Below are 143584 nucleotides of genomic sequence, written 5' to 3'. Positions count from 1 at the left end.
ACTGAAGATTTAGAGTGCATTTCTCCAGAACTTCATGAGCTGTCTGCAGCTGCAGGATCAACTCTGAGGTGTCTTTCTCCTCAGTCTGGATATACTGATCAGCTGTAGAAACCTTTGCAGTGGTTTTGGCGCTTAACTGCTTAATTTTCTGCTTTGCCATGTCAAGTTTAAGCTCAAAAGCTGCAACTTTATTCTCAGCATTTAGCAGATCGTAGCGAGCCTTGTCCAGCTGGGTCTTCAGCTCTGTGGCTTTCCTTTCTGCAGCTACATGGCTGCGGTGATTCATATGCTGCTTGTGCCGGGCATTCTGGAGTTGCTCTCTTAAAGAAGCGTTTTCTGCCATCAGCTGAGACAGTTTGTCCTCCTGGACTCCAGATTCAAACTGGCAACCACTGTCTTGCAGGGTGCTGCCTGATGCCTCCATATTTCTCCTCCTTCTTGGATTTGGAGCTTTGTTTTGAAAGCGTGTATCCATCGCTGCAGTTAAACTACGACTGACTGTGGTAGTAAAATACAGAGTAATTGAACGTTTGTGAAAAGGTTTGTAAAAGTACCAGCTGGCTGTGAAAATACCGACTGATCGTGAGACTGCTCAAAGTGGTAATGAAGATCTGAGTGAACGCTGAGGGTTTTATGACCTCTGTGTTCCATTGATGTCACAAGAAAACAATCCGAGGATTCTGTTCTAGAAATGACTCTCTGAACAGTTGTTTATTTTTAAACACAAACAAAGTTCAGGGGCAGCCATTTTCCCCTGACATGAAGGAAAATCAGGCAAATCATTATGATGTCATACTGTTTGAGCATATACTTTTAATCCATAGGTTTCCGTGAGGAGCGAAGGATAGTTTCAGCTCTAGGATGCAAACTTAGAGACCGCAGAGCAAGAAAACCAAGCAGTTCAAGACCACTGCTTAATATTATATCATGTCATTTTAGCTACTTACCTTTAATCAAAAACACTTTTATACCCCTAAAACTATCAACACCAAAGTATTTGCATGAAATATCAGAGGTACTTTTTTTGTCCCACGGGTAATATCGCTGGTGTTGTACTTGCTCTTACAGAATAAAAGCATGATGAAAAATAGGAAATATAAACAGAAATTAGAAATCTGTAACTTATTTGAATTATAAATACATAATACAACACATTACATGGAGGGAATAAAATAAGAAATATAAGTAAAAAGGTACAAAGTGTGTAGCCAGTTCAAATATAAAGGTGATGTGTGTACAATGTCAAATACACTTAAATGATAAAAAGGCTGAATTTTGGGATCTTTTAAGTAGCCTAATTTAAATATTAATGTAAAATTGTGAATTAAGAATATGAATCAAAGATACCAAAATATTATGTTTTGCATTCAGGCCTAATAACGTTGAGAGTTAATATTCAAGGAAGATCTTTACTTAAACATATCAAATGCCAAAAATTTTGTTCTATAATCAAAATTCAAGTTTACATTATTTTATTTTTTTTAAGATTTATTTAGAAATTATTAAATTATTTATTATTTAGAAAGTGGGGATGACAAGCCAGATTCAACCCTGGGCTGCCCGCCTCGAGGACTACAGACTCTGTACATTGGGTGTTGAATTAGCCATTAGGCTACCGGCGCCCCATTTCTTGTTTTTCATTTTAATGAATGATTTGATGCTTTGAAAAAGAATAAATAAATAAATGCAGCTCCTGCGGCGCTGTGTGCACTGGATTAGCAGAGTACAGCGGAAAAAAAGAGGACACGCAAACAACCACACAAGAGTTAATGAATGTCCATAACTGTCAGTGTCTGCTTCAAACTGACGCAGGAAGCTGTTCCACTGTGTACTGTACCAACCTGAGGGATCTTTGCCGTTTAATTGCTTATTTAAATGTGGGTTTCTTTTCCAGAAGGAGTGTGACGTCAATATCTTGAATCTTACAGCCAATCCCGATACTGTGAAGACAGGTTCCAAATATCTAATATGTCAGTACCTGTTACAGAAAATTGTTACAAATGGTTGATGACATTTAAGTCACAGAACATAGGTCACAAGTATATTTATGTATGCCAGAAACATCAGCCTGCTGCACATAAATGAATGAAAGTGAGTCAACACAATGAACCGTGATTCAAAAATTAGATATGAGGGGAACTGCAGAACTAGGCCATGCCTATCTCTCATTGCACATAATTTGATTCATTTTTAATATTTAAATATTAATCAAAGTTGCTTCAAGGAAATGAACTTGTATATGATGTCAAATTAAATCTTATAATCACTTTCTCATTACAAAAGGAATAATAGTGCTGATGTTTCCATCTGACCGCTGGGCCATTGGGTACTGTACACCCTTTTTACCTCCTACACACCCTCGTATCATTGTGTTGGGATGAGATAGGTGTCTGGCCCTACCCACTATCATCCGACCAAGATGTTATTATTTCGCAAGCTGCCGCCTGTCTCCCTCAGCCACAAAAGCTCATTACGATTGATAACTGATAGCATCGCTTAATCATGACTGGACAAAGGCCACGGCCATCCAAACAAGTCCCCCGATTGAATTAATGGTATTCATTAAGCCCCAATTTGAGGCTTTACAGATGCCGCGACCTTATTCTGCTACTTCATCTTCTTGAGGATTGACTGAGGTAAAATAAAAGCTCAGGGAGGCAAAGGAGGTGGGGGAATGAAAGAAAGGAAGAAGGAGAGATTGAGATTAGGGGGAGATGAGAGAATGAGCCCCCAGAGGTGGGAGTTTAAAGTATGAGAGGTGTTCATTTCAACGCGGATAGATTGACACTTTCCCACCCAGGGAATGGCGCCAGTACAGTTTGTCCCCGAGCAGATTACCATCAGCTTCGTAGTGACTTGAGCACGCCTGGACTAACGGCCCTCCAATGCCACATCAAAAGTCCCCTGAAACATATGTGAACAACATTACAGGAAGTGGGGAAATCACCTCCTCCTCATTAATAGGACTAACCTGAGGCATAATATCCACTCAGGGACCGCAGACCTTGAGTTAGAGGACATCATTCAGCTGCTGCTTTAAAATCTGCACTAGCATGAACGTGCCTGCCTGTACTATATGAATCATTTAAAGACGCGCTCTAACAGCTTGCCAGCACGCCGCTGTGCTCTCGGACTCCCCGAAGCAGCTCTGAACCAGAAGCTCAGGAATACACAATGAGTTTGACCCCAAAGGTCCATGCAGTGAGGAGATGTTATGTCGTTAAGGCAGCATTGTACACTGTTCGCCCCTTTGGGATGGCTTAGCGTCAGGGCGGGCTGACTGCACTCTTCTTCTCCTGATGAGGCTCTGGACCTTTGGGCTCAGCTGGGGAGGAGAGACACACAGAAAACTCTCTGGGTCTTGTCATACATGTGCCGGATAATCCGACAAGAGCTCGATTTAAAAAGAAAAACACAAAGACACGCTAGATATAAAACATAACGTGCATTTGACAAAAACAAAACATGTCTCAAATATATTATAATATTAAGAGACACATTTAAAAAAAAGCATTTTTGTCTCTTTTCTTGTCTTTGTAATCGGCATACATGTCAAACATAGGGGTCGCTGACATAAATGTTCATCTCTGTTTTCTCACAGGATTGTTGAAGACAGAGCTAAATAATGGTTAAGACACAGAGAGCTCTGTCCTTGGAAGAGATTTGAAGCTGTTTAAAACATTTCCAATGTGAAGATGTCTCGAAGTTAGCTAAGCATCTTGCGAGGACGTCGGAAAGACACTTGAAGACAGAAAGGGAAACATTGCTGAGTAACACTTCAAAGGGTCTCCCCCAATGTGTCATATTTAAAGGATGGGAAAATATTTTGGTCAGACCTGACCAGAATACCTGGCCATGTGGTCGCTTCAGCTTAAAATTTCCGCTTTGGTTGCACTGCAACACAAGTGTAACCCCTGTAGCTTTTTAGCTAGATATAATACTTTTATCATTTGGGCACCTGGGCACTTTATTCTTTTCTGTTTCTTTGCATATTTTTTCCTAGCTGTCAAATGTCTAATATTACGATTTCCCACTTTGAAATGAGCCAACAACAGATTGGTTGATACCTTAATAATAGCTGTACAGAGTTTTTTTTTTTTTACATCCATCTCCCTTTATGCATTTGCAGTCTCTTTCAGTGTTTAGTGAACATATCATGTGAACGGAGGACTCTGAGAGAAACAGGGATGAAATGGTGGGAGATGTTCTGGAAACTCTTTAATTCAAGCAAATTGTAAACTTGTTGTTGATACTTTCATGTAAAAGTGTTGTGACAGGGCTTCTAAAGACATGAGGCAGACTTATTAGACTGCTATCACATTCACATCACGCAGAGCATGTCTGATAGGGGCTTTCATATACTGTTTCTTTCTTGAACCTAAGTGTGACATTCACTTTCTCCCAGCTATTTTAGGAAAGAAAAAAAAAACCCGTCTGCAATCCACAAATATGTGGTGGTTCAATTTCATATATTTATGGGGGTTGTGAACATCGAGAAGGTTTTAGGATCTGGCAGCAATGACAAGGACTTAAAACATTGATGGTTCTCTATAACACGGATAACAGTAAAACATGAATCTGAGGCAGCTGGGTCAAGAATGATTTATGATCATCTGCATTAATAGTCCAGTGGTTCTCTTTGTGGAGACGTCGACCAGGACCTCCTTAAATTAGTGTCATGTGGCACAGCCTTGCAAAAAAGAAAAAGAGACCCACATCTATCTAGAAACGCACACAAACTTGCTACCATCACCAGCCACTGCAGAGATACACATGGGTGTCACAAGCGACATTAAATTGAATACATCTGCACTTGCAGTGTTTTTACATTGCCCTCATGCTGTGCCTATACGCTGGATAAACTAATGAAACGTGTGCTATTTGGCGCTGTGTGTTACACTGTGTCACCCTGCTGCTGGCTTTGTTTAAATAGTCATTCTTTGAAGTGAATACATTTTTTTTTTTTTTATTATGCACTTGATGTGCAGTGTGTCACATATGAGAACAGGCAGGGAGCATGTGTGAGTGCAAACAAGCACAAGCCTTTTGAATTCGCAAAAGGTTGCAAAGTGTGTGTGTGTGTGTGTGTGCATGTGTTTGTGTGAGTGTGTGCACACATGCCTACGATTTAGGCTGACACTCCAATTCAGGATTTAAGATTTGGGGACAAATTGCCCAACTCTTGTGCATCGTATTCATTCATCACTGTCAGCAGTCAAGTCTGTACACATATAACTCTCCTCCTGTGAAACATACAATATAGTTGACAAATGCATGTGTGGTAAACAGGCCATTTCATTAAATCACAGCTCGGTCTGTAATTACACAGAGGGATGGCTATCAGAGTAGCACTCATTGTATGAAGCATTAGTGGGTCATCTGCAAGGATAGAGAAAAAAGGGGGGGAAGGGAGTAAGTATAAACTGTTTAAAGCTTTTGTGGTATCAGATCTGCAGCAGGAGCGGTGTGTACACAAAGGAAAATGAAACAGTATGTAAGCCCTGTGGAAGAGAGGCTAAATGTGTTTGTAATTATCCACTGACTTGTCAAAAGGCTGTCACGAATAAACAAACATGCTTGGAAAAATTGCAGTCACCTGTGAGTGCTATTTTCTGGCATTTTATAACTCCTGTCTCTTTTCTTTTCATGCACATGAAAGTTAATGAGTGAACCCACTGTTTTCTAAAGACCCTCTGAAGTTCATGGGTCAGGCTGCTTTATTTTTCTCCTTTTCTCTCTAATTTTCTTTCGCCCTCCTCCTCTGTGACTGGCTACGACAGCCGCGAATCATCCGTGAGCCTATTAATTAGTCCAATCGCTGGCAAACAGGCCCGCGTTATCACTGCAGCACGACAGTCTTTTCAGAGCTGAAATTAAACCATGCACACTACTGTTCCAGTGCCAAGGGGAGTAGAGATTTAGCTCCACTGGCACCGTGCAAGGATAAATCACCAAAGCTAAGCAGCCTGTAGTACGGCCACGGTATGAAAAAAAAAAGAAGGGAGAGGGCAAATAAAATGTGCTGCTCTTTATGAGAAAAAAAAGACCATTATGTGTGATGACAAACTAGTGATGAGCACTTCGGTTCAAAGAGGAAATAGCTCTGCGGCTTCAAAAAGGGTGAATGTCTGTCAGAATGAAAGTGGAAAGACAAAAGAGAAACAGAAAAGACAGGAGAATGTGAGTAACTGAGGAGAAGAGAGATGCCAAAAAAATCATTGGAAAACCAAGGACTTCTTTTATTGAAGGAGAAAGATGAATGGCAAAAGATGTGAGTATTAAATGACAGAAAGAATGAAGGACAGAGAACAGGAAAAGGCAGTGATTGGAAGTTTTTGTGTGTGTTTGAGAGTGTGTGTGTGTGTGTGTGTTTGTGTGTGTGTACGTGCCCGACTGTTTCTGGCTCAGACTTTAGCTTGTGGGAGTATCATGAAACTGTGTTTCCCAGCTTAGGCCCTGTTTACGCCCCTTAAAATGCAGATGTTGGTAATAAATCCTGCGTTTGCTCATTTATTTGGGAGGACTGCACCTTGCTTTATTAAAGCCATCTATCACTCAGGGCTCCTGAATCAATGGGATGCAAAGGAAAGCAGTGTCAGCACAGAGGCACGCAGGGAGAATACCAGCAGCCTGTACAAGTCAGAGGAGAGATAGGAGCACTGAAGCAGGAACAGATCAAAGCTTCTGTCACACATTGTGAATGCATGATGACAGAGGTCATTTTCATGTGTGCATTAATGTGAAAAAAAAACATACTTAATTGGATCTGTATGCAATCCAGTTCAGTGTAGGTGAGATATATAGTTCAAATGCTGCACCTTCTGAAGAAGAAACTTTGTAAGAAAAAAAACATACTGCCAGGTGCAGTATGTAAATAAGACCTAAATGCAGTCAGGTAATTAATTACACTCAATCTGCATTTAGTATTCAGATATGCTGTGTTATCCCGTATGGTGCTCATCTAGGGGAACCAGGGGTGAATGCTTCAAACCGAGCCCATCTGGAGCCTCCCTCGCAGGGATTCACTCTCCTGTGGCAGAGAGGGCCAAATCAACCTCTTCTCCACAGCTGCCACATCCCAGTGCCCAGCCTGCCAGGCACTTGTTAAATAAGTCTGTCTCAGCCGGCAGAACCTGGGCAAAAGGAATATGGAAGAGATCTGGCTGGGCAGAGGGAGATCAGAGAAGAAAGTTTGAGAGCAGAGTGAGAGAGGGAGGGAATGAATAGGCAGCAGAGAAAATGGAAGTCTGCTGCGAGAAAAATAAAGAGAGAGAGAGAGAGAGAGAGAGTTGCAAACAGATATCAAAGGTGACAGATTGGGATTGGGATTTGGATTCTTCTCTGACAGGGGGGGCACTACCTGAGAGCCATAATATCTAAGAAGGAGTTAGAGCTCCACCCATTGTCCTGTGCGCTCTAAACTACTGCAGTCAAAGCTCAGTAATCTGCTAGTGATTTATGTGTCAGTCGACCTGATTCTGCTTGTTTTTTCATCCAACAAGTTTGGACAGAAAAAAATTGCAGCTTTTACCTGAAATCAAACAATAGCAAAATGTAGACTTTGCAGCAGCACAACCAGCTGGAGTCGTGCTTTTGGTCAACTCGTGGATTTACGCCCAATATTCAAGCACTATTTTATATCTCTGGTTTGGTCTCCACCAACTCCTGAGGGAAATTCTTGAGTCTTTAAATTTTAAATTATCTAATATGTCCAACATCTATAGCAGAGGTTGCAACATTTTACACATTTCTTACTCAAGTAGAAGTATAGATGTCATACAATTTATTTACTGAGGTGAAAGTTGTTTTGTATATAAAGCAATGTTCCTGTACATGTACCTGTTAAATAAATTAATAAGATAAAAACGTATTTCCTGAGGTGAGAGTGAAAAAGATTGCGGCTCTGAGATAAGTAAAAAGTATTCCTCTAAAGGATATTTCATATCAGCCGTATCAGAGTAAAACGAGTAAAAAAGACTATTACACTTGAAACACTCTTAACCAGATCATGCTGATCAGGTAGCGTAACTCTTTATCGTTTGACACATCCGCAGCAGGCTGCTCAGAAATCAAGTTCTATGCGATCTGCCCAGCTGCTGTGAGTGATGTTGATGAGTATTAAGACTTTGTTGCACATAACAAAATATTGATGAGTCTTTTTGCCCAGGCCTCAACTTGCGGGACTGGACTTATTGCGACTCACCTCATGCCTCTCGCCTCACCTCTCTTTTGTTGTCTGATGCATTTTACAAGAGACATGTACAAAATAAAGAAGTCAGCGAAAAGCAATTCAACACAGCTGTATTCGATTATTAGACATATCTCTCTGAAATGAACTTAATCTACGTTATGACACTAATTTTATACACAATGTTTAGAATTTGGCTTTGAAGATTAGGGACTTGAATTATGAGGTTTAGCATGTATACCCTATTACTTGTCCATGGCATTACAAAAGGAAATATTTAAGCGTTACTACACATCTATCTGAATTTATTACAAATGATTTTGCAAAGAAAGACAACTAACATTCGCATTATCAGTTCAGAAATAAGTTGAATTTCTCTGGATTGAAGTATGAATTATATTAAGCACAAACTAGTTTCACCGTGACCTGTTACAGTAATGAAACATACACTTAAATATGAGTGCATAAATACAAATATGAATCACATTGAAACCTTGAATTATAAGTACTTTTTATATCAATAATTATATTTTTTTTTGCAGCTAACAGTGTTTTTTACTTAATTTAAACGTTCTTCAGGCACAGCACACACCAGAGTCAAGTTGTTGTAAGTCAAAGACCGGAACTTTGTGGACGGAGTAAGCAGAAAAGTGCATCGTCATCATCTATCAGGGCTAACAGGAAAACTCTGGGGCAGCCGCACACACTGGGTTTGTCTGGGAGGCCTCGTCTGTGTTTATCGAAGGGTCAACACCCTCATGAGATGAGCTCATTGGAAGGTCAGTGAACACATCACAGCAGTGACTCTCACATAACCATCAATCACCATCCTAATTCCAGTCTGTTGCTGGCAAGTCGGGCAATTACGACCGCCTAATTGCAGGTAATGTCAGTGAAAGCCCAAAGTCAAACAGAGACATGCAACAAACTGAATACTGAATGAGGCTAAAAGCAACATGACAGCTTACAACATGTTTCCTAATGACTTTGTACAAGCATTTGGTAAATATTACAACAAACAAGCCGCTGTTATCTTACACTTCCTGGTTAAACACGTTTGCATTCAACACAGTCAAGAACGGCCCAGACGAGTGCATTAAACAAACATTTTCAGAACAGTGACAAAAGCTCTCATTTCAGAATTTCAAGGACTTTCAATGGGCGGGGAAGTCTTAAGGTGCCATGACGCTCATGCATAAATCATGCAATTATCATCAATGCATATTCAGGGAGGCGGTGTCGCTCGGCTTCTCTATGGGAGATTAAAGGGAGCCCGGACTGTGACAAAACCCAGCTGATTGTAATGAGCTTTCTTTACTAGCATCCTGTGCTGACAAAACAAGTGTAAATTAATCATGATACCACCCTCCTACTGCGGCATGCACGCCTAAAGCTTCCATCGGCACACCCTGTTGTAAATTGGACTCTGAAATCGAAATTTTCAATGACGCAAAGGGAATAAGGCTCCAAAAACGCTTTCATTTAAGTTATTCAAAGCAAATGGGTGAAAGAATATGTTTTCGATAATTAGCCTGCCTTTTATGAAACATGACTCAAACGGTTGCAGTTTGTTTGTTGCACCATCTGCAGTGAAAGGCGTGAGACAAGAGGGATCAGGGACTAAACAGAAGCACAGATACAGACTGAAACTTACAGCTGGAGCCACAGGAAGCACAGGGAGAGAGAGAGAGAGTGTGTGTGTGTGTGTGTGTGTGTGTGTGTGTGCGTGAGTCCGTGCATGCATGCAGGCATGTGTGTAAGCAGACATTTGCTATATATCTAGATTTTTTTGCACATCTTTATTAGCCTGCATTGACTTTCCATCCACCTCTGACAACTAAATCTCCATCCATTACTCCGGCCTAAATGTTTCATTTGAAGCTAATAACTAGAAATTCCACTAAAGCAGATCTCACTTCTCAGGTAGAATTTGTCATCGCTGTGTCACTTTGAATAAGGCTACTTGTTTTGCCCAAAACGCTTTGCGTATTGAATGAATTGACTAAATGTTTGCCCTGTCGCCCTCAGTTAGTACTGCAATGCCTGCAAAGATGAACACATGCACTTTCCCGTGGTAACAACTGCAGCTTCACCGCTTGAAATCCTTAGCAATTTTTGAAACAGAGGTGGACATTTTTTACATTTTTAATTGAACCTTTATTTAACCTGGAAAAGTCTCATTGAGATTAAGAATCTCTTTTATAAGAGCGTCCTGGCAGCAGCACAATATACAGGGTTTCAGACATAAAACACTGAACATGAATAAAGGAATCACAGAATATATGAACCATTCATCAAAATGAGTCATAAATCATCAACAACAAAGCGATCAAAAAGAATAGAATAGAACAGAATTACTTTATTGATCCCAAATTGGGAAATTGTGGCGTTACAGCTTCAGGTTCCAAACACACAATATGAGCAAAAAACACAATGTTAGCAAATTTAAACACAATACAATATTAAATACAAAGTAAATAAGCACTAAAAATATCAAAACTAAGAATGTGAATATATACAACCAGGATTTAACTAAGCATTACTAGTCTTAAATATGAAAGATTAAATGTAAATGTGCAAAAACAGAGTTGTAAATGGACAGTATTGACATAAGTTAAAGTGCATGAGTGTAGACGTAAAAAGGGTAATAGAAGTTTGTTAAAACATCTACAGTCAGATAAGCCTTCCTCCAGATTATTAAGAAGACCTTTAAAAACATCCAAGGAAAACAGCTCCGGAAGATTTAGTGTATCTTGGAACCGATTCCAAGAAGAGGGAGCAGCACACTTGAACGCCCTTTTTCTCAGCTCAGTACAGGCTCTATGGAGAGTTAAAAGGTATAATATGCAGGCTCGTTTACGTGTCTTCTTTTTTTTTTGATGAAACGCTAGCAGATTTTAAAGCCTGCTAGCTCCATGAGTTGTCTGGAAACACCCCTTTGGGAATTTTAAACGTTCAAGCTGACTTGTTTTTAGCTCCACCCCGATAACGTCACTGGCCTTGCGGATCAGTTTGTTGAGTCTGTTGGAGTCCGCTACCCTCAGCCTGCTGCCCCAGCACGCCACAGCAAACAATATGGACTCATAGAACATCCATTATAAGACAAGAAAGAAAGACAAAGATCAGACTCTTCAGTTATGTCAAAATAATTCAGTTTGACTGTTGAAATACGATAGATGTGATATTTATGCTGCATTGTTGGAAAGTATACATCTGTTCTTACTTTTCAAAAGTTACGTTTTAAGAGAAAGGGCTTTAAGGATGAGGACTAACCAACGTTCCTGCGAACACAACACTATCTTTGAACTTATCCAAATATTTTCCAGAGCAGGAGAAAGATGTGTGAATGCAAATGTTCCAATCATTTGAAACAGACCTTAAGCAGTCTTGACAGTCTCAGCTGCCTCCAACAGAACAGAGTGATTCATTTCTGGAGAATTGACACTCAGCATGTCGATCCCTCTCAAGTTGCACATGTGGATCATTTGCACTCTTTTTCGCTGGCCTGTATATTACTTTCTACATTATTATTGATATGACAGAATTGCCCACCACTTATTGGAAAGTACAATCATGGGGCTAGTCATGCAGACTTTGAACATTGATAAAAATGGTTGATGACATATTGGTCATCTCTCAACCGGAAGATTGTGGGTTCGATCCCCAGCTTCTGCTGTAACATATCCGATGTGTCCTTGTTCAAGACACTTAACCATAATGAATTGCTCCCACCGCATCATCTGTGGCGTATGAATGGATTAGTTACTGCTGATGGTCCCTTTACTTACATAGCAACCTCTGACATCAGTGTGTGAATGGGTAGGTGTAACATGCGGTGTAAAAGCGCTTTGAGGAGTCAAAAGACTAGAAAAGCGCTCTACAAGCTCAAGTCCATTTACCATTTATAGTAACACAACTGTGAGCCACAAGTTTATATGCAAAGTTGTTGAAGAAATGAGTTACTCGATCAGAACTAACTCCACATTTTCTCTCTACTCCTTAGAGGAAAATGAGTTGAAGACCCAAGAAAAACATTGCATTCATTTTTGGTATGATTTCCTTTTCATGAATATAGCCATATTGGGGGTGCTGGTGGGACAGTGGGACAGTGGGACAGTGGTTAGTGCGCGCGCCTCATGTATGGCAGCTGTATGCTTCCAAGTGGGCAGCCCAGGTTCAAATCTGACCTGTGGATCCTTTCCATCATGTCATTCCCTACTCTCTGTCTCCCGGATTTCCAACTCTATCCACTGTCCTGTCTCTCAAGTAAAGGCACAAAAAGCCCAAAAATGAATCTTAAAAAAATTATATATATATATATATATATATATATAGCCATATTGCAGAAATAAAAAATATTGCAATGTAATTTCCCCCCCCAATACTATTCAGCTCTACTACATCAACATTTATAGCGATATGTTTGACAAACACAAAAGAGTCAATAGTTCACATTTTCAGCTTTCTTAGTTGTTTTGGAAAAATAAAAATTAAAGCTCTTCCCTCCCATTTCGTGACATGATCCTACTGCAAGCCCTATACACATCACTTTTCTCTAAAAATCCAAAGACTGACAGACCTTCCCTGCCGGCAAAGAGTGGCTAAGCTATGACAGGTCAATCACTGTTACGGGAGGGGTTTGGCAAATGGTGAGTCACAAACAATTTATTAATGTTATGCCACCATCTCCCAGGACCCAGCTATGCAGGAGCTCATCCCAAATAAGCACTTACTGTCTTTTAGGCTGCCAACACTAGAATTTGAATTCAAACACAAGTGAAAACCTTCGACAGTATTTTAATTGCACCTTTAAATCTGCCCCCATTGTACTGCAGGGAGTGAGAACTACTGTAAAGGCCCAGAATTAAAGAGTTGGCAGCTGCTTTAAAATTGGTATGGGTTACTTCTATCCCAACATTATCATATTCATAGGTAATGACCTTACCTTATCGGTTCATCCACCAACTGAAGGTGTCCGAGTCAGAGATGATGACACTTTGGGGGTTATAATTTGACAGGAAGCTGAGGACACATCTCATCACCCTCTTTAGTCACACAGAGAAGAGACGCTCACATCCTCTCTGTCTAACTGATACCTGTCTCATGATTCTATTACCTGGACTGCCAGAGGGCCCGTGGGACAGGAGCCATCCGCACAGTAAGCCAAGAAGCAAGTGAAGGCAGGGACGAGATGAAGGCAGGTGCTCGGTGGACGATTGCAACATGAATATATCAAAAAAGGCTTGAATGTCTCCTTTCCTGGCAACAGATTGCCTGGGCTGGGTGGATTTCATTCCAGCCGTATGCCTCCAGGACATATACTGGGTCTTCTCATTTTAAGGCTCATCTTCCCATTTTTGCATGTTCAACATTTCGTGATAATAGAGAAACTGGGTCAAACTAGCACTCTCATATTCCAGTCACATAACTTCAATGGAGGGAGAACTTCTGAGCGTTTGCATTGTAGTTAGTGGTGCTGGAAAGGAGAGAGCAAGTTTTTGAATTCACTGGATGAACTTTGGTGACTGCTGTTTTCCAGCGAGACATGAAAGGAGTTAGTGTCTGACCACTTACATAACTGTATTATGAGAAGAGAAGCAGGGACAAGTTGTGAGAATTACTTCTGCACCAAGACCCACTGCCTCAAGGACAGGTTATCAAATCCATAATCTAGCAATTGCAACGAAAACTTTGTGCTGTGCTCAACAAAGCCCAAAAATAAGAGAAATACACACATCCAGCAGGTTTAATATGAGAACAGGGATGCCCCAAAGTAATTTACCCAGAATGACCCGCTCTGTAGCACATGAATAATGTACAAAGGCCATAAAGCTGCAGGAAAAAGAACTTTAATGGTTTTACCTTGCCTTATACAAACTATCCCAAGAGATGTGACATTACTAAAAAATCATATGGAAACAGTAGCTTCCAAAGCAATATAAGCCATAATAAAGCTGCTGACTGCAGTAAATATGACCATCATCTTAGCATACAGTTTAACTGATACTGAAAGGCACTAAACCGAAGACTATGCAGACTAAAGAGACTTTGTCCAGGAAGTCGGTAAACATATTTATCAACAAAATCTCCATTTAAAGGAAGGTTTTAACAAAGATTTCCCAGGCATGAAGAAAAAGGCAGAGGGAAAACTGTGGGAAAGAGAGAATGAAAGCAGGGAGAAAGTGAAGGAGGGGGAGAGTCAAAACATCGGTGCCAGGACTGAGTATTTTAACAGAGTGAAGACTATAGGCGGTTATTTGGCCGCCATCCAGACACCTGGAGCTGTTATCAGGTTGCGGTGAGCAGGGCTTTCAGAAGGCTGTGAATGGGAAGCCGACGCTCAGCACTAACCGGCATTTCAGGGCTCTTTTCCTCTGATGATGGTGGCGTTTTAAAGCAGGTCAAGCTGACAAGGCATCAGCCGGGACCCCTGTTCCCCCACTCTTCTTCGTGCAAATCTGACTGAGGGAGGGGATGGCTGGACTGTTTAGCCAGCCTGCCAGGTCAGCTCCTGGAGCCACATTACACACACACACACACACACACACACACACACACACCATGAAACAGAACAGCATGTTCAGCCAGCGATATGCAAACATGTAGATCAAGTGTAAACTGTTCTGAGATGTAAACACCTACAGTAAATAAATGTTCAGACCATGAAAAGTTCTCTCTGGCATGTCTGTATGGTGTGCAAAGAATAAAATCGTTAGTTAGGATATGAAAATCAAAACATTTGATGAGACAAATTATTTAAATTATTGTTATGGCATAAAATGAAAACAGCATTTCTATTCCAGGAACAAACAGTCCAGTTACTTTTATTCTAATCGGAAAAAATTATAATTGTATTCAAGTCTTTTGTTGAAGTCAAAATTGAATCAAATATTCTGTTAAAGGGATACTTCACCAGTTGAACCATGAATCTGTATTGAAATTGGGTCATACATGTAGTAGAAATTGTAGTAGCCTTCTTGACCGAGAAAAGACAGAAAGTGTCTTTTTGGCTAGACAACAACTCCCAGAATGCACAGCACCGCAGGCCACCCCTACTGAAGCTAGGGTGCTCTATTTACAGACATTTACGACATCACATACGGTCGTTTCCTCAATTGATTCCGAGATTTCTTCCAGAAGGAACTGGCATCTTGGAAATTTCTGGCAGCAAACAGACGTCAAACTATGTCTGTGTCCATAGGCAAACAGTGAGAGCACCGACACTACCAGTCCACCCCAGCTCGAGCCGGCCCGGGCTCCTCGTCCTCCTGCTGTCGACAGGCAGGTCTCGTGCTGCACCACAAATAAATAAATGAACAGCTCAAACAGCCTAAAGAGGCAACATTTGTAAGCAGAGACACCGATAATGTCCAATCAGGGATACTACAGATTGACTATTACATTACAGACCATAAGATAAGGAAATGCTACTGAAATCTGTCGCACTGTTGCTTAATGTTCTGCTGTGATAAAAAAACATTGTGTAAATTCTTCTTGGATACATTACGTCGTCGGTAATCGTATTCTCTTTCTCAGGTCTGCTCGCCTGTTCGTCTTGACTATGGTAAACTCTGAGATTGTTTTCTTTGGCGGTGGGGGTGGAGTAGCAGAGAGAATAACGCCCATAATTCCCGCCAGCTTCTACGTCATCTATTGCTATTTTTTAAATTGAAAGCTTTGTAAGCTACAAATGGTTGCTTGAATTTACCTCAGGACCAATAACGTATCTATCTATCTATCCTTTGCATAATAAAGTATGGGGAGGACGTTCTTTGCGTTCTATTATTTAAGTTTTCAGGGGAAGCTTGTGCAAGTTTATTTATATAGCACATTTCAACAACAAGGTAATTCCAAGTGCTTCACAGAAGACACCTAAAGCATCATGACAGAGGAAGGAAAATTAGCCCCAGTACAGAATGCCACTCTCTCTCTTACTCAAAGTCAATGTAACTTGCCCATTAATGATAAGATAGTTCTCTCCTTGGTAGTTCTATTAGAAGGAAGAACCGTTGTGCCTTCTGATATTAACAGGCCCAGCCAAAATAAAAAGACTCAAGTAAAGCTTAAGTATTCGTGTTCATGCACTGTGCTGGAAAACATCTATAAAGGTAGCAGCACAACTTGGCTTGACCTCTCCCTGAGCACTAAGGACAAAAAATGTGTAACATTTTGAGACAACATTTTCTTAGAACTATAAAACAAAGAGTCCAGCTAAAAGGGCCTGAGACAATGACAGTCAGTCAGTCATTCATTTTTTGGCTGGTGTTCAGACTGAGGAACTGGGAGGACAAGCAGCAGGAGGAAAAGGATGAGGATTTTTTTCCATTTGAACATTAGTCCTTGGTTCTGTCAGTCAGTGCTGATCCAGCCTTTTTGTCTCCTAGCTGATTCCTCTACTATTCCCTCTGAAATGCTAATATAGCAACTTAGTCCACCAGCGTCAGCCTTTCCCTGCCTTCGCCTCACATGCTTCTATCTCTTATGAGATCACTCTCCTTCTTTCTCTCCCTCTCTTGTTCTGTCCCTGTGTCTCCTCTTCTACCTGCACAATAGAAGAGTTTGGGGCTTATTTAAAATATATTCCAACTTAGGAGAAGGTCATGTAAAATTTTGCATCCAGTGAGATGAAGGGAGAAAAAAAAACAGCCAAACGCTATTAAACACCTCCCCATGTCACAATCCGCCAACGCAGTGGCTTTTCTTTGTACCGAACTGAAAAGAAACCAATTTCCCGAAACCTTTATCCGCTTTACATGTGGATGAAAGCTGTAATTTCAGCTGTTTCTCCGAACTTCCTTTGACAGTTCGTTCAGTGTACCTGAGTCCCCCAGGGTGCTCACCAGAAATGAGAGACTGGTGCTTTCTCAGTCTAAACACAGTGCAAAATTCTTCCTGATGCAGATGCACGCAGGCTTTTACATTCTCATGACAGACACATCTGACTGCTCGTTCATCCAGCGGAAAGTGAACGTGATGACAATTATAAAGGCCTCAGTCAAACACAATGAATGTGGAGTTCAAACGGGGTTTTAATCAAAGAATCTGATATCTTAACCGCACATCAGACTTGCTGGGGAACTCTCAAACATCACACTCCACATTATGATTACAGTGTGCCACGTCTGCACTCCATTGGATCTGCTCTTTGCTTGGCTGAGTCCTTTCCCCCAGTATCTATTCTAATAAGCAGCCGAGTTAATCGAGAGCATAGACCAACACAGCTCTCCCCTGGGAGCAGCCAGGCAGTGCTGCTGACTGTGGCGCTGACAGCCAGAGAGCATTAAGCACAGGGCTACTGCAGCCCAGTGAAGGCGCTCAGTGAACCATGACGGTGTCATTTCTTTTAATAGGGCTTCGTTCTTTCTTCGCTCCTTCTCTTTCCCTCATCGTCTGTATCCTCCTCATTCTCTCCCTCTCTTCAATATCTTTCTCCTCTCGTATACTGCTAAGCGTGAATCCTTCCCAGCTTCCTAAACATCCTCTTTTCATCCCTGTCTTTAATCCCGACTCTACCCTGCCTATTTAAAATGCAAGACGCGGGGATGCAGTTGTTGCCGAGAACCCCAACGGCGTGTGGGGAACTCTAATTGGTTTGCTTAACCTTCAGAGCACAATGAGCAGGCTGTAATGAAGGTTCATGATTCATGGCCAGGTAATAAAGCTGAAGAGGGCCGTTTACCTCACAGCGTACACACACACATACCTTAAGACGCCTTGTGAAACACACAGCTGCATATGGGATTTAACACAACATCAGGAGTGTGTTGTCAGACAAGCGTATGGTCCCTAATAAAGCCCTGAGCTGTTCTACCGAGAGGCTATTGAAAGGCATTCCTTCTTGGCGAATGATTTTCATCAAAAACATGCAACCAACATGGCAGCCAGCTGTGGGTAATTTAAAGTATGGATGCCAGAAGGGTCAATTATCAGGGTATGTGACAGTTGATGACATAATGTTAAAGATTTCAGGTCAGCAGCTCTGCTTGTGATGGACCAAAGCTGTACAGGTTGCTAACAGGTTGTGGACCACAAGCTTTTTTTTTTCAATTGTTAAGGCAATGAAATCCACAGCGGAAATGTATGCCACATTTTGTATATTCCTGGGAGCTACTTTTGTTGACTAAATCGAAAATTTGAATTCAGACTAGTTATAGTCTTAAGGTAAGAAAACACCAGAAAAACAGTCAAATATGAGTACAAGTGTTGTCCATACCTAATCTAAATGCTATTCAAATTGCATTTTATTACTTTCTTAAATAATGTAATCGACTGTCTTCTTTTAAGAGCCACTGAAATGTGTAACACTTTGCGACTTGCATTGATCTACGGATAAACATGCTCACATGTCTCACATGCTGAGTGTGGTCAACGTTTTCAGTGCTAACTCCGCCAGCCTTCAGTCCTTCTGAGTTCTCGTTTTTGTGATCAATTGCGTTGCTCTAGTTGAGTTACATAAGAGTTTAAACTGACACAGCCTACATACAATTTCATCTCCATATTTTAGAAGACTATCCTGCCAAGCCGTGCTGCTCCAGTAGGTTGCCATCAATCCGCTGTGCTTGTTTACATCCAGGCAGTAGAGCAGGGAGAGCAGGCCCATTGTAACGGAGCTAAAGCCCCTGGCGGCGGTGATGCTGCATTAAAGCTTTGACACAACATTTGACCGTCATTCTGGGCCTACATTTATGGACTTAATATTGATAAGTTTAACTGCTTCTTTAATAGTTGTGCACATAATTATATGCAGTATGTTTATAAAAAAGACACATCTATATAGGATACAACTATATACAGTATTAGAGCAAAGTGAAACTTGTTAGCACAGCTTCTAGAGCTAAAAAAGCGTCTGTGTGTATATATCGTGTATCTCTGTGTGTGTTTGCGTTGTGCATGTTTGATGAGGTTTTTAATGAACTGGTGGACTCCTGGTGCATATTGCTGTGTCAGGGTATAGTCTGCCTTTTAAGGGGCTTCTGAATAAGTTATGATATTTGGAGAGATAATGAGATGGAGAGGAAGGAGATAGAGGGCGTGAAGGAGCTGAGCTCATCAGCAAAAAGTCTTAACACAAAGTGACAGTTGAACGCTTGAGGCACTTTTCCAAGGTCAAGCTGAAATAATCAGAGCTAAAAACTTCCAGTCTTTTCAGCATGATTCTACATTTGACAGAAACTGACTTATTTTAAAACAAAAGTCCAAGTCACTGTACTAAGATTTAATAATGTAAAATAGACACCCCCAAAGTGCCCCACTTTTAAAAAATATTTATTTAACCTTTTCCATCTAATTCGACCATATTTACATCAAACCTGACCCTTAAAGGAAAAGAGCGTGAAAAGGAAAAGGTCACTTGTACAAGCTTATGATACTGAAGCACAGCCTTTTTGTTTCTCTTCAATCAGAGCATGTGCTACATTTCAAATTTACTCTCCTTTCAGCCTTTGTTGCCCAGACACACAGCAAATCAGAACAGCAAAGAATTATGGTCATTGTGGTTCACTAACAGGCTTTCAGGGTTAGGCAGTATTAAATCTTGATAGCTTGAAAACGACATCATTGAGAGCCTCAGGCGTCATGTATCACAGCACCTGTAATAAATCTCAGTGGTTTTCTTTTTTTCTTTTTCATTGGGATTGTTAATTTAGCTGCTAATACATCCTGTGATGCCTGCAGTCATCTATTAGTAATCACTGTCTCTGCGAGGTCAGGTTTAATAGAACACCTGTTTCAATCACTTTGATGGTATGGGAGAAGAGTGTAGATGTAATCTTACAGAGTGAGCTTTGGGAGGTTATTAAATTCATGGTGAATGTAAGTCATTAGAACTTCATGTAAGTTTAAAATCACATTCAAATTAGACCTGTGCCCAGACCTCAGATAATGTTAGACAAAAGGAAAAATCAGAAATCAGGACACATCCACTTTCTTCAGAATAATCAGACCATTAAATGGCCTGCCACCAGTTGTTTTCATTGCTAGAGCCGCATTGATCATAATAAGTTGTGGTGATTTTTTTGAGTGTTGAAATGGAGACCAACCTCCATTAGACCTGCAGAGTCCCTTTCCACCTCTAAAGACCCAGCTCTTTCATGGACACCTACGTACTTAATGGTCGTGACAATGATGATGATGATTTTGATAAAGATGATATTGATTAAAACAATGGCGATATCTAGGATGTTGTTGATGCTGATTAGATCTGTCTTAAGAAGCTGTCGATGTTGCTGATGTTGAAAATGACGACAATATATATTTTGTTTTTTAAAAGGCTTCGCATCTGTGCACTGCCTGTCACAGAGGCAAACCTGTGTCTAATTGGACTTAAAGCTGTTAGTTGGCACTCACTGACATTGTGTCCTCTCTCTAGATCCCTAGATCCTTGCTTATGTTGTACTTACTACTTGATGTACATCACTTTGCACAAATGCCTCTGCTTAATGAATTGTAGAATTGTAGGACTATGTGTGACATTAAGCAAGTGGGAGGAATGGTGTTTTTTAAATTGTGTATACATGTTTCACTGTAATTCTCATCTTTGGGGTTTGATAAAGTTGTTCCAACCTGACCATATGATGGTATTTTTATCTTGTTACAATCTGAGTCCATTGTATTTAGCCAACTTTGGCCCTTATCAGAGTGTGATTCCACAAAAGCACCGTAACAAAGCCCAGCTGTAATTTTGTCTCTGTACATGCATAGTGGTTGCACAACAGCGTAACCTTGGTGTCCCAGTCTGTTGGGGAAGCATGACCTGTAGAGAAGCAGTGCGAGCGCAAGCTCCACACCCTCTGACATGCACACGCACAGTACCGTTCTCCCAGCTGGCTCCACCGATCCCATCTCACCCCAGTAACGCCTCTGTTACGTCCACTGAAGGCGACTCAGGGGGGGATCACTTCAACCCCCCATTATGCCTCACACGATGTCAAAAGGACCTTAATATTGCACCTTGAATGGTCAGTCCTCAATCAGGGCAGCCTGGGGTTTGGCTTTTACGAGTTATGGCTTTTTTACTTGCATCAAGCACGGCTGTCATATGGGTTCTATCTTTGCATTTCATCTCCTGTTTGATGTTATATAAATAGGCCTTCCCAGAGAAATGGCTGTGCCCCTAAAAGGCACAGGGACTAGGCCCTACCATTATGTGATTAATTAATATCAACGCATTTGAGTGCTCTATCAACACATAGATTTAAGCTGAGAGGACTAACTCCATGTGGAGATAACAAAATCTATGCGCACACAGAAGTTACGCATTGCACACAAAGGCCAACAAAGATCTGCTTTATACTTAAAGGCACAGTATGTAAAATCCGCCACCAGGGGGCTCTCAATCAAAACGATAACAAAAGACGTCGAGGCCGGCGGGGAATCATGGGAATGATTCTCTCTGCTACTCGTTTCTGCTTTGCCTCTTACACAGCCATCTTTTTGAAATCTTTCTGGATGGTAAGTCCCCTATAATTTATTTAAAGTCCCCCTGTTAACCAGTTCACTCTCATTGACAAGTATTGCTAAGTTATTGGAATTTCCTGGATAATTGGGGAGCGCAAATAGTTCTTAATGAGTTTCAGTTTGCTGTAGGATCTCTCCACCCCCAGCCACTAATGCGAGAGTATTCTCAGTGCAATGCAAATGTCGCCCATAAATGCTCTCAAGCTTATTTCATGAATCCTATTTAGCATCTCCATGGGTGATAATGGTCCATAGCACTGTGTATTTTTTTCAGATGGTGCATTTGTTTTTCAAAATCTTCAAATAGATCCTTGGAATATTTTGATATGAAATGTTGGCAAGGCTACTTAAGATAATCTTCACTCAGCTGCTGGAACTTGAGTAGGCCTATTCCCCTTGAAATCATTTGCAAATGTCCCTGATTAACTGAAATCTGGAAGTCTGCTGCGCAATGACGCTGTCAACTGAAACATAACTCACAGAATTCTTAAATGTTACATCAGGTGTCTCCTGTGCACCTTTCCTTTCTTTAGTGCACTGGCTCTTTCTGTATCAGAAGGTGAGCTCAGCTGGGATGCACATCGAATGGGCTATATTTTGAGCTTCAGCTAACGTCGAGTTGCAGTCATTTCTCAGGGAAATAATTTCCTGCTGTACAGCTTCAATGTTGTCTGCTTCCTGATCCAAAGAAAAGCTGGCACTCGGCAGTAGCAAATGTCTGTCTTCAATATGTTCCAGTACTTTTTTTACCAATGAAACGGCTGTAAAAGATGTAAATTATTCCTTCAGTCCTCACACTTCTGATAAGACCTCGTTGGGTAATTTGCAGGTTGATATGATGCAATCAAGTGCTTCAATCACACTGGGGAGGTGGAGAGAAACAGATCTTACCGCGTCAATACGTGCATTCCATCGTGTGTCACTCAGGTGGTGGAGGGAGAATCCCGTCTTTTCCTTTAACACAGACCTGCAGTTTGCTCACGACGAAGAGTGTATAAAGGCAATTTACACAGCCGAAACTTACAAGTCCAGCAGCCCCCAGGGGAGCTTGGCTCTGGCTTGCGTTGAACCAGAAGCTCCACTCTTTGCTCCTTCTCATGGAGCTGTCGCAGTGGTAGCGCTCTCATTCGTGTTAGCTGCTGGTACATCTGGTGGAAGTTCCAGGTTAGGCACCAAACTACTTTGTGTGGTTTAGAAAAAAAGTATTTTCTCTTTTTGAAACATACTACACCACCTGATTTCATCCTCAGCCTTGCTTCTGTCATAAATACTTATATTAACATGCCTCCTTTATATAACCATGGGTGGTTTCCCCTTTACAAAAAATGAAAAATAATTGACAGCTGATAATGGCCATGTAACGCTCTGATAAGACACAAAGCCTCGGACACTTGGTATCTACACAGCCAAGAGTTGTGATGGCCTGAAACCCCAATGAAAAGCTTGGGGAAGCATTTAGGCATTGCTCTTAATCGGAAGAGTGAAAATTAAACAAGCAGGCGTCTACTAAAGCAAATTTCCAGGAAACCTTTAATCTCACCTTTGTACGGCTTGTCCACTTTTGTTTAGGAACGGGGGAACTTGATTTATTGTTGCCCCCTGGCCTGATTGGTTACCAGAAAAAGAGGACTGTACTTTAAAGCAAACTCGGTACAAAGTAAGCAACGGTGACGGCTTAATCTGAAATTGTGTTGTACGTTTTAAGTGCTTGTTATTTGATTTTACGAGAGGAAATACTTCAAGGTTGCAAAATAACTGGTTTGCTTGGAAAACATAGGTCAGATAGATTTAATTCCCCACCTGTGAAAAGACCAGTGCACAGCTGCTTCCCTCAGCTTTTGGCAGGACCGTCAGCCACACAGACGTCAGATAAGATGGATGAAACAACACAAACAGTGCTAGACTGTTTCACTTCCACTTCTTAGGTCTGAAGGAAGCACAGTCGCCCGCTTCTTGATCATTCTCTTATCAGCACTGAAATACATTTCATCATTCACCCACAAAGCCAAATCAGACCTTATTGTTTAAAAAAAAAGTAGAAAGGAATTTTAAGACAGATTTACACTTTAATGACATAACATCAATCATGAAAGCAGACTGTGTTTGATCCAGGCCTTGAACGTGCCTCAGTGTGGAATATTTTCCTTTTTCCGAAGAGCTATCTAATGGATAACAGACTAAAGCTATGACTTCACAATGACTTTAAACCTGTTAATAAGGTTAATTGTCTTTGTTGTCATTTAAATCTCCTTAATTTCCGAAGCCTTTAACCTCACACTATGCCACAATGCCATCTCGTCATACTGTGATAGCTTCACCCAGCTACTTTACAGGATGAATTACTGACAATTATTCATCCATCCACTGATTTGCTGAGCGCCAGACTCCAGTCTTTTATACCACATCTCTTCTCAGACACCTCAATTCGATGTCTGATGTTCCTTGTGTCTTTTGTCTGATGTGATTTTTGTTTTTACGCGCCGCAGAACAGGAACCTGCTGTAAACCACTTTTAACTGAGTCATGCTCGTTTAACTTAACTTTTATATAATAATTGAAAATAAAAAAAAGTTTCTTCGTTCTTACAAACAGCATCAAGAGAGTATATTGTGTTTCTGGTTTGTCAAACAGGATGTGAGGCTGTTGCTTTTAACTGAACACTTTTTAAAAATAATTCTGGATTTTTCTAGAAGTTGAATATTCAACTTTCAGATATTTTTAATGTGGTCAGCTAGCCACTTAGGACTGAATTATCTTTCAGAGTCACTAATAGTTGAAATGACGTCCAGAAGATAGACCCACAGATGTTTGTGATCCGTTGACTTTTCAATAGCATCATCATCATTACAACTAGAATATTCCACAAATTATCACATTTACATGGGAGCTTTACTCTTACTAAAACAAGTAAAAAAATAAACATATGGTATGTATATATGGTGTGGTCATTGTGAGCATGTTAGCATTATGACATCAGCTTTTGTGTTGTACTTACTCTCTGATGTACGTCGCTTTGGATAAAAGCGTCTGCTAAGTGAATTGTAGAATTGTAGCTTTTTAGCTAAACTTACCACAGAATATAGATCTGGCTTTGCATCGTTGTAGACTCTTTGGCTTGTTTGCAGACTGTTACTCTTCAAACCAGATGTGACTTTGGGGTGTCTTTACTGAAGTGAAAGCAATAAAACCATATCAATTCGTAATGTGCATGTGACTCGCCTGCACCAAAATAAATCTGTTCTGTTCAACTGCATTTGCACATTTGAGCTCAGTAGGTCAATTGAACCAGGAGAAGCTGGTCGTGGTTAAAAGTATTTTTTCACTGTTTATTAAGTATTTATGTTACTAAATCAGATATCTTATTTTCTGTGAACACTAAGTGGTAAAGCTTTTTCTTACTTGTTGGGTTATTCTTTAATGTCGCAACTAACCACAGAAAGAAACTTTTCATTGTTTGACACATCAAACAATAACAAATACTACAACATGCCTAAATCTGATTTTGATATGACTCAAACCTGTAGAACATTGTCACAACAAGAGCCACTTACAATTAGAATTCAAACCAATTTAACCAAAAATGGAATCTGTGGATCTACAAATAACGCAGATGATAGCAAAAAATGACAGCATTAGATATCACAGCAGTTTCATCTTACCTGTAACTATAGAAACAGCGACACGCAGCTTCAGTTTGCTAGCAGGCAGCCGGCTAGCTGTAGCAGCGTTAGCCAGAAGCAGCGCATAACAAAGCAGTAGTATGTCACTGTAAGCTTGTGACGCTCACTTCCTTATTAATGTGTTTTGTTCAAACAGTCCTTTACATCGTGTTGCATGATCCACTCTCCAAAAGTAGTACAGTTGTTAATTAGCTCATTAGCTTAACAGACTAGAATGCCAAAACCTATTGTATTTCACTGAACCAACTGATGTTTATAATCACAACAAGACTAAACTGTGGTTTTAAACTTTTTTAAGAGGATGGGCAAGTATTATGTACAACTCCATTTAGGCCCCTCCTGTTGGCATTCTAATCAAATACATTTAAAAACAGCAAAACACAGTGCTTTGGCCAGAAAATAGATAGACTGACCTGTGTTCAAGAGGGCAAATGAGGGCAACCCCCCCCCCCCTCCTCATGATAGCCTTTGGTTTAAACCATCACAGGTGAGCCAGGATTTCGGACATAAGAGTGCTGTGTGTAGTTTACTGACATCACAATACATGATGCAGTAAATCAGAGTGCACATTTTTCAAACACTTGTCTCTTGCTGCCCATCAAAATCATCAATGTGTGAAGGTTGCTGGTGCAGCGGTGTTAATACTGGTGTTTGTGTTGAGCCTGTCTGTCAGAATAAGAATCAGAATAGCAGAGAATTCGTGCTTTAAAATGAATTAGTTCATTTCACTCGACTGAACCTTTGCCACGTCTGCTCTGCACGGGCAATTTGATATGTGGCTCTCCTGGTGCGCCGCAAACAACTTCCTTGTAAGTTGTTTTCTCTCTCTCTGGTGAACACAACAGCAATTACTTTCAGTGGTTGGCCTTTTCACACCTCCCATTCACATTTTTTGAGTATGTCCATTCAGCTGGATGGAGAAAGGAAGAACGGCTGTCGGATTGTTTAACTACATCCATTTCCCACTGAGGGTGCTCCAACCATTCATCTTGTATAGTACAGGTGAATTCACCCCATAAGGTGGAAAATATGAACAGTGACCCGGGCAAACGGATATTTGTCTTCCCGGCTATGACTGCTCTGGGAAGTGAGGCGCTAACTTGAGAATAAGAGGGAGATTGAGGGAGACAGAGACAAGAAGGATGTGTGGCAAAGTGCACGGTTGGCTGTATTTGAAATGGACTCAGGTCACCGGGTCCCGAGTAGGAAATAGAGAAAAAAAAAACCTGGTATATGAAAGTCTTAGATTATCATGACATGATATTGTGTAGGATTCTGTGTAGCCAAATCAAGGATGTGACACTGCAAGATATCGTTCCTATTGCACACGGGGAGAGCATATAAATCACAAAAGCAGAGAGAAATAAATAAAGAGAGTAGGACAGAGAGTGAGGCAGAAGGGTAGATTACCTCAGGGTTCACCTCAGGTGTGCCTCTTGATCATGCTGCTGGTCTGGCTTAGAGGTTTTGATATAGGTAGTGACTGTTCATTGAAGCTAGCAGAGGTGGCAGCCACCGAAAACAAGCAGCGTGGAAAACATCCGGGGAACGGAGAGGCAACAAACCATCATCCTGGCACATATAAAGGCTCTCATAAACATGCATCTCACTCATATTTCACCTCCTTGTTAGACGGAGCCTCACAGCACATCCAAGGTTTACAAGTGTCTACAAGAAGATAGTCTAATTTATCTCTCCATCGCTGTACCTGCTCTGGGTTACAGAGCAATTTGATGCCTAAGATCTCAACGTGTAAACATTCCTGCAGTGATGGAGCTGGCAGCAGCGCATGACAAATCTGAGTGGGATAATGGCTCAAATGATTCAGATTCATATCTTGTAAATTCTTTTCCAGTGACATTGTTATCACCGTAATTTTTATTTTTAAATAGACACAAAAGAAAGGGCCGGATACTCACTCTATTTACATTTTAATGATAGTCTTTTAATATATTGTTGTTTATAAAAAACAAATGATGCTCAAATGGGTCAGTTAGTATTTATAGATCCAGTTTTTTTTTTTTATATTAACAATGTAGCATGTTCATAGTTAAAAGAGTTATTTATAGTGATGAACCCAGAGAGTATTAAGTCTGGACTACTTGTTTTTGTTTATCTGGCTTGCAACTTGGCCGGTAAACAAAGTTGACCGTTTAGCAGCTAAAAAAGAGAGATCTTTACCTTTAACATTGTGGGAGTCAAAAATTAGAGCCGAAAATAGAGAAAATATGGGTTTTGAATGATGTAGATGGACGAACTGTGACTCTACATGGGTCACTGGTTGAGCTCAGTTCTTACAGCGAGCGCCTTTTGTACTGAGGTTATAGTCCTCGTAAAACAGGTCGCTGATTTAACTCCTGATCCTGACACTGTTAGGAACATGTCATCCCCTGCACTCTGTGTCCACATCTGTCTGTCTGTAGCTGCCCATTAAGACATAAAGGCTTAAAAGGCCATAATTACCTTCAAAGAGAGGCTCTTGCTCAATGTCTGCTCAGGAAACTGTTTGATATTGTATGTAACAAAATAGCTTTTTATAGAACAGTAATAAGCCAATGGGAAAAAACTGCCATTTTACCACCATATTGATTTTTGTGTGTGTGTGTGGGGGGGGGGGGGAGCTTGTGCTATACAAGAAGTTGTAAGCACAACAATGACAAGTATTTAACTGATAAAGTTGTTATAGGCAACATGTTGGCAAAAAAGTCAATCTGAAGTATTTATAAAGAATCACTAGCATTAATCTAGGGTTGCGTTGTTGCCAGGCTTTTTAAATCTGTTTTTGTCTTAACTATCTGCAGAGGGAAATAGCCGGTACTTTATTTTAATTAATAATACAATTAGCACAGAGTTCACTTTGAGTACAGTAGTTACTTTTAAGCCCCGTTTAACTAACATTATGGTAAGAAATGTGTTAGCTTAATTTAAATAATAATTTTCTGATAAGAACATGATGTTAAAACTATTAATGCTTAATCTTTGTTTAATGAATACAAGAGCAGCGACGTGTTCTCTGTTATGTTGTTGATCTATGGTGTGCCGGTGTAATTCTGTGCGATACAACTTCGCTGTATGTCGCTCAGGTCGACTGTTTTTCATTAGAGAATCCTGCTCCTCCATCTCTGCTGATGGTGCTGCAGTGTAACCCGTGGAGGTTACTCACAGAGGAGTATTGCTGAGCTGGAGGCAAGGTAAAAAAAAAAAAATGTACAACCTTAACAGCAAAACATCCCTGTTTAATAAAGTGCCTTAAACAGTGAAAACTTGGCACAGGAAAAAATGCTTTCAGGGTAAGAAACTTAAATGAAAGTGTGCATAAACTTCATGTTGTAGAAAAAAATTCAAATGTCAAATGCACCCAGTTTCACTTTAAAACCAGCACTGTGTGGTTAGACTATCTAGTAGTATTCTCTACATGAGGTTTCACCTTGTTATCCTGAAACATTTACTAATCAACAGATGATCCTTTTTTTTTTGCTACCATAGTTCATTTACTAATGTTCTGCTTTAAAAGCCACACTAATCAATAATTTTTAATATGATTAAAAACTCTAAATGACTCTGTGTCATGTAAAGGAAACACTAAAGGGAATTATCAAGACAGTAGCTGCATGAAAAGAGTTTCTTTCTCTCACTTGATAACTCTTACATCTTTAAGATCATGTTAGATTAGGGTTTTCAGGCTAACAACTGATTTGATTCAGTCTTAACACTCTTATTATCATAGCCCTCAGCAGTAGCAGGCAGATAATGACTTTCAGCAAAAAAAAAAGTTTGGAAACGCTGTTCAGATCTACCTGGGTGAAAACTGCAGAGACAATATTCGTCAGAAGGAAGTCTTTTTTTTTTTTTTTTTACGGGGAGTGAAAGTGGCTTTCGGTGCTCCTGCGGAACGCCTCAAGCGGACACTCGACTCAACTTCAACATGGCTCCACATTGCTCCATCTTTCAACACCAGAGGTAGCCGCTTGGTTTCCACACACATTCAAATTCTTTTGTCCTTCCTTTTGTTATGTGTGTCTGTCTCTCCAGTGCAATACATCCATACATTTATCCAGTGTATATCAATTTAGAGCTATCATCCTCCTAGCCTGCAGGATTACAAAGTCATTCAGTTGTTTGCTTTGAGTAAACAGTAAAATCCTTTCCTGATATACACATCTTTGGTATTTCAACAATTTGATGCTAATTATCTGCTTGTATTACAAAAACGTCATTCTCGTATTTATTGATTGCTTTTGGGTTTTCAAACAGGCATCTTCCCTCTCATTTGCCCTCCTGAACATACAGATTCCATGCCTCTAATTTATTGGTAGTGGACACCTCATCATATGTCGATGAAGCTGAGTAAAATAGGGAAATGCATTTATTACTGTTCTCTAGATGGTGGTTCATATATCACATCCTTATATTTTAATAATATGAATATTTTAATTTGCAAATATATGCTTTTTGGGATGTAGTATGTCTGACACAGTGATCTTATCAAATGTAATGTCCCTAACAGCTTCTTCTACCATACAGTATGTTAAGGCAGTAAACAATAGCATAGCTCAAGCTGATGTATAGCACAGTGTTCCCCCTTCAGTTCTAGCTGAGGTTACCTTTTGCATGTCCCCTCCCTCCCCCTAAGTCCCCTTCCTCTGTCTACTTTGCCCCTATGCTGTGAAAGCCCTCAAAAATAATTAAAAAATGTAAAACAGTAATGAGGTAGGCCTAAAATGGTTTTCGTTTACTGATTCCCTTTAGAGTGGTTGAGACAAACACACACACCCCAAAAAAATCCTTTGCATGCTTAAAAGCCACTTAACTGCATCAATTCTACTTAGAATAAGAAAAACTATTCCGTCTAGCCACAGACTTTCACACAACAGCTAGAAAACAGATGGAAGCATGAACAGCATGGAGGGCCAAAAAAAGCAGTGCAGTGTACAGAGAGAGAGAGAAGGAAAACCCTCCAATCCTGATAGGGACTCTTAAGATAGACACCCACAACGAGTGAATGAATCATTGGTCAGGGAAATGGGAGATGTGGTCCAATTTACAGGAGATTTATTGGTAGGAAATCAAATGCCAAAGCATATCAATTAGCCAAGGTTACACCTCCGCAATTCAGTGTGCAGAAACAATGACTCCTGAGGAAGTAATGTACCGTAGAGGTCTGAAACAATTTAGCGTTATGTGTAATGCTATTATTCTGTTAGCGATGAATCACTTTAGCTCATATGTGAGTCCTCTTGATGGCTATTTAAAGTCAATCTTGATTTGTGCTCTTTCATCAACGGAGAGGTGAATTTTACAGATAGCACCTCTTCAGTTAAGACATGCAGAGCAGCCGTCATCTTGCAACAGCTCGTTGAAGTCACGAGCGTCAGCCCACCACTCAGCTCTCCGCGCTAAAATATAGGAGAGCCTGTGCAAAACTCCATCATCTGGCAGGGAAAGCCTCTAAATCTTGTTATAAGCTCAGAGAGGATAGAGTGGCACAGCATTTATGTACGCTGCATTGATGCCTCGGGGGTGTTATAAGAATTATTCCTCCTTTTTTTTGATGCCAGAAAAACAATCACGACAAAACTACTTTTTAATTGTCACCAGCTTGTCTGAGGTGACTTGTGTTAGTTTAACCTCTACCTCAGGGCTGGCTGACCTCCTTTTACTACATTTTTTTTTTAAGTTATTCAAAATCTAATTGAATAGAATAAATACCCCAAAGCAGTTCCTCATATAAACTAACCTAAAATATTCTTCTTCTTCTTTTTTTTTTTTTGAATGGGTAGAAATCATATGAGATGCATGTGCCTGGCTATTCCAGTTTTGAATTATCTGCTTCTCAAAGTCATTGTGCTGCTGCTCAGATGAAAAGCGAAGCAAATGTGCTTAGGCTGAGCCCTCAGTCACAGGCCCTGTGAGGGTTACTTTGAATGTCTTTCCCTCTTTGATTTCACTACAATATACTCGAACAATGGAGATATGAAAGAAAGAAAGATAGAGGGTTCCTTACTATGTGATCAATAGTCCACAGAGAATTTTACATCAAAATACACAGACAGAATATAGATGTTACTTAAGGTACGGAAAAATTCCCTAATGTGAAGCTATTTTATGATTTAAGTTCAAGTTCATCAAGATCCAGTCATGCTCTGATATTGATTCATGGCTTGGCAATGCTGCCCTTCAGTGGCAGCTGACTAGAATCACTTTTCTTCTGCAGATGAGTTAGGGGAGTGAAACAGATTGTGGCGAGGTGAAATGGGCTGTAATACAGTGGCAGCAAGAGCAAAATGAGAAAATGAGAAATATTGTAATGAATTTTGGCCTCAACGTTGTGCTGAACACATTTCCCAGTGATGAAATACCCATATTCTAAGTAATTCCTCTCTATTACTTTCCTCGACAATACAAAGCGAAAGCTGACGATTACTCAGCGTCTGTCAGGGTGAGCTCTTATTATGAGAGAGTGCACCTCTCTGTAGGTCAAGTGCACCGAAATGCCAAACTTTGTCCCAAAGAAATAAAGACAGATGTTTTGTGGCACTTCCCTGAAAACTAATCTAAGCTGGTGATACATCAAGCCCCACAAAGTTTCATGCCTGCGCAATGCACGGGTTTCATCATCTCAAGGACGCCCTGAGAACAACCTAACTCCTGTTCTCTGCCTCAGAGATCAAAGTGTCGACATCTGAAGAGAAAGTAGGGCCTGCTTTGGATGTCAAGAATGTAGAAACATCAGTGCCACATTCAATCTTGCTAAAACATTGTCCTCAGCCGGCTTCTTGGTAACATAAATGTCAAACCTTCCCTCTGTGTCCGGCTGAGTGACGCATGTTTAGAGTCTTTGATGGTGTTGTACACAGAGCTGACCTCACAGTGACTTTGACTCTCTTCCAAGCCTGCTATCATACTGTTCAAGTCTGACAGGGTCCAGATGTAGGTGCAGGCCTAATTGAATTTAATTGTGTAATGTCTGGTTAACAATACAATTTGCAATACTTTTCCACTCTTTGATGAAATAGATACAATCATCAACTGCTAGATCTTTTTCAATAACAACATCGGGCAATATTTACCATGCTTTTGAATCAGTTCTGTGCCACCCACATATTAAAACAAAGAACCAAACAAAGTATGCCAATGAAAAATAGCCTGCCTAAGGCCTAAAACATATGAATAAACAACATGAACTACATCAGTGACTAGCCTTTCCCCAGATACACGCAGAGGAAATTATTAAGTTCACAAATGTGCCCTTAAAGTGAAAAATAATCACTACACAATGAACAAACAAAATAAAAGGGGAATACTGTCAATGCGGCATCTGATTGTCATCATTTAATGAAGCGTTGCAGTTGCTCACTTTGTCCATTAGGTGTCGCTCAACTACTGCACCTGGTGCATCCAGCCCCCAACCTCTGGCCCGGATTTTTCCAGGATTGTCTGGGTTCGTAATTGTACTCAGCCAATCAAAGCCGAGGTGGGCGGGTCTCCCTTGTTACTACAGATACCCGAAGAAGTTTGCGCCGACCTGTCGCTGCTGCACCTATGAGTTTCCACGTTGATGAATAGCCGCGGCCCGCGCGAGACAAACGAGCCGATTATGTCGAGATAAAGAGCCTGCCTCGCGCTCAGTCCGATAATGGCATGCGATGGTTCATCCGCGGAGGATTTCCCGGACAAAGTGATGCCTAGAGCGGCTCCCTGCACGTGCAACAAGAAGTGCAGGACTCGGACCAGCAGCAGTGTTGTCTTCCTGGGATTATTCCTGCTGTCTCTGTGTCTCCACGCTGTCACCCTCGTCTGCTATCTGGACCTGCGCTCCGAAGTCAAAAGGGAAATTATCCACCAGAAGCGGGACTCCATGTTGCCTCTTGCGGGGAGTGACCTGGCTGACCCGGCGGCGGCGCTCTCGCCCGGACACCCGCGCCTGGACCCCGGGAGCAGCCGCGGCGGAGAGGGTCATGAGGTAAAAAAAAAAAAAAAAAACACAAGAAGAAAACAGTGAGATATTAGAAGCCACAGCTAATTCAAAACCACATTGTTTCCATTCCTCACACGGAGGCTGTTCGTGTTCATTCACCTCCGTCCGTCCTCCTGTTCCCGTATCACGGTGTCAGGTTTGTGCCTGTGCTCTGTTATGGCATGTTTCTGGGCAACTTATTTACAGTAGCCTTGTCACGAAGTTTTGCCTGCTCAGTTTCCAGACAGATATGTTTTGAAGTAGGGCTCCCGTGTGCGTGAGTCAGTCTCTTGGACGAAGGTGCACAATGGTAACTTCAAGCCTGTCAGCTGAACAAAGTGTCGTTTTCAGGTGACCGTATCAGGGAAGTCACGAGAGGTATATGGTCCAGAAATGGTACCTTCACAACACAAGAAATCAGTACAGCCCAGTTAAACATTATACTCCATGAGCAGCTTTTTATATTTCCTAAATTGAAACGCATTTAACCCAATTTGCCTTTTTTTCCAGAGCTCTTACTTAACAGACAGAGGTTGATGCTCAAACCCTAGGCAGCCTGCCCAGCTGGATCCCCTCGCATGGGTCATTCAGTGTGCTGCAGCAGGTGGACAGAAAATTAACTGGATCACCAGCAGGTGCAAAGCCCAGGGGCTGATGTAAATTCATCAGGACTTAGATGGGGCAGTTGGTACTTGGAGCTGAGCCAGACTCGTTTCACATGTGTTTTCTTTTCTGGCAGCGGCCTGATTGAATGTTCAGTGTGTTGTCTGTGGCTTTGGCAACAGCCAACTCCCCCCCACCCCCCCTCCACACACACGCACACACACACACCCCATCCTCACCATCACCACCTCCACATACTCCCTAATCTCATCAGTACAAAGGGACTGAGTGTAGGTCTCAACATTGCTTGCTTAATTAGCTCATGTGTCACCAGTTGTGCAACCTTTTTAAGAGAAAATGATCCTCTGTGTGGGGCATTGGCTGGTCACGATGTTGTGCAGAACCCCTAAACACGATAACCACTCAGAGAAGTTTGTTAAGGATGGAGGCGTTTGTGTCTCCGTAGGAAAACATCATGGAGTTCAGATGCTGGTTTTGGTGTTTGTAATATTTTCCTTTTACAAGTGGAAAGCTGAGCCTATTCATTTAGTGCTTTGCAAAGCTTATTTTAGTTTGGTTTCTCTGGTTAAAACCGAGCGAGATGGGTTTGGTATTCAACCCAGATGGTGACGCTTCATGAGGTGAAAGACTGTGGCCCAGCTGTAAATATTTAACAGCGCTGTGATGCTGTCCGTGCCAGATGTCTGCATTAAACAACTCTGATTACACATCCCACAGTTTACATAGTTGGAGAAACAGGAGCATGTGGCATTTGGGCGCAGCGGCCGCACTTGTTAGCTTTTCAAGCGTTTCCTTTGAAGAGATTTTTTTTTTTTGCATGACAAAAAATTGTTTATTGGATTTTTTAACACAAGTCTTCATCAAAGGAACTTCAGCAGCATCAGTTAAATTGGATGTGACGTGCAGGTATACAGACAAGTGTAACAGAACATGAACAGTCGTTCCAGACAACAACCTGAGCCAAAGTGATCACGTAAAGGAACAAACACGCATACTGATACACATGCAGTCTATCAAAGGTTTACTCCTACTCAGACGTTTTCTTGAGAAGACACGTGTTGTGGCTACCTATCATGTCATAACAGCATTATACACTATTTGAGTGCGTGTCAGATCGTTTTCAACTGCGCTGGACAGTGTTGAACATGAATCAGCCATGCTAAACACCATGCCAAGAAGAAGTAGACCTTTTTTGGCATTATTCTCACAACGCTTTCTTTAGTAAAAGCTGAAGAACAAGAGCTGCTGCTCTGTTGAGATCTTAGCATTGAAGAGGATAAATGTTCTTTTTGAATGGAGTTTTCAGAATTAAATATCTTCTTTAAGTACCTTCGGAGAGAAGGAAATGCATGAATTTTTGTCTACAGCTCAGGTTTCTTTGTCCATTAGTTTTAATGAAGAATAGAACTAACAATAATGTGTTTAAATGACAGGAAATTACATTTAAATCTACAAACTAAGACTTATTTTTTTAAAGTTTTCAGACACCACGTGTCACCTACTTTTCGTTCTTTCACAGAGGAAAAAAACTGACCTAAACTACCCAGGCCAAACTTTATTTTTTTCTTTGAATTTGGCAGCTGTTTTAGATTCACCCCTGATCTGAAGAAAATGGTTGTCGTTATAAACCCCAGATTAGGATCTTGGCTTTAAAAGCTGTAATACAACAAGTTTGTAATCAGTTTTCGGGACACCACTATCTGTCCGGATGTCTGTACAATTCAGTTTTCTCAGATGTCCGTACAAAAAATTAAAACAATACTCTTTTTCTAAACTTCAAGATTTCCTAAAAGAATTCCTCGCAATAATACAATTAAAGCATGTAGACAATTGGAAACATGGTGATGACATCTTTGTTGCAGACATGCACTCAAAAATTATGTAGCACTTAACATCTCACACCTTCTCAGTTGCTTCTTAATGAGAGCAGATGATGTGGTCATTAATGGTCATGCCTGGGACATGAACAAACAGTCTTTCCCTCCACACTCTCAGTCTGCATGCCCCTGAGCAAGGCAGTAAACCCCAGCTGTCCAGCAGATCTGCGCTGTTCCCAACAGTAAAAAGTCCCTCCCAGGTATGTGTGTGTGCGTGTGTGTGCGTGTGTGTGTGTTTGCGTGTGTGTGTTTATGTGCATGTTAGAATGTCTGTGTGTATGTGTCGTTCTTAGGTTTGAAACAAGAGTGTGATGAAGAGTGTTCGTGAAAAAAGAGCAAGTGTCACTGGCACAGAGCCTGACCCTCTTTCACCTGACCTCAGAGAGTGAGACATAATAAAATATCCACCCATGGAACACTTAATTGTGTTAGCTTGGATGCCTTTTTCTTCTTGCCTAACATTTTTCTTATAACCATTATATGAAATAATTTTCTCCTCTGATGTGTGCCTTCAAAGTCACACAGAGAACAGATGCTGAAACATCTGGAGTCTAGTTAACGGCTATTAAAAAAGTCAGTTTGATGAGACCCAAAGTCCTCAGCAGCGTACAAGCTCTTGGGGCGCCAGGGTGGGCTGTCACCCACTTCTGCTTTAATTGTGACCAGTGCTTGATTAGTTAAAACAGAAGTATCATGTGAACATATAGAGGGAGCCTGCGTGTCAGGAACTAATCAGTATGGACGCAAGTGTTATTAAAGCAAGAGGCGGAGGAGGTCAAAACATCAGACGTACGAGGGTGTGAACTTTTCCATACAACACTGAATCATCTTGACAGACGGATGGCAAAGACTAGACGCCCAGTACAGATTAAGTCCAGAGTCACAAACATCTACCAAAAATAATAAATTCTTTAAGCATTCATGGCATTAATCTAGAAGTCACTGTGCCAGCAAGTGTTGCAACAATGACATTTGATTGGCTGCTGACAGGCAACATTTCCCTTAGGTTGAGCTCCACAGCTTTTTAGATGACAATCTATGGATGGTGTTATTAAATTACCCCAGTTATGGTTGAAAACATATGGGTTTTCCAGAGAGCAGTGTCTGATATTGGCTGGGGTATGGACACTCCTTTTTCTGGTGATATTTAAGAAGAAAACATGCTGTTCTGTTCATCTGTCAAGTCCAGCAGTCTGAATCCGAAGACTTTTATGGACCATGTCTCCCCAGCACTTTACACTGAGTAACGACTGTACGGTGGTGATGGGCATCAAGTCCGCATCTGGCACCCGCAGCCACAAGCCCCGAGTTTCACCTCCTCAACTTTGTAACCTCACATTCTCAACCACAATTTAGTGACTAATTGTCACTGCTGGTCCAAGATTTCAAGGAGTTACCGCCACAAGAATGTGAGCTTGGGAAAGAGACGCCTTAGCAGAGGCATTTTGTTCTCACAAACTGCTTAAATGTCAGGGAGTTTGGGTTTTATAAGCGCGCAAAAGGATAAAAATACATGCTGTTGTAATACTAAGTGTTAATAGGGCAAAAAGAAGGCTTGTGATCACAAAATTACACATCCCTGGGGTGACTGCATTTTAGTCATATCCTCACGGAGCAACAGGGAATCGCGTCCTCTGAGCGCAACAGCACCCCCCACGCTTTGAAGATTTGAAAGCCCTCTAATTAATAGCATTTTTCCCCTTGTGCTGAAAAAAGAATGGTTTACTCAATAGTTGGCACTTGGCATACATACCAACACGTTGTCATCCTGATTTACTGTAACTCTGCGTGCCTTTGAAGGCTGTAAATGTTGTAATGAAGTTAAATGAAGCAAAGAAGGGCGCAAAACCGTTTCTCATAGTCATATAATGGAATAGCTTTTTCTAACGGATCACTTTGTAGCCTTCATCTAAAGCTCCAGTTTGCTAGTAGCTTAGCAGATTGCTTGTTTGTTTTTTTGTCGTTCTGCTGGGGCTTAATCTCGGGCCAAAAATTGGCTGTTGAATCATGTTTGGCTGTCAGAACAGACGAAAGTGTAATGCCATATGCCTGAACATACACCCAGAATCCTTTGAGAAGTAAAAGCCCCCTATATGCCAACAGCTGGAGAGGAGATGTGGAGACACCTGCGCACCAAATGAACAGCAAACGTCGCTGCTCGCGGGAACATCTGGAGGTCTGTGTGTGTCGATAAACTGTTCCACCGCACACTCCTCCATCGGGCTGGAATTCCCGTTGCTTATATGGTCAGACATGGCTGGCAGCTGGACAGGGATGTAGACTTTAACATCTTTGAGCTGGCCCAACACAGCCAGTGGGGGGTGTTTGACATGATACAGCTCAACCCTTACCACGGGGGGGGGGGGGATCCCACATCTGAGACGAGGTATTGAAGAAAACTCGAAACATAACTTTTCTTGTCTGTCTTCTTATGGTCTTTCAGTGGCTCAGCTCGCTAAAACCACACAAAGAGGCACTCGGAGTTCACGCTGCTTTCAGGAGGAGATTTCTCGCCGTCGGGGGTTTAACATCTATGTTTACTTGAGCGTCACAGAGGGAAACGTGGAATATGTCATCTTGTACCCAACTGGGACCTACAGAGGTCAAGTGTCTGTCAGCAAGCTTGTCTGATTCACCCAAAGCAGTAAAAATAAGTGATACATCAATATTTATTATCTTGTGATCCATGCTTAGGTGCTGCACATGTCATTGCTTTGGAGATGTCAGTTATCCAAACTCCAAGCAGATGTCCAGCACAAATACAAGTTGTCTGATCTGTCCTCAGCTATTGAGCGCCTTTATCTTTCACTCCTACCATTATTTATGCTGACACTCCAAAGTGTGACGATCTCGTATATCTGCTTGACGAAAAGAGGCCTTTGGGTGGTCTTGTTGTTTTTCAAGCGCCGAGTTCCCTTTTTGTCTATCGGGGTTCTGGGAAACCTCCAAAAATTGATCACGAACTGGCTGTCCTAACCGAATGGGACTTTGAACAATCTGCGTTTCTAAACTTCTGAATCCTTAGCACGAAATGGGTGTTTTTTTTTTTTTGGTTTTTTTTTGGTTGTCAGAGCTAGTCGCGTCTCTGGCACGCTACAGTCAGTTCAACACGTCCTACAGAGTTCATGTGAATTTAGGACGACCAGAACCATTCACACAAAAACACAGGCATGCGGTTTGTCCCGCCAGTCACTGGCCCATGGGAACACCCCACTCGCTGTAGCATAACTTTCCCTGTTTTTTTTTAGGTATGAGCTCAGAGCAGCTTCATCAGATCCTTTTCATTTTTTTTGTTTTGTTTACTCATGCTTCCTCTGAATAGGGCTGGGACCAGGTGCCTATGAATGGGTATTGCTCTCACATTAACCACAATTTATACACACCTTTTGTGTGAAAAGGTGAATTTTAGAGCAGTCTAGTCCAGGTGAGAGTGTCTCAAACAGCACAAACACAGACAAAAGTGACTCTGGTTACAGGATGAGTTACAGCCCCAGTGGGACAGACAATGACTTGGCCACAAATGAATGTGCTTCCTGACAGTGTCTCACATCTTTTCGAATGCCCCAAATTGTGTCTGTGCAAACATTATACCCCAAGAATAGAAAGGCCACTTGTAGGCCGTTGGTTTTGCTCTCAAATCCTTGTATCAGTCTTTCCTTATTTGGCCTTATTTTTAATTTGAGATGGTCCTGGCCTCGTGGCCTGTATACATTTATGAGGAGAAACCCTCGAGAAAGCCATGAATATTCTGCTCTATGAATTTAGGTTCTCATTAATATTATATTTCCTTTTGTTTTATTTTTCAACAGGAGAAGTTACTGCACAGAAATAGTGAATTCCTTGCCACAGAGGATCACAGGGGGATAACTCAGCGATCGAAAAGGAGTCCTGGCAAGCAGCCAGAAACAGGTATGTTTTTTTATTTGTTTTTAGGTTTTTTTTGGGGGGGGGGTGATCATTAATATCTCCTGTTGTGTCTTTTGTCCTCAATAACTCCGAGATGTAACATGCAGATTGGTGCGGGGTGAGATATGGGCTTGATGGACATCTAATGGGCGTGGTCAGACATGTATGGATGTCATGACTCAAAAAGCACCGTCTGCTAGATAAGAACTACAAATATGAACATATTACTATGAGAGCTTCTTTATTGAGCACTAGAAGCACAATTTATAACCTGCATTTTAATGGAGGCCAAAAATATATCAACTAATTTTATGGCTATTTAGCGATTAGTCATTAAGTTCATTATGATGAAGTCATTCTCGTTATATTACTGTGTAATCAGTACACAATGTTTAATTACGTACAGGGACAAAATGAGTTCTTCATACCGGTTAGAAAGAGATCAAATTAATAGATAAGATCAGTTAATAGTGAAACCAATTGTCTGAAGCACTATGCATTCAACAGATCTGTTTTTCTGATCTACTCTTTTTAATTAATCAAACTGTAAAGAGACAAAATATGTTTTTATTTCCAGGTTAAAACACTGGAAATCCAAGCTAATAAAACTACAAATATTGGTGTCCTTTGTGGAAGCTAAGGTTCTGTCAGCAGCACACCATCTTTAATTATGCAAGTAGAATAATTATACGACTCTTAATTGATCTCTATTGATTAGTCATTTAGCCTACTCCATTTTAAATAAGAGTGGACTAGATTTAATTCAAGTCTATTTGTATTAGAATCCCATTTCCAAAGCCCGTACACTCAGCTTAACTTCATTTTTCCACTGTCTGATTCAAAGGGGAAAAGTCATCCCAACTGCAAACATGACACCTAAAGACCTTAAAAACATGATTTTAAAAATGTAAATGTCTTAACTGTCCAACGTAATTTAAGTAGTTCTTAAGAAGCATACGGGCGGGGATGTATGCAAGGGAAGGTGACATCTCATAGGCTTTTAGATTTTTGGACAGGGGTTACAACAACTTTGCTGTTAAATCCTTTTAACTGACTGATTGGGTCTGAAACCATCCCATCAAGGAAATGAACAGATAGTTACGACTCTCGAATGAAACAAAAAAGTCCAATGACTAAACATTACTTTCTTTCCTATCCTTTGTTACTGTAGCCTTAAAGTCAAACTTCAACGCAGAGAAGTGAGCAGTGTTGTGTATTATAACTTCTGCTAGGGGGTGTTGGCTCACAATGTAGTCTACTCTGGGCTATCCAATAGGAACAGTCTGGCCCCGCCTATTATCCGTCTCCACCCAATAATGCAATCTGCGGCGAGGACCCTCTCTTTGTCCTTGCGTCTTGTTGCTGAACACTTTGGCTGTATTGCTTTCCGGGGCTCCTCTTCTGTTTTTGTCTTGCTCAAACTCTTAGTACATTTCATGACAAAAAAAAACAACAACAAACATTTGCTTTCTGGTGCACCTGCATCATGATCAGTCTATTTTCTGGAAGTGCTTGGCAACCACCAGCTGGACTGTGGGCCCTGGTTTCCATAACTCTGCTTGTTTGGAGGGGATTCAGTACAGTGTAAATAACAGGCTTTTGGTGGGCTTACGGCTCTTTAAATTTGAAAACAGTTTGTTAACAGTTTCTCACTTTTTGTGGAAATCTATTATTTTACTGCTTTGTGCCCATTTAACGTAGCAGCTCACCCACATAATGTTGCCTAGTTTATAGAGCGAGTGATTAAACAGAATGGGATTGATTATTACTTGGATAGCAAACAAGGACAACAAGAAGTTTGGGAGGGTTTCACCAATTTGAAACAGACAGCGAAAGCCTTTCACTGATTTCCCTTAGTCTCGAAATAACATGTGGTCCCCGACATATATATATTTTTTTTTTTATTCATCGACCAAGCAGTTGTTAGCTTTGTAATCCAGCTGTGGCATCGGTCAGGTCTGAAACATCAAAAAATGTATAATCTTTCTTTAGAACAAGCATTCCCTTTAAGGGGCCAGTTATCATCTGAGGCTATCCGGGTTTTATAAATCCCAACAAATTGATTTATCGCAATCAATGGCTTCACAGAAAGCCGTAAGGTTGACATGTCTGAATTTTTCTTTTGTAGTTTTTATTTAGAATGCAAGCTATGCAAGTAACAAAAAAAAAGCCTTTGAAGTTTCATGTCTCAGTGCAACAAGTGCAGCATGATCACAAGGCATTCCGATGTCTGTGGCGTGACACTGAATACTTGGGGGGAAGTTTAGTGATTGTGTTTAAATTAGAAGAAAAAACTCACCTTTGAGACTTTCTACATAAATCAGTAAAGTCCCGAGCCTCTAAACACTAATCATTCCCAGGTCTCTCCTCTGCTCTCAGCGCACAGACAAAGGCTTTTGTAATCTCAGTCTTAGATGTGTGTATGTGTGTGCGTGTGTGTGTGTGTGTGCATGTGTGCGTGTGTGTGTGTGTGTATGTGTGTGTGTATGTGAGTGTGTGTGTTCTGGGCACTCCTAACGGGCACCAGATTCCAGATAGGGCTGCTCGTTAACAGAAATCTATGCGGATGCATCCAGTCATTTAGCCAGAGGAGAAACACTGGCCATATGTTTGAGGGGGACTCAAACTGTGAGGTTTTAAGGTTAAATGGCCTTTGTAGTTGTAATGACATGGTAAACACAAGAGCAGCGAGACGGCTTTTTGAAAGGATTCTTCAGCTGCACACACAACACGCACGCAGATGCACACTAAGTGCGTTCTGTCTTTCAAGGGCTGACATAGATGCCCCACCAACATCCACCACGCATACACACACACACACACACACACACACACACTCACATGTGTTTTAAAAAGAAGACTCACACACAAACACATGCACACACCCACATGTAGACACACTTTCATCTGCATTCTCCATCTGGGCTTAATTCAAAGAAAAGGATTTTGGCAGGATAAAGTATCTCTCTAATGATCTTCTCCAGTTCCACTGCCTGTGAATGCTTAAGGCACTTGTTCATACAGAGGAGGTGAAACCACACTTACAAATTACTACACTAGAAGATACCACAGACTGACATACCTCCACTCCAGTGTTCAGCACTGCACCTCTGAATCTGTTATTTTAGCCTATTTTTGATACCTACACGGAATGAGCAGGATATTTGAGATGTTATCTGAGATAATAATTGTTCAAGAGCCCTTTGAAGTCTGATCACACTGCTTTGCTATTTTACAGAATCAACTGGAAAGGAAAGGAGGAAAGAGAAGAAAAAAGGTAATACATAACGTGTCTTACATTTCAGTAATGTTGGTCATTCCTTCCTGGACTACTACCTGCCGCCTACTTTCAGGATGTTACCTTGAAAAGTCGTCTAAATCCCAACTATGTTGCATTACACAAAATGACAAGTTTTCCATATTTGATTCTGTCCTTTGGGGACACATCTTCTGCCTCTTTGCTGTCTTCATATCACAATTTACAGTCTGTATGGATGCTATACAGACTGTAATTCCATCAGAGGCAAATTTTTGATTTCAGGCTATATACATAAATTCACTCTCCAGACGAAAAAATCAGCCGCTCAGTCTGGTGCATTCTACTTTCTCTCTTTGCAGGGAAAAAGAGGTCAGTGCCAGGGCCTCCTGGTCCCCCTGGTCCTCCGGGCCCACAGGGGCCACCGGGCATACCTGGAATCCCCGGTATTCCTGGGAGCAACGCTGTGGGGCCTGCAGGACCCCCTGGACCCCCCGGGCCACAGGGACCTCCGGGCAGTCAAGGTCCATCAGGTATAAAACAGAAACGACACAATACGCACTGAGATAGCCAAGAATCGAGCCAGAGAAGCTGAAAACACCCACGAGTTGAGAGATTTGTTCTTAGATTACAGTACTTTCCTGCATGTAGACGTGTTCCCACACTAGAAGGGGGCTCAGGTTGTCAAAATTGTTGAACTCATTGCCTTCTCGGTGCGGGTCTCTGGTGCAGCCTGTCAAACATACTGTGGGATAGCTGTAATCCATCTTTAAACTATTTCACTGTTTGTTTTGTTTTAATCATCATCTCTTCTTCTCAGCAATGTCGAAGGCCAGAATTTTATCTTGTATCTCCCTTTCTCTCTTTTATTGTTACAGGGGTTCCCGATAGGACGAAAACAAAGGAATTCCAGGTAGATTATGTCAGCTTTTAAAATTAAATTTTACCCTAACACAAAACCCCTGACGAAACAGCTGTTTCTCTTGTTTTACTGCGCATCCAGATTAGTCACCAGAGATCTTTTGTGTTTTTCAGCCTGCAGTGGTTCATTTGCAGGGGCAAGAGACGACAATCCAAGTGAGAGAAGGTGGGTCCTCTGTCTGTTCTCGGTTGTAGTTACTCCCCTGTGTTTGACACAGAACAATAAACAGGCTTAATCCCTGTCAGTGTCCTTCGTCAGAACTGTGTCTGCAACTGGTTTAATAAACGCATGCCTGCTAAACCATAGGCTTGTGCCAGAATAAATAAACATACCAGGTTTTGTCATTTTTAAAATGTTTTTTCTATATCTGATGCAGCTAGACTAAGAGTTTATGGTTTAAATGGATAAATATTGCTACTTATATGTACTGTAAGATTATAGTAACTCTCAAATAATCCTGGAGCTATTATAGGATTAGTATACAGTTACAGGCTTATATTACTGTTTAAGTCAGATCTATATTAACTCGGGTCAGAAGCAGAAGCCACCTATTCTAACACACTGGTTATTTCACATTACTTTGTCATTCAAGAAAAAAGCCACTTACTTTGCTCTTTTTCTTTCTGCCAGCACGGAGCTCTGGTTGCAGTTAAACACCGCTGATAGCTGTTTATGATGACTGTTTGCCTCTTGTTTGTTTGTTGTGACATGTTTAGATCTTTCTGAAGGCATCCTTAGGAACTGGAAGATGGTGTCCATCCATCACCGCGTGTTTAAAATGCACTCTCGCTCTGGAGAGCTAGAGGTGCTGCTGGACGGGGTCTACTTCATATATAGTCAGGTAGAAGTGAGTACGGTCCTTGACGTAACTCTTATAATTTACAGTTCAGAGTCAAAAGAACTGGCAGTTTATAGTTAAGATTTAAACCTTGCTTGCTTTTCTTACCCATAAAGGTTTGAGTTATATTTTAAGACATATCTTTTCTGTCTGCCTGTAGTAAAATGTTAACGTCTATAACTCAAACCCTTGTTGGCTACTCTGATATTCCAGCTGTTTCGGCTTCAAATAGGCTCCTAAATATCATGTGGACTTGTTTTGACTACCCCTCTCAGTCTCTTGTGATTTTTTTTATGTCTCCCCCCTTCACCAGGTGTACTACCTCAACTTCACCGACATTGCCAGCTATGAGGTGATGGTGGACTCCAACCCGTTCCTGCGCTGCACCTGCAGCATCGAGACGGGACAGCGCAAGTTCAACACCTGCTATACGGCTGGTGTGAGCCTGCTGCGTGCCGGCCAGAGGATCTCCATACGCATAGTGTATGAGGACACACTCATCAGTATGACCAACCATACCACTTTCCTGGGAAGTGTCAGACTTGGAGAGGCTCCATCTGCTGGACAGAACTGATAACTACACACCACAGCAGCACTCATAAAAAGGGAAAAGTTGCTCACTGAGGTTAAATCAGAAGCAACTGTCCAGCCAAAGTCTTTCCCCTGTTAAGGAAAACGTAAAACTTGAGGAGCTCCTGGCCAATTTTGTCCACTTTCACAATTCTGTATTAAAAAAGGACGATATAAACTGTTTTGCTTCCCCTCAAACGTCCTCATCAAACAAAAGAGTCTATTTATAGTCACCATTTTGTGTCAACACAGACGGCATCTCTATAACAAGGAAGGACACTGCGCTGACATATACTAAATATTTACATATTTTAAGTGCTGTTGAATGATAATCTTGTATCTCCAAAAACACAAGCTACTCAAAATGTTTTATTTGCAATTCGTATACTTGGCCTTTTAACTAATTTAATTATATTAACAGTTATACATAAGTGGTTTAACAAGGGGTATAAAGCTCCATATGCCCCTGGGTAATAAAAATGATTAAAAGAGCATTTGAATGTTCAAAGCAAGTAGAAAGGTATCCATGCAGAGCCGAGAAAAACCCATTAAAACTGGAGTTATAAGGTATTCACAGGGCAACAGCACTATATATTTTGCACACATTTGCACTACAGCATCCCTGCAGAATATCAGCGATATGTTTTGTTACAGTGCTATTGTTTAGCTACAGCATGAGTGAATCCATGTGGAAAAATGATAGTTGTTTATACGTCTCTGTACATATTGTATATAAAATGGGATATACTTTTGTAAATGGAGTTGATTGATGGATTAAAATGTTTCATTTTCTGTCTAAAGGCATTGTCTGTCTTTTGTGTATGAGCAGCGAGTGGTATTGATTTAAAAGGTTAAACTTCTTTCACATTTGAGTCTGCTGGCACCAGTACAGACAAGAACGAATTATGTTCTTTGAGTGAGGCCTTTTGTCTTTATTAAAATGTGGCTTTTACTTTGACTGCAAGTTTCACAATACAATAAATTTCGTCTGTACTTTTCATACAGTCTAAATGAGTTCCATCTTGAGAGGCAGAGGCAAGATAGTTCCTCATTTAGAAATGGAAAATTTCAGGTTTCTGAGGTTAACTGATGTGTGACCTCATTAATTTCAGTAACTTGAGGACATCCAGTCTGCTTTCTAGTCTCAATGCTTTACTATGCTTTATTATCACTCATAACATTTATGTTTTGTCTTAGTCTTTTCCTGAGCCGGAGTTAAAAAAAAAAGGTTTTTGCAAACTCCAATGGGACATAATTCTACAATTAAATCAGCCACGTTCTGAGGGAGTTATTGGGAAAATGGCCAAGATGTCTCAAACAAAGGAGGTATGTCACTGATTATGCAGGATGGAGTCATCTTGGACATTGTACTACTGAGATTTATGCCATTAGTGAGCATTCAGATAACGTTGCAATAATACATTTTCTCCTAATGCTTTGTTTTCTCTAAGGACTTAAAGCCAAGTGCTTTGCAAAGAGCTCAGAGTTCTCTGAAGGTCTCTTCTAGGAGAGGAATACGGGAACAGAGCAGCTGCAGAGGTGGTTTGAAAATGTGTCCATTAGTTACGGTCTAATCTGTTAGTGAGCACATAAACAGTGTATTCTAAGTTAATAAAATTTAAGTATTATGTTTATTCTCCCTTTTGTCAGATTCATCATCATTCCTGTATTTAACAGCTAACACTAACAAACAACCAGACATTAGAGGTAAAACTGCATTCAAGTCTTTGGCTTAAGCAACCCACCGTGTGCCATTATTTTGAATAAGTGTATCTAGCCTTCTCTCACAGGAAATAAATTAGAGATCCCTTGGACCGTTTCTGCGCAGCAAGGAAATGCAATTTCACAGAAGGAAAACAGAATTGTTGTCCAAGAAGATGGTTATTACTTGGTGTTTGGACAAGTATTGTGTCACTTTAATTCAAGCATAACTAAGTTGATTTACATCTGATTTGTTCCAACTATTCTGCTAATGTTCTGCTAAATTCGCAGGTTTTGTTAACAAGCCAAAGTACTGTTATGGGTCACATTATTCAAAGTTTGAGTTCAATTCAAACAGGAATAACATCAACAGAGCTATTGCGTTGCCTGCAAGAAATGCCAGCTCACACTCCTGCCAATACATGCTACACTGCAGATCAGAGAGGCACTTACTGTGTGGCCGCTCAGAAAAGTAGCTATACATTTTTGGAAACATGCGTTGTAACTTTCTAAACAAAAATAAGATGAGAAGTTGAAAACAACATTTTGAAAAGGTTGTGATGTTTAATGACATAATGTATTTTACAGGCTACTATATCCTTACCTTTTCTATCTATCTATCTATCTATCTTTAGCATGAATTTACAGCTAAAAGATGGTTAGCTTCAGTTAGCACAACAACAACGTGACTAAGCTCAAAGCTAAAACAAAATTAGCCTATCTGGACTGTATAATAAAAACCTATAGTAGACTTTCTTGTTGGCAGACTATCTCTTTTACTTTTAAATTACTACTACTATTCTTCTGGCCAAGAAGTTAATGTGCTCCACTGTATCTCAAACATATAAACAAACACATAAGTTATACATTTGAATTCCTTTATGCTACATGTTCAACAAGTGATGAGTAAGGTGTTAGGAAACTATTTTGTGTTTAGATAACTTCATAAATCGATTGCTGGCAGGAGGGTTTTGCCATCATTTGACTGATCCTGGCTAACTCGTTGTTCCCTGTTTCAACTCTTTTTGCTAAGCTAAGCAGAAAGGCCGCTAACACTAACCCCATGCTGTAAAGCGTGCTGTAAACCTTAAAAACAGGGCTGGTAATGGGGAATTTGTCACTATTGGGCAAGCTGGCTAGCTGTCTCCCTCTGTTTTCACTCTTTGTGCTAAGCTAAGCTAACCATCTGATTCGAGCATGATATTTAGCCATGTACAGACGTGAAAGCTGTATCAGTCCGTCTATATAACTAGCAAGAAAACGTTAGCCTATAGGCTAGTATTTCTCAAAATATTGAAGCCATCTTGCTGCTGTTTTCTCAAACACCACATGACAAAATATATTTTTAAGAATGGTGTTGATAAGTATAACTTGGCCTTCAGTCTATGCCTAGTGTTGAAGTCTGTTATGAGAGATGTTATGCATGTTGCAGATTCTCTATCACAGACACCTTGCAGCTGCATCAAGACAATGAGCTTGAATTGTTGATAGCCTACCATACAGGCCTGTTGCCCTCATCTTTTTGGATGCAGACTTAAAATATACTGGTGTAAAACAGCTAAATTCATTGCTTGGTTGTCATCTTGCAAATGAAAGATTACAACCTTGCAACTTGCTGTAGCAGGATGTAGGAGACTGACACTGAGCTGTGTGAGGGGAAGTTGATAAAGAACAGAGTGACAGCTTTAAATTATTCTAAATTATTAGGGTTACTATATCCTTCTTATAGCACAATAGCAATTTTATATAGTAGCTTCAACTTAAAATTGTATTTTCCTCCACCTTGGCCGGTTCCCATAGCTTTGTTTATGTGTGCTACCACCACCTTTCATCAGTCTATTTTAATATGTCTCTTTATACCTTGCTGGGGGCTTCCCTGCAGCTCCACCTCCGCGCTGTCTGTTTATTTGTTCCTCTCATCTATTTTAGTACGGTTTCCGTTTTCCTAAGAATATGTCAGGAACAAACAAAAGTATAAATTTATACCGCTTGGGGTGTATCCTGGTTGTCATGAACTCCTAAACACTGTAAATAGCTTCTTAAACAAATTCTAATGAAATTGCTATCAATTAGATAATAATACTTTAGTAGGAATTATTTTTATGGCTTTGTTATTCATATTTGTCAGAATTGTAACTGTAGGCTACATCTAAAAAACAGATATATTACCATCTATGTTTTTGTTTAACCATTTAAAGGGCCAATTTGAAGATTTCTCCATAGAAAGTTATATATCATTGACCAAGCCTTTATTTTCTAAACATAGTATCCTCAATGCCTATCTGGTGTCTGCAGCTGTTTTCCCTATCTGTTTTTTTAAAGCATGGGTATAAGAGGGTGTGTGAGTGTGTGTATGAGCACTGACGGCAGTTGTGGTACAGCAGCAGGAGCAGCAGCACAGGCAGGATGGTCAGACATATGTTTTCTCATCTTGTACTACTCTGGTCACTCGCTCTTGACCTCAGTATAACTGGACTGACATATCACAAGCCAAAGGTACGCTCAGAATGAATCATTTAACTGCTAATTGAAAACTGTAATACCATTGCAATTTGAAGTCCTTCGAGTCACACATTTCTTTGTTTGAGATCTTAAAACTGTTAAGGTTGTTTGACTTTGGTTTCCATGGTTCACTCTATGATTATGATTATGATTAATGCTCCTTTCATTTCAAGGAGGGGTCCTGGAACAACCAGAGTCTCTTTTCTGTCCCTGTGGATTTGGATGTAAGGCTGAGAAGACTAGACCTGTCCAATAACTTCATCAGACAGTTGCACACACTTGCTCTGCCATACTTGGAACAGCTGGACCTGAGCTCCAACCAGCTGGATCTCATCTTCGAAGGGGCTTTTGAAAACCTGGCTCGACTTGAAGAGTTGAATTTGTCCAGAAATGCGCTGAACAACAACTTTGGCAGTAACACTAAAGCCTTCCGATCCATCAGCAGACTGAGGAGTTTGGACATTTCAATGAACGGGTTGAGTGATGATGCAGTGGAGCTGTACCTTCGAAACAAACCTTCTCTTGATCAACTTAAGCTGACGGGAAATGCTTTAACAAGACTTTCACACAACTTGTTCAAGGAGAGTAAAGGTTTGAGGTTCATTACTATTGATGACAATCTGATATCAGTGATAGAAAAGGGGACTTTTGAACCACTGTACCAATTGGAGATGCTAAACCTGGCCAGAAATAACCTAGCGAATATCTGTGATTTTAAACTTCATCAGCTGAAGTATTTGAATCTGAGTAGAAATTCTGTTGAGTTCTTTGTTACACTTGAGGACAACCATTTGTACAGGCTGGAAGTTCTTGATCTGAGTCACAACAAACTTATATATTTCCCAATTGTTCCAAAAATGAACAGTTTAAAGTATCTTTACCTACAGAATAACATGGTAGGTGCCTTAAATTCAGAGGCAACGATGGTGTCTGAGGTCAATGCTCTTTATAGAGCGATTATGAGAGAGAGAACAGTCACAAAGAACAACCTACACTCAAACTGGAGGCTGATGCCCCTAATTTATATTGACCTGAGCTACAACCACTTCAGGTCTTTCCCACTCGAGACTTTAAGCCTTTTGTCATCTTTACAAACTTTAAATTTCAGCAACAACTGTCTGCAAACAATTGTCTGGAATATTAGAAATCACAGTGAATCAGGATACCATCGACAACTTGTCTTCCCCTCCTTAAAGTACCTTGACCTGCAGAGCAACGGACTTGTATCCGTCTCCCCGTTTTTTCTCAAAGCGCTCACACAAATAGAGACGTTAAATCTGCAAGACAACTCTGTGCAACCTTGTTCCACTTTGGAGGATTTGGAAATCTCTCAAACAATACAGCAAATACCTCTCAACACTTCCTGTGTTCACTTTGGGCAATTAAGGACTCTTAAACACCTGAATCTTAGGGAGAACAATGTAACAGTTCTTCGACAAAACACATTTAAAGAAACCTCTTTAATTTCTCTGAACCTTGCAAGAAATCCCCACATGGTGATGCAAGCTGGTGCATTGGAAGATGTGCAAAACACTCTTGAGTCTTTGATTATAAGTGACACAAACATGACCGGCTCTGATCTATTTATACCTTTCATGCCAGCGTTAACTCATTTGAAAATTTCTAACAACCATCTCGATTTGATTCCCAACAGTTTGAGCTACTCTCCTCTAAGAGAACTCGACATAAGAAATAATAATTTCAAGTCTTTAAACCATTCTTTGATTATTGCTTTATCTCTAAGCCTGAATCTCATGTATATAAGTAATAATCATTTTAACTGCTGTGACAGCAAATGGCTGACAGTCCTTCACGAGTTAAAGATTAATCTACCTGATATTAACGACACCGTGTGCTTCACGAGTGACGGATATGTTGCGATGACAGAGTATCTAAAAAACCCTGCAGTGCCTTGTTTGTTTCATACAAAAGCACAGGAAATTCACATAGGACAGATAATAGTAGTTGTTTTATTTGTAACTGTATTAATTACAGTGTTAACTGTGTTCACAAGGAAGTTGTGTTGTTCACAGGAGTCATTTATAGTGTAATATCTCAATGTATTGTATTGATACTTTTGTACATGTAGATTGGTTAAATAAAGTAAGAAAAACAAATACATTATGCAAGCAAGCTGCAGGAAATTAACTATAATTCTTCTTTGTGAGTTTCATTAAGCATTTCCATATAAACAGAAGTCAGGATTAATGGCTGCTTAAGATGTTAGAAATAACAGAATGTAAGTAATGAGGTGCAGTAAAAGCTCTGACATTTGGCACGTGATTCTGTTCTGATTTTTCTTCAAGCACCATTAAAGCTTTTGCTGATTTCTCCCTTGTTAATCTGAATGACATGCATCAATATGTGACCCGTGTAGCCAAAGTGTGATGTCTGAAATTGGCTTTATTGACTCCCAAGTTGTCTGGTTATGGCGCACGCCAAATTCACTAATCAGGCAGAACATATTCTGCCCATCTCTCTTTGTGAAATATTTGTAAGTTCAACATTGGCTCAGATTCACTGACGTCTGTAAGGGCTTGCACAACTTTCCTAGAACCTTGACTGAACTCCTCAACAATTCAGTATCACTCCAAAAAGAGACCTTGTACAAATTAATCCTATTTTCACGATTCAAGATGTTTATAGTCACTCCGGTTATACAAGAATAATCATGTGAAATTCTTATGTTAGCACTCAGAGGCTCCTTTGACAGGGGGTAGGTTTTAAATATAAAGACATATAATAGAATAAAAAAGAATAAAGAATATAACAACAGAACAAAGAATCACAATAATTATAGAATAGTCAGGGGTCATATTGCACTTGAAGTGTTATTTTAGAGTCTTATTAACCAGTGGAAGAAGCTGTTCCTCAGTCTGCTGGTGGGGTTTTCTTCCTCCAACCTGAGGGCAGCAGTGGAAACAGGCAGTTGTGTGGGTGTTGAGTCCTTGGTGGCCCTCAGGGACTTCCTGAGGCACCGTCGAGTTGTATAGCTCCTGCAGGCTGGGGCAGCTCGCACCACCAGCACCTTACAGCCAATGCAACTGCCATGTAAGGTGGTTAAGCAGGTGGGTGAAAAAGGGTTAGGGCACCCCCTTAGCCTATAGTCCACACTATCCTCCTTGGTCTGGGATCCCTTTAGGAAGCCTGTTCTCGTTGCCGCAGGAGAACAACCAAACAACGTTGTGTCGTCAGCAAACTTCTCGATGGTGTTTTGCAGTTTGTGTTGCCAAGCAGTCGTGGGTTTAGAGAGGTACAGTAGGGGGCTGAGGACACAGCCCTGGGGGTACTCCTGAGCTAAGGGTCAGCGTTGAAGAAGTGCAGCTGTCCAATCTCCCCACCTTGAGGCGGTCCATCAGGAAGTCAAGGATCCAGTTACACAGTGCTGTGTTCACGCTACGATCCTGGAGCTCACTGAAGGAGGGCACTTTTGTGTTAAATGCTGAGCTGTAGTGCACAAACAGCGTCCTCATATAGGTGTCCCTCCCCTCAACGTTGGAGAGGGAAGTGTGGAGGACACGGGTGATGGCGTCCTCTGTGGCTCTGTTGGGGGCGGTATGCAAATTGCCTCTCAAAACACTTGGTGGCTACATGGGTGAGGGCTATGGGGCCCCAGTTGTTGAGGATGGTCACACCATCGGTTGTTTAGGGATGGGGACGATTGTGGTGGATTTTAAAAAGGAGGGGACAGAAGATCTCCGTGAATGCAACTTTCAGGACCCGGCCAGGAATGCCATCAGGGCTGGCGATATATGCTTGAATGACTGGTGACATCAGCCTCAATGATGGAAAGGGGGCAGCCCTGATCTGCAGCAGTGATTGGAGGGTGGGGAGGGACAAGGAGGGTTATTTATATTATAAGAAATGGTTATTGTTTCATTTTTAATAAATATTAAAACCTGAATTTGTCTGTGCTTTTCAAATCATAATGTATGTGCCTCACCCTGAGAAAATGTCATCAAATACAATGGGTCATGTGCTGTTGTAATAAATACAGTGTTACTTATAACCAGAATATGTTGGCAGTCTTCATTTTAGAAATAAACCCCAATTTCTTTGAGTGAAAAATGAAAGAATGGGGCTCAGATGGCAAGAACTTTGATGTCTGTGAATTTATGTTTTTATCTGAGCAATTTGAACTCCACCAAGCCATAAAACACTACTACTCGCTACTATCATTCAGTGCGAGGTAAATTCACACTCAATAAATCAGACTGAATTTGGAACCATACTTTGAAGAAAAACAGACTCCATGTAGCACATATTTAAAGAAACTTACAACACGTGTACAAACAGGCATTAAGGGGGGACGGTTGGAAGCTTTATAACATGTAGTAATGAAAAGTAACCTACATTTTAGATATTTGATTACAACCTCTTACAGGTTTAGCCTATAGTGCAGTGAAAGTGCTGTTGCAGGATGCTATTCTGTTGGATTATTGTCCTTTTATTGGCACATCCCTCTCCTTTAAACAGATGCAAATTGGCATTTTGCAGTTCCCATACCCATAACCACTTTGTCAACTGGGTAGACACAGTGCAATGATGCCAGCTTTAAAGGAGCCAGGATTCCTTTATCAATCTGCCTCTTGAGCAATGTAACTGAAGGAAATGTATTTGCTGCCCCACCCACACAAGATTTAGATCAAGTAGCAGCTTGACAAGTTCAAGCACAGAGTACTCAGAGACAGGAACATCGTGTGGATAGTATTAGGTGTAAAACCATAGGAATGCATCTCGCAAATTGTACTCATTCTTCTTCTTGGTGATTAATAGGAGCTGGCATTTAAGTGTTGGAGGCAGTTTGTGTGTTAGTACATTACAGACAGAGTTTAAATGCAATGTCATCCAAACTCCGATACTCTATGTCTAATATATCTCAACTTTTTAAGTAAAGGATATCCTCATATCCTAATTAAACTGTTGACATTTCTTTCATTGAGGACAATTTAGTCATACACTGCTGTTCTTTAATGGATCACTCTGATTGTTGTATTAAAGAAACACACATCAAGACCAAATGCTCTGTTGTTTTCATTTTTGATAATCCCCTTCTATAACAAAGTAAAGACCTTATTATCAGAACTTTTGTACTTGCAGGCTACTTGATATTTTTGCTCTTGTTTGTTTTTTCTCTTTAGAAATGTGCTGACTTGAAACTTAAGTGTTCAAATGCAAATATATATTTTCAATGTCTTTAAATAGCAATTCACTAAAGAACATATATCATGGTGCATAATGCAGAAATCCTTCAAACCATGTGTTGACATAAATGTCATTCATTGCCTATTTTTTCCTGAAAAAAAAAAAGTTAAAAGAAAGTTTTGTGTTCACGCACATAATAAGGACCCGGCACTTCTTCTATTTATTCACTACTCACTTGTTTTTTTAGCAGTTGTTGCCATATGGAGGAACATTTACATTTTCTATATTATATATTATTATTATTATTATTTTTTTTAATTTAAAACACAAATTGTAGTCTTTATGTAGGCTATTTTTAAACCAGGGGCTAACATTTACTATCAGAATCAGCTTTATTCCAAGGAATTTGTGGATCTATAATTTCCAGAACTGTAGCAAACAACAGGGACAATCAAGCTGAACAAAGGTGCAAATAAAAATAAGACATTTTTCAAAACCAGTAGGCTAAGTGAAATAGGATATTTGAAAATCGAGGTCTTAAAAGCTGCTGTCTATAATTTATCAGTGTACCTAACAGTGCGTCCCATCGGATTAAAATGCCATAGGATGGGAATAAGGCCAGAAAGGCTGCTTCTTTGATTCATCGTGTTTTATGCCTTGTGAAATTACAGATAAATTAAAAAATTAAACTCTGTGTGAATTACATCCAATTAAAAGAGATGACTGTTATTTGACGACGCCCACTGTGTCAGAAGAGTGACCACCTTAATCCGTATTATTTGGTTTACTGGTCTGAAGGCAGTAGGCCCATGGCTGCTGATAATATGTGATTAATAGTTGGCTGCCCTGAGAGGTAAGCTGAAGAAAGAACAGGGCACCGACCACCATATCGTTACTCAAATTAGGTGACAGGCTGCAAACACTTAACGTAGTTTCCAACATGGCGGTGACTTGGCTGAAGAAAGAGCAGGACACGTTTTGTCAGGAGGCTTAAAGATGCTTCAGCTCCAGCTGTGACGGAGTCAGCACCTCAACCTGAGTCCAGACTACAGTCTATGGTGACAGACCACGACGTCATTTACGTTTTCTGTTGGCTAGTTTACGAATTACCTGGCTCGTTAGCTAACACTAGCCTCCAGCATTTAAAAAAAAACAAACAAAAAAAAAAAAACCCCAGCCTGCAGCAGTCAGAGCCCGGGCTGCAGCGACAGACACACAGACACGACCATGACTCCTCTGGAGACTCCTCAGCAGCAGGTGGTCCTCCTCAGCAGCAAGCCATCTGTTATCACACAGAAAGTGCAGTTAACATACAAGCTGTTTTTGCTGGAAAATGCCCGGAATACACTACAACAAGAACTGAACAACTTCACCAACAAGGTAACGATCTACCTTGTTTTTCATTAATGTATTGTTACATCTAAAGCTAACAACAAGTCAGCCAGCCAGAAAGCACAACAGGCCACGTGGTCAAATTAGCTGCTAGCACAATCATAAAATAACTAAACTTAACTTAAGTTTGAATGAAAGTGCTGCATGTTACTATTGTCATTGTCATTGCATATTCATGAAGATAGTTACTTTGGTTTTTGGGGTTTTTAATTTTATATTCATTTATGTAATATAAATGAACATTGGTCCATATGTAAAACAGGTTTCTAGCTGTGGGTTATTTGCAGCCCCTTGCCCTGGCTTGGCTTTTAATAGTTCTTTAAATTTTGATATGTGATTTAGATGAACAAAAAAATATTGCTTTAATAAAAAAATAACAATTTTTCACTTTTCTTGCAGGCCTATGAAGAGGTTCAAGGTTTCCTCAATTCATCTATTCCCACCAGTGTTTTCAGTGATCTTTCAATGACTTTGGATTCAAAATGTCGTGCTGTTGACGAGCTCTCGGCTTCATTAAAGGATCTCACATTCAGTAAGTTATGAATAAATCATTCAGTCGAACCTGGTAATTCCACAGTGCAGCTAACCATGTGTTGGATAAATGTTTATTGTTGTAATGAAAATGTCATTTGCTGTAAAACTTAATGAAATGAAACTCTCTCATTCTGCTTTTGTCATTTTTACAGAGTCACAAGTTTGTGGCAAGAGTGGTGGAACAACAGACCAACTGAAGCGATTCAAAAACAGAGGGATCAAAAAGACAGATGTTCTGAAGTTTGGGCCCATGTTGCAGAACTCGTTCATGGCCAGCTCCATAGCCAAAGCAGTCCAGGTGCTTGGAGACACACTGTCCCCGCAGCAGTTCAAACATTTCCTCATTTCCCAGCCTGCTGCGGTCCAGCAGGATGACATGATATGCAGCGTGTCGTCCAGCGGTAACGGCACAGTTGCGACTGCAAGTTCATCCTCTAACTTGAAAGCAGAAGAAAAAGAAAAAGCAGTTGTTTTTGAGGAGAAACAGTCACCAGATGCTGTGATTCTTGCACCTGCTGCTATACACAGTCCCCAGATTAGCGCTGAGAGACTGCCCCTTCTACTACCTCCCATACAGGCTATTCTCCCAGAGATCAGTAACTCTAAACCAACGAAAACAACACGGCTAATGAGCTGGGGATGTGAGGAAGATGTCCAGGTGCAACACCAAAAACAAACATCCTCTCAGCTGCTGCACTTCCTCAGAGCCAAAGGTAAAAACATGGGTGCACTAGAGGTCACAGTCATGGAGTGGAGGGAAAGCATGAGCGCTTCAAGCTCTCCGCTGTCGATGTCGCCAACAATCAAAACACAAAGCTACCAGTTCAGACAGGTTGTGACAGATGAGCTGATCAATGCACTGGCTCCAAAATCGCTGCTCACAGACATTGATGACCATGCACCAGTCTTCAGAGTGAAGAGAGTGGAGTCAAGTGGCTCTCTGACCTACACTTGTGTGATTGCAACAAAGACTGAACTGTGGGATATCGGAGACATCTTCACAGGGCTGGGACAGGGGGGCTCTGAAATTCAACCCTTTAAAAATGAAAATTGTGGAGCTATAATGTCCCAGGTGGAGGATTCCTGTGTTAACATCGATTTGAAAACCCAGACTGACAATTGCACAGAACCTGAACGTGAGAGAAATCCTAATGCTGTAAGAAGGCCAGCCGTCAACGGTACTACAATGCCTGAATTCCAGACACGGAGATTTGAAGAGACTGAAGTTGTGGTGTCTCATATTGTCAGCCCGGGCAACTTCTACATCCAACATGCTGACTGTATCACAAAGCTGCAGGCCCTTATCACAGAGTAAGTCCTTCATTATAGTTCAAAATCTACCTAACCTATAGAACCACTTCTCCTTTTTTTTTTTTTTTCCTTCATTACTGCTTTCTTTGTAGTTTTTCCTTTTCTCTCCCCCCCCCCCCACATTTCTGCTTGTCATTATATAGTTTTTTCTCATTCACAGCAGCTGGAAAGCTAGTAGTTCATATGCCGAGCAGAACTTCATTCCAGACATTGGAACTCGGGTAATGGGCTGGTTCCCTAAGCAGGAACAATGGTGCAGGGCTCAGGTCACCAAGATATGTGGTGTGAGTGGAGGTGGGTCCAGTTTTGTGTTTTTTTTTTTTTTTAAATGATTTTGCAAATGCGTACCTCTAGATGGTAGCAGTGCATCTTTTCTTGCCTGTGGCCACTTTGGAATTCCTTACAGGGTGGTTTTTTTTTTTTTTTAGCTCAACCTGCTGTTGTCTTATGTCAGATAATAATGCCACTGATGGTGCTGGGAGTGGGACATCCATCAAGGTGGAGGTGAGGCGGCTGGACTATGGTGACACTGCTTGCCTGTCACTGTTGAACATCAAGGAGCTGACCCCTGATATGACTGCGCTACCACTTCAGGCTGTACAGGTCTCACTTTCAAATGTGAGTGGCTACCTATCTATTATGTTGGCCTCATAATTGTTTACATTTATCTAAAGTTGTACTTGTATCATATTGATACTAGTTTCAGAAATGCCTCTGATACTGTCTAAAAACATGGGGTTGATTTCAAATACACCAGCCTGTGCACTTATCCAATATCTTTTTTTTGTAATAGTCTTCTGTATCAGGTGTTGCATCATTAAACTGTATGGGATCAGTTCTATATTAAGACCATCACATAAAGATGCCACCAATGGGCATGTTCAGATTGATAGTTTTATCCCTCTCTGGATTTGCATACATGGAAGTGGTTAATGTACTGTTCTCTGTTGTGAGAGTGTAGACTCACTTACAGAATTGGAGGTTGTCCACATGATTAGTCACAGCCTTATCTGTAGCTGGGTGATAAAGGAAATGAATTATCTCAGTTCATGGTATTTTTTGTGCGTTTCCTTCCCCCCCTAAGGTGACGCCTTTGAATGGGAGTGATTGGTCGGAGGAAGCGGCGGGCTGGTTCCAAGCAATGGTTCACAACAGGACGCTTTATGCCAGGCTCTACCCACAGGGGCCCGAAGTCACAGTCGAGCTGTTCCTGGAAAAAGGAAAGCTTGGGGCCATGAGGTACTCGAGTGTGAAACGGTGTCAATTATTTTTGAACTGTAAATTTAGATGTATTGGAATTTCAAATGATGAAGAAGCAGATAAAAGCCTTGAAGATTTATTTAATGGTTTTTTTTTGTAGTTTTTCAATGCTGTCTTTGTACATATGATGTATTTTGTTATACATGGATGTAGTATGGTGTCTGAATACTGTATGTGTGGCTCTTCTGTAATGTTTATGTACAATGTATATTGTATGATTTCATGGCAAATAACTGCAAAATGGTACAATATTGTTTCAGGAGGGGAGCATCGCTGTCTCTGCGGCTGGCCCAGAACGGACATGCAAAACATACAAAAATGAAAAATGTTGCCCCATTGACAAAAAGTAAGTTTGGTCATTGTTTTGTCTAAATTGTGCATCTACAGCAGATGGCAGTGTAGCCTCTGTCTGACCAGAGCGGCACTCGTTGTCATTCAGAATCTCCCCACCGTGTCAGCTGACTCATTTTCTCTCCCCTTCTTGTGTTTGTCTTTTTGAAGGCGCAGCTCATATGAAAATCAAGAAACAGGACTCTGAGTGGGAGAAATACCTCATCTCATGCTACACTCAAAACAGGAATTAAGAAAGGCAGGGTTTTTTTGTTTTTGTTGTTCACTAAGCATGCTTGATGGTCTCTGATTACTCATAGACATTGTAGCCTTGTTAGGTTAGAAAAATCTAAACACAAAGATGTTTAATTGTTCTTAAAATAGAGATAAATAAAACAAATCCAGGTTTGATTGACCATCTGTAACATACAGTGGAACTTTTGACATACTGCTGTGGTCGTCACAGTGCAGTGCAGTGAAGACTAAAGGTGTTGACATTTACACATAAAGTAGTGTGTATCAGCTTCCTCGTGTAGTTTTATGTCTTAACTTTGTAGTTCTGTGTCTACTGACTGTAAAGCTTGTGTTTTCTTTCATCTAGGAACTGAAGTTGTTTCTTTTTTCATTTGAATTCTTTATTTAGTATTAAATTGTTACTTGTGTTTCTGAAGTAATAACAGAAAAGTGTTAATATTTTTAACAAGCTTTTTTTATGTAACAAATGATCTACAGGGACATAAGAGTTTAATTGTGATGCATATTTAATTTAGAGCATTTCCCTTTGTACATAATAATTAGCATTTCCTTTAAAAGCAAGTCTTTTTTTTTTTTAAGCCACTGGAGAGTGCCCGTTCACTAAATGTACCCACCCTCTATTAAGTCACACCTGATTTGTATTTTACATACAGTTGGCTTACGTTGATTCATTTCTTTGCTTCACTTCCTGTAGTATTCATTATTAGAGCCATGTTGTCTTAGTTGATATTTAGTTCTTGTAAAATGGCATCTATTATTTTGAATGAACATTGTATCATCAGCTGCTTTCTTAATAAAAAAAACAAACGTTGCCTTCAGTTGCACGCCCCTCTGTCTCTGTGTTGTGGAGTAGTTCAGTTTTTATAGAGAAAATGTAAATGAGGGTTTAGTTCATTCAAAGAATTAGCCGGCCACCCAAACCCTCCCACTACGTTTGTCATAAGTGACGCGGACATACTTATGCCACAGTGCCCTGCTGTGGGTCATCTGATAGTACATGACAAACGACCACTTTGTGTTTTCACTTGCAGTCTGTTGTTACTGTAAATGATTGTTTCAGGGGAGAGTACAAACTGAAATCCCAGTTAATAAAGCTGAGCTAAAAAGATTGATAACAATCCAAGAGGATAAGGATGAACCTTGCATCCATTATTATTTTGATCATATCCAGTACTTGGTTAATTCTCTGTCTCCCATGCTTTATACCTGATGGCAGAGACCTTAATGTGAATTCAACTTTAATTCAAATTACTTCTTAGGAATGTGTTGTCCTTTGTCCCAGTCAGCATGATTAAATATATCCTACTCAGAAGAGGATCTCAAAACTTCAGTTAGAAAATCCTTTGGCACAAAATAACTACAATATATTTGACCTGTATGTTTTTTTTTTTAAAGACCGGACTGATGTGAATAAAATGCTTCCTGCCTTTTATTTCCTCCTGCATCAGCGTTTGTCTTGGTTAAACAGCTCATGCGTTTGCTGGATGAATCTGCAAACCTGCTGGTGACTCTCTTGCTGTCAGTGACAGTGCCTCAGGTCAAAAGCTTCCCTCACTTCCCTGCTCTGCCAAGCACAATAAATAATGCGACAGGCTACGGCCTTTTGTGTCCACACAGATTCCTTCTTTTGCCTGGGGTAGGCGGAAATCGAGGCGTTTGATCTGAATTCTAAAGAGTCTTGTTGCAGCCCAATAAAGGCCGCCATTGTATGTAAATAGTTTATATAAGAGCATATGACTGCTACGGTGCAGGGCAGTGGCTAGTGGCGGAGGAATGATTAGCATTTTCCAAACGCACAGTGTGCGCACAATCCAGCCTTTTGGTTTGCTAAAAAACACAATATTTTTAATCATTTCTTCCTGCTTTGTACACATTTTTGTGTACCACCACAGCTGAAGGTAAAACCCATGTTCTGTCATTTAATTCTGTGTTATACTAACGCTCGAGGAGGAATGAGGTCACATCTTATGTGAGTGACGGCTGAGTGATGCCCCATTGCTCAACTTGACATATTTTATTTCTCATTACCCTTTTTTTTGTAGAAATATCTTGATGGATCAATATTTGAAGAATGTGTTTATTTAAGTCTTTATTTGGCGAATCTGGTCAAGTCCGTTGCCATTCCTACAAACAATGGAGGTCTCTCACTTGCTTAAAAAAAAAAAAAAAAAAAAAAAATCATAATGAGATGGATGTCTTGCTGGTTCCTTGGAGAAATGTGCTGGCAGTCTGTCAGTCTGCAACTGGGCTGTAGGTCAGTTTGGGAGTACAGTATTAATACAGAGCGAGCCAATCACGTGGCTCCAAAAATCTTTCGCAATTGGCTTCGTTCGGTTGTGCCTTGTGACGGTGCACGGTGGCAGGCCATCACCCCTGCTTTTATACGGCCAACAGACTTCTAGGCAATTCTTTTCTGTTCCTTGCTCTGCCAAAACCAGCTTGATGCTCGGGACTCATCTCAAAATGGTTATCTTTGGACCCGGCGCTGCTTACGCCGCTTGCACCGCCGGCTGAGCCTGGTAAACCTTTGAAATATGATGTTTCAAAAGTTAGACCTGAACTCAATTATCAATATTTTTATGACGACAACAGCTTAAATTAATTTCACCTAAAAAGCAATTCCTACAAATGTGACATTTGTTTATTGCAAAAATCTAAATAGTGCATTTTATTAAAATATTATTTAGCTATCATGAATTTAGTTCAACTTTGTATTGTTATATATTGATGTTATGGTCACAAAAGTTGACCTCAAGCAGGAGATATTGCTTAGCTTTCAGTGATTTAACATAGACTCAAAAAGTAAACTTTATTTTTTGCAGACCTGGAGTCCAAAATGAACTGGGGATCCTTTTATGCCGTGATCAGTGGCGTAAACAGGCACTCTACGGGCATCGGACGTGTTTGGCTTTCCGTCATCTTCATCTTCCGTATACTGGTCCTGGTGGTCGCAGCTGAGAGTGTTTGGGGAGACGAGAAGTCCGGCTTCACCTGCAACACCCAGCAACCCGGCTGCAACAGCGTCTGTTACGACCAGTTTTTCCCCATTTCGCACATCCGCCTGTGGGCTCTCCAGCTCATCCTGGTCTCCACCCCCGCCCTGCTGGTGGCCATGCATGTTGCCCACCGACGCCACATCGACAAGAAGCTCATGAAGAGGGCTGGACGCAGCAGCCCCAAGGAGCTTGAACAAATCAAGAACCAGAAGTTTCAGATCATCGGAGCGCTGTGGTGGACTTACATGATCAGTATTATCTTCAGAGTCGTCTTCGAGGTGGCTTTTCTCTACATCTTCTACTCCATCTACCCTGACTTTAAGATGTTCCGTTTGGTGAAGTGTGACTCGTACCCGTGCCCCAACACGGTGGACTGTTTTGTGTCTCGACCAACAGAAAAGACCATTTTCACTGTGTTCATGCTGGCAGTGTCTGGGGTGTGTGTGCTGCTAAATGTGGCAGAGGTGCTGTACCTCATAGGCAGGGCCTGCAAACGCTGCTTAGGGGGCTCGGAGGATGAGTCCAAGGGAGCCTGGATAAGTCAAAGATTGTCTTCTCACAGGCAAAATGAAATCAATCAGCTGATAGCAGACCATTCTCTCAAGTCCAAGTTCACTGTGACCAAAAAGAGCCCGACTGAGAAGGGTGAAAGGTGTTCTGCTTTCTGAGACTCTCCAGTTCCCTTTAAACTAACCGACAGTAATCACACACGTCCCTGAAACAGTTTGCTTTGTCACCGTGTACTGTATATAAGATCAGCATACATCTATTTATCATCCAGTCAATCCCTTATTGATGCATCTTTTCTGTTTTGTTTTCTGACACTAGCTGCTGGCAAAACTCATCTAAACTATTTGGAGCCAGTTATGAAGGTTAAAGGACCATACCCGTGTTTTTGCTGATGTTGTGCCACATTTACTAAAAACATACAGAGTTGCTGCTGTCAACACTTTGCCAGTGAGTGGTTTCATCTGAACGTAGTATGAGAAGCAACTTTGTCAAGGCACAACCTATCTTTAGCTAAAGAACATACTGTAAAATAATGATAATGCGATTATTTCTTGACACTACAGTTAAAATATCCACTTTGCAGGCTATTGTTGCTAATGAGCTGTATTTCCATTCTTTGGTTAATACAATTAATGCCTATCAAGCAAACATTCGTCTTATAAGTGATAACTGAAAGAGCAAAGTAGCTGCCTGGATGGTAAAAAAAACACTGAATTAAAAAAAAAAGTGATCAAATCTATTCAGTTTTTCTGGTAAATCGGCCAAAACCCGCAACAACACGGGTATGAACTTGTATTTAAAGAACCTACGGTACTGTAGAGACAAAATGCTGGTAACAAAGTGAATTTTCTATTTATGTCAAGTATTTGTTAATATAAACCATATTTGATTCTTGGCCGGGTCAAAGCCGGGTAATGCAGAAAAAGAGAATTTATGTGATTAAATGTCGTTAACAGCGCTTTGCGTTAACAACACTATGCTTCCATTTTATTAGACACTGTCAGTGATTTGATGTCGCTTTGCTTCATGCAGACCGCTGTGACTTCTATACTACTTACCATACTGCTACTCAGATTCGACAGTTGGTGCTAGAAAACCAAAGAAAACATTTCATTGGATATAATTATTCTTCCAGAAGTTATTCAAATAAGTATTAATTTGAAAATATAGAAAAATGTTTTACTCTGCGGGCCTGCGGGAAGTGTGGACAGTGTAGTATGAGTGGTGCACAGAGTTCATAATTCTGTGACTTCAATGACTCTAAACTAAATATTTACATCTTATTCCATCTTCACTTGATGACTTGGTCACTTTAAGAAAGTTGTGAATCCAAGTACTGTACATATATGTTAGGGTGTGTAAATACTGGATTCTACCTACATCATGCTTTTTGTTTTAGATCATCTTTGTTTTTGTTTTTTGGAAATATATTTATTCTACCGTCTTCCTAACTCACATCCATGGCTGGTGCCCTCACATTCCTTATTATTTCCTTGCAGTTTATTGTTGAGTATCTCTTTGTTCCTGAAAATGGAATCGACCTTACAAAGGTTTCTGTTTATGCAACTGTTTGATTAAGAAGTGATTTATTTTGAAATGCATTCAAACCCCCTCATGTTGGTATTTGTGCCTAAATGTACATACATTACTTTATATCCGGGTCAACAATCCATTGAATAGATAACTTGGGTTGAAACTATATGTGAACGGTGTGTAATATAAAGAAATAAACTGCCTGATCGTTCAATGTTACGTGACTTTATTTAGCAAACATACAACTTGTTAAGGTTTCTCAATAAAAGGGTCAAATAAAGAAATCTGTTACAGGATTTTAACCTCAGTAATTACATAAACATTTTTTTTTTCTCCATTTTAATACTTTACACCTATAGTTCCATGATGTAAAAACTGACTATCTTCCTTCCTGTCACTGTGATTTGTAACTTGAGGATGCAAATGGGTACTCATCTCCAAATCATGCCCCCCATGATAGGAGCGACCCACGGGCTATATTTAGACCACAGAAGCACTTGTGTCCAGACAGACTTAGCAGACACCATCATTGGCCAGCTGCCGTGTCAGTCATTGTAAGAAGCGAGTGGAGGGGCTTTAATAGTTTACATTAGGAGTGAACCTGTGCCAAATTTAACCACAGGAGGGGGAGGGGGTTTGAGTTGAGGGAGGGCAGGTCGGACATGGTTGAGAGAGTGGTGGTCCAGCAGGTTACGTGTGTGTTGTGGTCAGTGGAAGACCCCGGGGCCTGGATTCTGAGGATTTCAAAAAACAGGCGATAGAGCCGACGGGTTTGTTGGTGTGGAACGGAGGTTGTGGAAAGAAGAAGTCCACTTTTCCTGTCCATTCAAGGGCATCATCCGCGGGGGGGGCCCCGAAGATCAGCTCGGAGCTGAGGCCTGTCAGCAGAGCAGGCTGCCTCATGGACCCTTGAAGAAGAGTCGGGCTGAATCCCAGGGGATGTATAAGCTGACAAGGTGGGTAACTGTGACTCCTCTGGAATAAGTTGTGAATTTAGACCTTTGAGGTTGAAATCTCGTAAGAACGTAAATTCACAAACAACCTAAATAATGTACAACTGTTGGTTGAGGCTTTTCTTTGTTTGTTTACAGAATTAGGACTTGTACGTTGTCGTATTCTGGAGAAAACTTTTTCTTTCTGAGTCACATTTTTATCTTTTGTCATGGAAAATAACAGGCTTAAAAGTCTTATTTTAAAAGCACACATTTCTGAAAGATAACATGCCATAGTTGTTTTAACACCTGATAGATTTATTTCACATAGCACCTGGTGCATTTCAGCAGTTAACAGGAGTCATTCTCTGAATCTGCTGCTGTGCTACTGTCCAGCACATCCATCAGTTGTGACATTGTTTTTATATCATTATGTGCTTCAGGAGCTGACAGTGCTGACATTACTCAACTGTTTCAAATTTGCACTTCCAACATATCTGACTGGTGTTTGATTTCCCCCCTTGTGGATCGTGTTCTCGCGACCCCGGGGCCATGAAGGCCAGGAACCACAGAATCATGACTGGAACCTTCCCCCCCCCCCCCCCCCCTGTCTGCACTTGCCAAATATATACCCTCCTAAAGTAAATATAATCCTGTCTGCGTCCACGTGGAAAAAGGCCAATAGCCTACCTGCTCAGCAGCAGATTCCCCCACTTGTACAGTTGGTTAGCAGCTTGGCTCACTTGAGACTTTTCTGAGCTTGGTAAGAGGTGTTAGAATAGATGTCGTCTTTTTCACTACTGGCTAGGTTTTGTTGTTGTCATGTCATGTATTGGCTTTGTAGACTGCTCTGAACGTGAGTTAAAATAAAAAAATAGACTATAGCAGTTTATGTCTTTTTTTTTTTGCTCCTCCAGTTCAAGGTCTGAGCTCACACTGCCATGGGGGACTGGAACCTGCTGGGAAAGCTTCTGGAGAAAGCCCAGGAGCACTCCACTGTGGTGGGCAAGGTGTGGCTCACCGTCCTCTTCATCTTCCGCATCCTGATCCTGAGCGCAGCCACAGAGAAGGTGTGGGGTGACGAGCTGTCCGGCTTCACCTGCGACACAAAACAGCCCGGTTGTGAGAACGTGTGCTACGACATCACGTTCCCCATCTCTCACGTCCGCTTTTGGGTGCTGCAGATCATCTTCGTGTCCACGCCGACGCTGATCTACCTGGGACACATTCTCCACCTGGTGCGGATGGAGGAGAAGCATGAAGGCAAACAGAAGGAGAAGGAACATGCACATAATTCAGACAAGCAGGCCCTCATTGTGGATGCCAAGCACAAAAAGGCTCTGGTAAGGGATGACAGAGGCCGAGTACGCCTGCAGGGGGAGCTCTTGCGCACATATGTCTTTAATGTGATCTTTAAAACCCTGTTTGAAGTGGGATTCATTGTGGCTCAGTACCTCTTGTACGGCTTTGAGCTTAAGCCCATGTACACATGCGACAGACCGCCCTGCCCAAATGTGGTAAACTGCTACATATCCCGACCCACAGAGAAAACCATCTTCATCATCTTCATGCTGGGAGTGGCTAGTGTTTCTCTTTTATTAAACCTCATAGAGATCTACCACCTGGGCTTTACAAAGTGCCGCCAGGGCTTCACCTTCAGCAGACGTCGCCAGGCTGCTAAAAGTCTCCGGAAGGAGCCCAGTGAGACCTCTGTGCCCTTTGCGCCCAGTTATGACGAATACATCCACCACCAAGTCCAGCCGGCCTATCCACCTGTCCCCAGCTACGACCTCTCCCCTCTGCATGATGGCACAGACTCGTCCTTCCACCCCTACCACAGCAAGGCGGCCTACAAGCAGAATAAAGACAACTTGGCAGTGGAGAGGAGCAGCAGCAAGCCAGAGGAATGCGACCTGAAAGGAAAGAAGGGAGCAGGATCGGCCCCTGGGTCACCTACGCAGGCCAGGCCGGGTCGCAGCGCCAAGCACAGCAACAACAAGACTAGAATAGACGATCTGAAGATATGAGGAGGTTTATGTTTCTCTGAGGGGTCTTAAATCACTGCGAGGGGATCGGATGTTTAGATGTTTCTGATCACATGCTGAACTGAGTCCCCTCTTTAAGACTGATTTGACTCATTCCACTTCTGAAGGGAGAGGCATTTTGTGGGTGCACGGAGAAGCTGCAGAGATGAGAACAGACTGAGCACGTTCAGTAACCACATTTCTAATGAAACCGAGAAGTGTCCCATGACGGGCTATTCTTTAGAAAAACAAATATGATTTCACATTAGACTGTAGCATTGATGGTGAATTGTGCACCATTTTTGGCAACACCATAATTTCAATCAAAGCCGATAAGTATTTTTTTTCTTTAAATGATTTTGTGTATGGTATGGGTCTTTTCACTTGTCACTTTCAATAATAATACAAACTTTTTATAGCACTTTTTAAAAATGAAATTAAGTTTTACAAAGTGCTTTCCATAATACAAAAATAAAAAAAGAAATGATGGGCAAGATGTAAGGAGGTGAAGAACAACATAAACCACAGAGTAAAAAAAAAAATTGGCCAAAATATCATAAAAATTCAGGCAACAGTTCACTAAAGTTGATTTGCATAAAAGCCTGTTTCATTAAAGTGTTTTCAGAAGTGATTTTTAAAAAAGGAGGACACTGATTTTGCTACGCTTTTTCCTTCAAACAGGCCTGTTATCACTGATTACGTGACAAAGTGAACAGAATGTTGCGTGTGCTCAGATTTCACATCCAGCATTTTTTCCTGTCAGTGTGAATGAAAGCACAAATGTATAATGTTGCCGGTGTATAAACTTTGGGAACAGAATCCAGGGTGGAACTCTCTCGTGCTGACCTCATTTGAGGAAATCAGATCGGATGAATAGTTACATTTCACTTCCTTTAACTGTTTTGAGGTCGTCTAGCATAGTTCACTTGCTTAGACTTGAAGTGCAAAGTTGTGCAATAGCTGCCAACACATTGGACGCTGGAAATACTGTACGTCGTTCCAGGACGCGCCTCAAAACAGAAATTGCACTCGTCTCAGGAGTTCCCACATTTGTACTCTCTCCTTTTTTTTTTTTTTTATTGCGACAGCCGGCAAGTACATAATTATAAGCACATTGTTTTGTTTATCGTTGTTTATATCTGTGTTTGTGTCAATTGTTTCGTGTAAAGCACTTGGTGACAAGCATATTTGTAAAACAGCTCCAAAAATAAATCTGTCTTAAATTTGCAATCCAAGCAGTACTTTTATGATCTCAAGTCTTTATCAGGAGAACTTTTATACTGCAGTACATGTCGCAACTGATTTGATTATCCTGAAACAAATAAATCAAGATCAACAGAGGAACAGAATTGTTAATAGAGGTACTATTGATTTTGTAAAGGAAAAAAATGAACTTCCACATAGTCATACTCTGAAATTCTAATCCACATGATGCAGTCAGTGTGTACACCAACATTTTATCCTGTTAAAGTCTGACAAGCTCGAGCGGGAATAAACATGTTGTGTGTAAAGTCTCCACACGTGCACATCACACACTCATCTTTGCCAGGAAATCACAGCACACAGACTCTGCTGTGGAAACCTTGAAGTTAACGACATGACGGGGAAGCTCTCTCATACCTTTGGACTGCCACATTCATAATGTTCTGTCAGTGCTGGATGTGCCGAGGGAAGAGCTTTTTGTACTTCAATGTATTAAATAACAAAAGAATATGATTTTTGGGGAGCAAAAAAAAAGTGACCTGGACTGGAGATATGATTGAGTGAGGTCTGGGCACACAGCTTTAGTGTACTGTGTTGCCAGAAAACTAACGTTTCAGATCTCCAAACAACAGTCAGGAGTGTTATTTATTTATAATGTATGGCTCCATAAATCAGGAAGTGGACAGAAATAGACTCTTATTCTGAAAAAGAAAAAATAATCACATCTACTCTTGGTGTAGAGAATAAAACACAAAGGCTTCTCTGACTTATTTTCAGACATACATCATGTTAGAGACCGTTAGAATGATCATCTTTGAGTAAAGGGTTATATGTGTTTTTGAGATGCTGACAGATGAATAGATATGAGTTATGAGCACTTTGAAATGAAACCCTTCTAGTGTTAAGCCAACATTTCCAACTGTAGCTGCATCAGAGTGGATAATTGATAACTTTCAATAAGTTATCTATTTTACAGATATCAAATATCAGACTAACAGTGAATTCATCTGAAGGTTTGTGGTGTGGCTGAGTAACACAGTGTGAGTTTGTGATTTGTTTCCACAAGATGAGATTCAGTAGTTTACTTACGATTACTTTCAAACAACAGTCACTTTAATCCCAACTGACTGTCTTTATTGTACATGCATGATGATTTCAATATAGTGTGAGACAAATTTTACTTCCAGACAGAGGGCTTACGTTTCAATTTTGTGACCCTCATCAGAGATGGAAAGATTTTTTGGAAGCCCCCAAAAGAATGTGGAAAAGTATTTCTGCCATTAAAGGCTAAAAATGCACAAAGAACTCAAACCTTTAATTGTGTTAAAATAGTTAGCTTTCAATAGAAGGTGAACCAACAGATGGATTTGATATATTCAAGCCATTCTTTTAATATACACAATAACCCACCCTCTTTTTTCAAGTCACATTCCCCATTCAATTTTTTTTGTTCTAAAAACTGGCAAAGATGACATTTCGTCAATGATCACTCTCATCGTCCTTTTTCTAAATTAGATATAACTCACTACAGTTGCTTCTTTTTTTTTTTTTTAATTCCCAAATAAAATAATAACCTGTTTGGAACAATGTGTAATTGGAGAAGTGCTAAAACGGTGCTGATAGTCATAATGCAGAAAATCTGTATGAGACCAAAACTGTTTTAGGTTTCTATAGTATATTGCTTAACCAGTATAAATGTTTTTTGAATGTGATAATGATGAGTATAGGTTTGTATTTGTAATTTGTAAAAAAAAAAAAAAAAAAAAGTCAAGATAATTCAAATGATTGGGATAAATTATTTAATTTAAATTATTATTTACTTACGGCTGCCATTTTGGCCAGGCCTTGCTCGAAAAAGAGGTCATTTGATCGCAAGCAATTCATGCCTGGTAAAATAAAAAAATAAAAAAATGTAATCCCTCGTGTTTTTGTTTTCTTGAACCTTTCTTAATTATCTTGTCAAAATCACCTGAGCAGAGATTTGGGGAGAATGAACTGCTCAGGCTGACACCATCAAACACTGACTGGGCTGTTGTTGATGGTGGATATCATTTTGGGGGTCTGGGGGTTTATTATATCTCTTGTTCCCTTTCTTTCTTTCTTTTTTTAACAGTGCTGATGCTTCATACTATCTCCCACAGTCCTCTACTGCCCTCTTTCTTCACTTTCACACAAACACTGACATGAAGCTCATCTGAGGGTCGTGTATGTCGGCATGCCATCTGCTGGGCAAAGAAGATAGAGCCACCTAGTTACCTTAAATATTTTTTAAAATGCAGTGTCAGTTTGAATTGACATCTTTTGGGTTAATAACAAAATATACGAAAAAGTCTGCAGCTGTTTTGACATTTTCTGTTGTCTGTTTCAGACATTACTTGTGAATATGGATTGTATTTTCAGACAGGCAGGGCAAACAGAGGAAAATCATGCAGGAGTTTTATTACAATGTTTTAATCCCTGACTCAAGTTAGTGTTCTTCTCTCTCTGGTCTGTTTCTCATCACACTCACACTATGCACCCAACCTGCTAATGTGACATAAATGACAAAGAGCCAAAAGCAAAGCCTGCCCTTGCACCAACTTTGCATCGCTGCAAGAGCACGCTGATGAACTATCACTCTTGAGAGAACGCTGAGCTTCTGATGTTTGCTGACTGAATCAGTCTAATCGCTTGCAGGCCTGTCACCTCATCATCAACACCAGCTCTTGTGAAACTAAACGCAGACTGCACCGCTCAGACACCAAACTCTGCAGCAAAGAACAAACAGTGTGGGAGTGCAGGCACTCACACACATCACAGAGGCGAAGTGAACAGGAATCAGATGCTGACACGGTTTGCGAGGCAGAAAACGTCATTATGGCTCGACATCTGTCACTTCTCGTCTCGGCTTCCATATTGTGTGGGAACAGGATGACTGTCTGCTGCCACCATGTGACAGCTCGAATACTCTGCACACGTCAACAAAGAGTCTCGTGAACTTTCATCTCAGTTTCGGATAAAACTTGGTTTGTCATGGCAACGTGATTGATATTGTTTCACTGTAATCTTTATCAGGCCTTGGTGATCAATTTAGGAGCGGCAACATTATAAAACATTGCGCATTCTGCTTTTGAGCTTAACAAACGAGGTAATCAATTTTCATCGTTTTGCATGACGACACTTTATTATTGCACATCAGACTTGTTTGTATTGAGACAGTCGAGTTGGCTTCAGGGATAACACACATTACAGATCTCTCTATGACAGAGTCACACAAAGACTTCCTCACATATGCATCTCAGCACACATGTCTTGGTTTGGTGTGGCTTACACAGCTGATGCAAACAAGAAGTCATGACCTGGTGCATGATTCAGCTCAGTGTTTATGTGGTTAAGCCAACGATACATTAGTTACTACCAGGCTTAAGCAATTGACTGCTTGTTGTACTTTTGTTAAGACTTTTTAAAATGATTGAATATTTTTTGCATCTGTTTGTGTATAATTGCATCATTAGAAACTATTCTTTGAATGAATAAACTTGGACATTATGCAAAGGTTTTCATGCACTGTTTCGCACGTGGATAACATTTAAACATACATCGTCTATCTGTATTTGTGACATTGCATAAATAGCACAATGCTTTATGAAAAAGTGTTTAAAAAAAAACTGAGGAATTTAACTTTTTCATCTTTATTCTCCTTTGCATTACACCAACTTGACAAACATCTACATCCATAAATCCCAAAAGTTCTCCTATCAGAAACATTGCTTTAAATACAACATCTTGCAATTAGTTCCTAATTCAAGCACACAAGTACATAAGAACAGAAACAAAAAAAAAACACATGTTTACAAGGACAAACAGATGAATCGAAACCTTTCATTTTCATCCTAAATGGAGCAAGAATGTTTAGCGCATTACAGGTTTATTTGGGAACTGAAATTTGAGGACAGAATAAACAAAGCTTCAGATAGGTTGTGGAGAATTTAGTCATCAAGTCCTTCATTATTACACATCACAGGACAGACGGTGTGCTAACACCCACGCATAATCCAAAACCTCAGAGGACGGTTTTTGTTAAGAATGACAAATCTTACAATAAAAGGACTTAAAGCACTGAGCCAAAAGGAACCTTTAACAAAGCCCTTCCAAATACAGTCCATCCTCTGTTTAGAAAGGTACATTTCAGAGGACAAAAGAAAAAAAGCGGGCCTGTAGAGGCTGGTTAAAAACACAAAAACATCATCCACTACACTTCCTGATGCCAGGGAATAACAAAGTGCCTTCTTGCTTTAACCTCAGGTTAAAGCTTAAGCACAAACCAGGTCTCCTAGCCGTCTGGTTGGTGGATGGGGCTGCTTTTGCTGCCAGAGCCCATGGTGGAGAGTGGGTGAGGGGCTGTGGAACTGTGCCCATGTCTGTCCGTCTCCTCCGGTTTGACGAGCTGATGAGGAAGAGCCTTACTCGTGCTTGCCCTTCTCTTTAGGCGTGCCTTCATTCCAGGCAACATAAACAAACAAGGCCAAAACCACGTGGACAGCGAGCACTGCAACAATGGCTGCATAGAAGTAGCTGTCAGAGCTCGACATCTTCATTGAACCTGGGAAAAGGATGCAAAGGACAGTGAACAGTGATGACGAGTAGAAAGTGCAGCCATGCTATTATTACAGCTACACAATTAAGGTAACAGTCTACAGTCTTTGTCTAAATTGATCCAGCAGGCACCTCAGAATCACACGTCACCAAAGCAACAGACTCTTATTTCATACAGATTAATGTTCATATTGCAATGCAGCTGGTCTGCTGAAACATGTAGTCTTACACCAAGAAGCAATATGGGCAAAGATCTTTTAGTTATTTGGCAATAGACAAATGACTAATTCAATTATAATCTACTGTTGCGTATTACTTCTTACTATATGCAACTTATAGATCTGTTGTATGAAAGCAATGTCACACTCGAGGTGGTGCTGTTGCACTGAATATCAGCACAGCTGTGATTGGATCAGAGGCACAAGGCTGCAGGCTGAACGCAGTTTGTCATCCCAGCTTTGCTGACTCTCAGTAAAACAGCATGACCTCCCATGTGATGTGATGTTTCTTGCTTGCACAGAGCTGCTTAATGTCATATATAATTACACAGGATTTGTTCTATGACAGTTCATATATGAGTAGACACAATGGACATGGTTACTCTACTGAAGAAAATGGGGTGTATCACAACAGAAAAGAAGTACTCACACAATGACATAGAAAGACATAACTTAGAAATAAGAACAATCATCACTGGAAATACACTCTACAAAAAAACAAAAACTCTATTTGACCCAGTTCTATATATAAACCTTTTAATGTTTTATATTCTAACGTCCATATGCATCAACAACAAAAAAAACAGCAAAATACAAATACCATCTAATAGGTTAACTTGTGATTTCACTGTTATCATTACTGTTACTATAAATTAAATTAATTAATCATCTGTAACATAATAGCTTATATTTAATGTCAGCATTTTTTTCACTACTCACAACTGCACTATTATCTTATTTAGCTTTGTATACATTAGTCTTTTTTTGATTATATTACATTTAGATTTAATGTTATTCTTTTGTACATTGAGAGCACAGTTACTGAAGACAAATTCCTTGTGTGTGTCTAAGCATACATGGTCAATATTATGTATATTTTGTATGACCCTAGTTGTCTGTGCTGCTTTCCCCTCTGGGAATCAATAAAGTAATATCCTATCCATCCAATAAAGCTGATTCTGATTCTGACTATTATCATTGGATTAACTCACATTTACTGATGTCAGTAACAACCTAATAAAGTCCAGTTAAGTGTGTCTTTTTATTCAAATGTTTAGTCAAGAACAAAGATGAGACTTGGAAGTAGAAGTATCCCTCTTGTGTCTTTTGTCCCCTGCGGCAGGACACAGAGGAGAAGAGCAACCTTTGTTCCTCGGGCTGTCCAGCTCCTAACCTAAGTTCTGTTTACATCTGTCAGTCCGATCACTGTCCACTTATATCTACTCTTTTATATTTTGTATTTTTAAGTTAAGTTTAAGCTTTAAGTTGTATTTAAATTGACACTTTATATTTAGGTTAAAATGTTTCGTCTACTTGCACTGTTGTTAATTTACTGCTCTGTGTGTCCCGGGGACAAATAAAGTTTTTTTGAATTTGAATTGCATTCCAACTGCAAACATTCGGTGTGACGTCACAAAGCTCACCTTCAAAGATGTACGCCTTTGACGCGAAGTAGAGTCCGATGGGCAGCGTGACCATCAGGATGGTGAAGAACAGCAGAGTCTTGAGCGCTGACACCAGGGAGCTCTCATTCCTGCAGAGGAAGAGCACATGTTAAAACACACCACAGTAACACAGTAACATGTTCCCCTAGCGACGTTTACTGTCGCTGTCTCGGAAAACGCAACATCCCATAATAGTATTTTTGTAACTTTGGTAACTGTTTAACATTAATGGAATAGGGGGATACGGACGTTTTGGCCAGTCGCCCAATAGATAGACACTAGCACGCTAAGCTTAAAGGCTAGCTGTGGTTAGCTGTGTGCTTTAAGGTGATTGGCTGACTTCTCACCCTCTGTAATAAGCTGGCGGCTCCGCGGCAGCGTCTAAAGATGTTCTCACAGAGCCGTCCATTGCTGTGATGATATGAGACCACAAGACGAGACGAAACGGAATTTGTCAAAGAATATAGAAACAGCTTCCTCTGCTTGTGTTGTGTTGTCACTGCCGAAATCCCTTCTTCCGCAAAGGATCACGGGACCGTCACATGACCATGAGTGACGCCTGAAAAGTCTCGCGAGGCCAGACTTGAGGGCAATAACACAAGCCAGCTTCACGACCCTGCAGAAATACAACTTATTTTTAGACGACTATGAGCTCTGAGACATTTCCGAATATGAACTTCAATTCAATATCTCAGCTGTTTTTGGGTCATCCTTTCATTTTGTGATTTTAGACCCAGGGATACCACGTTTTTAGTTCTTTTACATAATTTCAGAAGCAATAAGCTACCAAATTATTTGGTAACCTATTGCTCCAATAAATGACATTTTTGGACTCTCACGTGTAGTTTAGTAGTTTAACTTTAAACAAATCTTGTTTTCGAAACTTGAAAAGATAGAAAGAAGTTTTGTTACTAAAATGTACATATTTGCTCTGACATTTTGAACAGAAATAAAAGGAAAACATAAAAGTGAAGCAGATCAACACTGAGTCCTTTATATTGTTATGAAACGGTCTTTCAAAAAAAGCAAAACACTGTTTTTTTTTATTTTATTTAATCCTAAATTGTCATACTTCTGACCCTGATTTCCAATCTTTCTGACAGTTCATGAATATTTTTCCACATTATATAAAAAATATTTTAATTGCCCGTTCATTTCCTGACACATCACTGTCAATTTTCCCCATTCCCATGATGTCTCTAAAAATAGAAGCACGAATCGGATGGATTTAAATGTGCATGTTCACCATTCAAGCATCAATTTGTTGCAGCCTTACATAAATGACATCTTTGGTGAAAACATGATGTAACATAACCTTTCTGTCTCCAGTGGTCATATGTGCAATTTCTGCTTCATTCCTTAATAATGCAACACTGTAGGCTATTTCTTGTTTAATTGCAGATGTTACAGAGAAACGGTCCATTTCATGCTGACTACATGCATTTAGTGTCATGCAAAGACTGTGTATCTGGTGGAAGTCTCCCTCGCAGAGTGTTGGGGAGTGGCTCTTTCTGCTCCAGTTGGCTTTGCTCTCACCGGTCTCACGCTCAGCAGGTTCCCCCAAAACACATTTTGTTTTAAAGACTCTCAAAAAGAACCTGATAGAAATACTGTCAAGATATTGTATCCTCAGAAAAGTCCAGTGTTCGGTTTATGCAGAGCATTGCAAAGCATTGTTGGTGTGAATCATAATATTCCTATTAACCTCTATGATGTCATTTACTGCCTTTTTTGTTTCAGATGTTGCCCTTTGGAGACAGACAGGAGCACAGAGGAGAGGTCTCTATATCCTTCCTTCATTTATCTGACCCACATTTCCTGTTTGATAGGCCTGTGTGTTAACACTTTCATCCAAACACATCCTTGCCTAAATCAGCGATCCATGTAGACAGCATGAGTGCAAATGTTAATACCTCTGTCAATATCCATGGGACATTTTCAGTGGGTCATGCTATATATAGAATTTGACCTGTTTTTTTTTTCATTGTTAAGGCTTTCTGCTATAACCCAAAACAAGATTATAACATACATGTTTGTTTTAGGCAGGTTGCATGTCCAGAAATTTCTGACTGGGGTGGCCTGAAGTGTGATGTGCGCACAAACATGCACAAATAGATATCAATAATCAATCCTGTCTAACTTCAGCAATCATATTTACTTTATAACACAAGATATTAGATACATTAGCTTAATGTTTTAATAACTACAAAGAAGATTTATATTGTCGTCAGAATTTAAAGTATACTTAAAAATGTGCATGCAAACTCCTGCACAGTCTAACTAGCAAAAATACACTGTAAAATACTAGCAGACCTAAGAAGACCTAATAGCTGGTTTAAGTTCCGCTTCTGACAGGGCCAATCACAATTTCGAATGTTTGGGGAAACACCTGGGGTTGCTATTCAATAAATAAATTCTAATATTAAATCATTATGAAAATGCTTCTCAATACATCGGCTTCACTACATGCCAAATAAAAATCATGTACGAAATATTGATTTTGACCAAGTATTTTTAAAATAAATAGTAATGATGAGCGCTAGCAATGAATGTAAAATAAACAATGAAATGACATTCTGCCAGTACAGTGGAGTTTTATTTTCTCTGGACACAGATGCAGAGGAATTAATTAGAGATGTTTATTGCATTGAGCTTTGGGAAATGATGAAAAACCACGGGGACGGGCGAGTTCAGCCTGTTATGGTGGGATTATGAATTTAATTAAATAATTAAATTTGGAGTTTGACAAAATATTGTCCTCAGAGGAATAACAGTTTGTGACTCGGGTCAAAGGGTCTTCTGTTGCAAGTTTAATACTGAATTCTCTTTCCTCTTGGATATGGACCTCTGACCTTCTGGGAGTATTTCCCATGACTCTCTCTGTTTGGACTCCCCTTGCTATGCCTGCTGCATTCCTCGTGTCACCAATACTCTGTGTCCAACATGAAGCCCCCCCACATTCACACACCTGTTGTTTTGACGGCTCCACATGCAGTCCTTTAGGAAATACTCTGAGTGTCACAACTATTACTGTCAATAAAGTTTCCATGTGAAATCGGAGTAAGAAAGAATCCATTCTAAAATACTGCCATGCTATTTTTAGCTTTTTTCTTTTGCTGATATGGCAACTGCTGTTGTTGAGTTTTTCTTCTGAGCTTTTATTCATGTTAACACGTGTTAAGTGGATGTTGTCCTCTTGCATGGATGGATAATTTTCATGTCAATCTGTTCCAGTTCTACTATTACTTCAGTTTTGAGGTATTTATATCCTTAATTTGAACATTTCCATTTCAAGCTATTTTATTCTTGCAATACAAATCTTCACTATAATGCAATCAGTTAATGCTACTGTGAGGAATTTTCAGTTCATGGTGCCCCTGTGGACAAAGCAGTACATTCTGTACTTCTGTACAGTTTATTTTAATTTGCTTAGCTGTTAATACAACTTATTTATTTTTTACTTTTTTGTACTCTTTCTTTTTTTCTTACAATGCTAGTCTATTTTATATATAATTTTAACTTTTTTGTAGAAGCTGACTCAGGGAGAATCGCACAAGAATTCCAATGTACCTGCACTGTCCTGTACCTGTGCAAATGGCAATAAACATCTATTCTATTCTATTCTATCTGATCTGTTTGCTCATCTTGTGCTGCTGTAGAGTATTAAGTAATGTTTCATGATGAACATTTTCTGCCTACTTTAAACTGTCAAACAAATCACTCACTGAATTTTGTTCCTAATGTCATTCTTTCCTAATATCGCTGCATTTTTCCTGTAAATATCAGACATGCCGTTTCCTTTTAACCTTGCAGTTTCAGACGATGAAGAGTTAAAAATCTCATCCTTTTCATAGATAGTTTACGTTTCTGTGTTTTTTCTGTATGACCCCCTTCTGTGACACTTTGGAGAGGCCTGTGTTGTTTATAACCACTTGACTTGAGAAAAATCTTCTCATTGTTCACAATTAATTAGAGGGAATATATAATGAAAATATTTATCATGACATGTCAATATGGATTGAGTTGTTTTTGGTACTGAAAGTTCAAATAAAGCAAAAATCTTACAGTCCCATACTTTTTTAAATGCAGGACTTTGACTTTGTTGTGTTCATAGAACATGTTTTGCACAATACTCTCCCACCCCCACGTCTGTTTATGATAGAGAATGTCAAGATATCTTTATCACCACCACTTCCTGCCCTCATCATCTATCTTGGAGCCTCTACCCAAAATCTCTTGTTAGCATTATGACCCACAGCCCATTCGGATATGTAGGAACACATCACATGCATGAGAAGACAGGCAGTGCTAAACCCAATGAAGAAATCCATTAGGAGACTTGCTATCGGGGCAGCAAGCCTGCTGTGAGAGCCCCCTTGCTATAAAATGCAATGATGTGCAAGGGCTCTTGAAATTCCTCTGTGCAAGGAGGGGAGTTACGTCTGGCTTCATCTAGGCGAAAAACCATCATGTCATGTTAGCGTCTGGCCATGTAATTCCTCTTTCCTCATCCATTTTGTGATAAACAGATTGGAGGCAGTGTACTAGCTGCCATTGTGGACATAGTCTTTGTCTCCCTAAAATGAGAATTTCTTTTTGCATAGCACAGAGGACGGGGATGGAAATAACCAAGTAAAACATAATAGAGGAAGGAGGAGAGCATGGTGTGTCTCTTGTGTCTCAACCAGTTTGGGTGATACATTCTCACTGTGATCAATTTGATTCTGCAAAGAGCACTGCAGATCTCTAAGATAAACAAAGATGAGGCAAGGATATCTGTCTTGTATATATATATATATATAAAAACAGAATAAAATAACTTATGGTATTAAGTTCTGACAGTAATCAGGGATTTATGATGAGTCTAGACTGAAGAAGCAGCCAGAGCAAACGCAAATGGAGCTACTGACTTTACACAGTAAATATCATTCTTAAGTCACACAGAGAGACACGGCCTCCATACGGGAAGTTGCAAAATAAAGGCATGATGTATCTTGTAGTCAAGCTTGGCATGGATGGACCGTGCTGTCCTTGAACATATCGTTAAAAAATATCTCCACAAACGATCGCCCTTCATATTAAATCCCAGGCTAAATGACGGATGGTGTCGGTGGATAGACCAGTCACGTCAGCCTTCAAGACGCTGGGTTGTATTTTTGATTGATCTACTGAGAAGACTATTATCAGTCGTGTCAAAGTTTTTTCTTAATATTTTGAAAAATTAAATACGTACAGCTTGTTTATTCAGTGTCACAAGTTCATAAATATAGGAAGAAAATTTAAGTTATCTACTTTTTCATGTTATAGAAAGCCTTGTTGTTCAGATAAACATTTTGTCAATGTCAGGGTGGATATTTTTAGTTTCACCAAAGTTTACAATTATATCCTTAAAGATCTATGTCTGCTTCTTTTGTGCCGAAAAAACAGATGAGATCAATATAACTCGTGTATGCTCTGTAGTTTGTCATTAGCTGTTTAGCTCTAAAGATAGCATACTAATGGCAAGCAGCAGGAAAACTCTTTCCAAAGATTAAAAATACACATTTCAGCATCTCTTCAATTCATTTATTAATAACACATCCCCACAATAAACATCAGGGAAAAAAAAGGACAAGCTAAGAGTCTCTGTCAGAAAAGATGTTATATTACAAGCTTCACCCGTTACCGTGGTATCAAACTGTGTAAATGTACGCCTCCCTAATAGGTATGGGATCTTTTTTTCTTCTTCACTGTAAAATAATAAATACACTCGACAACAACATCAGCATTACTTAAGCTCAGGTAGACTGCTTGAAAGAAACTAGCAGGAATGAGCGGACTACAACGTCACATACAGGAGCCCTCTCTTTTTTGAGAGCACTGGATGTGTTGATCACTATCTTGATGGAAAGAATGTACATTACACGTGACAAAAACGGCTTCTTAAATTAATTACGTGTCCTTGCTCGAGAACTAGCACAATGCAAAGTTGTGTTACATCACGGTTTAAACTCCCAATTTTTGGTTTCATATAATCCTTCCTTCGCTAATTGGGACAAATGTTGGCAGCACTGACCTTTCAGTAGCACCAACAGGGTCCATTTCTTCTGATTTGTCTGTGCTAAAACTGAGATTCAAGTGTCACAAACGTTTAAGGGAGATAAGGCTTGTGAAAAATATTTTCCTCGGCCACTATTACAATCGGAAGATAATCCGTGCTCGTGTTTATTTCTTCAAGTTGTGTAAATTGTCTCAGGAGCTGCTGCTTGTCTTCTGGAGGGGCAGGGTGAGTATAGTGCATCCTCTCCTGCTTAAACCACACTAGTGGGGGATGCCTGTAGCCTGGTGGTTAGCGTGCGCTCCCCATGTGCCGAGGCTGTAGTCCTCCAAGCGGGCATCAGGGGTTCCTTTCCTCACTCTCTCTCTCTCTCTCTCTCTCTCTCCAACAATTTCCTGTCTCTATGCACTGTCCTCTCTATAAAAGGCATAAAAAATAAAGCTTTAAAAAAGTCAAACAAGCTTTTAAAGAGACGTTTTTTGTAAATACATTTTTTTCATAGATTAAACAAACAATATGAAACCAGTTCATTAACGAGCACTGGTGGGCAGAGTTCATGTTAACCTTTAACAAAACCAGGCTAAATGTTTCCACTACCCAAGCTTAACTAAGCTAAGCTAACCAACTCCTTGCCTACAGCGCCGTACTTATATGCTAGTAGTTCTGATCTTCTTGTCTTACTCTTGGCATAAATTCTTTAATTTACCATAAGATATCCAGCTTTTCCTTAGATACCCCGGTGAGCAGGATAAATAACAATAGGTAAAATGGAGCGAAGAAGAGAGAATGAAAAGCAGAGGGTGACAGGAGGAGGAGGAGGAGGAGGAAGTGTGACGACCCTGCTATTACTCTGAGTCTTTGGTGAGGTACGGCCAACGCTGTCATCTTCCCTCAAGCCCCTTTAGCCACTCATCTGAAGCTGACCTTGGAGAGACATGTGGGCTGCATCTTTCTTCCACATCACAGACACTGTCTTGTAGGATTGCAGGAAGAATTGAAGGGTTAAGTATGATGTTGATGCTTTGCAACCCAACGACACCTGGCTGTATGAAACAGCTTGAGTTTCCTTGTACTGATCCAAGATTCAACATGGATTCAGATTCCTGTTCCTGCACCTGTGATCATCAGTTTAGGCTTTCATTTTTCAGACAGCAGGCAGACGTTCAGAGCAAAAATCATACAAATTGATGAGCAAAGGTTTGATATGCTAAAAGTATTTATCAATGCGTTGAATAAGACATCTGGAATGTGTAATCCTGTTAATATTCTAGCAACAGTGTCTAATATCAAACATGTGTCACACTGACATCTTGGAGCCTCCCTGTTTGTTTGCTCGGCGGAACTTATGCTGGGAGGCTGTCAGAGCTCATCTCGACTAGTGTGACATGCGCTCAGGCACACTCCCACTATCAAGAATAACATCTCTGGCTCCAGATATGATCATGTCCCAGGGGCATTTAATAAACAAGAAAACTATCTTTTTTATCATCAGCTCTTGCGCTTGTCCCCCCAAAAATGTAAAAGCCTACATTTTTCAGGTTATGAAAGGACACGCCTGGGGCTTCGAACTATTTAGGCTTGCAATACGACTCATGGAATAGTTAAACAATTGTTTGAAAAATTTGCTAAGCAGACAAATAAAATGAAAACTGTGACAAATTCATTCTAAATTACAAGATGTGCATTCTTCCTTTTCTTTCTTGATTATTTGGCCAAGCATGACATAAAAGAAGGCTTCAGTACATATGAAATCATTAAATACTCTATCAATGAAAGACAACCAACCTCCAGACTTTGCCATCATCAATGCTGCATTTAAAAGCACGAACGCACAGTGGCAATAGAAAATACATTTATTTTCTTCACACTATTTTTTTTTTAACATACTCAAAGCCAAAGTTAGTCATTCTCTTCCACATGATATAGTGAAGCATGTCAGCCATCATCAGTTATCTGTACAGTATTGACAACATACTCAAACCATGGGATATAGCCTTCAGGTCTTAAAGTGGAACCAATGTGGAAGTGCCTTGAACAGGCAGTCTTTTTAATGTTCTGTGACTCAACTGGTTGCTCAAAGACGTACGATTGTATAAAGTCTATGACAAAACGACGAACTTCTCACTTGATTTATCACCGTACTAAAATGTTCGTAGCATGTTTATTGTCTCAAAGGCTTCTTCTAAGACCACAGCATGATGCTGATTTTGTGAATTACAGTCCCAATTAGAGTACAATACAATCAAAGTAATAAAAATGTAATTGAAACATTATGCTCCACTGAAAATTGTCCCATGAAGAAGGCCTTTTGGTTTGTACTTAAAGGGACGTAAAGAAGTTTGCTGTTATTTTGTTTGTTTGTTTTTACCAGTAAGAGGACTTTGCCTTAAGCCTGTTTCAGTAAGCCAGCATTATCATCCAGTTAATGTGAATTATTGATACAACTTTCTTGAGTTGGCATTTGCTTGCATTATTGTTTTCTTTAAAAGCTAAATCTAATCCCATGCTTCTGCTCTGTGATTGGGTAGTACTATTATGTCCCAAATAGCACTTTTTCCAAGGAGATCTCTGTTCATGTCCAGTGTGAAACCAAACTTCAATGGTGACTTTTTTGACCAGAGCCCGTATTTTTCTACATTTAACATAGCATTGTGAAACGGGACAGTTCATTACCCTTACACACCAAAATAACTTTGTTAGGTTTAGCAAATTGATGGTTCACATTATAGGGGGGAAATTGAGAATTTGAGAAATAAGTCGTAATGTAAGGGAAATTAAGCTGTAATATTATGAGAATAAAGTCATGATTATGGGCTATGGTTATTTTGAAGTGGAATATCAGAAGAAGGATAGCTACCTGCAGTAAGATGAAGCATCTTGTGAAGTAGTATAGGTTTTTACAAAAAACGGAATACTTCATTTTTTGGCACATTGTCACCACTTTGTCAAAGGTTTTAGGACTTAATAAAGATTGTGTAAGAAACTGTGTGTATACAGAAGAAGGACAATCTAAAATGACGACTTTACACAGGACATGAAAGGTCATCTCCTGTGCTCCTTGCTGAATTTTAAAACACATGGCTCTGGGATCAAATAACTTTTATGCACAAGAAAAACTTGAAGGCAAACTTTGAGTAAAAAAAAGCACCAGGCCATCAGCAGCACCCTCTAGATTTAATATTCTAGCTACAGTGAACGACAACATCTAACATGACAGAATTGATTTTTTTAAGCTGGTACACCACAAACCAGTGGTTGATGTCGGAATGGCTAAGACCACTTCTCAGTGCTGAAGTTCCTCGAGGTCCAAGCGGGTTTCCTTGACTATGAGTTTAATTATTTTTTCTTTGTTAACCAGTTTGTTGGAGAATGCAGGAACACTGACACTTAAGCACAGTATGTTCTTGTCACACCAGTGATACATTTCTTCTCCACCTGAGGGACCAGTCTGACATTACAGAAAGCAATATGACTGCTGCAGTGTCCTCATTATTACATCTTTACAACTAGACAAAGGTACACGTCTTGTGAAGAAGGCACTCCGTGGATGACATTTCACACTTCCTCCAAGAGGCTCCAGAGAAACTCTATCTAAGTTTACTGGTAAAACACTGGTTTATACATTAATCTCTGCAAAGTTATTGTTTGTCACAGCTGGTGAAGGCTTGCTCTTCAGTCCCTCTGTGGCACACCGGGAGGTCTCTATGAGGAGCAAACGCGGGAGGCAAACAGCCAGAAGAATTGTCTTGTATTCTTTACGGAAGTTTTGGTTAAGAAGTCCGTATATGATGGCATTTAGACAGCTGTTGAAGTATGCCATGAAGTAACTTGTGACAAAGAGCCACTCAGGTATGTGAGGTGCTACTTTTCCAGGGTTTATAGCTACAGCTAGGCCAATAAGATTAAGCGGAGCCCAGCATACCGCAAACAACACAAACACCATAAACATAGTCAGAAAGTTCCTCACATCGCTCGGTGTCAGTTTTGTCCTTTGCTCTGGTTTAACGCGATGTTTCACTTGTATAACCAGCACCCATATCCTCATGTAGCAGTAGGACACCACCAGCAGTGGGATCAAGAAGTGAATAACCACCACTGATATGGTGTAGTATGAGCTGACCGTCTGCGCGAAAGTGCAGGAGTAGATACGTGGATCGTACTGCAACGACCCGACAAAGAAGTTTGGCACTGTGGCGATTGCAGTGAGAAGCCAGGTGAGGCCAAGGTAACAGCAGGTGTTTCTCAGGCTGTACAGGCGGTCGTAGTGGAGGCTGTGGCAGATGTAGCAGTAGCGGTTGATGGCGATGGCTGTTATGTTGAAGATGGAGCCAATGACGCTCAGGCCCATGATGAAGCCGCTGGCCTGACAGTGAAGGTCTCCCATGGTCCAGTCATTGTGGAAGATGGCAGTCAGGACCAGAGGGTATGGGTACAAGGCCACCACCAGGTCGGCTACGGACAAACTCACCACAAAGATGTTCCCTGGAAAGACATAACAGGTTTAGATAACAGACAAAACATGACTCAAACTAATGTATAAATAGTGCATGTAACTCTTCATTTTCTGCCCCAGGTCAAATTTCTTAAAAAAAACTGGGTCACTGGAAGTCTTAATTTGCCTTAACATCATAGAAGAGCAACTTTATTTAAATCAGGCTGATTTCTAGCTACAGATTTAGACCCATGGAAAATGCTTAACTGTCAATTTTTTTTCAGTGTAATGCAACTGTTTTTAAATCTAGAAATGTGTTCATCTTCATCATATGGAGCCTGAAGTGTCTACATTTTGACGACAGGGTGGATTCACATTACACGTGTTGGACTCTGATCAGAAGTGGCTGAAAATGGGAGCTGAGTATACTTCTGAAAAGGACCCACAAAGATATGAGAATGGATAATGAATGAGGTTGGTGTCCAACGAGAAGGCAGAGGGCCCAGAGTATTGTACACCAATGATATTGTTTCTACACTGTATCAACTTGACAATCAAACAGTCATTAGCATAACCTGTTTTATCTTCAATTTTACTTTAAATTGGACCATCATTTACAGACAGGACATCATTCTGTATTATTCTGGACCTTATCCACACTCACATTTCTAATGTGACCGTACTTCCTGAGCCTAAGTTTTACTTTATCTGTTACATTAATTAGCAAATGTTAGCATGCTGACACTACACTAAAATGAACATGGTAAGTATTAAACCTTTATCTCATCATCGTGGTACATATGTAGTTTGTTATAATGTTAGCGTGCTGATGTAAGGAGTTAACTGAAAGCACAAATCTGCAGACATGCCGGAGCCTCTAGCATGTCTTTAATAGCAGTCTTGTTCTAACTTTGACCGTGTTCTTTGTCTCTGCAAAGGACCTCAAAAGACATTCTTTTAAAGAAGCGAGTTACTTAAACACAAAGTGAAGCCACCATGCATTACATCCATGGTTTTCATATAAACATCTATGTTTTCTGCAGCCCAAAATAATCTGCGAAGAATTATACATAATACCTCATTGAACGACATTTTTTGCCAGACACTGGTGTGACTTGAGGGTTGATAAAACATAAACTACCTTGTGAAGTTGAAATGTGAAGGCAGAGAGCTCTGGCATGCTCAGACAACAGCTGAAACAACAGGGTTGATTGGCAGATTCGATTGGGAGTGGATTTAAAACACATGTCGACCATCAATCCCATTCAGAGCTTGTTATAATCCCTGCACCCCAGAGACAACACAGCTACAGTTTGTTGTTTAGCAACCAGTCTAATTTTAATTCACTCTGCAACTTGATCCGTTGAATATGGTAATAGGGGAGGCTACAAAGGAAAGTAGGTAGGTTTTACTTTTTTTTCAAAGACCTTGCAGGTACTCAGCAATAGACATTTTCCAAGCTACTAAAACAGCATGACCCTCCCCCCCCCCCCCCATCAAGCCTGCTGAGATAAAAATAAAAGCATTTGTTCCTCATCCCCAAGTCAGCTCAGTGGACAAATCTGTCAGGTTGTATTTGTGACGCTAACGGTGCTCGCTGTGTGTGTTTGTCATTGTGCAGAGGTTTGATTCTTTGCTGACAACATGCAGCTCAGTGTTATCATGTCAGCTGGCTGGACGGGGCCTCGTAGCTCTCTCTGGCTGAACCCTCTCTCCCCCCACTTATCGAGGAGGGGATGAGGTAAGTGCTAAAACACCGCTGAGAGGATTGCAGTGCAGTGGCCAGATGACTGTCTTTGTTTTGTTTGCATCCATTATTTAAACACTGGACGAACCATTACCTCTCTGCTGTTGGATTAACCAACTTGGCCGGCCTCATGCTCGTCACATCCACACTCACATCACTCAGAAGATTGTTTTTTTAGTGTGAACCAACAGAGACGGAAAGATGTTTAACCAAAATGTTCATGCTCTCTGATATCTTTCAGATCTATTATTATCGACAAGTGTGAGTTGCATAGAGCTAAACCTGAATGCTGATACAGGCCATCGGGGGACCACTGACTTCCAGGCTCTTACTTTATAACGCAACTAGCTCAGAAATGTTCTGATCCTTAAGCCAAACAAAACTGTCAAACAAGTGAAATGTTGCATCAGTGTGTCTCCAAAGAGTTAGCCAACCTCCTGCGAATTATATTTCTGTCTGTCTGCCACACAGAATTTTTGGCATATAAAACCAAACAGCACAAAACTGACATGATATCTGACTCCAGAATCATGCAGCACTCACCGGGCTGCAACATATCAGAAATATATTTGACACAAACTGCCTCTCTCCCCCTCCTGCCTGCACATAAACATGCATATCTTGGTATTAAAATAGGCTTTTTTGCACAACGTGGGCATATTTATGGCGGATTGCTTCATTCCAGTTCTTCTAAATCTGAATCGTAAAAAGAAAAATGTAGGAAATAAAAAGGGAGTTATGCTGGAGCGAGAATAGTGCATAATGAAGATGTGAGTGCAGGGAACATACAAACCAAGAGACAAAACAAAAGCCTGCCAGCTGAGTGGATTTCCACTCTGACGACTCGCACGGTTGTGAGCACGAGTGAGTCTCAAGGGTTTACGTTCCTGTGTCAAACCCGCCGTCTGTATCCCATCAGTCACACTGGAAACGTGATACACTGCGCTTTGACTCACCCGGCTATATTTATACACCTTTTGAGGGAAGGATGAGTTTATAATAATGCGTGGGAGGGTTGGCATCTCTTGAGTCTGGCTAAATGTCAGCAAGAGTTACAAGTGCACTTCCCAAACCAGATTACATTCAATATACCTGTTCATTTTATGATAAATAAGCAACAACAATCAAGTGTTTTAGCATTAATTCATTCATGGTAACTACTTCATACACTCATATCAGAGCGACCAGAGGTTTGTTTGCTGATACAAGCTGCATTTTGGTGAGAAATCCCAGCCAAAAACATCATCGATCCCTTCTAACGCCACGATCAAATCAGACTCCTCGTGTCTGAGAAAATAATGATCACCAGCCCCTGAGAGGAAGCAGAGCATCGAGACACAAGCAGCATCTGGTCCAACCAGCAATTTCACTTCTTGTTTTTCTCTGGAAAAGAATGATGTTGAATTATGCAGATTTACAGAAACGGCCTACTGCAGTGGGAGAAAAAAGATCGGATGTAATGTAAGCAGAGCAGTGCATTTACCTTATCTGTGTGGTTAAAATCAAATAATCCTAATCTGATATTATCCTACCTACATGAGAAACTGAGATGTCATGTGCTATTTTGTTGTCAGGAAAAGAGGATATGTTTAATGTGGTGTGCAAAGTGATATTCCCTGAGGATCTGTGCTGTCAATGTAAATTGGCTTCTGGTTTGACTCACTAAATTCGCTGACTCAATTAACCCCGCTCTGGACACTCTGGTTTTTAGGTTTTACGCATGACTGTAGACGGACTGACGGGATGCAGGGCATGATTTAACAAAAATTAAATTCCATCTTCATCCGTACACACCCTACCGCCCACAGCTTTCCGACAAACACACAGTCAAGCTCATCGTTCTTTATTTCCTCCATCTCCTCCTCTACATCACTCTCTCCTTCGCTCCCTCTTGAGTGCATTTTCTGCGTGTATTTTTAGTATGGTCAACCCCAGTGGGAAACTCTGCTGTTTACAGCCTATTGGCAGTCCTATAGTGCCATTTTAAACCTTCAAAGATTCAATTCTTAGATCCTGTTACATTTTCACACTTGAGAGAACCTGCAAGCCAGTGACAGGAGAACATACTGATTCTCCTCAAATGTATTATGCATACAGAATATACTGCTCAGAATATATACCAGCATCTAGCAAACGTGCACAAGCATGTGGGGTTTTTTTTTTTGGAGGAGGTTGAGTGGTGGAGGGCTATATGGAGGCAGTGTGCAGGGAGAGTGAAGTGAATTGAAAAGGTCCTGCTGCTATTTGGGAGTCTAAGGCATTGACTGAATATAAAGACAGACGACACAACGACACATGCACCTGTTGCCGGACACATTGTGTTGGCGCCATTGGTGGAGCCTTAAGGCCATTGGACAATGAGTCAGTTTTTTTCCCCTCCGAAATCAACGCATGTTAAAAAAGAAATACAATCTCATGTCATGTCAATCATGTTTGCTAACTGGATTTTTTTCAGAACAGGTTTTGATTTTCTGCATTTTTTTTGCATGTGTCTGTACTGTCGCTGCCGCAAACATACTGCCATGCACTGTTCTGGACCAATTGTTTCTCGGAAGTTGGTGGTGTTTTTTTTAAAGGCTTTATATGCGATTATTATTGATCCAGCAGATGTCGCCCTTGAGCACCAGCATGAAACCAAAACAACTCGCAGTGCATTGTGGGTTAGCGTGCTAATGCTAGCGAGCTTTATTATGCTCGTATCTTCACACTGCATGTAAATTTACCTGAAATGAGTGTGATCTAGAAACACAGTTAAGCAGTGAGTACAGTATGTTATTCTTCTTTTCTCTAGTCCCTCAATTAAACAACTTTTATTCCCGAGGGGAGGAGTCAGCCGGCCGTCCGGGCGATGTAAACAAACTGCAGATAGGACTCTGAAAACTCTGAAAGCATCACAGACAGTGAGACTCGGGTGTTACACCCATTGTAGACAGTCATGACTCACAGAGTTATTTTCAGAGGATATACTTGATTTCTACATTTAAGTGTGAAAAATCACATAGAAAGACTTTAAGGTGTGGTCCAAGTCAAACTGCACCACTGACATCCTGATATACACCTGGAAGCTATCGGGATAATTTTGCAAATCCATCACCAGATGAAACTGTCCTTTATTGACAGGTGAAACTCTCCGCTTGTCTTGTTTTCATGTGGACAGACCCCGTTGTCTTTTTTTCCAAGGAGTGAAAGAACCACAAAATCAACTTCACTGATTGATCACTCTGCGTGATGAGTACGAGACATTTTTATCTCATACTGCAATTTATCGTGACGTTATTGTCGTTGTTTTTTTTTTCAGATTACGGATCCAAAAAAGCATTTAAAAAAAAAAAAACAGACTCAGCATGAAAAGGCCTTTAGTCAATACGCCCGCCCCTTCAGATAACCCCTCAGGCCAGAACAGTTTACCTCAAAACAGATTATTGTGTTGGGTTGAAGCAGACATATTAGTTAAAGGAAGTTCAATGTCTTTTGTGTATGTTTTTGTTTTACGTTTCCTGTCACTGTTCCTCCCCTTCTCTACAAATAACAAATTATTTGACACGTATTTTGGTTTAAAGTCTGACCCATGTCCCATCTGTTAACATGGAAGAGGAGCTTGGCCTGTACTGCAGCCAGCCAGTAGGGGGAGTAGTAGAGTGTGAAACCGAGGGGAGGGCTTTTATCTGTTTTTCTTAAACCTCTGAGCGCAGTCTTAACCACTAAATCACAAATTATACCTCCATATATCACCTATGAGTCATTTTCTGGCCCCACAGGATGTTGTTGTATTATACCAGGCCTTTACAAAACAGCTATCCATCACAAAATTGATTTTTACATCAGACAGATCTTCTTTACTTGTTCTTTAGCCAGGTCTGTGCTTTCCTTTCAGACTGTCTGTACAATTAAACATTCATACAAAGTATGCCAAACCTATTAATAACTTGTTAGGAGCACAGGGGAGTTTTATGTGGATAACAGCGGGAACATTTTGAGTCACTTAAGGACACACTTAGAAGGTAGTAGTTAAGCTGCTACAGGCGGTTCATGTTTCTGCTCACACATACAGGCCAGCAGGGACCAAGCAGCACTGGTGAGGACTCTAGTGTGACTAGGACCTGTCTGTCCATCCAATTAGAGTCCATGGAGAGGATGTTGAAACAGGACGCTTACTCTTGTCCTCTTGTTTGAGACCAGTGGACTGTGGCTCTTTTTTCAAACTGGGTAATCAGATTATTGTCAGGGCTCCTAAACTTCCATCTGAACTGCTTTTGGCTGCTGTACACTCAGGAACACACATGTTATATAATATGTTTGAAAGTGTAATTAAAAGCTCATTATTCCCAACACTTGCTGACCTAATCCTGCTGCCTGATTCTTGTGTTCTCATTAGCGTCATGTTGTGATCACTGGGTTTAGCCTTTTTCCTCCGCAGCAGGCTTCCCTGACTTTATATATTTTTTAACCATTTAGGTGTTTGTCTAAATGAAACACGATGCTCCGTGTCCAGCAACCTTTTCACTCAAATCAGCGCAACAATAACTCTAACATTTCTGGAACTCTTTCTTCTGTTTTTCCCATCTCTGGAAACGTTTTCGTTCGGAGCACTTCCTTCCTGTAGAAATATAGATTGATTGATTGTTCTGCTCAGTGATTTGTGAAAAGGAATTTTTACATTATTTATGCGGCTTGATAAAAAAATGTGCTCTCTCTCTCTCTTCAAAGATTCAAAGATTCCAAGAACGTTGTTGTCTACCACATAGTGACAGGACATAAAAACATACAAAGACTCACATTAAGTCATTAAGTAACAATTTACAACTGCTTGTTATGTCACAAAACCCGAGGGGCATCAATATACCAGCCTGTGACTGGTTCTTTTATTTATTTTTATTTTTTTGTCACTTTCCTCTGGTTGGCCCAAGACAGACAATAAACACAGTATGACGACATCATCATAGTTTTATGAAAGGAAATGGAAAACACACACACAATTTCCAACCCAAAAATTAGATTAATAATAACATTTTACGATGGGATTATGAAAAATTTCCTGGAAGAGGCTCAATAGTCTCCATGATTCTATAAATCTTCTGGCCATTAAAAAGAAAAGTAATGTACGGCCAGCATTGAGATACTATCTGGAAGGAAATGGACTTCAACAGACACAATTTGCAACGCAAGATAAGACTAATCAAAGCATTTGTTGAGGCATTGTATGAAATTAATGGGATACTGGTTAATAATTACATTGAAACATCCACAGGACCTAAACGTTCAACATCCTCCATTTTTCTATCTCCTGAAATCTAAAATGTTCAATTGCTACGAAAAAAAGTGAAACCTTCAAAAATAGACGGTTACTGTGCACTGTGGCGTGTTTAGTTGCAACAGAACCATCACACCGTTTAGCTATGACACACAAGTGCGGAGAAGAGCCGTATATTTATTGTAAAATAACTGAGACTGTATTTTAAATTTGTTAACAAATACAGCTGTGCACATCTGAAACCAACTGAGAAAGCATGCACTGTACTGCTGTGAAATTAGAATTTAAAATTCAAGACGATCATATCGCCATAAAACAGTCAAGGCAGGAAGTTCATGAATACGGTGCACTGTTTATGAGGTTATGCTGTTCAACTAATAAGCGAAGATATGCGATAGCTTCTGAGAGATTATGAAGTGAAAATGAAAACCCTGCTGCTCACAGGATGATGGCTTTAAGAGTAGCTTGTTTCATTTAAGTATCAGAAGACGAACATGCATGAATCTGGGGTTAGAGGCAAACTAAAGACAATGCCCTCCCTTCAAAAACAAGACAAGCGAGCCTTTCTACAACTGAGTGGACACTGTTAATTTAACTGCAGATGTTTGCAGAAAATAACCTCTTAAACACGATAAAAGGAATGAACTGCATTTGCTGCCATTTCTGACACCAAAGGCTAAGAGGGCAAAGGGGGCTGTTGATGGATGATGCCATATGCTGAGAAAGACAGATGACATTAAAGTGACCATTATAAATATCTCCCTTGCCTTCACACTGCTGTCTTTAGAGGTATAACTCAATACAAATGACGAGGTTGAGTATACAGAGTTAAACCATGTCCAAAAGGACGCAGAAGACCTACAACAGCATGTCCGTCACCTTGGCTGCTTGTAGGACCACTCAGGTGAGGGTATAAGGAAGGATGTGATTAATCTGAGGGTGGAGGACCCAGGAGGGATCCAGATGGAGGTAAGAAGAGGGTGTTACTATCAACAAAGAGATATAAAGGCAGACAGGCACCACACTGAGACTGGAGACTCAGAGTAGATAGCGGTCTGATTGTCAGAGGTCACACACACTCTGCATATTGTATTACATAATGTTATGAATGAGGAGAGCTGGGTACCCCTCATGCTGTAGGTCAACCAGACAAATCTTGTCACGTTTGTTTTCGACCAGAACACACAGAAATTAAGAAACATTCATTTTCATTTAATGCTTGGCATCATTTGTATTTGTATTGTACTGTATTTGCCTTTATATCTAACAATAAGTGTTTCATTTCCAACATTTATTAAGTATATTTCAACGGATGTTTTTCAATCCCTCACCTGCATTCCTCAGCTTTTTATTCCTAAACACAGACAGGATGACGAGGACATTTCCCAGAATGTCCACCACGATGGTGAAGATCAGCACGCTGGCCAGCGCAGTGGGCACTCCGGCTGGAGACGCGCTCAGTCCGCACTCGCTCTCATTCTGGGACAAACAGGTCGACCCATTCACACCCTTCACCTCCAAATCCATCTCCCCTCAGGGTGCGCGGCTCATCGGCGGAAATACTCCAATGTCCAGCAAGGGGGGAAAAAAACACAGACCTAAAGAATTCAAAAGGATTCTACTGGAGGGAGTCTTGAACTTTTTGAGAGACGAAACCTCACTACTCCTCCTCCTTCTTCTCCTCCGCCCGAGGAGGAAGACGCAAACCATGACATGATAGTAAGCAGATGGATTGATTTAACGCACGCAGGAAATACAAAAGGTTAATTTTGGAGGTGGCAAAGATGCCAGGAGCTCAAGTGTCGTCCTCCGTCAGGTTCCCGTGAGTCACCGAGGTGCTTCCTGCGCGCGGGAGAGCTCGTTCAGGAGGCATGTGAGCGCTCTCCTGGCTGTGCGTAATGGAAATGCGAGGATGCGAGGCTCTCTCTCACACACACGCACACTGGCGGAGAGTCCATTTTTCTGCTTTAATGAGCACACTATCTTTCTTTGTATCTGTCTGCAAGGCAAATAGACTGAAGCAATCGAAAGATTAAAAAAAAAAAAAAAAAAAAAAAGGTTTGCAAACTGATCGCTGTGCCTCTTTTCGCTTTACCTGTCTGGCTGGTAAAAAAACCAACTTGAAGATCAACATCTTGGATGTTGAGTTGTGGAGAGTCATGGCGACGATACTGTAGCTTATGTTTATTTAAAGAGTTTACAGCAGAAGCCTTTTAACAACTAGTCATGTTTCTTCTTGTGAACAAACAGCCTCTCCTCCGTAGTGCGTGGAAATGGCGCCTTCAAGTGTCCGATACAGACTCTTGCAAACAGTAAAATTCCCTAAAGACAACTGGTTGATGATTTACAATCAGGCCTTCCTATCTAGAAGGCTTAGGCTATAAATTGTGCTCATGGCCTATTAAGAGATGAAAAACTGTGAACGTGAGCGCCTTAGTGACAAACCAAAGAAGAGAATGAAAGAAGTTTAAGAGGAAGCTAACCTATAGCGTTCTTTTTGATTAAAAGGTGAATGTAGTGGTGTTAGTGGATATTGGAATCCTCTCTCTGAAGTCATATTCTTGTCATTAGAGCTACAATAAATTATCTTTACAATTTTCAAATCTGTTTTCAACACTAAACACTCCTGAATAAGAGTGTCAAAAGCACAAACCAAAAGGCTGCCACAGGCTCCCTGGAGGTTTGGAGTACATGGATCCACTCTGCAGTTTGACATTAAAACTTTCACATTTGTGAAGGAGTAGGTTTTTGTGTCAAATAATGAGTCTGCATGCCATCTGTAACTTCCTGGCTACGGTGGCCCTGAAGTGCAAAGCACAATCAGAAAACACACAACAAATAAGAAAACACAACAAATAAGAAAACACAACAAATAAGAAAACACACAACTAGTAAGAAAACACAAAAACAAGTAAGAAAACACACAACAAATAACAAAACACAACAAATAACAAAACACACAACAAATAACAAAACACACAACAAATAACAAAACAAAAACAAATAAGAAAACACATAACAAATAAGAAAACACACAATAAATAACAAAACACACAACAAATAACAAAACACACAACAAATAACAAAACACAATAAATAACAAAACACACAACAAATAACAAAACACACAACAAATAACAAAACACAACAAATAACAAAACACAAAAACAAATAAGAAAACACAAAAACAAATAAGAAAACAAAAACAAATAAGAAAACACACAACAAATAAGAAAACAAAAACAAATAAGAAAACACAAAAACAAATAAGAAAACAAAAACAAATAAGAAAACACAAAAACAAATAAGAAAACAAAAACAAATAAGAAAACACACAACAAATAAGAAAACAAAAACAAATAAGAAAACAAAAACAAATAAGAAAACACAAAAACAAATAAGAAAACAAAAACAAATAAGAAAACACACACAATAACAAAGAAAGTTAGCTTCATATAACCTATCACAATAATAACTGTGTCTGTCGTCAGCATATTGTCATATCTCTGACAAACTCTGAACAAACCATATTAATAATAGAAAGAAGTTTAAGACAAACAGGCTCCCAAAGACTGAAGTTACACAGCTGCAGGAACAAATGCAGGAAAGACAATTGGCAGATGAAAGAAAAGACGACGAGTATTAATGCGCAAACTACAGCTTACTATAATTTTACTATAATAGAACTGACAGTAATAACTGCTCTGACTCCTTCATGTGGTGTGTAGGCTATAGCAGTTTGAGCAGTTCATTCAAAGCCATGAGAAGCTATTCGTAATTTTACATCTTAAAAATCTAAATGCTCAAAAAAGTGCTTTTTCAGTCTCTGTTGAATGATTAAGGATGATATCAGTAAAAAAAAATAATAATAATAATTCACATTACAAACTGATGTAAAATCATTCGGGACACATTAAGTGCCCGCCCCCCTCTCGATCAGCTCCGGGAGCTCCTCGACCAAGAGATCTGATTGGTCAGTGAGATTTTGTTGATCATATATCTCCAACATAACCTGCTCCGGAGCAGATAATGGTGTGCAGCATAAGTCACCATGGCAATAGACCCAGGTAGGAAGTGAATGACCTTCGTAGGACTGAAAACCGAGGGTTAACCCTGAAGTTACCGAGCTAACCCCGAATCCTGCTTTGACAGGCCCCTGGTGAGGACCAGTATCTTCTTAGCTTCATAATGAAATCTATTTCATATAAACTGTTATCTTGTTCAGTTGAACTCCACCCTGCAAAGACGACTGTAGCAGCTCAACCAAGCAGCAATTTGTTGGGCTGAAAATTAAGACAACTCAATATCAAACTGCAATTCCTCAAACGGCCTCCTGAGGCAGACTCCAAAAAGGAGCTATTTCAAGTGACTTTAATTCACTTTTTTTCTGCCTCAGTTGTTTTGGTGAGTTTTTCTGCTTTTTTGAGATATACTTGCTTAAAGGTAGAATATGCGATTTTTCTATCCAGCAGATGTCGCCCTTGAGCACCAGCATGAAACCAAAACAACTCGCAGTGCATTGCTGTGTTAGCATGCTAATGCTAGCGATCTTTATTATGCTCGTATCTTCACACTGCATGTAAATTTACCTGAAATGAGCGTGATCTAGAAACACAGTTAATCAGTGAGTACAGTATGTTATTCTTCTTTTCTCTAGTCCCTCAATTAAACAACTTTTATACTCGAGGGGATGAGCTGGCCGTCGGGCGATTTTAAACAAACTGAAAATAGGACTCAGAAAGCTCGGAAAGCATCACAGACAGTGGGACTCGGGTGTCCAACTCATCGTAGACAGTCATGACTCACAGAGTTATTTTCAGAGGATATACTTGATTTCTGCTACATTTAAGTGTTAAAAATCACACATTCTGCCTTTAAGAAGAAGAGGATTTTCTGGCACAACTTCACCAACGACCAAGATGTATGAAGAGCGATAGTTCAAAGTCTTATTTGTGAAGCTAAACTTGGTTTAGTTCCTTCTTGTTCTAAATGACACAAAAAACAAGAGACCATGTGTTTTAGAATTGTAATTTGTGATCGCATCCAACCAATTTGCACAGTTTAATAGTTGTTGCTCTTAATTTATGGTTTGTGAACTGTTCCTTAATCATGTGATATTTATTATGACGTGTGCTGCTGCCCTCTTTGGTCACCCTTGTGAAAGACATCTTGATATTAATGGGTTAATTACCCAGTTAAAAAAATGTTAAATAAAAATCTTCTTTATTTATATTTTGCATAATTCAATAAAAGGTTTCTACTTCAAGGAAATGTAGATCAATGTTAAGACCTTACTGATGAGTTATTTTTAACCTGTAGTCCTCTCTGTGATCTCCACAATCTGACTTTTCAAAAATCTACTAGAAACACAAATGTTGTTTTGCACCTGTCATCCAGCAGAGGGGAGCATCTTTCCAACCATTTTCACAGTTACGCAGGTGGTCACTGTCTTCCGACATTTACATCAGGGATTTCCACAAACTGTGCACAGCTTTTCATGAAAAGAAACACAAACATTGAGAGGCTGCTCCTTTCTCTGCTATACCAACTGTAGTCCATTTACAAAATAGAAAGAGCCGTCAATATGTTTAGACTATTATTCTAAAAGGCACCGCACAGGGGTGGGATGGGGGTTTATCTTAGATGTATGCTGTATGTTTGGATATACAGAAGGCAAAATCCCCAGAAAGTTTAAGGTTCCATTTATATGAAGAAGAAAAAATGTGAGAAAGTGTAAGATGTGTTGAGTGTGTTTCAGCCTGATTTTAATATTTTTATGCTTTTAATGATTGTTAACTGGACATAGAGGCCCCTGTTACCAGCTTGTTTACACCCCCTTGGACTCTCCATCAAAACTCCATGCCAACAAATGGCAGGACATCACTATAGTGTATCTACTACTGATTGTATTAATAATAAGAGCTGTAAGCTTCTCATTTAGCTTCACCATAAGTTATTTTACATGTGAATTAAAGGTGTAATGTTCGATAGAACGTATTTAGCTTCACACAAATAGTTTGACTTTAAAGTTTGATCAATTCAGAGGCACTGAGTACACTCAATAAGTATTTATCATCGATTCAGCATCGTGTTTCAGGAGCTCAGAATAAATATAGGATATCTGTCAACATTTATTTCTGGTAAGAAGGCTAGCAATAAGCTAACAGCTAACCTGGGTGACATGTTTGCTCAATAAATGTTGGCAAACAGTTGTTTTGGGCTGCAATGTGATGCGGCGGTTGGCACTGTTGCATCACGAGAAGGTTCCTGGTTCGAATCCCACGGGGACAGGGCCTTCAGGTGTGGAGTTTGCATGTTCTCCCTTTGCATGTCCCTCCGGGTATTCACACAATACACAGTTTCTGTAATGCAGTGCATCTCAATGTCGAAAACTTTGTTCACATCCCATCAGTGGCGATTCTAGAGTCTATGGGTCTATTCAGCAAGGCGACAAGAGTGAGTGCTGTCATATGTGGCCTGCTTAGGGAGGTCTCCTGCCGTCATTGCTAAATTTGCACATCTTCGGCTGCTACTTTAGGGCCCCCTATTGGTCTGGGGCCCGAAGCAGTTGCCTGCCTTGCTTGTTGACAAGCAGTGCTTCTGCATCCCATGATCCTGATCAGATGAGACATCTATTTTTGTAAAATGTAAAAGAAATGACAGCGCTTGTTTTGTAGGTTTTTTTTTAAGGCATTTATAGTGTAATAAAGAATCGCAAGAAGTTGCAGCCAGTATTTGTAAGAGAAATATATTATTGGTATCAGCAATCTTTGGTAGTCTCACTAAATAAGAAGACTTGAGCTTGTGTAGCTCTTTTAGAGCTTTGTATAGTTCTAGTCTTCTGACTACTTGAAGCACTTTTTACACTGCATGTCACATCTACCCATTTACACCTGCTATACAAAGTGACCATCAGGAATAACTAATCCCATTCACACACCACAGATGAAGCAGCAGGAGCAACTTGGGGTTAAGTGTCTTATCCAAGGACATGTTAGGAATATGCCTGCAGGAGCTGGGGATCGAACCCCCGAGCTTTCGTTTGAGAGACGACCGACTCTACCACTCTACCACTACCACTGCGCCTCAGTGGTGGTGCTGTATGTGTGCTAATTAGTGTACATAAAATACAAAACAGCATTTTTATCTAAATCCTGATGAAGAGGTAAAACAGAATGTTTGTTGGTGAAAATGTTTTTCAAATACATTCAGAGGTGAAGTTGTGTCAGCGTTATTAATCCCACCACAAACATTTTGATCACACTTTTATTTTTCTCTCACTGTGCAAAACCAGATTCTTACTTTGTACTTCCCAAACATACTTGCCTTATTACACATTGAACACACTCACCATACAGTCAGATATTTCCACTTACTTCTACACATTTTAATTTGTGCTCCTTTTACACCATCAGCTCTCAGTTCTGTACATTGAAAATATGGCTAGGATTGTTAGCGTTATTACTTGGACACACAAAGTGACAAAAATCTAAGGCACTAGAATTTATAGACTACGGTCTGAGTATTCTGCTGAAGCACATTTAAATCTAGGACAATGAGGGGACAGATCATTGATTACAGCAAGCTTTTCTGCTAAGCTAATACCTGTGACATCAGAGACCTCACTTTGAAAATATAAAACAGGAGCGAATGATTTATCTTTTATTTCTTAGCCAAAATATAGGCGCTCATGTGTGCAGTCTTTGTGTTACGATGAGCTTCATCATAGTTCTGCGAATAAGGCGCTGAGCCTTTCACCAAAAACTACCAACCCTTACAAAATGGAAATATAGGCACAAATATGTCCTGGGATGGCTAATCTCCAAGATCAGTGTCCAGCTGGGCCTGAGAAGAGGACACGCGTGTTCTGAATGTAACAAGCCTCAGCACCTGCTCATCAAACACGTGCACCATCATGGCCGATATGTCTTGATCACGTCTTTAATAGGTCTCCTGCATATTGGACAGCAGGCATTGATCTGTCTCTTCAGCTTCAGCCCGCAGTCATTGCACAGGCACATGTGTCCGCAGGTGTAGATTACAGTGTCCACCTCCTGGTCGAAACAAATGGTGCACTCTCCGTTCTTTCCAGCAGGGGGAAGCTCCGGGGCGGAGAGAGTCGGAGAGACTGGAGGGCTGAGAGGGGAGCTGGGTGCCGTCACTGGAGGGAAATAAACGAAAACATGAGACACTGATGCATGAAAACAGAAACGTTTTCTTCTTGTCAGTCACCTTTATTAGCCATTTGACAGATTTGTTTTTGTAAATATTTGTCATATTTGAAACATTTTCACTGACACTTATACTACACATATCTATTATTTGTTGTTATTTTTGTTTGTTGTCTTTATCCACATTTGTTTTTTTAAACTGACTCTCTCTTTCTTGCCTGAGCTGGTCTCAGCAGATAGCTCTTCATCATGAGTCTGGTTGTGGTTTCTGCCGGTCTTAGGAAGTTTTTTACTTGCCACTGTTGATAATCTCCTGCTCATTGGTTACCTAATGCTGCTTCTCTGTACATTCAAAGAGTATGTTCTAGACCTGTTCTTTGTGTTAATATAAATATTTGACAAGCAGGCCTCCACAATGCAATAGACATTATTCAATGTGTCTTGTCAGTCAACTTAAAACAGTATGACTGACTTAAAAAGTTTTTTTAAAAAAATGATCAGAAGAAGCTCTTTGCAAACTAGAATTAAATGGGCGGCTCAATTGGTAGAGTCGTCACCTCTCAACCGGAAGGTCGAGGGTTTGATCCCCAGCTGGCCAAATGTCCAATGTGTCCTTGGGCAAGACACTTAACCCCAAATTGCTCCCGCTGCTTCAGTGGTAGTGTAAGAATGGGATTAGTTACTTCTGATGGATGATACTACATAGCGATCATCACTACCATCAGTGTGTGAATGGGTGGGTGTGACATGTGGTGTAAAAGTGCTTTGAGTAGTTGGAAGACTATATAAGCGCAAGTCCATTTACCATTTAACAAATACTCCAGGATCCAGAGCATTGTGTGACCCTTAACCTATTTAGAGCACAGAGGTCTTTATGTGCACAACTGACATGTGAGATACTTCCTCTGGCACTGGGAGCAAGTCGCTTGACTCATCTCCAGAGGAAGACAGAAAGTGTTCTGGGAAATGTGGAAAATGAAAAACACTCTTTGTTTTATTGTCCATTATGTCAGATCCAAGATGTCAAGTTGGTCCTGATGTGTTTTCATTTCTATGTCTGATGAAGATAGACTACCTGTTTACACACAAAGTGCTTCAGCGAGCTCAGTCTTTGTTAAACGCCTTCCTAAAAGCAAAGGAGGGTGCTTTATGTTTGATCTATTTAAGTTATAGCCCATACTCAACATGTGAAGAAGTTCCAACGTCTGAGCAGAACGATTATGGGAATATCTGTTATGTATCTCTTTTTCTCACGTTGCTGCTCTTGTTTTTTCTCGAGTGACTTGTTAGACCATGTGGCCGGGCACCCTTACAGTGCATGACATTTTAAAAAAAAATAAACTACATCTCCTGTTACTTTTTCTTTCACTTCCACTACTGTTGTGTTGTGAGAAAACTTTTGTTATGATTTGGCTATAAACATACTTAATGTCCTAATTGCGGGAAGATTTAGAGACTGTTGCTTCTATTAAACATTATTTTTTCTCTGTCTGTGTTACAGTAAGTCATGCCAAATACAGATTTCCATATCAGAACCCTATTTTGTTAACCAGCTGATGACTTAGAACTAGATCCAGATCCTTTGTTGCCTCTTGAAATGAGTCTTTCTCATGACTTGTCTATTGTCAAAAACAGTACAGTTTTCAACACAGCCTTGGATGTGACCTTGTGATGGTTTCCATATATAATGTAATGTTGATGCATGATGTCAATGTTTGGAGACCTACCCAGAGAGGATTCAGAGGCCGAGGAGGATCTGTTGACGCTGAACGCCAGGTCTGAATCACTGTCATCTGGACTGCTGCTCTGAGAAGTGCTGGGGGACGTGGAGGGAGGACTGGACTGCAGTGTTCCTGAGTCAAAAAGAAAAATACACATGAACAAACAGCAGATAATCATGCACAGACTTTAAAGGTTGCATTCAAGCAAAGGTTATATTAAACCGTGCACTTGAACTGTTAAAGAGTGAAGCTTAATGATTACCGGCACTAACCAGTCAGATTAGATCATTTTCAATGCTCAAGTTTCATTGGGGAAATTTGTATCCGGTTAGAGGATAATATTGTTGGGTCAGAAGCTGTTAACAATAGGGTCTGAGCTGATGGGAGTTTATGTGGGAGTAGTGGGACTGGGACAGATAGGTCCCTGCTCAAACAGACACATGCAGACATAAACCACTCTGCTGCATTCCTTAAGTCTGGGAAAAAATAAATCAGAGCGGTTGCATCAACTCAAGAATAAAGTGATCAGTATTAAAAAGTGTGTGCCTGTATGGGGGCATGAATGCAAATGTTTTGGATTTTTAGGATACGTGCATGTTTGCTTAACTGCAGATAACTTCATTAGAAAGTTGATACCACCGTCATTTTCCCCGATTAAATATGAAGCAACAGTAATTTACCGTAGATTAGCACTAAGACTGGAAACAAGGAGAAACATCTAGCCTGGCTCTGTCCAAAGAGAACAAAAACCTGCATACCAGCACCTCTACTTAACACATTATATCACAGTTCATTGTTCTGTGATTGGCTTTGTGCCAGACTATTTTTTGGTCCATGACCCAGAGCCCCCCTGTGGTCTCTGCTGGTTGTGTGGCAACTGTACAGAGCCAAGAAAAAGTCTGGCAAAGAACCCCAGTCTATCCTAAGCTTACTACCTGTTGAATTAAGCCCAACATTTAACAGAAAGTATGAGTGTGGTATCAATCTCCTCAGACTCTCTTCAAGTATTAAGCTCAAGATGGACTATTGCTTACAGGTGATGTAGCTTTTGCCCATGATTAAGAAGTACTGTATGAGATATGAGGTTTGTTCCGATTTGTTGCATTTAAAAGAAACAAAAAAAAACTGTAGTCATTCCATTAAAATGGGTAATTTGGGGGTTTTTATTTCTTGTATTTGTTACTTTCCTCACACCCAGCTTACCGAGTATCCTGAGTCTGTTGACAGCCCCATGCAGCGTGAAAAAGGCCCACAGGACCTGAGAGGAGTCCACACACAGCAGCCTGCCTCGTCCCACTCCGTTCACACCGTGGTGCACCTCTCCGCTGGGCAGCAGACTGAAGCTGAGCACGTCTCCAGAACATGGCATGGGGAACCCCCGGTGCACAACCCAGTACTCCTTACGGTCCAGGAGAACCTCAGGATCCGCCGGCAAGTCCCCGGCATGTAAACTAGCTGGGTCACAGGACGTTAAACCAAACAACAGAGCCCCAAAATATGGCAGACCCAGGTGGCCGACTTCCACGTACAAAGTCTCACCAACGTGCAGTGGCCGGTCACTGAACACCAGAGTCCGACTGCTGTCCAGGAAGTGGATACAGGCAGCTGAGCGGTCCGCTGAGAGGATAACATCGGAGCCCCTGACTGGGTGAAAGTGCAAGTCATTGTCCAGCGGGGAAGGGAGGCCTCGGACCACCCTGGGGACGCTGAATCCAGTGGAAGCAGATGAGGACGGTGTGGAGGAGGAGGAGGATGTGGAGGAGCAGCAGGGGATGATCTGAGTGTAGTTATTGAGCTGGAGGTTGGCCATCTTGGCAGCGGCTGCCTGGTTATTCTCCAGCTGATTGTTGCTGTAATTAGCCGAGTCGTGGTTACTCTGGGGCAGATAGGCACTCAGACGGGCCGCACTCAGGCAGCTGGAGCCAACACTCTCTGCAAACGTGCTTTCTGTGATGGAGAGGATGAAGAAACAGTTACACAATAAGACAATATATCATATGATGGTGTCCTAAAGAAGCTCAGATCATTCCCCTTCTACTTAACACTTTTTCTCTGTCCCTTTTTCTGCTATGATGTGTGGAGAAAAGGTCATCTCTGCATGTGTTACTGCTGGTACTTGTTTTTATGGGCACATGATAGCGCTGCATCAAATAACTAATTTCATTGTGAATTATCTGCTGAGAACGTTCTCAATAGATGGATTTAGGATGCATATATCATGAGACAAGTGTGAAAAATCACAATGTCCTGAAGCGACATCCTTATATATTTTTATCTCGTCATCGGCTTAAAACCAGAAGACATTCAGTTTACCGTTAAAGGCTAAGATAACCAGCAAATAGACATTAGAAACGATACATTTATGACGTTATAAAAATGATGTCCATTTTTTAACAACTACTTGTAACACTGTTTCCCACGGTGACTGAAGACAGGCTGATGAGACGGATAGATGAATGAAAGATTAAACGTGTTTTTCACACAGTTTGGAGTCTCTGTTTTCATCATACTTGTCAATGGACATGTCTAGTAACCGATAGCAGACCTAGAACGAGCTGAAAGCAGCTGGAGTTGTTGTGTTTCTTGCTGGTTGAATAAATATTTAGTTTAGAGGAGAAATATGCTGTGTCACCAGCAGTGTGTTTGATAATCACCGGCATATTCACCCCCCTTACCTTTACTTTACAGTAAGGCCGAAGGAAATTTGGCTTTAAATGATACAAATGAGTAAATAATAACATTTCTCATTAGGCATGAACGAAATCGGATTAAATTAAACTTCCTAACTGTTAGAAAACCTTGTTTTGAGTGTTGCAGATCTGAATTTGAAATTATCTTTGCCATCTACACATCAACCTAGCATGTGACAATCAGCAAAGGTATGTTTGTGTAGTCTGCGTCAGAATCAGAGGAAGAAGAAGAAGAAGAAGAAGCCCTGCCATTTGAAACTGAGCCAAAATGGTGATTTAAAATATGCTTTGCTCACTATGAAGAAGTCAGCAGTTGGCAAGGCAGATGCAAAGAAATCTGTGACTCCGCTATATTGTTCTCAACTAAATGTTAGCTCTGTGTTGTCGGCTGGTGTTACACTATGGCAGAACCAAATTCCTTATGCCGGCCCGCACCCACTGGCCAGAAGGGATCGTCAACGGTCAGACTAAAATCCGCAGGATATAGCAGTTGTGGGATTTTTCCAACAATTTGATTGTGGAATTAATGATGTATAACATATCCAAGTACAACCACACTCAATTCAAAGCAAATATCAGGAAATTGAACAGCAACTCAAGTGACAATATTTTTTAATTTCACAAAAAGCTGATACCTGAAACTTTTTAGTTGCCAGCTTTTATGTCCTTCTATGTTTCCTAGAGCACATAGACAATATAAACCATAGTTAGAAAGTTATTGTTGAATGTGGTGGCTTTACCTCTCTTAACTTCCCTGCTTTATGAATAGAGATCACAGCACAGTTGTGTTTCTCTTTATAGGAGTGGGGGTTACATATAAACAACTCTGGCTCTAGTAGTCCACAGATACATTCCTCTATTACTATTTCTAGTGATGCTGCAGAAGTTGATCGCTCTGGCCCCTCACCAAAGCTCCTGGGATCTGCTGCAATGACCAAACATGGTCATTGCTCCTGTCAGACTGAAGATAAACACACCCGAGTACGAGAGGGAACCACGGGGGAGAGGATGAAGGAGGAGAGAGTAAGTGATGAAGTACAGGAAAGAGATAGTAAACCATTATAAACAGGGAGTAAGTGGTTATGGTTGGGTTGACTTCTGTGGTCCAGACCAGGTTTATTTTTCTCTTTACAATCCAGTTCTGTCACACAAATAAAGGATCATTGAGTCATTGAACTGCTCCAGACCCTCACACCTACTCTACTTTGGCCTACTCTGCTGCTGAAGAGCTTCACTACACAGCTGCTCTCTGAACCGTCAGGAAGCTGCTTAAATTAGCTGTGAATGTGTTGACTCTATAAAAATAAGTTCCTGAGGTTTCTGGGTTGATGGTCAAAATAGACCGCTCTCTAGCTGACTATTTAAGTCCATCCAGAAAAATACCCATTACTTAATACTTTATGCAAATATATATAAATGGTAATGATGGCTTGCGTACAGTCTCATGACCAGCCCTGTTGTGAAATGTGTTCCTCTCACTTCCTTTCTGCTTCATGAGTCAGCTTCTGCTTACTTCTCTTAGCCAAAAACAATACAATTCTCTCTCTGAGCGTTTGCAATGTCTCCATATTCAAACGCTTACCTAGAAGTGTGACCTCCTGCGTGATGCCGTATATATCTATGATGGCCCACAGGGGACAGCCGATGCTGAGCCCACAGTGGAAGAGGATAGGCTCTCCTTCATTGATGCTGTAAAAGACTCTGCCATGGCGATCGGCCCAAAACGACAGCACATTGTCCTTCAGGGCCAGTCTCTCTGGCAGAGCTTTGGCCCAGTAGCCCGGCCGGGTAACCAGGTCTGGACAGGCGTATTTGGGGATGTCTGTAGTGACAAGTTCGCTGGGGTCCAAACTGGTGAATCCAAAGCGTAGAGCTCCACTCCAGCCAGTGTGCACGCCAGACAGACGAAGACGCACCTGAAGTAAAGACATTCATCCAAATGTAATTTTTTTTTTTTTTTTTTGAAGCTATTAAAATAAATGTACTCTCAAAGAGCTGAACACACACCTTCTCATAGAGATGGACGGGCCTGTGGCTGAACGTGATGCCGTTACAGAAGCTGTTCTTGCGCGTGGCCCGGCGAAGCTGCCCATCCAGCCTGATGTTCTTGCCTTTGGCGTGGGGATGAAAGCGAGGTGACTCCACATTGACGCTGACCGGAGGAGCGGACGTTCTTCTCTCCACACCTGCCCCATTGTTAGGCAGTGTGTAGTACGGCCTGTTGGCCACCGGGCGTTGTTGCAGAGTCGCATCTGTCACACAAAAATCAGAGAAGAAGAGTAAGCCATCGGCGATTGAACCTGATCAGAGCAGCGTGGTGTGTGTGTGAACATCAGGTCTGGCTGTGTGTGTGTGCGTGTGTGTGTGTGTGTGTGTGTGTGACCCGGGTCAAATCTGCCATGTTAGAGACACCAGCTGTTGGAAAAAGAGACAAACATATCAGCACACTATAACTTGTTAGCAAGTGGTCCATGCCAGTCGGTTTAGAGGGCAGAGGCCGATTATGTTAAGGAGTCCACAGTCTCACACTCTCTTTCCCACACAGACACTTAAAGCCTCTTAGCAAATACATGAAACAGTCCATTTTAGCATGTAACCCACATTTACAGTATAAAAAGGCAGACTGGCCCAAATCAGTCTTCTCCCCACATCCATACGGGGTATTTATATCACAGGAAAAAACAAGGTAAGTTTGGACAAAACCCCTGTGCATATATCACAGGGAAACATTTGGTTTATGTAAAAATCCACACTGATCGGAGCAGAGCTAATATTAGCAGCCTCACAGGAGAGAGGGCATTAAAATAATCCACAGAAAGTTGACAACAGACGCAATAAGACCTCGTCTTATTTATGGGATGCATACAACCCTGGCCTACAGCATAAACAAAACCCTGAATGGCCCCTTTCATTCCTCGACGCTTATCTTCGGAAGAATGAATCACACAGAGCTAAGCCTGAAAGAAATAGAAAAATACAGTTTAATCTTTCATCTCATCTTCACAGGATTCAGTGTTGAAAAAGAATGTCTTGGAGAAAAATAAAATTTGCAGATTAAACAAGGACAAGAAATCAAACAAGACAAGCTGAACTCTGCATTAATGATTGTTTGAGTTTCATATTAAATGAAATTAAAACAGTAGATGAGTGTTTATGGTATAGACTGGCTGAAATCCAGTATTCAAAGGGAGGCGGTGTTTCTTCTCTGCTCTGAGCCACAGAGTGATTACAGTTCTGTTTAAAATTCACTGCGACCTGATGTAAAGACAATAACTCAGTGAAATGTTCCACAGTACATTTCCTAAATTAGACATTATCACTGATTATATTCTAAACTATGAGGCAGCAGCAAGAACATCTGTAACGTCTCAAATGATCAGCGGTAGCCCCCATCTTTGGGCCGCAGACATTGGCTTTTAAGGGAGTGAAATATACTAGTGTTAGAGAGTTTGTAGGAGATCATGTGAACGCTTAGCTTATGTAATCCAAGGATCAACTGCCTCACTTACAGATTGCTATACTGCTTCTCTGCCGTTAAAGGAAATACAATAAAGACTGATATAGACACTGGCCATTATTAGATGAAAGGCATAGCACGACGGGTCATGCAGCGAGGGGCAGCTCGACGCCTGAGTTACTTCCTGTCATGTACTATCATTGCGTTCTAGTCACACAGCAAAGCATTCTGTGTCCTAAAAAATAAATACCTAGCAATCTTTAAAAATGCAAGAGAATACCTATGATAAGTAAACATGGACATAAACAAAGCCACAGTTTTAAAAGGAAGGAAATGTTTTGAACACATTTGTCAGACCACACAAATACCTGTGTTGCATTTTGGTAAAGTGTAAACATGAATCTTGTTCACGAAAAGGAATCTGCTATTTCATTATGTGTCTTTATTGAGATCACTTTTAAAGCAGTTTTCAAAAACTATAACAAGTATTTTTTCTGTTGTTATGAAAAAAAAGAAAAGCAAGACCAGTGTCTTCAACAGGATCTATAGACAGCTTGAGAAAATGAAGAAAAACTGATTTACAGAGCAGCTGAGGCCGCATCTGCAGTTGAATCTATTCTAGAAATGTCTCAGAACAGCGGTACGTGTTGTTAAATGACCTTTTGGGTTCTCAATGAGCGCAGGGTTTTTTTTTCCTTTTTTGTAAAAATGAGATGCTTGACTTTAAGTTCAATGTCAGCAAAGATACCCAGAGTACGTACTTGTTCTCATCAGGAGGCAAAGATTGATCACTGGCTTTGAAAACCTTTGATATGGTTTCATTAAATGCCACACCTTAATCATGTGACCTCATTCAGATCTGTGATTATCATGTAAAAGCTTCACATATTGTCAGCCTCTACTTCTTCTACCACATGTGGTTCAGTCGCTTTTAGAGAGAAACAACACAATCATAAGACTCCACAAGACACTGCTATGCCAAGGAAAGCCATTTCAAATGTAAAACCGATTCATGCGCATTCGTCAGAGTTATCATTGGCCACAAGATCATGCTTCTTATTCTTTATTCATCTTATACCTTATCTCCAGGCCACATGTGTTGATCTACTGCAGCCCATTTAATGGGAAAGACATAAATCCCAGTGCATTTAAAGGGAATTTCAGGACGTGTTCTGTTTCCAGGGGTTGTGACGATGAATGTTTCTGGCAAAAACACTGTGTCATGTCATCACTTGATATTTTATTCACAGTACGAGGAGTTCCTCAGCCTGCATGTCTGCAAAATCAATCAATTTAATTTGTATAAAATATAAAATGACCTTTTGTAATTTATCGAGAAAAACAACCACTTCCATAATATGTGCAGCATATGTTAGTTAAAGCATCAGTAAAGGCATCTAGTCTATTAATGTAATGTTAATCAAAACCATACAGAGCAAGCAATGGAACCAAGCTGCTCCTGCTCCTCTGTGACTAACTGTTTTCTGTCCAAACTCTACGTCAACCGGCCCTGGTAGCAGTAACCACATCATTTAGCCACAGAGTGGGTCTGTTGGGGGCGTGGGAGTGTGACAGACATTAAATCAAAGTGATGCTGGGAAGTGATTATCAAGTAATGTGCTTTAAGGGTCAGAGAGGGAAGAGTCTGAGAGCTCATAACGTCAGCTTTCTGCAAAAAATGAAGCCGACAATCAAGTCTCAGATAGAACTAAGTCCATGGCAGCATTTGAGATAGCAAATCATATAACGCAGGTTTGATAGCGGAAATAACAACACACACACAGGTAATATATCAGGAGCATGGTCCTATCGGGGTTTTTTATTTATTGATTTGTCTATTTTCATGTTTCCTGGTGTTTCTGTAACATGTGTTTAGTGCCACATGTGTGACTTTGCTGCTGTCACGCTGCAGCTTCCAATTAAACTACTAAAGAATGACATTAAAACAACGTCAGAACCAAGAAAAGAGCTCATTCCTGCCAGATTTTATGGGTTTTGATTTGCTCAACATACACAGAACCAAGAATGCAGTATTTAAAAAAAAGTGTGACACTGAAAAAGCCATTTAATCCCCATTTCAAATCTTATGGAAATGAGTCATTTATTGTATTTTAGATAAGTCTTTTACTGACAAAAACATACTTTATTCAATTTATAGCAGATCTAAATAAAGTAGTTGGCAATAGTTGCAAAGGTAATTTTCTGAGATAAAAACAGACTTTTGCTGATGATGATCCTAAGGCTTGTATGATGACCATGAGCAGCAGAGAGTTGTCGCCCTTTACGTTTCTCCTCTTAACACGTAATGCTGCATCCTTGGTTATAATTCTATAAACCATGTATAAAAAAATTGGATATTTTCCCAGAATAAAACGGCGGTGGGAGCGCTGGTTTGGACTCGCTCTCTGGGAATCACGCTCAGCTCCCCCGTGATGAGAAGAAGCGCGTCTGCACGCAGCCATGTGTGTCTGTGACTATAACACACCGTTTCACACACACACACACACACACACACACACACACACACACACACAACCACACACACACACACACACACACACACACACACACACACACCGCTTCACCTCATGGTAGCACATTAATAACAAATCTCACCTATTATTGGCTTCGGTGTCGTATTGCCCATTATATCCAGAGATTCCTCGCACCGGCTGACAAGTTAATTCCGATTGCAATATCTCTGCGTCCATCCATGAATCCCCGATGTGATGAGTATCTGCCTGGAACCAGTTCAATCTCAGTACCAATGCCTTCAATTGTGTAGCTGTATCTCCTCGCTGAAGCATGCATGCGCTCTTCTTAATGTCAACCTCGAGCGGCTGCGACAGGCAGACACCTCTAACTGGCGCACAGCAGCCCCCTCCTTTCTTAGTACAGGCTCCCCTCAGCACGACTTTAAAGACACAGTAAGCAGAGATCCCCCTCGCGAGCATCACAGAGCATCTGAATAATTCAGTTAATTATTCACTCCGAGTGATGAAGGCTAATGAGAGTGGAACCTCTAGGACAAACGGCATGCTGGAAGGGGAAGTGTGAGCTAAAGGAAGGATGTTTGCATATAGAGGCTGGTGCAGTCAGCATGGTGCAAACTTTGATTACATTAAGAACATCATTGATCAAAAATGCCTATCCTCTTGAGTGTTTGCCTTAAGGGGTTAATCTGATGTAGAGACAGAGTGAAGAGATTACCAAGATCACTGATTCCTGCAGTTAGATTTCTAGATCCCGCAAACCCATTTTAAGGGAGGTAATCACCCCTTATTTTGCAGGTGTAAAATGCAAGAAAAATAGATAAATCAACTGAAAGCTTTTAATAAAACTCAAAGCTGCCATATGAGGAAATCCCCCTTTTCCCACCCTATCCTCTGCCCTCCCACAGCCTTGACTCCTGGGCTTCTCTCAAGCTGTTTCCTGTCTTCTGGACCACAGCGCTCTCTGAGGAGCCATGGCCTGCAGGGTTTGAAGCACTCAGAGCATGAGTGAAGGGAGTGGCGGGAAGAATTATCTCCATATCAGAGCAAAAGTGCGGCCTGAAGCGCTGCAGCAGCTGTGGTTCAATAATGTGAACAAAACCTGCTGATAAAAAAAAGGAGAAAGCCGATATGTGCACGTTCTTTATCTGGATTTCCGTGTAATTTTCGTATTGTGGCTTATCAGAAGACATATGGCAGAATTAGGAACTTCCTGCCTTCTGTATTGCATGCATATACAACATGATCCATAGCAAATACAAAGAAGTGCTACTGCCAACATGTATGATCCTATTCACTTTGAGGGCAGTCATGTCTCATGAGAGATGGCTTTTGGGTGAATGCTAAGATCTAAATATAACCCAAAGACAAAAGCATTTGTTTCAACCTCCTCAATGCTGTTTGTTTTAGCAGGATATGGTGGCTCCTTACATGCGCCATGGGAGAATGGTGTTTGGGGTGAAGTGAAGCAGAAGTGAAATTCCCCCCACGCCCTCACTGCTGCCTCAGAAAGAAAATCTGCTATGGCAAAGGGGATCAACACAGGAAGTGAATATGAGACCGCGACAAAGTCTGCAATCAAGCTCTCGCTGTAAACACAACAGATCTGCAGAAACAAGTGCTGCTCCCCCTGATGCTTGCTCTACTGCCTGAGCACAGACTGCGGGGTGTTAATGACAGCGGTTTGATTGCTGAACTGAGTTTATTCCAAATGGCAAGAAACTAAAAGATCATTTTCGGATCAGTCATTTCAGACACGGCTGGGTGTCTGCAGAAATATTGAAGCAGTACAAAGAGATGCAAAAGGAATTCAACATTTGGGAATAAACATTTTTTATTTGAGAGTGAGACTGTCCCTAAGAGAAGAACAACTATCAATCATTTCGGTTCTTTTCTGTCAATATTTCCTGTATTTAAAGCACGACTTCATTCATTCCCTGATCTGAACCACATGTTTTTATTGTAACCGTGACGATGAAGCTCACCAAGTTGTCATTTTAATCCAGATTATCTTCATGGTGATGAAAAGGCTATGGCATCCAATCAAAAACACAACACTTAAAATGTGAGTAAGCATATTTTGTCGTGTTTGGACAGAGTCGGGCTCGAGCTTTCCAGCTTTTTTTGTTGGCTGGCTGTAGTTTCATATGTTTAATCGTACAGAGAAAGACTGCTTATAATTCTTTTTTTGGCATAAAAGTGACTCAGACTGTCACACCAAAAGTATAACTAGTTCTTTAAGACAACTAGCTTTTGTAATTCTTCAGTTTTTTAGATTTAAGAATTAGAATTAGAAGATTTATTTTGGGGCTTTTTGTGCCTTTAGAAGGATGGGACAGTGGATGGAGTTGGAATTCAGGGAGAAAGAGAGGGGAAGGACATGCGGGAAAGGAGCCACAGGTCGGATTTGAACCTCGGCCGCCCGCTTGGAGGACTACAGCCACCATACATGGGGCGCACACTCTAACCACTGCACCACCAGCAAAAGAGTTCTTAAATAAACATCTAATGTCTGGAGCTAAAAAAAATGGCCGAACGTTGAAAGCCCTTGCATTCGCAGGTTTTGGCAGCAAACAATTTTTTCTGTATTTCCCATCACACACAATTCAATGTTATCATTTCACTTTTTCCTGATTGTTCACAAACTATGACGACTTTGTGAAGAGAAGGAACAGCTTACAACATACACAAGAGTGAAACAGCATATTTCCTGACCCAGTAGCCCACAAGGCAGCATTAGCATCCAGCTAATTCCAAGCTAACCTTAATGTTTGAACCAGAATACAAATATTACAAGGTTTTATCTGTTACAAGAATGTCTTGATGAAATACTAGAATTTATTTATATTATATTTTTTTCTTTCAGTTGTAACAATATCGTTGATGTGAGCTATGTGCTAACATTAGCTTTTGTGTAATGGTGGTGGATTTTCCCTCTCACTTGTTGGATCAGTTTCTGTATCGTTAAGCATCCTTTAACAAAATTCACATATACTATCAGGGTCCACTGGCCTACAAGTGTTCAATCAGAAATAAAAGATACTTCAGTTATCAAAGATGAACAGTAAGAAACGAGCACCCTCGAAACGCTGTATACACCACACAGATACGCGGAGATAACTCACTCAGAACATTCAGAGAGTGTGCAGACAGTAAGACGTCAAACAAAATGCAATTGTGTGGAGGGCGTGTCAGAGGTCCTCAACTGTAGCCTAAATAACAACCCTGCACCCCTCTGAGCCCTGACCCCCTGGACACTGTTAACACAGATACGTCTGTATGATTCCCCTGACAGCATGACTCAAGTAAAGACGACTCTGGAAAATCAGACTCCACATTTTCAAAAATGTTAAAAATGATTGGTACACACCAGTAAAACCAGGTGAAGGACACACAGGGCAAAACACTGTAGAAAACACTGCGTCTTTTGTTATTCAAATGGATGCAAACAAATATGTCTTTGCTTTAAAATGAGCCTTAATGCATTCTGTCATCCTTTTGGGTATAACGCATCTGTGCTGAAGCGATCTCACGAGGGTCCCTAAAGCGTCTGAACTTATTTCCAGAGAAGGAGGGCAGACATGCCTCGTTTACTCAAGGAAAGTTGGCCCTCGGTGGTGCGACTGCTGCCACGCCGATCAGCGCTGTGACTGCTCCTTGGACAGCAAAGTGTTACACTTGCAGGATTTTAATTCTCTTAAAGATTCAAAGGCAGCGTAGAAATGCCGAGCAGATGGCTGTTTGGGAAGGCTTGTATGTAACGTGGTGGTCTCAGTATCAGGGGAGGGCTGCCTGCTCCGTCCAAACCCCAGCCACTGATCTAATGGATGAAGTGAGTCATACCCACCTTCAATGTGAACACAAGCATCTCCATCAAATGCACATGGGCCAGTACAATGAGCCACATTCATATAACAATGCTTTCTCTGGTCACCTCTTATTGTTGGAGCGATGATTCCTACTACAGCGAGCTCACATCTGTTTCCTATCAGTGCTCCTATCTTTTCATTAGGTCAACTTAACAGACCATCAGAGTCAAGCACCTGCTTTTGAAAAATGCAGCAAGAGTTCAACTATTGCCAAAGCCGTCATATCTGGAAAAAGTCCCTCATGTCGATGATGAAAACACAGCTTTTTTTAGCCAAAGCAGCATTCGACTTTAATTGGAGCCATTTTGAGGGGAGTTTCTTGCCATGTGCTCGGTGCCCTCACAGATTGTTCTCATTTCCAAAATCCTCAGATCATGAGACTGAATGCTGTGGCAGTCTTAAGCAGACAAAATGCATGCATGCTTGGTTTCACTTCTGCAATTTCAGTTTTCAGCAAATTAAAAACACCACCATGAAGTGAATCACTGGCAAGTGGGAAAACAAAGCCCTCTGCTCTTATGCGCACAGTAATGCAGTAAATTGACCATTGCTGGATCACTTTTTACACAATAATCATCTGAAGTTTTTCTGTGCTTTCGGCGTTGTTTTCAGAAGAACAGTTTTAATACTTAGAATAAATAAGAAAAGCAGGCACAGAACTGAGACCTTAATCTACTTGCAAACACCAACCGTTGTTGTGTTTAAGTTTCACAGCTTCAATAGCCAAAAATAAGTCCAAGCACATTAAGAAGATGTCCGGGACAAAAACTAGCTCAGAAACTCAGCATAACAAAACAAACTCCAGTCACAGAGGAAGGCCATGACATGCAGAAAAAAAGTTCTGGATTAGGCAAGTACTTGGAGGTTGAGTTGAGATCAAGAAATTAAAGAGTTTAAGCGACAGTGCAGGTCACAGAAACCTCGTGAATCGTGTCTTTTGTTTTACTCAGTAAAAATTTGTTGAATGATTTTTTTTGTCTAATTTATCTTCCTGGTACTAAGAGATACAACTTTGCCAGGTTATGTTTTCATTTTAAAGCCATCGTTGTGATGTGCTAACGCCACTACTGTCAATAGACTCAAGCCTCAAGTTACTGTCCATGTCCATTACAGCAGTTAACATCAAACATGGTAACGATAATGGACAGATGTAATCGCTGTGATATGAGGAATTTCCTTCTTCATTTTTTCCAATGAATCTAAATCCGGACATTACGTAACATGTCATCTCCTGACATTAAACGACCCCTGCTGCTCCAACACAATGGAAAAAGTCAGAGGGGCTGCAGAGCAAAAAAACGTGTTACTTGAACATCTTTAATTCTTTATTGAGCGTTTTAAAGCAGACTTAAACATCAATAAATCAACGTTCTACTTTGCTACAAAGAGCCAAATATTCAGTTTGTACTGGTAGAACATGAAACAGTGGTTCGGCTCCTCTAAAATGTTGTTTTAGGCCTCTCTGTCAGTGGGAGACGAGCTAAAAATGGCCTTTCAACGCATTTAACCAGATGCACGGACAGTGTTCTTCCTCCATCTGTTCTATTGTCTCAGTGTTCTCTGGGATGAGGAGCGGATGCACCACCGAAGGAGATGCAGGAAATACTCTTGACCCAGAACAACACAGCCAACTTCTTCTGGCCTTTTGCAGAGTACGGCTTAAGACTGCTGCAGAAATGACGGTAATCCTTAATGCTTTATCCAGAATGCCTGAAAAATGTTCTATTGTTCAATGAGACGGAGCAATCAGTCTTGTTTATTGTGATCCAAAAGGAAAACATTGTTCAACAGGAGAGCTCTGTATTTTTTGTCTTTTGATCTTTTTCAGCAGTGACTGGACAGTAGCATGCTTGATGCAGTGGAAAAATTTCGGAGTTATACAGCTGTCACAGGGCTAATCAGGAACAGGAAGGTCTCTCCAGTGTGCTTGTCAAGGTCTTTGTCATCTTTAACATGACTCCACACAAACAGCAGCAGCGGGCCTGATCAGGTTGGCTGTCAGGCACGCTCCAGTAATGTATATTGTGGTTGAGAATTGAAATATACAGGTCGACATTAGTCAATTCTTCTCTTCAAAAACTGAGTGGGAATAGTAAAAGGTAGATGATGCTAAATAAAGAGGGGCGTGTGTATGGAGGAAGTTTTATGTCAGCATGTCTTTGTGACAGTAGGCATGTGTGTTTTTATGGGAATATTATAAGAAGGGACAGATGTTGTTGACTCGCAGCTTTTCACAGTTTACACCGGTTGTTAAAAAAGTCTCGTGCCATAATGCATTAATTCTGTCAGGCGTTCGGGGGGGGAAACAGTGAATTCTTCTGGTGTATATCAAACAACAAACCTAGAGTTAAGAAGATCCCAATTAAACCTGTTACCATCGTTAGATTTTATGACAGCGTTCAAAAGGAAATCGCTTCCCAAGCAATTTAAGGCTTGTCAGAGTTTGCCTTCAGGCTCCCAAATCCTAACCTCTAAACTGCTTCACTCTAAAATATTTTGCAGAAGGAATCCAAGATCTCATTAGAGCAAAGCAAGTGGTTTCGGGGAACTGCTGAGCAGCCCAGTTTGGGGCTTTTCAGCAACAACCATTTTAATCCATGTTGCTCCCTTTTCATGTGTGGATCATATATTATAATTTCTCACTCCAGCTAAGGCAGCTGTTTCTAAAAGTTAATGTTCCTAAGAGGTGGGAATTACTTTTTAGGACTTACTGTAATATGAACTGAATTATAGTGTGAGGGTGAAACATGTTTTGTCTTAAATGTGCCCACTGCTAGACACACAGAAGCAATTTGGAAGCAGTAAACTCTCAACCAACAAAAACAATCATTTTTTTTGGGAAGCATGTTTTCTGAAAACCTCAAATTACATCATGGAACAACTTTCAGAAGCAATAAAAAAAAATGAAAACAAAACGATAGCCTCGTTTGGTACTTTTCCAGAAATCAAATATTAACAGATTTGAATATTTCCTACATGTTGCCAGAGGTAACAAAATGTTGACACACAGCCGGGCGCCCTGGTTGACGTAGACCTTGACCGCAATGGGCTCAGCGACCCATTGCAGGCCCTGGGGTTATGACACCAAATACTTCTGCTATTATTATCCTGTGAAGCCCCTCAGTGGGCTTAAAAAGACATCAAAGCCCACTTTTAACAACAAGCTTGGACAAATTGCAACTCGAGTACAGATTCCACTGTTTCCACGAAGTAAAAGAAGTTCAAGAACAACCGCCAGCTGCTGTCATATTATATACGGGCTATTTGTGTGTGTTCTTTCTGTCACACAGCAGAGGGCATATAGGGATAGCACAGAGCTCCAGGTACTGGATTACATAAAAGCACATTTCCTTCAGGACCTCTTTCCATTCCTCTGCAGTTGGTATCCAGAGACACTAAGACTGACCTGCTGCATATTGCTACGCTAGCTTTCCTGTCCAATGTTTTTCTACCAGTTACCCCTTCTCTCACCCTCTCTGGAGATTACGAGTGACACACAGTGCTGCCAAGCTCCAAATTTTCCCATACAAGGCAGAAAAATCTGACTGGACCAACTAGTGCAAGTCAAAAGTCATGGAAGCTACTCTATTGCTCTTTTAGAGGCAGAATTTAGCGGCCTTCAGTTTTATAAAAAAGAACACAACGCCCTTTTGTTTCCCATTAGCATTAACGTTAGCATTTCCACATTACCCGTGGCTCACCTCCGCAGATCAAAAACGGTTCATCTTTATAAGCAAACTGTAACAGAGGCAGCAGCTGTTTTTGTTCTCCACTGGACTGTACGTTACTATGAAGGACATATAATGGACACTAGGGGGACATAAGTCAAGCCTCTCCCTCCAGGGTTCTGGCTGCATGAGTCACCAATGTAAACTGCCATGAAAGACATTTAGGCTACCATGTACCATGAGGTGCAGTAATAATGTGCTGTCCTTTTAGTGTCAAGGACGATTTCAAGGCCTGCTGCTCCCTCTGCCCAGGATTTAGTGACGACACTGCCTGACTTTATGTATGATGCCCACGATCATGTCCTTTGACTTAAACAGAGAAGCCATTCAAAGGTCTCATAGACAGACATCCGGGGCGGAAAATTAACGCCTTCATAGAAGAGCAAAAACTGCCGTATTGTGAAGTGGCCACATGAGGCCAGCTCCAAAAAAATGAATCAATACCCATTATGCCCCGAATTAAATTGCCCATTGCTCAAGCAGAATTAAACATGTTTACAGTCTGGAACAAAAATGGTTAAGGTCTCTTCAGCTCAGTTTAATATACAGTACATAACTATACAGTGGTCACATTGTTTATAACTCTTTATGTGTTATTTTTACAGAATTAAACATGTAAGTCACAAATCAATGGGTGACATCACTGTGACTCTGTTTATTATTCATGCAGTCTTTAAGTTTCATTAGCTGACATAGTATTTGCTAGTATTTATTGCCAAAACAAGATTTGTCATGTAATGAAGAGGCCGCAGTCCTTCTCAACCTTTCTTTGCTTATTTCAACACTTACTTTTAACATTTTTTTACTGTTACCTGTCAGCTTAGCTCTACAGTCATGCCAGCCTCGTATCCAGAGTGCCTGTGTCATCGCCTTTCCAGACCTCACCTCCTCAGCTCCTGTCCTCTTTCCTTAATACACCCTTCTGTCACAACCATTAAGAACAAAAGAGCAACATGGGGGTCAAAGAGATGTTAGATGTTTCTGTGGTACTGGTCTGCGAAGGCATGCTCCCTTGCCTGGCGGCTCACACAGGTGGGTGTAGGTAATTAGAGAGACGGTCGTGTTAGGCTAGGTCTCCAGGGAAACAGCTGCCATCGCTCCCTCTGTTCCCATGGAGCAGCTTGAAGCTGATGTGTGTGCAGACTCCTCAACCAGCTTCCACTATGTTCAGGATGGATGCCCTTCAATGAGCACGTCAACGCTGCCTTCTCTCCTGCTACCTGAGTTTCACTTCGGGATCACTGATCATTATCACATATTCTGACAGGGTAAGACAAAAAACATGACACAGCTGTCTCAGTCAATCAAACGTCTGTCATTTGCAAATGGAATAAGATATCAAGCATTCGCAGTCAAACAAAGACGTTCTGTAAAAAGGCTTCCCGTCTTCATAACCATTACTGTCATTGATTTAAAGACTGATGTTTCAATTTCCAGAAAATGAGGAGACAGAGGGAGAAAATTATCTGTGTCCAATCTTACTATTAGATTACCAGACTTGAAAAGAAAAAAAAGATTTACACGGACAAAAGGTTCTTCATCATGACGGACTTACTGCCCTGCAGCTACTACAGCTCAGCCAGGGAATCAGAGACAGATCAGCAGCAGAGGACCAGACTCGCTCTGTTTTTCTATGATTCAGATCAGCTTGTTCTGGCTGATCCAGCGCAGGAGTCTGACACCAAAATAAACATGATTGTAGTAAGGGACAGGAAAGGAGCATAAAAGCAAAACAAAAAGAGAATGGCAACATTTTGAAGATGAATTATATTGATCAACTTACTGCTTCTTTGATTTCTTTAGAGTATGTTTGAACATTAGAAAACTTCCAGTGAAATAGAGACAATTTTAATATATTGACACAATATAAACCAAAAACTCGCTTTCATCTTTTTTTGACAAAAGAGTATTTTGTAAATTACCTTAAATTTTCTGAAATAACATCTCTCTCTCAATTCAGTCATCTCAACAACAAAGTCACACAATGAATACTTTGACGTACTCTGTCTTATTATAGATTTTGTCGTACAAAAGGCAGGGACACATTTCTCCGGATTGTCTTTTAAGTCTTTTTTCCTCACAACAAGCACCAACAAAGTGTATTGTTGAGAAGAAAACGCACACAGGGTTTCTCTCTCACATGCATCTCTGCATGTTCTTAAGGGGAAATCCTTGAGACAAAGAGAAAGGATACGCCAGAAACCACTGAATATTGAAAAAAAAAAAAAATACATTCAACCATAAACCTTCAGTTATATAACAGGGTTTATCTTTCTTAAATGATGAGCGCCTGTGTGACATCATGAGTAAAGTCACTGGATGCCACATGCTAGCAACTAGTCAGTGCTAACTAGCATAGCGAACAAAACAGCAGCACTGCAACAGACATTTCTCTCAATCTACTCTTCTACTCAAGGCAAAAAAAGTAGTCAACGGAGGAGCAGCGAACACAGTACCTAATATAAAAAAGGGTTTCCCAACCTTCGGGTGCCGACCAGAATGGGGTCGCATTTAAATTTTGATGAATTTTTGAAAGTAGAATATATTGGAACATCTTAATAAGACATTATCCAGTTTAGCTTTGGCTACTGTAAGCCGTAGCACATGCTAAAAACGAACAAACTTGCAGTGTCTTGTTCCGTCTCTCATCTTTGCCTCATTCCTTTAGCATTCATTTACATTTGCCTCGTAAATACAAGCTCCCCTCACTGTGCACATTGCACATCTGAGAAACAAAAACTCCCTTTCTGCACAAATCCCCCCTCCCCTTTCTGCCCCAGCCACAATAATATACCTTAAATAGCCTAAATGTGGTAACTATTACGATTGAATTTGTAATCGTTTTAGCAAAAAGCTGTACGTGTTTTGGATGTCTGGGTCAAGAGTTTTGTGAAGTGCACAGGGTCACAAGTCAAAAAAAGGTTGGGAACCACTGATATAAACACTCATCTTTCCCAATAACCCAATATTTTGAGGAAATATGTCCTAGGAGGAGCTGTTTAAAAAAAAAAGATAGAAAAATGTAGTGAATATAAGGGCGCCCGTGGCCAAGTGGTTAGTTTGTGTGCCCCATGTACAGAGGCTATTGTCCTGTCAGCGGATGGCCCAGGTTTGAATCCACCCTGTGGCTCTTTTGCCACATGTCCCACCCCACATCTTTCTCTCTCCTAGATTGACACCTTCACTTTCAAAGCATCTGCCTTGGTACATTTAAAATATGTTTAAAATGTCATCACCTAGTTCATTCTGTTGAGAATCCTCTTGGGTAGTGATTTTTTTATTGCAATTTCAACATTGCTGCAAAAGGCACGTTGCCAATAAAAACATCCCAAAAGTGTGAGTTAATTACAGTAAATAAGACAGATTTTATAGCCCTAATGTACACAAGACATGCTTTCTCACAAAGTAAGATGATGCTGCCAGATGAAGCTAAAGCTAGCTATCAGCTACCCTCTGATGAATTGGTGGGGAAAAACAAAGACTTTCTGGATTCAGGACAGATCATGTTGCAGACACAAGTATTGTGTAACACAAGAAGATCAGCAGAGATACTTCATATCGTCTTCATATAATATTAAGACAATGTTATCGCACATCGCCTTTTTGAATCTTGCAGGCCGAGCAACATCCCACTCCTACATGTGCTTATACATCATTGCTCATGGTGAACGTCAAACATCCAAGCGCAGAACAAAACACATCCAGAAGAGAGGTACTTTAATCTGAAGCCTGAGATGAAGGGTCTGCCAGTAAGTGACGTATGTAGCTGATATTTTCTGCGCTGGCAGAATCAAAGTTACTCGGGACGTGTTGGATTGGACCATTATCTACTATCTGACTGACTTGCTCCAAAGACGGACCGCATACCAGACGTCAAAGACAGATTGTCATGTCAGGTCATGAGCCAATGGGAACTGTGTAAGCTGAGCTCATGTCCTGGACACTTTGAGATGTTACAATGACCAGTATGCAGTCTTTAAAATGTAAAACAGGTGAACAAGCTGGCCCAGCACCAGGTAGGGGTTAGCGCCATCAAACACTTCATCGACGAGATGAAAGACAAAGATGTAGGCGTCGTAAACACACCGTTACATAACCATTGCATTTTGGTTTGAAGGAGGTGGGGACATCGGGGTCAATTTCACAGTCACTGTTCACCTTTAACACTTCTACACAGCTGAGTGTTTCCGCCCATCTGTGCCCTCTTTTCCCGTCCTCCACGTCCCTCCTCTGCCATCAAGGAACCATCCAAACCTTTGGTCTCAGCCTATCTCCTCCTGACATGAGCCTGTAAGCCTTTATTTATCTTACTCATTATTTTCTTTCCCCTCTCCTTCAAGCTAATCTCGCCTCCTTCCCCATTCCCCAGCCCCCTCTTCCTCCACTGTCATGGCATTGGCCTGTGACACGTGTGGGAAACTTCTGCGGGGCCCCCGCTTCAGACAGGACACTGATATACTGAGAGTGCTGCCTGACAAAGCTATTTTGGGAACTTGTAAATATGAGAACTTCCTTAACCAAAGTCTATCTTATATCCCAGAGGATTATTAACAACAAGAAGCGATCCAGAGGCAGAAATGCAGAGCTTCTAGAGAAGAAGTTTCTCTTTCTATTAGAGTCAACGCTTCATGATTCGACTGAGCTCCAGTATGTGCGCCATCTTTTTTTTTTTTTTTTAACCAACCACCTCAGAAACAACAAATTAAAGAAACAGTTAATACGACTCAGACTGTCGGGCTGCCTTCATCGCCATTGCTATTAAATCTCTACTAGGTTTTCAGATGCTCCCCGTGTTTTGAAGTGGGGAGGCAAAACAAGGAGCTACGCACGGTGGAAATGATTCCAAACTGGGACTTCAGAGGAGGAAGCTGAGCTTATGATAAGAGAGATGTAGAGGCTGCTGAAGCCTTTAAGCTGCTAACAGATCAGGTTTGATTGGCTGAGTGAGTCTGAGCTACTATTCTCCACAGTTAATAGAAGATTGTGAGGGATTTTATTACACTGCGAATTTAGGGGCAGATTTAGGGAATCTTCTTGACAGAGACCAATAACTTTAGAAATATATGCTGAAACCATTATAATCATCATTTCAGCTTAAAGGGGAGTGATGTATCCCTGCTGATTTGGGGGTTTTATGTCATTGTAGCCTGAAATTTTGGGATTTTGGTTCAATTTAATAATGTATCAAAGATATCACCTCAGCTTATTTCACTTTCTTTCTTTCTTTCATTGTTGTTAAGTCCATTATGGACATTATCTCCCTGTGTTATCCTGCAATGTGAATAACAGTACTAATCATTTTAGGTCATCATGGATGAAATTGCTCAATCAAAATTATCCTCAGCAGCAAAAAGAAGAAAGGCTGAACGGCTGCCATGACGGGTTCATGAAATTTAAATCAGCATTAAAAATGTACAGCCGTTGGCAACTGCTCTGACGCTAACAGACACCCTTCAAAATTATTAATAGCTATCCGTTATTATTTATTAGTTTATTTCAAGTGATAAATGATTTTCTCATTATCTTTCTCACGTCTCTGCCTCGCACGCCCGTCAGACACACAAACACTCTGTCAAACTTACACACACACTCATGTGCACGCAGTCAAGCAGTCTTGCATAATTAAGATGGTGCTGAATGTTTTACAAGCCTCCCCTTATATGCTGCCCCAAAGATCTCTGTCACATGTCAGAGAAATGGCCAAGGTCACACACACACACACACACAGGACACATTCTTGTGCTGCTTCCATACATTCAGGAGTGCTAACAGATACCCTGAGCATTATGCAACTGGAGATAACTGAGATGTAATCAGGCAACAACAACAGATGAAGTCGTCATGATGATGGATCCTTGTGTGATCTTTCTCTTCGACTGACTCTTTTCTCCACTCTCATCCTCCTTTAAACCAGTCATCAGCCTGATGGGATCAGGTCCTCTGTCCTCTCAAGAGAGTTACACACACTTCAAGGACGGGCCTCACTGCAGCTTAAAATACAGAAAGAGATCATAGCAGACATTACACAACCACACCTGTCGCTGAAGGCAACAAGACATAAGCAAGAACTTCCAGTCAACCACAGTGTAAACATGTCATAATGATACTGTGGCCTCACACAGTGTCCGTTTACACTGAACAATCGGTGTTTGAATAGAAACAATGTTCAATGTTTGAGCAGTGATCCAACACAGAGCGGAGAAATAGATGAAAGAACTAATGTATTGGCTTCAATAATCTGATGAACTCATCTCTGAACTTGCCAAGGGGCCTCTTCTCCCTGATGACCGTCCCCCACTTTGTTATCAATATTGTATAGTGGCGCCACACAGTGGTGAATTTGGTATGTAGCAAAATTGACTTCAAATGTCAGGCAGCACCCAGTAAGCACATTTTGAGTGCAAAATCCCCAATATCAATCAATCAATCAACTTTTATTTGTATAGCGTCAACTCATAACAAGTGTTATCTCGAGACACTTTACAAGAAGCAGGTAAAATACCTTACTCATTGTCTGTTAACATTACAAAAGAGCAGGTAAAAAGACCTTACTTATTGTTATGTTACAAAAAGCAGGTAAAAGACCTTACTTATTGCTATGTTACAAAGATCCGGCCTATCCATCAATAGCACATCTTACTAACAGAGATTGTTAGACTTCTGTTAAACATGTGTGTCGCTGCAGTGCCGTTGACAAAAGTGCGGACGTCTTTCTAAATATTTCACTTTGAAATGCTACAAACTTAAAAATCTGTTTTGTTTTTGTTTGTTATTACACTTAATAGACTGTTGTTAAGCAAGAGTTTATATTGGAGTGTTATATTGGATTGTATTCCACTTTTTATTGCAGCTTGCCTTGTAAAATGTAACTTAAGTTTAAAAACATAAAAAAATAAAATAAAAGCATGACTTATTTATAGACGAGGAGAAAAGAACAGGGCCAAAAAAAAAGAATAAAAGCAAAAAGAAACAGATGAAGCGCAGTTTGAAAACACACTGAAATAGTTTGTTGTCTTTGATCGTATAGATAATATTGGTTCTTGTCCAGTAACTTCCCTTTCTGTTTTCACTCTGATTTTGTCGTTTTTTCCATCATCCCGCAGGGGTCTGGGAAAGTGATGACATCACCGGAGGCCTCAGTGAAGCTCTGTCATCCTCTCAGGGCTCAAAACCCACACTGAATGAGCGACAGGCATTTCCTGTCTGTCTACAACAGCAAATAACTCTAATTAATATCAGATGTGGTGACACATTTCACTATGTGATTGTGTTACCGGTAGGATGTGTAACACAATAGAAATAAAAACAAATCCAAGTCAAGCGCTTTCCTTGATAACATATGGAGGAAACTTTAAATAAAATGTTAAATCTGCATTAATCTGCCAAGTTTGCTCAAAAGTACCAGTCTAATAGCTGTTGTCAAACAGCAGGTAAAAGAAAAAAAGTCTGGAAATGATCATATTAAATGTAGAGTTTATAGTGTAACCACAGTGGGAGAAAAAATAACTATTAGCCTGTATTTCATGCAATAAATGAGTTTTAAAATGATGTTTCAAGTTTCCCTCCGATTACAGTCTGAGGGTAACAAACATCAACAAGAAGCCTAAAGGCACCCTCTCATAAGCTTCTACATCTATAGCTACTTTAGATCATAGTATGGAGGACTAAAAGTGCCAAAATGAAATATATAAATATATAATTAATGAAATCATTAAATGTGTCATCAATTATTTAATATTGGAAATAAATCAACAAATATATAAATAAATATATAATTATTTAATTTATTAAATAATTAAATAATTATTTAAATGTGTCATTAATTATTTAAAATTGGTAATATATAAATAAATAAATTATGAAACACATCATTAATTAATTAAATGTTTAATTAATTATTTAAAATGTTAATTCATTTTATGTAAAACCACATTTAATTATTTCACTATTTATTTAATTATTTCACTATTTACTTAATCATTTCATGGTCCCTACTATGGAGGACTAAAAGTGCCAAAATGAAATATATAATTAATTAAATCATTAAATGTGTCATCAATTATTTAATATTGGAAATAAATCAACAAATATATAAATAAATATATAATTATTTAATTAATTAAATGCACGTGTTATTAAATAATTAAATAATTATTTAAATGTGTCATTAATTATTTAAAATTGGTAATATATAAATAAATAAATAAATAAATTATGAAATACATAAATAATTAAATAAATGTTTAAATAATTATTTAAAATGTTAATTCATTCTATGTAAAAACACATCTATTTATTCCACTATTTATTTCATTATTTCATGTTTCCTGCTCCAGCAGCGCATCATGAAATAATTTTATCTGTCATCCTGTCCCATCAAACTCAGTGGGCGGGATTAACGCTGATCGAGTCACAAACCATTGCTTTGGTCTGCAGGGTTGCCAGACTAGGCGGTTTCCCGCCAAACAAACAAACACACAAACATGGCAGCAATCACAGAGGATCTGCATGAGCTCTCCCGTGAGTTAATAACAGATATTTTAGACCTGGCAGAGAATGTTGACGCTGGGATTTCGGACCCTGAACATGTGGCTAGCAAACTTAGAAGAAGTTCTCCAGCGCTTCTCCCGTACGGGGCCGCAACACACACACGGACCAGGGCGCCCGGCTTTTGACATACCCACTGCCGTTCTAGAGCATCATGTCCGGTGTGGGCTACCAGCGAGTGAAATTGATGTTTTCACTCGATGTTTCATTAAATGTTTAATTAATTATTTAAAATGTTAATTCATTTTATGTAAAACCACATTTAATTATTTCACTATTTATTTAATTATTTCACTATTTACTTAATCATGTCATGGTCCCTACACCAGCAGTGCATCATGAAATAATTTTATCTGCACCGTCGAAGTTTTCTAACATCTGATTGGTTACTCGGCAAAGCAAGTCATGACAGATCGATCCCAGATAATGGATTGAAACAGTGAATGCACTCCGATACATTAGGTGGCAGTGTTCATCCGTGTATTCGTTTCGGTACGCTCTTCATTTGTCGCCGAAAAAAATAGTTGCTGATGATACAAGTGAAGACGGATCAATCACCTTACCCGTACACCTCGCCATTCGTTGAAATTACTCTAAGCAGGGACTTAAGGATGTTTTAGCTGAGTGGCGATCATGGGAGCTGTAACATTTTCTCTGTTGCAGCCGAAGTAGCAAGGCTCTTTGCTCCATACTACAACAACAACAACAACAACAACAACAACAACAACAACAACAACAACAGCGGCGGCGCCAAGTCATCCGAAGAAGCTGCACACACACTTTCTGTTGTTTGGCTGACAACAAGGCTGATAAAGTTCCAAGCATTCAGCTTAAATCAGACCTTCTTGCTTCAGGACTTGGAGAACAAAGGGTGATCTTTTCAGGTGGGTCTGAAACAAGAAACACTGAGTCCTGACATTAGTAGGAGTTGTGTTTTTAATTTCATTTTATTGCCATTTGTGTTCACCTATTTTACATATTAGACTCAAACTTATAATTACGTGATTCTCTTCTTTTCTTTTGGTATTTGAGTTAATGTGCATTATGTGTATTTACAGGAAATGACAACGATCCCATGGATGTAACAAATAAACTGACGGAGGTGTTTCCAAAGCTGCAGGAAGGGGGAGGCTTTGACTTTCTAAAAAAATTGCAGGATCTACTCGCAGTCGAAATCTTGGACTTCTTCAATGTCCCAGCACAGGATACACCCTTGCCTATCTAAAAGATCCATCTACAACAATTGGACAGGCTACAATTTACATACGCCCACTTCAACAGGACCTACCCATTGATTCAGTATGGAAATTTACACTGTCACCATTTGATACATAGTTAAAATAAATTGCACTGTGGAGTTTTAATCAATACTTAACAGATTTGTTGTTCTTAGGAAAGCTCGGGACATGCCTCTGATCCAGCCATCTCATGTGTCACTTGTCAGAAGGAGGTTCCCTTCTCTGAAATGAAACTGCACCGAGCTAACTGTGATGGCTTTGCACTTGTTAAAGATATATAAGAATTACATATTCATTTTTCAATAAGAAATGTATTTTTAGTTTTTGTGCACACAGATGAGAGGAAATGACTATAAAATTTTGTGAACTTCAAGGACCCCCATGCAGGAAACACATAGAGAAGGAGAGGGAGACCGTGGTGAGGAAAATGATAGAGAGCCACCCACTGACAGGGACAGCGTTCCAGTGAGGCCTGAAACATCTGTAGAGAGTGAAGTAGAACCAGTAGTGATTGAAAGTGAGAAGATTGATCTTAAAGAACTTGACAATGGTTTGTGTCATCACAGTAGGAATGCTATAATATTGTGCATAATTAGAACTCAGTCAATAGAAGAATAACACCTTTTAACCATAATAAATAACGACTATAAGACATGCCATTATCACTGCTGTTTTGTAGAACCTTAGAAACACTTCCTCATACAGTTCAACAGAACACATTTACACAGACTCCACATCTAAGTGAAGCTTGGTTGACTTAAAACAGCAACTAAGCATGATTCTGATGAAAGTGAAGTAGAAATGGACTTTCCTAGTATCTATTAAAAGGCTGTTGGATTCTGTTACATTTTTCAGGTGTTCCTCCTTTTCTGTTGATTGGGAGAGGTTATCTGCATTTGACATGCAAAGTAGTTCAATTTATTTTTGTTCTCGTCTAGACTGGAAGATTATTAAAGAACCAACTCTGGCTGCCCAAGTTTTCAAAGATAATCTACTAAGTGAACATGCAACCGGGAAGCCTCTTAAACTGAAAATGGATGTAAGGGAGAGTGAGGAGGACAGGGAACGGGCACTTCTCTCATTCTATAAACAGCAACAGGAATGGGCATGTCCACTTCATTGTACCCTTAGTAGAATAGAGTTCACAATATAAATATATATGTTACATTAATATCAATTGTATGTCTTATATGGAATGGTATTAGTGGTTTACTGGTCCCATCAGGTAATTTGGCTGATATTAATCATTATATGATAATCTGCATTGACTGTTCATGCTGTCTGCATAACAGTTAATGTGTTTGTCCTTCCTTCCTAAAACTTGTCAAGCACCTATAGCCTTCTTACAGCTTGTTTCCAGTGTGTTATTAACAGTATACAGTATTCTTTTTTTTTTTAGGTGATGCTGCTGTTGGACAGGGAGTGATGCGGTACTTTCTGACAACAATAATATCCAAACTCCAGTTTGTGATTCAGAATGAATCTTGGTAAATGTGCTACTATTCAGGTTAATGTCATGCATTTTAAAAGTTAATTGTTTGATTTTTAACCCCTGCTCTGTTGGTACTTACAGGAGGAGTGGGCCAAACTCTGCTATTTGAAGGTGAGCCTGACCATCTCGTTCCAGCTGCATCAGAGGTGCTTATTGAGAGCAACCTCGTCCGGGTTGCAGGAAGGATGATAGCCCACTCCTTTTTGCATGATGGCCCCCCATGTCACCGGATTAAGTCCTGCTGAATGGGGACCCTGAAATGGCAACAATTGTTGTCGAGGACTGTCCTGATCTGCACATCAGGAGTATTATAACAATGCTATGTAACACACAAACAAAAAAACCTTTGCCTTGCAAAATTCCTGGACAGGTGTAATACCTTGTATGATCTAAATTCTAGCTTGAACTTGAAGAACTTACTCAGGAACAGAAGGACACAGTGTCAGATCTTTCCCTGTCTTGGGATCTCCCAGCAGTCACTAAAACGAATCAGAGGTGGCTACATAACAAACTTCTAGTACACGCGGTGAGTTTCTCCTGCTGATTTTGTGAATTCTCCTTCTGAAATTGAACTCATCCGCCGTTTATCCATCAATTATGTTTCAAGCTAAGCAATTCTATCACGTCTGCATTTCTTTTGCACATCTGTATTTCAATCACAAACTAATTGGAACTGCAGGCAGGATTATTACAGAACCTAAACACTCTTTAACTTGTAATCTGGGCAGGGCGTGGTTTGGTGTTGCAATATGAAAGGATATAATTGGGGGAAAATACATCTTAAGCACTGCATTAGAGTTTTATAAACACTTTCTACTGTGCCAACTTTTGTAGAATTTTAATATTTGGTCAGTAATGGTCATCGGGAGGACCGTGCGCCAAATTAAACAGTTGAGAAAGGGATTGAAAGATGTGATGCTATGGCCCCTGCCGACATCTAGGCCTGGCAGGAATGCAGTTTGTACCCCAGGTGATTTAGTACATCCAACTTATTAACAATACTTTAAATAGTAATAAATGTGTGTGCAAATCTTATTGTCTAATTTACTGAGCTGGATATTTTCTCAATTACCAAGACTGTAATCCATATTCCTTTTCATCAGTGCTGAATTATAAATTATCCTAGACACCAAAATAATTTTTAAACTTTTTTTTTTCCAGATGTTCCTAGACAAAATCACATGGCCTGTGGAGGACAGTGATGATGATGAAGAACTTGACATTGAGTGCAAGTGCCGCATCACTGGTTTTCTACGGATGTTCATTGAAACAGGTATAGCTATCTTATTTTGGAATTTATTTTCATGTTTACCAATGTCTCTATGTCCCATAAACATCTCACTTAACACTAGAATATATGAAATGCATAGGGATTTGAACAGTTACAGTGCACTAACTGTGTTCTTAATCCACTTTCTGACTTTTTAGCTTCATCAGATACACTGGCCCAGTTACTGAAATTCTGGGTCAGCTGGGAAATGCTCCCTCCAGAACTCAAAGTGGAGTTTTCCGGGGGGAACCTTTCCATCATCCTCCACATGCTTTGAAACACTGAAGCTGCCAGCTCATTACAACACCTAGGAAGACTTTGAGGAAGCACTTGTTGCTGCCATAGACAGTGCACACACTGGATTTGGTCTTGTTTAAGTATTTTCAGGCAATGATGTTGCTATGCTTTTATTCAGTAGAAAAGGTCAATTTGAGTGAAGTGAGTTCAGTGTTTTTCTAACATTTAAAATACAGTGCAGTATTTTCTTTACCTGAAATGTAGAAATAAACCTGAATGTAGAAATAAATGAATATAGAAATAAATAAATGTGGAAATAAATGAATGTGGAAATAAATAAATGTGGAAATGAATGTGGAAATAAATAAATGTAGAAATAAATAAATGTAGAAATGAATGAATGTGGAAATAAATAAATGTAGAAATGAATGAATGTGGAAATAAATAAATGTAGAAATAAATAAATGTAGAAATGAATGAATGTGGAAATAAATAAATGTAGAAATTAATGAATGGAAATAAATGTAGAAATAAATGTAGAAATGAATGAATGTGGAAATAAATGTAGAAATTAATGAATGTGGAAATGAATGTAGAAATAAATAAATGTAGAAATGAATGAATGTGGAAATAAATAAATGGAAATAAATAAATGTAGAAATGAATGAAGGTGGAAATAAATAAATGTAGAAATGAATGAATGTGGAAATAAATAAATGTAGAAATTAATGAATGGAAATAAATGTAGAAATGAATGAATGTGGAAATAAATAAATGTATGTGGAAATAAATACATGTAGAAATGAATGAATGGAAATAAATAAATGTAGAAATGAATGAATGTAGAAATAAATACATGTAGAAATGAATGAATGTAGAAATAAATACATGTAGAAATGAATGAATGTGGAAATAAATAAATGTAGAAATGAATGAATGTAGAAATAAATACATGTAGAAATAAATACATGTAGAAATGAATGAATGTAGAAATAAATACATGTAGAAATGAATGAATGTGGAAATAAATAAATGTAGAAATAAATAAATGTAGAAATGAATGAATGTGGAAATAAACACTAACCAACTACGCTTTATGCCACTTCATTTCCCTGAAAGTGAATCCCTTAAAAAAAAAATCTACCTGAGGACAGATTAACAGTTTGTAAGTAGTTACATATGTATCTATTTGATCCTCTATCACACCTATTTTTCAAATAAAAATACCAAGATCACATAAATCCATTATGTTATGTCTGCAATTCGGCTTTCAAGAAATCAGAGCTTTCATATTAAATTTTGACAGTCAGGGAGCTTTTCAGCTTTAATTACATATGAGTAAGAATTTGATTCCCCCTATCAAATTAAATACATGTTTAGGAAATGACTCTGTATGTTGTCCTTCTCTTAAATTAATCAGTTTACAGTGAAAGTATTATTCGATGTTATTCAAAACGTTACACCTCTTTGATTACACACGATGTTTCCTTACATAATGACATTTACTTTTCTAGATAAAAATAAAATTGCAATTTTTTTTGTAAATATCCCACCAGATCATGAAATAACTCATTTTAAGCTTTAACCCCCTGCTTTCTGAACATTTTTTTATTGAACTTTATCTCATGACTTGTGCTACTGAAATGAATATAACATTCATGATGTAATGACATGTTTATTTTTTAATTAATATCATTTTGTCTTAAGTTAACTAAAGTCAAACCGTGCATTAACACATGGTAGCGTTGTGTAGCAAAAGGCAGAATTTAAGTTTAACATTTTATGTTCTTAACACAATCATGGGGTTATAAAAACATAATTTGAATGTAGCCTAATTTAATATGTCAGCAACGCAGCAGTATACATGGCAGAACATTCTTTTGATTAGCTTTTTTTTTTTTTGTCATTCTTTGAAACACAGCTAGACTAGGCTGGACATTTATCCTGCCCCGGAGTAGGCTAGCTCTGATGACTAAGTCACCATGGTAACCGAGCTGAGACTCCTACAAGCCACGGTGATTCTCACTGAAATGAGCGAGACTCATTGAAGGCTTAACACTTTATGCAATACCTCTCAGGTAAAGCAGAAATGTGGTGAGCGAAGTCTCAACATATCTTCAAAGATACCAAAGAGACAGACACTTCAGATTAATTTAATGATAGTGGTCGAGATGGGGAGGTCTTAAGATGCAGAATACTCTGTATCATCTTCAAGGGCAGTTAATTTTTTCAGATTATGTACAGTAGAAATGATTCACCTCTGATGACTGTCATTAAAAAGTGTTCAATAAAAAATAAAACTACCAGCATTGAAACATTTGAAAGTATATCAATTTATTTCCCTACTTTTGATCTTTGCTGGCAAAATGCTCTTCTGTGTTTGTCATATACAAGCCCTGCTAAACAAACATGATCCACCCAGGTTTATCTTTCATCCTTTATGCTTGTAAACAAATGATGTGTCCAACGTCCATTCTTGCAAAATGTTAGAAACCGAACGATCCCTTACAACCTAATCTTTTCAATCGTTGTATTAGGGCTGCAAAAGAAACGGCTGGTTTTGGGTGACACCCATGAATCTAGCAGAGGTTGCATCAAAAATTATACAAAGTAAATATAAACCAGCCCTGAAAAGTTGACATTAGATTTTAATTAAACAAAGCTTTAATAACCCTCAAATGTTTAATTGGGGTTCATCTGGTCAGAACCCTCTGGGCATAGCAATACTACTCCTGTACACATGGTGGATTAAGATAACATTTGCCCTCATGATTTTATTAGTTTAAACCTAAACAACAGTGGCTGGAGAAGACCTGATTACAAAAGGTATATGGGCTCACTGATAAGAGCTTCTAGTGTAATGTATAAATGTACAAGAAAGTCAAGATATCCAGAGTTTCAATGAAGCCACGACAGAGTTGTTTCAACTGTTTTGTATTTAAAACAATACATATTAATAGAAAATCAAAACAGACAGCTATCATCCGGTGAAGCCACTGTGAGGAGAGAAAACACTCATTATAAGATGTTTCACAGACAGACACAGTTCTGTTGTTGCGGAGAACATTACTCACCAGCCTGGAAAGTCAGAGAGGGCCCATGACCTGACCGACCTGAGAGCGTGGAGGTCGTTCAGGTTTCCACATAGACCACACAGTTTTTCCGAGTACCAGAGAGGAGTCTTTATTGTCACCATGGTAACACCAATCTCTACGTCCAGCTCTTTCTCCATCCCAGCATCTCTGCTCAGAATCACAGTGACCTCTGACTTGTCCTGGCTCATTCCTGATTTCAGGGAGACCCTGAATGGCAAAATGTGAGGGAGGGACACCAACTGTCCATTCACCTGTGGGGCACGACAGCAGGATAGTAAATTCACACAAACATACAAGGTTTCAAAATGACTTTTAGTTTGTTACCGTCAAAACCTTTAACTGAGTTATACCTTTACTGTACCATCCTGAATGGTGATCGACGATCCGTGCAGGAGGATTTGAAACACACTGACTGGTCTGGAGCTGCCATTACAAGGTCCACAGTAGGACATCACGCTGAACCACTGCGCACTGGCTTCATCGCACAGAGACATCAGACTGTAAGCTACGCTGGGCTCCAGGATTAGCTGCTGACTACTGAGGGTGGACACCTGGAGGCTGTTCCTGAGCTCACAAACTTCAGGTCTATCCCGACAGCTCCAAGAGCCATTCCTCAGAGTACATTGCTGCTCTGAGTCACAGCCTGCATCCTCACAAAGCACCCCACTGAGAGGGTGACACCAACATCTCTGGGTGCAGTCCTCTGTGTAGAGGAGCTCATCAGTCTGAGGGGTGGAGAGAGAGAAGATTAGAAAGTTGCTTTGAAAAGCATGTGTGAGCTTTGACAGACATTAAGTGCTGCTTGAGTCTCTCCTCTTTTTGTACCTCACTTCATTGGTGAGGGTAAGTATTTTACTCCATTACATTAATCTGACAGCTTCAGTTATTTCACAATTTTAGATTTCCACAAACACTGTACAAAATTATAGTTTGTAAGAAAATAAACCACCTAACAGCATATTCAATAAAAAACCTTAAATCCTTTCCCGTCTACTAAAACTTATTTTAACCATCTTCACAAACTATGACTTGATGCTTGGAGCAACTGTTTGAAATAAGAAACTCAAAATCTTAACCCTGGACTTCTGATTTATGAGCATAGTGTCACTTAAGTGTATGATCAATTAGCAAATGAATTCAAAGCACAACCGAACACAATAGATCAGGGGTGGGCAACTAGCGGCCCGGGGGCCACATGCAGCCCCCATCAACCCTCAATGTGGCCCTCAGGTCAATTTTTAAATATCAATTAATTAGAAACAAGAAAACATGACAAAATCTGCCATGAAATCATGAAAACCAGAAATATGTCCATAATAATATTTGATCACTGGTATAGTTCGAGTTTAATTTGAGACATAATTGAATTCTACAATTTGGCCCTCTGGCAGTCAGAATTAAATTAATGTGGCCATTGCTGTGACCAAAGTTGCCCATCCCTGCATTAGATGCACTCAAATATTTTTAAAGTTAAAGAAACTTCAGAAGTAAATGCAATCTATAACATGAATGCAAAAGTAATATTAAATGATAAAGTGTACTTTTTTGAGATCCTGCAATAACTTCAAAAAGGTATGTAACATATTTTAATTAAAGGATCTAGAAGATCACCCTCACTGTAGATAATAAATGTCAGGTTTGTCCTCAAGGGAACTGTTTCTTTGTCAGTGGTAAGGTTTAATATTTACCTTGATATATTTATCACCAAGAAGACACCCGCACTGACTGTAAGGCACACACTCTCCCCCATCAAACACATTATGGTGATGGCACTGGCAGCCTTCTGAACAGCTGGTCGCTGGAGAACCAGGCTGGAGCAAAGCAGGGCATGAACTGGAACCGGCCTCAACACAGACACTTGGGCTACTGCGGTCAGGACACTGAAGAGCTGTGGGCAGAAAATATAAATACTTCAGATTGCATCTCATAGTCCTGATTAAACCTGTGATAAAAATGATTCACTTACTACACGGAGTATGCTCTCTCCATGGTCCTACTGGTATTCCTTTAGCTTCACAGGCTGAAAAAAGTGCTTCCAGTGCAAGACATAGGGCCCTGTCTCCTGCCCCAGCACAAACTGCCCTTAGGCACATTTGCGTGTAAATCTCCCACTCCACACTGCTGCTCCGGTGTTGGCTGAATTCAACACTAATGCTCAAAAGGGCGTCGCAGACACCGCTGTCGTGTGGGGACAGGCTGCACTCGTTACACTCGCTCCCACAGGTGTCGGCACAGTGTTCTTCAGGAGCCGACTCTGCCCAACTGTGCAGGAGCTCCGCAAAGCTGCTGGTGAGACTACCATTTCTCAGTTCCATGTCATCAGACTCGTCCCCATTGAAGTTCCCACAGAGGCCTGAAGCTGTGCCATTATATACCTGGGGTACAGTTAACCTGAGGTATTGTGTGGAGGACAAGGACAATTCCAACCCGGATCGTGTTTTGATAATCAGTCTGTTGCCATCTTTGTATGTTTGAAGTTCACCATTGTCAAAAGGGACGCTGCGCTCTTCTTTATTAACCTAAACAGTAAAAGTTAAAGCTGAAAAGATCTGATCAAACTTTTCTCCAACACTTGAATGTGTACAACATGCAGCACTTACCTGTATCTTCCATAGAGTTTCAGGGTCAATAGACACCTCAAGAGAAAGCATATCAAATACTAGTCTGCTGATTGTGAAGTTTCCACTGCTTTCATTTTTGAAGCTTATTAGAAGAGTGTAGTCTGGAGTAGCCTTAGAGGAGACAGCCGACAATAGATATGTGCAAGCTCCATGGTGAGGCAGAACACCACCATCGAATGTAACGTAGCCAAAACCAGCAAACACTTGGCACACACCGTACTGCAAGGCAGGGCCCTTCTCTGCTGAACAGTCCGCGATGGCGACGCAGGTGAGCAGTCCTCTTTCACAGTTACACTTTTCGCAGTTTTCCAAGAAGGGGCCAGCGGGGTGATAGTGTCCCTCATGCATGCATCCGCAGTCAGAAACCAGCACACACTGACCATCGCTCAAGACGTAGCCGTGGTCACACTGGCATCCTTCCTCACAACCTCCGCTGCAGTGTGCTGGAGAGGACAGTCCTTGGCACACAACAGGGCATCGAGGTCCACACAGCTCATAGTGGCTGTTTTTGGGGCATGACATACCTAGAGGGAGAGCAAGTAAATAAGCCGACAATTTCATTGAATAACAAGACTTGTTTTTGAGGATCTAAAATATTAAGCATTCAATTCATACTCAAGCTTCAAGAGGAATACTTTCATCCAAAACCCATTCAACATATTGACCTTCATGGTTAAAATAATACTCGACATTTTTAAAATAATGAAAAAAAAAAAAAAAACTTGGGCAACCCGATTAATTTTTGTAGCTGTGGCCATTTGAGGAGGTTGCAATGTTTGTTAATTTGATACATTTATTCTAAAAAATACATTTGAACAACTGCACAGTACTTCTCTTCTAAGCCTCTTTTCATTTACGGTGTGTTGCCATGTTTCAGGTAGGTGCTTTTTCTTTTTCTGCGTGGCAGGCTACATGAAGGAGACAGTGAGCACCCATCTAGGGAAAGGGTTTAAAATCTAACCAGTGACACTGCAGCTATTATTTTACGCCCTGTACTTGGTTCAATTGCCCCTTCCAAATAAACTAGCAGGGTGCCTTCCCATCCTTGTTAAAATTATGGACTATGGTCCATTTGTTGGGATTTTCCCCTTACACAAAGTTTGCATGATTACTCCTAGTATAAAAATGTTCATTAAAGCCTCAGTAAACAAGTGCGCTCTCAAGTAATTGCCAATTTCACAGTGGAACAGTCCTGAACACGGACAGACATTTTAAGTATCACACATCAAATGTCTTGAGGCTGGACACTAATCAGCTGTGAGCAGTTGAAGTTAAATACAATGTCACAGATGAAGACACAGATTAAACCATATACTCACGACAGAAAGTGTCACTTCTCCAATGCCTCACTGGTAGACGAGCTGCTTGGCAGGCAGCTGCGTACGATGCAATGGAGCTGCAGAGTGCAGAGTAGTGTATGCTGTAAGAGCAGACATCTACTACACAACTGTGAAAGTAATGCTCGGGACTTAAAACTGAGGAACAGTCTGCAAAGGGCCCGAGCTCATTCAACAACACCCCACAGAAATCGCTGCCTTCAAACAGCTTCTGCGTCTCAGCCGGACAATGCTTCAGTCTGGAGAAACAGTCGTCCCTGCAGGCCTCGGCTCCCCGAGACCTCCAGCTGTGGACAAACTCCAGAACATTTTGGGCTTGCTCTTCATCAGGCATCATCAGGTCATCTTCAGGGTCAGAGTTTGCATTCGCACAAAGACCAGAGACGGATGAGGCATAGCTCCTGGAGAGAATAACCATAAGCGTGCCGGAGTTGTAGACGACCACCTGTAGGCCCACATCGGTGTTAATGACAAGGGATGAAGGTGTGCGGTAGGCATTAACGTGGCCTGTGGGGTGGGAGTATGGCAGGGGCTCATGATGTCCATCAACCTGCCAATGAAAAGAACAGAACACATTAAAATGCTTTTATAGTTGTTGATTTGAAAGACTGAAGTTAAGAGATTAAACAGTACTCACAAAAATCTTTCCTGGGTCATGCTTTCCCACCACAACCTCCAAATCATAGATAGAGAGATTTAAGTTGAGGCTATTAAAAAGCCTTTTGTGACAAATTGCATCAGAGATAGTGATGGTGAACGGTGTAAGTTCTGTTACATTAGACTTGGTTTGAACCAAAGAGTATGAACAACTGTCTCTGTAATCAAAATGATGTCCATCAAAGCTTGTAAAATGCATCCCTGTAACCATTGTACAGTTCATGGGTTTCTCAGGCTGACACATTTTCTTGCGATGTAGCTCCTTGCAGACCATTCCTCTCGGGCAGTGGGCCGCTTGGCAGTGGACCTCTCCAGTAGCTGGTCCACAGGTGCAGAGCTGACCACAGTTGTCTGGGGTCCAGTAAGTTGAGTTGAGGCTGTGGTATTTGCCTGTGGACTCAGTACAGCCACACTGATGTGGACGCACGCAGCCAGTCGGACTCCTGATAAATCCAGGGTCGCAGAAGCAGCCCACAACACAGGCCGTTGTACAGGCGGTGGCATTATACTCGCAGGATGGAGGACAGGCTGTGCCACAGGTCTTGTAGTGACTGTTTGGTGGACAGCGCATATCTGAAATGACATTGTAATTTAGAGATCTTATAATAATCATATATTTTTTTTTTTTAATCCTTCAACACAACTACTTACCAACTGTCACGTCACCGTGGTAGCTATCACTGAATGCTTGTTCTGTAAAAGGAAAATACATTCACTTTTAGTATGAGCAACACATCAAATAATTCATTTTTATATATTTAAACACTCACCATCTTTGTGGCAACCCATGACTCCATTTGAAACAACACATTTGTGCAGTGGAGGACATGAGTACTGCTCACATACTAGAGGAGGCCCACAGGTGCAGTTAACAGCACAGTTATGTAGCAGTTTGCTCTCAGCAGCCTGGAATTAGAAACAATGACAATGACATGAAGAAGCTAATTACAAATATTGGATTGCTACTGAAGAGGTAAAACTTCAAGCTCGCCATCAGAAAAAAAGTCGTAAGTGAAAGTGCAAAACTTCCTAAATGAACATTTTCTAACTGGCCTGGACACAGAACAGTGTTTGATCATGACCTTACCTTAAACCTCCTCCCGTCCTGTATGCATCCACACTGCTCTGCTGGTACACAGGCATTGCCATCATAAAGGTGTCCAATATTACACTGGCAACCTTTCTCACAGTCTCCAGGGCACTGAACTCCCTGGCTTATCTCAGGACACAGTGAGGAGCAGACATTGGCACACTGGCTGTAGTGGCTGAATTGAGGACATTGATGAGCTGCAAAATAAAAATACACAAATCTGTCTTACTAATAATTTAAAGCACTTCATCGTTTAAAACATTTAACTGAGCGGTTAGAGACTCACCACAGCTTGTTGTGTTTGTCCAGAGGTCAACCGTCACTCCAGCCTCTTTGCAGGCTGCCTCATAGTCCCACAGTGCATCACACAGGGCCCAGTGTTGCCCCTGTGAAATGCAGAGATTTTTCATGCAGAGCGAGTAGAATTTCTGTGGGCCCACTAAGTGTTGACAAGAAGAGAAGGGTCCCTTGGGATGAGTCAGAAGACCGCAGTACAGGTCAGAGGTGTACTCTGGCATAGGTGACTGACAGCGCTGACAGGTGCCGTCACATACGTCGCTGCAGGCTGTCTCATTATCAAGTAGCTTCCAAGAGGGCCCAAACACCTCAGGTTCAGAGGTCACAGAGCCATCGGGCAGCTGGAGGTCATCTGAGGGATTGTCATTATAGTTTCCACAAAGGCCACAGGTTGTCTGGTGGTAAATGTCTGGGATCTTGACCAGAATGTGGTTTTTAAGGTCTGAAATCAGTTCAACTGACTGTGGTGTCTTCACTGTTATCCATCCATTTTTTTGGTGCACGCTGAAATTGCTTTGGGAGAACGGCAGGTTCTCATAGACTCCATTTACCTAGATGAAATAAATCATTTTTAAACACAATAGACAGTACAGTTTGTGTATACTGTGAAAAATGACTAAACAATGAATCATGTTGAACGTTGTGAAATCATTACAGAAATTACCAGAATATTTCCAGGAAAAGCTGCCGATATCTCAAAATACATTTTATTGACTTGCAAGGAGATTTGCCTTCCCTTGCTATGGTTTTGCTTTGCAGCTATGAAAACAGGCTCCACATCCAGGTTCTTGAGAGCACACGTCTGCACCAGGGTGTAGTTACATGAACCATGAAATTCAAATGCCCGTCCATCAAACGTGGTGTATTGGGACCCATCAACAGAGCAGCGTGCCAGTTTGGGTTTGAGGTAGCAACCTCGAACGCCCCCAAGAAGCTTACACTCCTCATCGTTCCCACAAAAAGTATTACGACAAGTCGTGTGTCCCCCAGCATTGCATCGACAGATTTTTTCGCATGTTGACACCTCCTGTCCTGCCTGCAGGTATTCTCCCTGGTGAAAGCAGCCACAGTTTTCTGCGGAGATGCACTGGCTGCCACTGTGAACTAAACCTGCTTCACAGAGGCAATTCTCCCCTGAGTTCCAAGGCATCTCTAGCGTGTTATTCTGCCAGCCGAGGCAGAGGTGAACAGAGGCAGAACTCATGTTGTAACTGCTGCTGGAGAGACAGGGAGAGTCTGTAGAGAAACATCAGTTATTTAGGAAAGGAAGACAGGACAATACTGTAAAGGTTAAGGTTGACCAGTTAGATGCATTAGTACCATCTAGTGGTCCAATAGCACCTGAAAGGTTGTGGCCTCAATACCAATGAGTCAAAGCATACTGTAGAATTTATACGTCAATATCTTAGCTTGCAGTAGGTAAACTTTACATCAAGCACCTACAGACATTAATCTGATTTGTATGCAAATAAACTCATGTAACATGATCGATATCAACAATCAAAACATGAAATAGCATCTGCAAACTCCGTATTTCATTTGGTGTGCAATGACGCTGAACTCCAAACAGCACAGTTACAATTGTAGAGCATATTAATTTAATTCACTAGCACAACAGTGGCTGGGAGCACATTAACACTCACCGCAGAATCCAGGACTCCTCCAGGCATGAACTGTAGCTCTGTGGGAGAGGCAGACAGAAGTATACACTGCCAAGGAGTGACACAGTGCAGGCCGGACACCTCCGTGAACACACAGGTCACTGACGCAGCGCTTGTAAAAGATGGAGGGGTTCACTTGGCCATGACAATGTCTAAATGGTCCGTTAACGTCCAGAATCTTCCCGCAAGCCTCTGGGTCAGAGAAGTGGGCCAGACGCTCAGTTGAACATGTTGGACAACTTCCTCCTAGACAGTCGTCCACACACCAGGGATTCTGCCCACTCCTCCAAGCTTTTCCAAAATGCTCATGACTGTGATGCTCTTCTGCACCACTTGCTGTGAGATCATCAGCAGGATCAGAGTTGAAGTTACCACACAGGCCACACACAGCATTAGCATATCTACTGGACAGTCGAATGGTAACGACGCCGTCTGTGCTGAGGCTGACTTCAAAGCCCACGTCTGTGTAGATGTAAGTGTGCATCCCCAGAGACAAAGCCAGTGCAGTAGGGCCCAAGTGATAGGGCATGTTCTTTATGACACCATCAACCTGTAGGGGGTGCCAACATTACATTTGAAACACATTTTCCATAGTAAACTTTGTGAAGTGTGGTTCAATTATTACAGCATTTATCTATTCATAACAGGGTAAAAATGCACTCTTGAAACATTCATACGCACTTACCTCTAAGCGCTCCATGTTTTTGCTGTTTAGCGCTACAAGTACGCCGCTCACATTGACCAGAACATTAAGTGCTGACTCCAGGTGTCCATCTGTCTGCACATGAACCTGAATGGCATGTAGGCCCTGCTTGTTTCCACACATGCCAAGTACCTGGTACTGACAGGTGCCATGCAAATCATAGTCATGCTGGTCAAAGGTCACTATGTGATGACCGCTGTACATGCATGTCTGCTGCGGGTGAGATATGCAGCGTATGACTCCATTTTCAAGAGTGCAGGATTCATCAGGGCCACAAGAATCCACATGGCACTGTGTCTGGTTGGTGTGATTTGAACTGTTCACAGGCTCCCACATGATAACTGCAGAAAAACACATTGGGTGTGACTAGCTTGATTTACAAAATACATATCAACTTCTCTGCCAACATGAAAAACAACACACCTGCACTGTTGTGATTACATCTTTCTACTGCAAGTACTGGGATAATGCCCCAGTGTGCTCAAGAAGTCCTCTTGTGTAACAGGTATGATTGGTGGTGTCATATTTCAACAAGCTCAGCAGCCAATGAAGAACATAGTTCCTGGTTCCAGTCTGAGTTCACCTGTGTTAACTGTGCACCCTTAG

General features: G+C 40.5%; 8 protein-coding genes, 1 long non-coding RNA gene and 1 pseudogene across 16 annotated transcripts; 6 read left to right on the top strand and 4 right to left on the bottom strand.

Annotated features, from left to right (window-relative positions):
* The first annotated feature begins 32812 nt into the window (after positions 1–32812).
* Positions 32813–46072, top strand: eda (ectodysplasin A). Of its 6 annotated transcripts, none has more exons than XM_061047722.1 (8): positions 32813–33285; positions 39590–39689; positions 42925–42963; positions 43305–43466; positions 43821–43855; positions 43978–44029; positions 44593–44711; positions 45016–46072. In XM_061047722.1, exons 1-8 carry the CDS (start codon positions 32959–32961, stop codon positions 45274–45276), a joined length of 1095 nt encoding a protein of 364 aa, XP_060903705.1. In that variant the 5' UTR covers positions 32813–32958; the 3' UTR covers positions 45277–46072. The 6 variants fall into 6 exon arrangements, with proteins under 6 accessions (XP_060903705.1, XP_060903704.1, XP_060903702.1 ...); XM_061047721.1 differs by having other exon boundaries at positions 43305–43475; positions 44593–44705; XM_061047719.1 differs by having other exon boundaries at positions 32814–33285; positions 44581–44711.
* A 347-nt stretch (positions 46073–46419) lies between these two features.
* On the top strand, positions 46420–48594 carry LOC132982571 (tumor necrosis factor ligand superfamily member 13B-like; annotated as a pseudogene).
* Positions 48595–49344: 750 nt separating this feature from the next.
* LOC132981710 (transforming growth factor beta activator LRRC32-like) lies at positions 49345–52122 on the top strand. The gene is made up of 2 exons (XM_061047716.1): positions 49345–49469; positions 49649–52122. The coding sequence occupies exons 1-2, from the start codon at positions 49380–49382 to the stop codon at positions 51524–51526; spliced, it is 1968 nt and encodes a 655-aa protein (XP_060903699.1). The 5' UTR covers positions 49345–49379; the 3' UTR covers positions 51527–52122.
* Positions 52123–55842: 3720 nt separating this feature from the next.
* Positions 55843–63787, top strand: LOC132982570 (uncharacterized). Its single transcript, XM_061049121.1, has 10 exons — positions 55843–56000; positions 56412–56544; positions 56699–57857; positions 58018–58151; positions 58312–58475; positions 58942–59096; positions 59378–59463; positions 59619–59696; positions 62171–62221; positions 62525–63787. The coding sequence occupies exons 1-10, from the start codon at positions 55848–55850 to the stop codon at positions 63364–63366; spliced, it is 2955 nt and encodes a 984-aa protein (XP_060905104.1). The 5' UTR covers positions 55843–55847; the 3' UTR covers positions 63367–63787.
* Positions 63788–65372: 1585 nt separating this feature from the next.
* On the top strand, positions 65373–68339 carry LOC132981709 (gap junction alpha-3 protein-like). 2 transcript variants are annotated; one of them, XM_061047714.1, is made up of 2 exons: positions 65373–65697; positions 66591–68339. In XM_061047714.1, the coding sequence occupies exon 2, from the start codon at positions 66615–66617 to the stop codon at positions 67698–67700; it is 1086 nt and encodes a 361-aa protein (XP_060903697.1). In that variant the 5' UTR covers positions 65373–65697; positions 66591–66614; the 3' UTR covers positions 67701–68339. The 2 variants fall into 2 exon arrangements, with proteins under 2 accessions (XP_060903697.1, XP_060903698.1); XM_061047715.1 differs by lacking the exon at positions 65373–65697 and adding an exon at positions 65790–66436.
* Positions 68340–72555: 4216 nt separating this feature from the next.
* vma21 (vacuolar ATPase assembly factor VMA21) lies at positions 72556–75677 on the bottom strand. The gene is made up of 3 exons (XM_061047713.1): positions 75486–75677; positions 75118–75227; positions 72556–73482 (listed from the first exon to the last, which is right to left on the bottom strand). The coding sequence occupies exons 1-3, from the start codon at positions 75545–75547 to the stop codon at positions 73343–73345; spliced, it is 312 nt and encodes a 103-aa protein (XP_060903696.1). The 5' UTR covers positions 75548–75677; the 3' UTR covers positions 72556–73342.
* An 8620-nt stretch (positions 75678–84297) lies between these two features.
* Positions 84298–94415, bottom strand: LOC132981707 (melatonin receptor type 1C-like). Its single transcript, XM_061047712.1, has 2 exons — positions 93937–94415; positions 84298–85657 (listed from the first exon to the last, which is right to left on the bottom strand). Exons 1-2 carry the CDS (start codon positions 94130–94132, stop codon positions 84792–84794), a joined length of 1062 nt encoding a protein of 353 aa, XP_060903695.1. The 5' UTR covers positions 94133–94415; the 3' UTR covers positions 84298–84791.
* Positions 94416–99857: 5442 nt separating this feature from the next.
* On the bottom strand, positions 99858–111735 carry neurl1b (neuralized E3 ubiquitin protein ligase 1B). The gene is made up of 6 exons (XM_061047710.1): positions 111261–111735; positions 107195–107439; positions 106770–107103; positions 103701–104444; positions 102504–102629; positions 99858–100766 (listed from the first exon to the last, which is right to left on the bottom strand). Exons 1-6 carry the CDS (start codon positions 111289–111291, stop codon positions 100519–100521), a joined length of 1728 nt encoding a protein of 575 aa, XP_060903693.1. The 5' UTR covers positions 111292–111735; the 3' UTR covers positions 99858–100518.
* A 16021-nt stretch (positions 111736–127756) lies between these two features.
* Positions 127757–129891, top strand: LOC132981705 (uncharacterized). Of its 2 annotated transcripts, XR_009674641.1 has the most exons (4): positions 127758–128164; positions 128339–128579; positions 128674–129035; positions 129457–129890. It is a non-coding gene; the product is annotated as an uncharacterized LOC132981705 (long non-coding RNA). The 2 variants fall into 2 exon arrangements; XR_009674640.1 differs by having other exon boundaries at positions 127757–128164; positions 128339–129035; positions 129457–129891.
* A 4391-nt stretch (positions 129892–134282) lies between these two features.
* On the bottom strand, positions 134283–139810 carry LOC132981704 (IgGFc-binding protein-like). The gene is made up of 8 exons (XM_061047709.1): positions 139208–139810; positions 138553–139120; positions 137213–137757; positions 136579–137131; positions 136301–136500; positions 134963–135337; positions 134592–134863; positions 134283–134513 (listed from the first exon to the last, which is right to left on the bottom strand). The coding sequence occupies exons 1-8, from the start codon at positions 139796–139798 to the stop codon at positions 134498–134500; spliced, it is 3120 nt and encodes a 1039-aa protein (XP_060903692.1). The 5' UTR covers positions 139799–139810; the 3' UTR covers positions 134283–134497.
* Positions 139811–143584: the final 3774 nt, after the last annotated feature.

Source organism: Labrus mixtus, chromosome 10 (assembly GCF_963584025.1).
Source record: "Labrus mixtus chromosome 10, fLabMix1.1, whole genome shotgun sequence".
Classification (NCBI taxonomy): Eukaryota; Metazoa; Chordata; class Actinopteri; order Labriformes; family Labridae; genus Labrus; species Labrus mixtus.
This window is presented reverse-complemented; position numbering and strand designations above follow the sequence as displayed.

Excerpts from the sequence above, each read along its gene's own strand:
- LOC132981704 (XM_061047709.1), bottom strand. The coding sequence starts at position 139,798 with ATGCGCTGTCCACCAAACAGTCACTACAAGACCTGTGGCACAGCCTGT. Across the intron at positions 137,758-138,552 it reads GAGAAGTGACACTTTCTGTC|GTATGTCATGCCCCAAAAAC; the intron begins GTGAGTATATGG and ends CTCTCCCTCTAG. Across the intron at positions 137,132-137,212 it reads AAACTCTATGGAAGATACAG|GTTAATAAAGAAGAGCGCAG; the intron begins GTAAGTGCTGCA and ends TTTACTGTTTAG.
- vma21 (XM_061047713.1), bottom strand. The coding sequence starts at position 75,547 with ATGGACGGCTCTGTGAGAACATCTTTAGACGCTGCCGCGGAGCCGCCA. Across the intron at positions 75,228-75,485 it reads CCGCCAGCTTATTACAGAGG|GAATGAGAGCTCCCTGGTGT; the intron begins GTGAGAAGTCAG and ends CTTCCTCTGCAG. Across the intron at positions 73,483-75,117 it reads AAAGGCGTACATCTTTGAAG|GTTCAATGAAGATGTCGAGC; the intron begins GTGAGCTTTGTG and ends TCCTTTTCCCAG.
- LOC132981709 (XM_061047714.1), top strand. The coding sequence starts at position 66,615 with ATGGGGGACTGGAACCTGCTGGGAAAGCTTCTGGAGAAAGCCCAGGAG.
- neurl1b (XM_061047710.1), bottom strand. The coding sequence starts at position 111,291 with ATGGGCAATACGACACCGAAGCCAATAATAG. Across the intron at positions 104,445-106,769 it reads GCAGGAGGTCACACTTCTAG|AAAGCACGTTTGCAGAGAGT; the intron begins GTAAGCGTTTGA and ends TCTCCATCACAG. Across the intron at positions 102,630-103,700 it reads CAACAGACTCAGGATACTCG|GAACACTGCAGTCCAGTCCT; the intron begins GTAAGCTGGGTG and ends TTTTTGACTCAG.
- eda (XM_061047717.1), top strand. The coding sequence starts at position 32,959 with ATGGCATGCGATGGTTCATCCGCGGAGGATTTCCCGGACAAAGTGATG. Across the intron at positions 43,476-43,820 it reads GGGCAGTCAAGGTCCATCAG|GGGTTCCCGATAGGACGAAA; the intron begins GTATAAAACAGA and ends TTATTGTTACAG. Across the intron at positions 44,712-45,015 it reads TCATATATAGTCAGGTAGAA|GTGTACTACCTCAACTTCAC; the intron begins GTGAGTACGGTC and ends CCCCTTCACCAG.
- LOC132981707 (XM_061047712.1), bottom strand. The coding sequence starts at position 94,132 with ATGGATTTGGAGGTGAAGGGTGTGAATGGGTCGACCTGTTTGTCCCAG. Across the intron at positions 85,658-93,936 it reads TAAAAAGCTGAGGAATGCAG|GGAACATCTTTGTGGTGAGT; the intron begins GTGAGGGATTGA and ends ATGTCTTTCCAG.
- LOC132981710 (XM_061047716.1), top strand. The coding sequence starts at position 49,380 with ATGGTCAGACATATGTTTTCTCATCTTGTACTACTCTGGTCACTCGCT. Across the intron at positions 49,470-49,648 it reads TGACATATCACAAGCCAAAG|GAGGGGTCCTGGAACAACCA; the intron begins GTACGCTCAGAA and ends TTTCATTTCAAG.
- LOC132982570 (XM_061049121.1), top strand. The coding sequence starts at position 55,848 with ATGACTCCTCTGGAGACTCCTCAGCAGCAGGTGGTCCTCCTCAGCAGC. Across the intron at positions 58,152-58,311 it reads GATATGTGGTGTGAGTGGAG|ATAATAATGCCACTGATGGT; the intron begins GTGGGTCCAGTT and ends GTCTTATGTCAG. Across the intron at positions 58,476-58,941 it reads TACAGGTCTCACTTTCAAAT|GTGACGCCTTTGAATGGGAG; the intron begins GTGAGTGGCTAC and ends TCCCCCCCTAAG.